The sequence below is a fragment of the Barbus barbus genome (genome assembly GCF_936440315.1).
Source record: "Barbus barbus genome assembly, chromosome: 31".
Lineage (NCBI taxonomy): Eukaryota > Metazoa > Chordata > Actinopteri > Cypriniformes > Cyprinidae > Barbus > Barbus barbus.
Genome location: NC_136759.1, coordinates 29159399 through 29303577, shown reverse-complemented (window position 1 = coordinate 29303577; position 144179 = coordinate 29159399). Strand labels below are relative to the sequence as shown.

Genomic DNA, 144179 nt, shown 5'->3' with positions numbered 1-144179 from the left:
AAATCACATTTTTATCAAATACTCCATCTGGATCATATTCAGTAATATTATCAAAGCAAAGATGCAGTTAATGGCTTCCATCAGTACTCCCGTGTTTGGTGGGGAAAGAGTTAATACTTCATTAATATAAATGAGAACCCCAAACTCTCTGAAACAGTACATTTTGAATCGTCATTAACTGTTGGTGCACTTTTCTCCAAAGATTTGATATTAAAAGAGTTCTGTCAGCGTATACTCACTAATCCTCTTAATATAAGTCTAAAGAGCTCGATGGCAGTCAGTGGTCCTGAAGAATTATCTTCAAACATAATAACCACGTAATAATTGTATGAATGGAACAACCTCTTGATAATGCACACTGAGTCAGTCCTCAGTAAAGCCATGGTCAGTCCCGCATACTGGCCTGAGTGAGTCACTACTGTAGGAATAGTCTGCCTCGACCCAACTTCCACTCCACAATATATTTGATCATGCTCATTTCCCAAAATGGCTTAATTATTATAGAGAATAGGAAAGTCAACAGTTGTTTGTAGACCATTTGGGATGATCACATCCTGAGCAAAAGGTGACCAATTGTAAAATGGGAGCAGGTGTGGGACACTGAGAACCACCTCAGACAAAGGGGTGTCAGAACTTAATTAACATACAGACTACAGCTGTTACAAAAGGAACAACTTCATTTACATGTAGGGTAGTAAACTGGAAATGTATAAAAGGTTAGAACTTATGATGTTCTGGGTTCATTCCGACTCCATTGAACCCAAGGTACTACATGTACTTTGTCACTGCTATGCTGCAATAAACTTCTTCATCAAGATCTTCAAAGTCCTCTTCACTTTTTCTTACACTCCACTCTCCACTCGAAATACCAGATCTCATCATAAAAAAAGTGATCGACCAGTCAGATCAGAGTTTTTTTTTTTGTCAGTTTAATTATCCCAAAAGAGTAATATCACAGTTTATTATTATTATTATATATATATTTTTAAATCCAATTGTCATCTGTGTAAACTACAAAAACTGTAAAATGGTAACGCACTACGCATGCATATTACATGATTAGTCTATAGGTAAGCACTTGACAACCAAAAAAATAATGGCGGACTGCAGGACTGTGTGCTCACACATTTTTGCGAATCTGTAAAAATATTTTCATTTTGCGAATCCATGTGAACATTGATCATTTTGACAACGTTGAAAATATTTTTAGTACATTGTTGTCATGTAAACAAACCCTTAAGCCCAAAGTATACTTAGTTTTTGTGTGCGAATGCTAGTGTGTGCGTACAGTTAAATGCATAGATTTTCAAAGAATACTCCATTTGATAGCATGCGCAAATGCATGCAGTATGTGCTCTAGGAATTATGGTCAAACCACTGATGTCACATGGACTATTTTAACGATGTCTGTACAATGTTTCTGTGCCTTGATTGTTGTAGTTCCCTTGCTCCCTATGGAGGGTCAGAAAGCTCTTGAATTTCATCAAAAATATCTTAATTTGTGTTCCGAAGATGAACGAAGGTTTGCATGGTACATCATCAAAGAAAGGCAGTGACAGGGTCACACAGATTATGATATAAATTGAAAATAAATGCCTTTCCAGTGTGATATGAGATGTGAAAAGGGACAAGAACGAGTTCAGCAAAAGGTGGATTCGAACTCAGGTCGATCACGTCAAAGAGTCTTCTTTACCACTTACACCACTGGAGCTGTTTGTTGTCTGCCATCTTTTATAATGTTGTCTAGCCCAATCACACATTGGTGGCTGGAGTTAGTGTAAATAGATGCTCCATAAAATATATTTATGTCAGTAAAGGCTTTCACACCAAGAATGGTAACTATAATGATAACTATATTAGCATCCATGCTAACGCACAATAACATTCTGAAGCTCTTTAATATCTGGTGGAGTCTGATTGGCTGTCAATGTCAATGAAAGTGATTCCAACAATATCTTTCCTCTGTTGCGTTATCGTTATAGTTGTGGTGTGGGCTTCACTCTGTTCTTAGAGTTAGAAAGATACATTCATATGTCCTTTGTGTGAATGAACTTTAAAACAACAGATGTGCATTTTTCCAACTTCAAAAACACCAGATCAGGAGCATGATATTTCATGGATTCCTTCTTTTCTTTATATCATCACAGAGGTGATACAGAGATATGTAAGATATGAAATGATGTGAAAGAATGATATGTGCATTTGTTCCCCAGTATGCTTTTAAATGTTGTCTCCAGTTAATCTGCTTTATCATCCTCTGCTTAACTTTTGGCTTAGTCATGTACTGCAGTGTAAACATGACCCTTCTGACTCAGCAGGACGACAGCTGAACTGACTCTCACTCACTATGACATGACATTGTATATACATTTAATAAACACTCACCTATGATCTCACTTACACAAACTCACCATCCCAGAGAAAGAATGTGAGCAAAAAGAATATAATAATAATTATTATAATATAATATGAATTTAATAATTCTGTAGATCTATTTTGTTAAGAACAAGAATTATGCAAAGTGGGCAAAAATCACAGAAAAGGGCACATGACAAGTTTTTAAAAACCTTGTTAAAATAAATGAATCTTGTCACAATAAAATCATTTTAAAGTCCTACAGTGATACTGAGAGTTCTAAGAGACATTATTATTATAAAATTATAAAGCAATATTATAATTATTATTATTATTGGAACATAATGTATATCATATTTGAAACATACAATAGCCACAACATACAAGTTAAAAGGGGCACAGCTGGATGAATCTCACAAAACCTGTCAAGGAGATTTCTGGGTCATATTTCATGCAAAAATAAAAATAAAAATATGAGAAATAGTATTTTGTGTAAAGGGAGATGTGATAAATTCTCAAGAACATAATATCACAATGCATAAAATCATAATGGTCCTAAAAATAGGCTTCATTTTCCAAAATAATCATTTGCATCTTCACATGATCTAATTCTAATGATTTTTGCCTTCTGCTGAAAAGAGATTAAAAAACAACTTTGAATGCAGCATCCAAAATCATTTGGACAATGAATGTGTATGACTTTTTTTAACTACTATGCTTGGGGAAAAAAAAGAACAATCCTGTAGACATATTCACTACAGGAATTTATGACTTTTTAAAGAGTTTACTCATTTCCATGCCTTTCTGGGCCTAAAAATAACAATTTTGAAATTCCATAACATTTACACGACTGTGGGAACCCTGCGAATAAGGTAAAAATATTCCATTAAAAAGCAAACCCTCCACAGTCAAAAGCATCAAAATCTGAGTCTCCCTCAAAGTCGAAGCTGTTAATATGTGGCGACTCTATGGCTTGGCTGCAGGCGTGGTAAGAGCTGCCTCCGCTCATCTCTGAGAACGCTGTGGAGTGGGTCACTTCAGGAGCGTGCACGGCCACGGTGGAGGAGGCGGGTGGACAGGAGCTGAGGTATCCCAGTGCCGAGGACGCGGCCGCTCCACCCATCAGCAGACAGACGGCTCTCACGGCCCGAGCGTCGCTGCTGTTTCCGTGCCGCAGACAGTCTGCAGAGCGAAGGGGTGCAGCCGCGGTGGGGCTGCAGGGAGGCCGCTGGTTTACGCTGCCTAAAGTTCACAACAGAAACAGCTGTAGATAAGTGAACATCATAAACATGCTGACCTTGTAGGCTCAATCATTCTGTGCTGAGTCAATGTTTACAGAGATTAGAGAGCAGTGGCGGCACTTGAGCCCACTTTATTACTGTTATTGACAACACTCTTCCTGCCACCTTTCTCCTACTCAGCTTCAAACAAAACAAAGTGACCACGCTCAGACAATGTTATTACAATATCTAAAACTCCTAATCGCAAAAGACAAGATTCAAGCACTAACATGTTTTACAATCAACTGCATTATGGTGCATTGTTACCATGGAGACACAAATTGCATAATCTCCTATTGCACTGCAGTGACCTACACTCATAAACAACTTATTTATTTGTGCTATTTTATTTTGGATAGTTTTGGATGAGTTTATTTTGTAACAAACATATTTATATATTGCTTTTACATGTAATAAATTGTTTATAATTAATAGTTAGATATTCTGGTGATGTGGCTGATAACATCATCATTGTGAATAACGTAAAGCACACAGTATTTCACCTTTGAGCTGTTTACTGAATAAGAGAAACACTTAACATTTATTTAAATGCAATAGTTAAAAAATTGGATTAATAATGGTTAATTTGTTAATGTTCATTTCTGCATTTAACGATACATAATTAACATGAATATATATGTATATATATATATATATTATATATATATTGTTTTTTTACATGAAATATTAGGGATTGCTGTGACTCATTTGTATTCTTTCTGTAATCGCTATTTTAAGAGAGACCTAAATACTGCATATAGCAGAAAGAATAAGCAGAAAAACATGCTTAAACAGATTATAATGGAGAGAGAGAGAGAGAGAGAGAGAGAGAGAGAGGCTTATCATGCAAGACTGACATCACAGGAGATTGTTGTACTGCAGATGCTGACCACTAGAGGCTTTAAGTGAAATAACACATTGACTTATTATTATTATTGTTGTTGTTGACTAAACAGTTTCTGAGGTTATGTTTTGGTCTAATGACATTAACATAAATGGGAATGTTAAAGGCTAGTTCTTCTGATTGAACAGCACTGCTCCAGAGGGAACTTTTGAGCACCATGAGAATATGACTGAAGCGGTTACTGTACCAAGCCTGAGCCCACCTCTGTGTCTGAAGGAGTTTTCTCTGGAGCGGACCAGCGGGGAGCTCAGGCCCTTGTCGCTGAGGTGCGGGGACGAGGGGTCTTTGTCACTGGAGATGTCTGGAAGCGGCTCTCTATCCGTGATGCAGGGTGTAATGCTCTGCTGTCTCTTCAGGGCGAGTGATGAAGTCACACCCTGAGCAAAAAGAGGACGCCACTGAAACGTGCTAATATACTGCACACCGAGTGCTCACGATTTCCTATTCCAAAGATTAAAGAGGGCCAAGTGTTTGGTTTGCCATCATGAGAGATTACAACACTTATCATTGAACTTGAACATGAACATGACATATTACATAACATTCATTGAGAATAATCCTGCTGTTTGGCCCTACATAAAAGCCTTCTGAACTGTATTCACAGGGAGAATGTGTTGTTTTCCCTGTAAAAAACTATACTTAATTAACCACGAGTGCAAATTTCAGACCCAAGAATCAACAGCAACAACAACAATAATAATTAAATTGGTTTGAACAATCATGTAAAGCCTAACTAAATGTCTGTTTCAAATCTGTGACAAGAATTGCCAGAAATGAAATACTAAACATAACATAAACCTTCTAAAAAAGTCACACAAAGTGTTATCAGGACCCAAAAACAATTAAACGTTTATTTTATTAAAACGAATAGTGATATTACGAAGTATTATTATTCATTTAAAATAGATATTGTAAATTATTTTTTTAATTATTAATTGTAGAATTTATTGTAGAATATTTTCAGCATCATTACTCCAGTCTTCAGTGTCACATGATCTTCAGAAATCATTCTAATATACTGATTTACTGCTCAACAAACATTTCTGATTATCATCAGTGTTGAAAACAGTTGTGCTGCTCAATATTTTTAATGTATTCTTGCTGAATAAAAGTATTAAATTATATTGCATTTATACTGTACATGAAAATGCTTCTATGTGCATTCTTTATCTTTTTTCCTCCCAGCATAACAATCTGAGTAAATGGTTCATTTTCTGTTTATTTCCAGTTTCTGTATATTTGGTGGTAATGCAATGTAATAACTCACCTCTTTCACCTTCCTGAGTAACTTCAGCCATTGACTGTTGGAGACAAAAACTTTAATATCACATTCACTAACATTTGCTGAAATTTCTCTTGACATAGAATGAAATGAACATCCACCTGTCAGAAAAGGTAAAGTGCATGTTTTGCCAGGATAATCATTCAAGAAACTAAAGTGCCTGATTGAGTTTGCTGAACTCACGTGCACTCGTCTGGACTGTCTGAGAGCAGGAGGAGGAACTTGTCTTGGGGCAGGATGAGGGCGAAGCAGCTGTCTCTGCGGCCTCCAGAGGGCAAACGGGGCAAATCCAAGATTTCTTTACCCTCCACTATAGACTCACAGTTACTCTGCAGTGCCACCACCTGGTCCGGTGGTGAGTCTGCATCTCGGCACACCATCAGATTCCCTTCCACCGTCAACACCAGGTACTTTTCCTTCCATTGTTTGAACATGAAGCCACCTTAGACAGAAAAAAAACAGAAGCACACTGTGCCCCGTTCTAAAAAAATAAAATAAATGAAAATAAAACTGTCTAAAAATGCTAAGAAAATTGCATTATTCCTTTAGAAAATGTTACTGCCAAACCTTCTAAAAATATATGTTTTCCACTTCAGGCTGAAAGTATCAGGTTCATAAAGATTCTTCAAATACCTTAGTGTTAATGATCTGTATGAGCTTTAGGAAATTGAATTATTTCATTATCTATTTCATTATTTCAACCCCCCTCAAATTGGCTTAAATTTTTTGTCAATATTTATGTACTTAGAGTACATGTGTACTTATTTTATTATTTATATTGTTTTATTATATATATAAATATTATATATAGTGGCATATTTATTCTAACTTTATTATTTTTAAATTTTAAATGCTTATTGTTATTGATAAAGTTTATTATTTAATATTTGTGTAAAGGAACGGGTCTGACACAGATGGTAAGTGGATTAACAAGGTGTTTATTTACAGCGTGCAATTGTGAATAGCAAACGTGAGGAGTCTTCGGATGTGGTGAGTGTCTCTTCGTGAGGTTTCAGGTGAGCGGAATGTCAATAGTAATCAGTCTTTCTGATCTTACAGATCCTGGGGGTTCGCCGCGGCTGAGCGGCTGAGAGATGCGGGGATCCGATCGAGCCAACGGAACAGACGAGGAAGAGGACTGGGATGGAGAAGACAGAAGGTAAGTAGGGACAGGTAAGTAATCGCAGGTAGTAATACTCAGCTTCGTAAGGTAGCAGAGATGGTCCATGTGGTAATCCGGAGATCGGACAACTGGTGACTTTGGTGACTGTGGTTATATGTGGTTGGTGATAATGAGGTGCAGGTGCCGGTGATTAAAATTCAGGTGAGGTGGATCGGGGTAACTGGCTCTGGGAGGAGCCTGGTCCTTCTGTTACAGTACCCCCCCCTCCACGGCCCACTCCTGGGGGCCGACCTCGGCGTCGTGGTGGTCTGCCTCGGCCTCGAGGTGCAGGACGATCCGGATGGGAGGCGTGGAAATCATCCAGAAGGCTGGGGTCGAGAACATCATCTCTGGGGATCCAGGAGCGCTCCTCAGGCCCGTACCCCTCCCAGTCCACGAGGTATTCTAGTCTCCCACCACGACGCCGGGAGTTTAGGATGTCTCGGACCTTGTAGATGGCTCCATCTTCAATGATGAGTGGGAGAGGGGGTTCCTCGGTTGGACCAGGCTCTGGGGAAACAGAAGGGTAATATGGTTTGAGTAATGATACGTGAAAAGTGGGGTGAATCTTGTATTGTGCAGGGAGCTGAAGCTTGAAAGTGACCGGGTTGACCTGTTCCAGAATGGTAAAGGGGCCAACGAACCTGGGACTCAGCTTACGGCTGGGCAGGCGTAGCCGAATGTCTCGTGTGGAGAGCCATACCTTCTGTCCAGGCAGATAGGTGGGTGTTGCTGAACAACGAGCATCGGCGGCGATCTTCTGCCTGCGTACTGCCCGTTGCAGGTGGTGATGTGCTGAGTCCCAGACTCCCTCGCTTTCTCGGAACCAGTGGTCGACCGCAGGCACATCGGAAGGTTCTCCGGACCAGGGAAATAATGGAGGCTGGAAACCGAGTACGCACTGGAAGGGAGAGAGTCCAGTAGAAGATTGACGGAGTGAGTTCTGGGCGTACTCGGCCCAGCCTAGGAACTGGTTCCAAGAATTCTGGCGGCGATGGCAGAAGGTTCTCAGGAAGCGCCCAATTTCCTGGATTTTGCGTTCAGTCTGCCCATTAGATTGAGGGTGATAACCGGAAGTCAAACTGATGGTCACACCTAGGAGAGCGAAGAAGGCCTTCCAAACACGGGAGATGAATTGTGGACCTCTGTCCGAGACTATATCTTCAGGGAGGCCGTAGTAACGGAATACATGATTAAATAATAGTTCTGCTGTTTGCATGGCAGTGGGGAGTCCAGGTAGAGGAACGAGACGGGTGAATTTAGAAAATCTCTGTAAAGGAACGGGTCTGACACAGATGGTAAGTGGAGTAACAAGGTGTTTATTTACAGCGTGCAATTGTGAATAGCAAACGTGAGGAGTCTTCGGATGTGGTGAGTGTCTCTTCGTGAGGTTTCAGGTGAGCGGAATGTCAATAGTAATCAGTCTTTCTGATCTTACAGATCCTGGGGGTTCGCCGCGGCTGAGCGGCTGAGAGATGCGGGGATCCGATCGAGCCAACGGAACAGACGAGGAAGAGGACTGGGATGGAGAAGACAGAAGGTAAGTAGGGACAGGTAAGTAATCGCAGGTAGTAATACTCAGCTTCGTAAGGTAGCAGAGATGGTCCATGTGGTAATCCGGAGATCGGACAACTGGTGACTTTGGTGACTGTGGTTATATGTGGTTGGTGATAATGAGGTGCAGGTGCCGGTGATTAAAATTCAGGTGAGGTGGATCGGGGTAACTGGCTCTGGGAGGAGCCTGGTCCTTCTGTTACAATTTGTAGATTTACATTTAAGATATCTTTGCATATCATCAAAACCTATAGGTTAAATGAGTGAAATGAGCTGCTATTATGACATATATTCAATTAAATATTGCCAATTAAATATGCAAATATTTAGATGAATCTCTTTTACTGTATTCTGTCAGTTATTCAGTTATTCAACTAAATAAGATCTCTGAATAGTTTTACATTTTGTGCTATGAGAACTAAATGAGAAACGTTTTCTGTTTGTTTACTCTAATAACACATTGGCTGATGCATAATCATTATAATAATAATCATCATCATCATCTTCATCCTGCACATGCTAAACTACTGCTTACTGTTCTTAAGGGGAACACCTTCCCTTATCTTACCCTATTTCATACTCCATTTAACCCTTAAAGTGAGAAATAAAAAAATAAAAAGGAAAAATACAAATGGAATTTCCATTACACATTAAACAGTTTAAATCTAACAAAAATCATTATTAATTATTTCAGCAGTAAGTCATAAGGGCACAAATTAAGCTCGGAAGAGCCTTTTTAGACAGTATGCTGGTAGGTTTTTCTCTTTTTTTCTTCTTTTCAATCAAAGAAACACTGTTATTCTGTCGTATTAAAACTAAGTCGTTATGATTTTTTTCATTTTCATCCCCATCATCATCATACGACCTAAATATGAGACATACAGAGAGGGTAGAAGCAATGTGGCCAGGTGGAGCTGACGCACTTTATGCTGTGAAGGCAACAGATAAACAGCACAAACAGATAGCTCACTCTCAGACCATAGGATACTGCTGTTAAAGTATAATGACGGGTATCCATTTGTCGATGGACATGTTGTGTAGATCACTGCAATGGAATAAATTTGATAAATGTCTGCTAACAGAGATGTTGTCCTATTATATGAAATAACATATAATAAGTGAAATAACATGTAGTCTTTTATAAAAGCTGTGAAATGTCATAGCTAGTGATTTTATGTTAAATATTAAATGTGTTATGACATTCTGGACTGAATGTTGGCAGTGCAAAACATAATGTCACGCTCGTTTAATCTCCATTCAACATGTCGAGTTTCTCTACAAGAACACGTCTCCACTTTTGCATCTCATAAGGTATACCTTTCAAAAGTAGTTATAAGTATACAAATCATATCAAGACTAAAACCAAAAGAGCACAATGAAAAGATAAAAAATATATAGTGTCTGTGCAACATAAAATTAGATTTAATGCATTAACTAACAATAAGCAATACTCTCTTGCAGCATTTATTAATCTTTGTTAACGTTAGTTAATACAAATACAACTGTTTATTGTTAGTCCATGCTAGCTCAGGTCCATTAAGTAACATTAAAAGATACAACTTTTGATTTTAATGACATATTAGTAAATGTTGGAATCAACATTAACTAAGATTATTAAATGCTATATAAATATTTTTCATTGTTAGTGTATGTTAACTACTATCGTTAACTAATGTTAAAAAATGGAACCTTAGTGTAAAGTGTTACCAACAATTTTAAACTGTATTGATAAGTAGCGTAACGGGTGGCACACAAATGTGACTAAAACAAAATAAGAAGCAAAAACAAAAAGAAGGCGGCAAAGGATAATAATGAGAAGTGTAAAGCTTACCGTATTTCCTTAGGAATCCTCTGTGCACCACCGCCACGCTCATTCCTGCGCTCAGCCAAGCAGCAGAGATGCAGAGAGATGCAGAGCTGCGGCTTTACTCTCAATCTGAGAGAGAGACACTCACGTAATCCGCGCTCATTTAGGACATTCCAGCAGCCAGCGTGCTGAGCAGGGCATTATGGGATTGTAGCCACCGCACCTGAAAGGGAAGACACAGCAGCGCTCATAAACATCACATGCACACATAAGCTGCCAATCATGATCAGAACCCAGAGAAAGTCCCATCGAGCTGGACGTTGACAAATGACATGTCAGACTCTCAATATAGAGTATGTACTCTATATAATACATAAGTTCATCAGAACATTGCACAAAAGTAGATAAACACAGTCTGCTTAAACAACACACAAACAATAATGTTTCCACACACTGTGTACACGTTCACAATGCAGGTGGAAATGCATTGGAGGGCTTGAGCTGGGGGCCCCTGGGCTTGACTTCATTTTTGGGCAATATCTATGACCACAACTAACATCATTATCATCATTTTTGGGGGTCCTAAGAAGATTTTCAAGAGGGTCACCCACTACCTGTGACTGTGAATGGCTTTCTTCTCTGTGACAAGCAGGTGTCAGAAACAGAAAGTTAACTGTATTAGTATCAGAAATTGATCTGAATATACAATAAATAATACAATAGCCTCTGTTAAATTATTACTCTATGAAAGCTTAACTCACGAGGCATCATCTTGGAAGCTTCATCTCTTTAAGTCCGTACTGTATGTAGTCAGTTATTTCTCTAAATAAATTATGATGTGTATATTTTTTAATGTCCTGATTGAGCAAAATCTATTTCAGACTCTCCAAGATCGTGCACATATGTTTACTAGCATTACCAAAATGTTATGCATGCTAAATTAATAATTAATTTAACCACCATTTAAATCATTACCTGTTTCAAAACGAATGCTGTTAATGAAATCATTGTTGAAACATTTGCAGTAAGCCTACTGTACGAATAAAAACACTATAACAAAATTAACTACAAAACAAATGAAGGTAGGCTGTTCTCTTATAGCCTTCAAAGCATATATCTTCAGATTTCAGAATGAGCACTTTGTCATATATATGTTGAGGTCGTGTCCGTCTGATGTTTATCATGTTCATCTGTTGTTCACAGTTCACTTTTATTTTGCTGTTTTCCCATTTATGTCTCTGCCTGCTGTTTTGGACTTGTCTGCTCAGATTTATCTTTCTTTCTCTGTGTTTGACAAACATGTTTTGACCCTGCTTTGTCTTACCCTATTATTACTCCTGCACATGGATCTTTGCAAATCTTCAGTGTTTTCGTTGTCACAGTCAGACTGAATTTTTATGCAGCAAACATGCAGTGTTGTAAAATAAATGGTATATATAAATATGTATATATATAAATATAAATATATATATATATATATGTAACGAGGAGTCAGTGGCGTTAGGATCCATGTGCAGCTTTATTAAAACAGAATGCAAGTCAAACAGGCAGAGTTCAATCACTGGCTTCAAACACAACATAGGCAGGGCTTCAGGTCAAAGTCAGAGTTCAGGCTGAGGATCAGGGTTGGCGGTAAACACACAGGATAATCGAATAACAAGGTCGGTTGAATCAGAATAGGCAGGCGGCAGAGAATCAGAGTCCAGTAAACAGTCCAGGTCATACACGGGAAAACCGCTCGGAAATGTTTGCATGGCAAGACAAAACTTCGCAATGTAACTGAGGGAACATCTTAAATAAATCAGAGTCAATGGGAAACACCTGTGAGTGTAATCAGTGCAATCAGCTGTGTGTCGTCAGTGCAATGGATGATGAGAATTGTAGTCTGAGGAGGCATGCAACAGTTGTGTAGTGTAGTGCAAGAGTCCATGCAGTGAGCGAGTGACCTCTGGTGGTGAGCGAATGGAAGTTCATGGTCAGGATTCGTGACAGAGCCGCCACCCCCCAAACTCAGAACAAGTGAAGAGACCCAGAACTGAGGCAAAGCCGGCAGAACAGGGCACCAAGGCAGAGCAGATGGGACTAGAGCCCACCAGGGTGGAGCAGACAGGACTTTAGCCCACCAGGGCGGAGCAGACCACCACGACAGAGCAGAAGACCTCCCTGGCAGAGCAGACGGGGCAGGGGCCCACCAGGGCGGAGCAGATGGAGCAGGCGCCCCCCCAGAACGAAGCAGAAGACCACCAGAGCCAAACTGAAGACCACCACGGCAGAGCAGAAAACTAATGCTTAAAAAGTTATAGACACTGATGTGCCTTGAAAAATATTTTTCCACACTGAATGTTTTATTATTTCATATACAAATACATGAAATAAGTCCTGGAGCAATCCAGAAAAGTAATGGATCGAAAGCCACATGTCTCATGAGTTCATATTTCAAATTTGAAGAAGATACCATGAAAAATGAGATTCCTGCAATATTTTTTCTGAAACTATTTATAGTCCCCCCACCCCCCTGTTTGAGGAAAAATAACCACCAAATGGATTGCAGAATTATACAAACTATTTTAGTAATTATACATATTCCTGCATAGTTTTTCAACTATAAAATAATAGACAGATAATAATCGTTTGAGTAATAAAAAAGGAAAAAAAATATAAAAAAATTGCTTTGTATATAGTATGTATACTGAAGTATTCTGATTGCCAGACATAAAGTGATATTGGCAGACATGGTCATACAGTCAGTAATCACACGCTGATGTGCTTCCATTCAGATGATAATCATACAGATGGGCCATATAATCAATAAGTGAAGTGAAGTGAAGTGACATTCAGCCAAGTATGGTGACCCATACTCGGAATTCGTGCTCTGCATTTAACCCATCCAACGTGCACACACACACACACAGCAGTGAACACACACACACACACACACACACACACACAGCAGTGAACACACACACAGCAGTGAACACACACACACCGTGAACACACACCCGGAGCAGTGGGCAGCCATTTTATGCTGCAGCGCCCGGGGAGCAGTTGGGGGTTCGGTGCCTTGCTCAAGGGCACCTCAGTCGTGGTATTGAGGGTGGAGAGAGCGCTGGACATTCACTCCCCCCCACCTACAATTCCTGCCGGCCGGGGACTCGAACCCGCAACCTTTGGATTACAAGTCCGACTCTCTATCCATTAGGCCACGACTTCCCCCTGATCATAATAATAGATCATAATTCATTGGTCATAATAATAGCTGATCAATGAATCACAATGATAGCCGTCATAGAGTCGGTAATAAACACGCTGATGTCCGTCCATACATATTATAATCATGCAGATACGGCCACATTCCCCAGACAATACACACACACACATATAAAAAATGTAGAAGGAAAAAAAAATAAAAAACATTTTAATGTAAAAAGCAGATCGCTAAGTTACGCCCCGCTCAGATGACAGCTGCGTCATGCTTTCAGGAGGGAGCGCCAAATTCAAATAATCTATATTCCGCTTTTCTGAGACTTTTTTTTTCCGTGGACGGTCTCATTCTGTTTGTAAAACTGTATGCTACAGCACAGTGTTGTTTTATTACCACCAAGACGCTGTTTTTGAGTGTAATTTATTCCATAACGGACGCGAACAATAACTCTCCCGAAGAAATTAAACGTAAACAAAGGAATATTCATCCTTATTACAACGTTATTGTTTCGTTGGACTAAAAGTGCTCGCTGGGATGTTGTTCTGTGGGCCCTTACCTCTCTAACTAAACTGGGATTTCAGCAGTGGACGCGTTTGTGGCTCATTATTACAATGATAAAGGTATGTACAGCTTTTATATTCTGCCTGTTTTCGCAAATCAAGCCAATTCACAGTTGATCTGCCAGAGTCTCACCACGTCTCCGCTGATCTGCCAGAGTCTCACCACATTCTGTCTGTCACACCCAGATATTTAAGGTCAGTCCTTCGAGTTCCCTGTCTGGTATCCAGCGTGAGGGATGCACCGCTGGTGTCTGCACGCGCAGCTGGAATCCCCAAATCCACTCATTCTATCCCTCCTGTTCCTGAACTAACTCTCTTGTCCGAAGTGCTTCCCATGATGGTGATCGCTCTTTGGTGTGTTTGTGTTTCTGTACACCACCACGGAACTCCCAGAGACAGCGGCGACCACTATGATGTCTCTAGAGGTGGCGGCTGTTGCTGCAGAACCTTCGGCGGTAGTGGCGCTCGTTGCTGTGTTCCCCGAAGCGATGGTGCCTGCTGCAGTTTCTCCAGAGGTGGCGGCGCATGCTGCAAAACCTTTTGAAGCAGTGGTGCTCGCTTTAGATCCTTGTGTGGTGGTGGCACCTAACAATACACTTCCAGCCCATCATGTTATGGTCAAAAGAACTGTCTATGAATCCTCGTCCTGCCCTGTCACGGCTATGGAGGCCGTCTGTGAACTCTTTGCCTGTCCTGTTGCAGCCAAAAGGACTGTCCCTGAATTCTCGTCCTGTCCTGTCGTGGCTACAGAGCCACCTCTGGAGGCATCATATATATACAGTTGGGAAAAAAAGTATTTAGTCAGCCACCAATTGTGCAAGTTCTCCCACTTAAAAAGATGAGAGAGGCCTGTAATTTTCATCATAGGTACACTTCAACTATGAGAGACAAAATGGGGGGAAAGAATCCAGGAAATCACATTGTAGGATTTTTAATAAATTAATTGGTAAATTCCTCGGTAAAATAAGTATTTGGTCACCTACAAACAAGCAAGATTTCTGGCTCTCACAGACCTGTAACTTCTTCTTTAAGAGGCTCCTCTGTCCTCCACTCATTACATGTATTAATGGCACCTGTTTGAACTCATTATCAGTATAAAAGACACCTGTCCACAACCTCAAACAGTCACACTCCAAACTCCACTATGGCCAAGACCAAAGATCTGTCGAAGGACATCAGAAACAAAATTGTAGCCCTGCACCAGGCTGGGAAGACTGAATCTGCAATAGGCAAGCAGCTTGGTGTGAAGAAATCCACTGTGGGAGCAATTATTAGAAAATGGAAGACATACAAGACCACTGATAATCTCCCTCGATCTGGGGCTCCACGCAAGATCTCACCCCGTGGGGTCAAAATGATCACAAGAACGGTGAGAAAAAATCCCAGAACCACACGGGGCGACCTAGTGAATGACCTGCAGAGAGCTGGGACCAAAGTAACAAAGGCTACCATCAGTAACACACTACGCCAACAGGGACTCAAATCCTGCAGTGCCAGACGTGTCCCCCTGCTTAAGCCAGTACATGTCCGGCCCGTCTGAAGTTTGCTAGAGAGCATTTGGATGATCCAGAAGAGGATTGGGAGAATGTCATATGGTCAGATGAAACCAAAATATAACTTTTTGGTAAAAACTCAACTCGTCGTGTTTGGAGGAAAAAGAATGCTGAGTTGCATCCAAAGAACACCATACCTACTGTGAAGCATGGGGGTGGAAACATCATGCTTTGGGGCTGTTTTTCTGCAAAAGGATCAGGACGACTGATCCGTGTAAAGGAAAGAATGAATGGGGCCATGTATCGTGAGATTTTGAGTGAAAACCTCTTTCCATCAGCAAGGGCATTGAAGGTGAAACGTGGCTGGGTCTTTCAACATGACAATGATCCCAAACACACCGCCCGGGCAACGAATGAGTGGCTTCGTAAGAAGCATTTCAAGGTCCTGGAGTGGCCTAGCCAGTCTCCAGATCTCAACCCCATAGAAAATCTTTGGAGGGAGTTGAAAGTCCGTGTTGCCCAGCGACAGCCCCAAAACATCACTGCTCTAGAGGAGATCTGCACGGAGGAATGGGCCAAAATACCAGCAACAGTGTGTGAAAACCTTGTGAAGACTTACAGAAAACGTTTGACCTCTGTCATTGCCATCAAAGGGTATAAACAAAGTATTGAGATGAACTTTTGTTATTGACCAAATACTTATTTTCCACCATAATCTGCAAATAAGTTCTTTAAAAATCAGACAATGTCATTTCCTGGATTCTTTCCCCCCATTCTGTCTCTCATAGTTGAAGTGTACCTATGATAAAAATTACAGGCGTCTCTCATCTTTTTAAGTGGGAGAACTTGCACAATTGATGACTGACTAAATACTTTTTTGCCCAACTGTATATATATACCAATCATTACAAAAAATAAAATATGCTTTGAGGTTCCTATAACAATTAATATGCATCATGCGTAGATCTCTCAGTTGAGAGAAGATCAGTTTATATGGTTACATGTTAGTTAATTTTTCCGTTCACTTGCTGTACGTTTATTCATTAATTCATTTAACCTTTGCATATACAGTATACTTCCTGTGTCTTTCAGTTCTTGGTCCAATCTCATCTGTGTCATGTGGTTGTGTTCCTCTATATTTTTGGTTAACAGAAGTTGTGACAGAAGATCGGACCAACAAATGTTATGTTATACCAAGCCTTTGTCTCCACCTCAACGTGTCAGCCCTTGGGCTCCGCTGTGGCTCTTCGTCCCCTCATCTCCACCGTGGCCCGTCTGTCCTGGGACTTCTCTGGTCTCCCTCTGGATCAACCTCGGTCAGTTAATGTTCAGCCTCCACCACAGACTTCCAGCTCTCTGGCTGCGCCTCAACCATTTACTCCTCCACGCTCCTCCCTTCCTCTGGTTTCCCCATCATCCTTGTTTGCATCATGTGGTTGTGTTCCTTTGTATTCTTGGTTGATTTAATGAATGCAGTTTGGATTTTCTTCTTCCTCGTTTTGTGCATTACTACAGCAACCCAGTTGTTACATCAATGTATTAAATCAGAATAAAACATCACTGAATGACTATTATCAATCAAATGCAATCAGTATAAAAAAATCATTTTGGATTTACACATACTGTTCAGATGTCTCCTCAGCTACACATGCAGCTCAGATGTGGCATGAATGGCTATACACAGCAATTATAAATGCACAAATTATGTCGAGAGATAAACTATTTAATGTTGAAATATAAAATTATTGATTTTTTTTTTTATACTTGGCTACTTTTAAATATGAAACTAAAACCACCAGTAGGTGCCATCAAATCATTGTTTTATTGAGTGAGTTGAGTCTATTATTCAACCGATTGATTCAAAATGCTAATGCTAATGCTAATTACCTTAATGAAGCAAATGACTGTATTTATGACTGGGTAGGCTAATTCAATCATTAACTCAACTGATTCATTCCAATATGCTGATTCTGAGGAACACTGTGTTACTTGGAGATGCAGAGGTTCTGCTGTTTTTTCTGATTCCGTGTGTGTGTCCTTCTATGTGAAATAATGATAAATACCTATTTAACCCTGTTTGATTATTGCCTTGAAGCTCGCAGTCAGAGGCTATTAGCCTGTTTAAAGCCCTCCCTCACACAGGCCCAACAGTGGAAATGCAGCTAATCATTTGTGGCTGGCATGTAACTGAACAAATCAAATGAACATAAACAGGTAAAGGACTGCATCCCAGTCAAGCCCAATGGTAAGTCTGGCCATGAGTGTATGAAATATCTGATCTCACAAAAAAAAAAGCAGGTCAGCTAATCTGGAGTGCAGTGAATGAGATGGGGTTTGAGGTTTTAATCAGAGACACCCTGCCTTATTAAAACACCATTTGCTTTTCACAAGTTACTGCCTGATGTGGACTGATGTAATGCTCTGTTCAGACTTTTTACAGCTATAAAATGAAGGATTTCTTGCCATTTTAATTAGCTGATGCCAATACTGATTACTTTTAAGTTTAAGTATAAGTATTATATATATATATATATATATATATATATATATATATATATATATATATTAATTACATTATATTAAGTTTATATACTGTATATAAAACCATGTACAGGTATACAGTCATGGATAGAGAGGGAATAGGACTGGGCTCAGCACACAGCCCTGTGGTACACCAGTTTTCAGAGTGAGGGTGGAAGAATTATGGTTGTTCAGCCTAACAGACTGTGGACGGACCAAGGTCTGAATGCAGAGGGAAGTGCTTGTACCAAGATCACTGAGCTGTGAAATCAGCTTGGATGGGATGACAGCGTTGAAGGCAGAATTCAGTTCAGTTTGGCTGTAAAGCAGCTTTAAAAAGACAGTAGTAACTGAACTCCATCGGTGACAGAAATGGTGTTGCTACTGTCCCAGTGAGTATAACAGCTGAGTGGAGAGGTAAGGCGATGGCGTCCTCAGTTGACCTGCTGGGTCTGTAGGCAAACTGGCATAGGTCCATTGTTGGGGGCGGGCATGTTTTCAGGTGAGAGAGCACCAGCCTGTCAGAATATAATGGGAATAAGAGCATCAGGGCATAAGTAGCCTTATAACCCTGTTTGTATAAACATGATCAAGTATGTTGTATCCTCTTGTGAGCAAATGTGGAGAAGGCTGTCCTCAAATTACTGTGATTGAAGTCACCAGCAAAGACAAAGACCCCATCTGGATACATTCTTTGCAGACTGCTTATAACTGTCGCGGTGCACACACAAGGACGATACAAGAACACGGAGACGAGTAGTAAACTGAAATGAACAGTCTTTAATGTAGACATCAGGGCAAGGCTGACAGACAGGAACACCGGGGAGAAACGAGTAGACCAGACGAAATCAAACTGATTGGACAGCACTATTAATACTCAGGATAATCACACATAATTAGACAAACACAGCTGGACAAGAATGAACTAATAATCACACTAGAAGAGGACAGGAAACAAACCAAATATGGAAACCTGAGGCGGGAACACATGACACACACGACAGAGGTCTGGCAATAACTGTTTAACTTGTATCTTTGTTCTATTTATTTATTTGTGCTGATGCTTGTGATTTGTTTATTAGTACTTATTTGATTGACTCTTCCTTTCTCTTTAATAATGATCAAACTTTATATTTTTTAGGTTTGTAATTTTGCTGTTTTAGTGAAAATAGAATCAAGAATTATGAAATTTAACTGGCATCTAAAGTGTTGGTGTAAGAGAACTGTTGTGTGTCTGTCATATGTTCCTGCTTCTTGTGCCCTTATTTGGTTTGTTTCCTGTTCTCGTTTCATGTAATTAGTAGTTTATTCGTGTCCAGCCGTGTTCGTTAAGTTACCTGTGTATTTATAGTCCTGTCTGTGTTGTGCCATTTTGTCTGGTCTACTCGTTACCCCCCCCCGGTGTCCCTGTCAGTGTCTGCCTTGCCTTGTCCTGCCCTGATGTCCTAGTAAAGTATGTTTTTGAGTTACAGCCTCGTTTCCGTGTTTCCTGTGTCCTCCCTGCTGTGTGCACCGTGACAGAAGACCAGACCAGTACAGTAAGCGTCGTCCCTTCACCGCGTTTTGTTTTGTCCAGTTTTCTAGTGTTTTTTTGTTCCTGTGTTTGGTGTTTTTGCCCGCCGTTCGCGGGTCTCACGCCGCGGTCCGTGGGGAAAGCACACCCACTGTCCGCGGCTCCCCCAAGTCATGCCGGCCGCTCACTCCAGCCTGCCGTTCGCGGGAGGTGAGGCCACCGTCCGCGGATCATCGAGCCCGCCGTTCGCGGGAGATGAGGCCGCCGTTCGCGGATCACCAAGCCCGCCGGTCGCTGGAGAGGAGGCTGCCGTTCACGTGAGTCAAGCCCGCCGGATCGCCGCTGAGTCAAGCCCGCCGGATCGCCGCTGAGTCAAGCCCGCCGGATCGCCGCTGACTCAATGCCCGCCGGATCGCCGCTGACTCAATGCCCGCCGGATCGCAGCTGACTCAATGCCCGCCGGATCGCAGCTGACTCAATGCCCGCCGGATCGCCGCTGACTCAATGCCCGCCGGATCGCCGCTGACTCAATGCCCGCCGGATCGCCGCTGACTCAATGCCCGCCGGATCGCCGCTGACTCCAGCCCCCCGTTTCGCGGGAGATCACGCCGCCGTCCGTGGTTCACCGACCCCGCTGTTCGCGGGAGATCACGCCGCTGTTCGCGGCTCACCTAGCCCGCTGTTTCGCGGGGAAGGCCAACCCGCCGTCCGAGGTCACTCGGCCCGACACCGGTTGGGGCTGCCTCCAGCCCACCGGTCCCTGCCGTTGGGATGGTCAGCCGGCCAGCTGCCACTGTTGTTGTAGTGGCAGCCGGCTGCCGCCGTATTGACCAGTGACCGAGGTCTTTTTAACTTGTGTCTAGCCCCGGAGGGCTCCTGATACCCCCAACATCCCCAGGGAAATTTTTGGGGGGGGTAGTAGGGTTCCGGCTGTAGGGGCCGGGCCGAGAGGGGTCCGAGGCCAAGGCTCCGTAGACCATCTGCCTTGGCCTTCAGTGCTCCCTGCACCGCCATGGTCACCTGAGCCCCTGGCTCCACCATGGCCTCCTGGGCTCTCCTGGGTCTCCGCTGGTCTCGTCCAGCTCTCCTGGGTCTCCGCTGGTCTCGTCCAGCTCTCATGTGTCTCTGCTGGTCTCGTCCAGCTCCGCTGTGTCTCCGCTGCTCTCGTCCAGCTCTCCTGTGTCTCCGCTGGTCCCGTCCAGCTCTCCGATGTCTCCGTCTGTCTGTATCGCTCTGGAGGTCCCTGTCCTGTGTTCCAGTCCGTGTCTGTCCTGAGAGGCCTCCAGAGCGCCCACCCCCCCCCTCCCCGATGGAACTGTTGAGGCTCGGGACGAGCCTTTCGGGAGGGGGGAGTAATGTAAGAGAACTGTTGTGTGTCTGTCATATGTTCCTGCTTCTTGTGCCCTTATTTGGTTTGTTTCCTGTTCTCGTTTCATGTAATTAGTAGTTTATTCGTGTCCAGCCGTGTTCGTTAAGTTACCTGTGTATTTATAGTCCTGTCTGTGTTGTGCCATTTTGTCTGGTCTACTCGTTACCCCCCGGTGTCCCTGTCAGTGTCTGCCTTGCCTTGTCCTGCCCTGATGTCCTAGTAAAGTATGTTTTTGAGTTACATCCTCGTTTCCGTGTTTCCTGTGTCCTCCCTGCTGTGTGCACCGTGACAGTTGGTGTCAAGCTTATTTATTGTAATACTACATAACATAACTGTTTTGTAAATATTGTAGTGACATTAATATTTTATATATATAAAAATATGTATATATAAGACTTGGGCTTTTTAAATGAAATCTAAGGTTACTAAATTAATACAACATCTGTGAGTTAAAAAATAAATAAATAAGGAGAATGTAAAAATAAAAATGCAATATATACCCACCCACTCACCTGGAATGTCACTTGGACAACCCTTCATCTCATATTTGGAGCCGGGCCTGTTTTTTTTTTTTTTTTTTTTTTAATAGTATATGTCATAGATTTATGTAAGAAATTAAAATCACGTAATTTCCCCCAAAACCTTTTAGACAACATTATTTAATATTATTTGGGTTAAAAGCTCCTATGCTGTTGCAGCTATAGGCACATTGATTGACATGATAATGCATTTTGATATTTTGCTTTGATATTTGATATTGATATATATTACACAAAACATATTATTTTAGCCTTTTTTTTAGCATTAAGTGATTGTATGAGCCATTTACCCAAAGTGTGGAGTAAAAGGCTGCCCTTGCCATCTCATACAGTTATAACATTTCTAAACAAAACTAGTTTATGTATTTATTTATTTTATTTTTTTCTGATAGAACACTGATGGTGGACTTTGATTTTCTGTAAACACATGAGTAGTGAAAAGCACATTTAGGTGTGCCTTTAACCGTGTTGTACCTGTATTCAAACAGCACAGCAGTTATACAGTGGGTCTGTGAGCTCATGGCTGTGGATTTATTAATTTTCTGTGATGTTGTTGGTAAGCCGTGAACCGGAGTGTAAATCCTCCACCCAAGCTGACTGGATTACCAGCGTGGGATTGTTATTCTCCCACAGCTGTCCTGAGCTCCAGCGCTTGCTGATAATCTCATGCTCCTCAGCTGCTGCCCTCAATAATATTGATTGTTTAATATAAAGAGAAAAAGGAAATTGAATCCTTGTACTTACGGCATCCTGATACATACTGTTATGCAACAATCATGACCTTCTGGCCAGTGCCTATAGAATATGGATGATTATTATAAACAGATCATTTTTGACTGACTCTACATCCGATCCTAAACCATCAAATGGTCCATTTGGAGACTCCTACCAATGTGTTTCTCCATCTTTTGTGTTCCTCTTTTTTCTTCATGCTGTGTAAAATTTGAATATTCTTTTCTTTGTAATATGTGGAATTTTAGTTGCACTTATGATTTCTCACGATCATCATCATCATTATGTGGTAATGTGACAATTAAGTGATTTCATCATAAAGGCTTTTACTGTAAGTTAAAGGCTTATATTTTAACAGCACCTTACTTTAAATGAGAAAAAATGAAGCAACAATTGTCATTATTTTACCTCTGAGACCTGACCTTATCCAGTAGATATGATGAAATGGATGGTGAAAAGTGGGTGCTCCACATGCAAACAGAAGCACAGCTGATTGTGGAGGTCGACGGATTTCCTTTTGAGGAGGCTTTTTGAATGGGATGCGAAGTTCACTCTTCACTTATCCCAAAGATAATATTTCTTTTTAAAATCTGTTGGCTTTTGCTATGATTGTGCCAACATCTATTTACACGTATTAGTGCAATAAGCTAACCTTGTTGGCAAAGGCTGTTTTCACTGAGTCTGCCCACCATTGCTCAGATATTTTACCTTTAGTACATTACCATTAGTATATTACAACTACACTGAACAAAATTATAAACGCAACACTTTTGGTTTTGCCCCCATTTTTCATGAGCTGAACTCAAAGATCTAAGACTTTTTCTATGTACACAAAAGGCCTATTTCTCTCAAATATTGTTCACAAATCTGTCTAAATCTGTGTTAGTGAGCAATTCTCCTTTGCCGAGATGATCCATCCACCTCACAGGTGTAGCATATCAAGATGCTGATTAGACAGCATGATTATTGCACAGGTGTGCCTTAGGCTGGCCACAATAAAAGGCCACTCTAAAATGTGCAGTTTTACTGTATTAGGAGGGTCCGAAAACCAGTCAGTATCTGGTGTGACCACCATTTGCCTCACGCAGTGCAACACATCTCCTTCTCATAGAGTTGATCAGATTGTGGCCTGTGGAATGTTGGTCCACTCCTCTTCAATGGCTGTGTGAAGTTGCTGGATATTGGCAGGAACTGGAACACGCTGTCATATACTCCGATCCAGAGCATCCCAAACATGCTCAATGGGTGACATGTCCGGTTAGTATGCTGGCCATGCAAGAACTGGGATGTTTTCAGCTTCCAGGAATTGTGTACAGATCCTTGCAACATGGGGCTGTGCATTATCATGCTGCAACATGAGAAGCATGCAGATAAGCTTCCCTGAGATGGTTTCTGACAGTTTGTGCTGAAATTCTTTGGTTATGCAAACCGATTGTTGCAGCAGCTGTCTGGGTGGCTGGTCTCAGACGATCTTGGAGGTGAAGATGCTAGATGTGGAGGTCCTGGGCTGGTGTGGTTACACGTGGTCTGTGGTTGTGAGGCCGGTTGGATGTACTGCCAAATTCTCTGAAACACCTTTGGAGACGGCTTATGGTAGAGAAATGAACATTCATTTCACAGGCAACAGCTCTGGTGGACATTCCTGCAGTCAGCATGCCAATTGCACAAACTTGCGACATCTGTGGCTTTGTGCTGTGTGATAAAACTGCACATTTTAGAGTGGCCTTTTATTGTAGCCAGAAATTGAAAATTGAGAAATTGGCCTTTTGTGTACATAGAAAAAATGGGGGCAAAAACAAAAGTGTTGCGTTTATAATTTTGTTCAGTGTATTTATTTATATTTCATTTTTTACATTTCGGTTAACTATTTGTAAGATATTAGAAAGGCAACTTTATCTATAACAATGGCTCCATCACTGACAAAAAGCTTGTTTTCACTATTCATTAATTTTTTTTCCTGACATCACCTGAAAGCAAAAGCAGGGCAAGTTATTACATTTTGTTATTACACATCCGTCTGGATTCTGACTGCTCAGTTGCAGCATTGAACGCTCAGATGTTTCCTATCAGTGTTGTCCATGTCACCGCTCATCCAGGTAAATGAAACCCCTTTCGTGTCTCATAACACACCTCAAATTTGCTCTCTCATATTACACACAATCACAGCTGACACCCTCCTGTTACTGATACTGACTGTATTCCTATAGCTCCTCTAACTGAGCTTTTCGCCGCTGAGAAAGCTCTGAAAATGACCTCTGAGAACTTTAATGTTACTGTAATAAAGGTTCAGTGTTATCTGTGTTGCAGTACTGATTGTTTTGTATGTTTTTCCCCCTTAACAGAAGCTTTAAAATAGGAAATGATTATAAAATAACTTTTGGTGAGGTGGGGTTTATTTTTTAAAAATGACCAGCTTATGCATTATTCTTACATTAAAGTACAACAAAAAATTTTTTAAATGGAACAATATTTTTTGGCGACTTCTGCATAAAGGACGTGTTTAATGACATTTGCTGCTAGACTTCAGAGCAGCAAACAAAAAGGCTTGAATTTCAGACTTAAAGTGTAGCAATGAGCAAATAGCAAGACTTCTGCTCTGCACAGAGGACTTTAACACTGAGCTTCTGCCCGCGGGTTTCTCTTTACAAAGGCCCTGTGCAATGATCAGAGCTGACACTGCCTTCAGCCCACGCTTGTAGTTTTGTTAGCAGCCAGAAGGTGGTGTACAGGTCATGTTTAGGAACACAAATCTCTTTCTCCAGCCCAGTCAGTAAATCACAAAGTCTGTTGTTGTGATTTAAGGCACTACTGATCACACATCAGGTGTGCATACAGGGCTCATATTACAGTTGTAGCACACGTTTCACTCCTGCAGCTCTGTTATGATGTGGAGGGCATTTTAGTGACATGGTTTAAGGGGAGACCCACTCCATATCATGTTCTGAGTGATCACCTTCATCCAGCAATGAAATATTTCTATCCTGATGGGTCGATGAATGGTTTGATTAGTCTGAAAATGATGAGAAACATATCCTACGATCTTCACAGTCAATAATTCAACACCCAACTGAACAGCTGTCATGTTACAGCACTCTCCACCTCCATCAAAACAGCACATGAGGGAAGAAGACTTGAAGAATCAGTATCAAGGCACATTAAAGCTGATGTGGTGGCATGTGGCAACACAACACCGTACTTTATGATGCCCCCCCCCCTTTATTTGGCATCTCTCTCTACACACACACACATGCACAGAAACATATAGTAACATATTTATATTAGCAGAATATAACAAACAACATTCAATATGTGACACAAATATTCAGTGAACATAAAATAACAGCACAGCAGGGAATCCCCAAACTGTTGAGCTCTGGTACATAACCCTGCCGACAAACTGTTTTTCACAAGAATTAATTCAAAAACTAATTAATACAAAACTGTTGAGTTGTCTCTTCAGTTCAGTAAGTGATTTTCTGATGAACCGATAGTCAGTGTATGTGATTTGAGGCAGACCGGGTCTAGCCTGTTTGACGAGTTTAGTGAGGCAGTTTAATCAGTTCCCTCTCACTTTAACCTGACCCACCCACACTACCCTCTCCGTCTGCCCACACAAAGTCTCCTCATTCTTAGCATTTAGCATTTTTTCCCTTCTCATTCTTTTAAGACAGCGTTTGATACTTTCTGCCTCCTTTATCTCCGCCGTCTCTGTCTGTGTATTTGTGTGTGTGTGTGTGTGTGTGTGAAAGAGAGAAAGCTTGATTCCTTGGTTTCTTTTGAAAAGCAAGGACACAATGGGGTCTTTCTCAGATGGGTTCTGTCTCCATTAAAGACCCTGGGAACACTGCATGGACCCCTCAACCTCCTCTTAAAGGGCCAGAGGACTCTCCGCTCTGAGCAACCTGAGAGCGCAGCAACAGTCCCTTGCGTTTCCATGGGATGAATCAATTATTCATGAAGGGAACGTGAATCCGGCCCATCCTACACTCTCTCTGAGTTCACCCAAACAAACTTCACTCATGTTTATCCTCTCTCCTGAGTCCTGTATGAACACGCAATACAAACTCACCCGCAGACATAACCAGGAGAGATACATAACAACCAAGAAAAGATCATCTCAGATGCTCATGTGGAGTTGGTTTTGAACCTGGGGTAAACGTTAGTTGTATTGCTTTTAACAAGTAGTGTTTTTTTTGTTTTTTTTTCAAACGTGTTTCCACAAATTAATATCATTTATGAAAATATCTCACCTTCAAAACCTTTATGTGATTCTAATTTAAATACCAAAGGCCTTTATTTACATCAATAGAAATAGAAAATGGGACAAAATCCTGATGAATTTACAATTAAATGAAATGCAATTAATTAGAATAAAACACACTTTGAAAAAGTTACTAATTATTTTTAGGAACATTCTCTCAGAATTTGCACAGAAATGCTCTGCCAGTTACAAGTTTAGATTTTAATAATAATTAAAGCTAAGAAATAGCACGTGTGGAAATATAGGACTTACACAGATGATTTGCCTAGACACCAGCTCTGCACATTTCACATTCAGTCAGGTGCATCCTGGGATACTGGAAGAAAAAAAATAGGGCTTTTCTTTCACCGACAAGTTCTCTCAGCAAACTTTTTTCAAGCCATTTTTTTCAAGCCAACTTTTAAGCCAAACGACTCATCCTTAGACAATTTGAGTGAAATGTAAAGAAAGCATGTTGTGGGTGTCGGTGCCACAGGTCAGTAGGGTTAGTTAAGTCTACTAGTACTAGGTGAAGGAGGTTGTTGTGTGTGCAGCTCCGAGAGGGAGGCGCGCAGGAGGGGAGGAGAAAGACAGAATGGACAAAAGTTGAGTGGAGGAATGCACAGTTTGTCTGAAGGGGGAATAAAGGCGTCCTGGTGGGAGAGCAGTTTTGGAGGCAAAAGGAAATTCAGACATAAAAATACGCGTCGTGATTCCAAAAATAACCCAACTCTGGCTGGGAAACTGCAGCGCTTTTAGGCGCTTCAGCAGCCTTCTTCACGTTCAGGATTATACTCAGAAGTTTTGAGCTGAAAGAAGGAGGAACGGTATTTTAAAAAGAAGAAAGGAAGAATTAACTGCTGACGCTGCTGTTGGAAACAGATTTCAGCAGATGATCATTGTGGCGACAACTTGACAGCTGCTATTTGAAACTTTTTTTGCGAAAGAGTCTGTTTTTGCTCAAGAAGAATCGCTCATCTGTGGAAAGTTGAAGCGCAGTCATAAGCGCTGGAGCGATGCGATGATGATGCGATCCATCTCTGATTCACACACGACACCGACACCGAAGCGGAGCTCGAACCGGAGCGCAACAATGAGCGGCTCGAGCTTGCTCGCTCTGGTTCTCGCGACACTGCTGCGCCACGGCTCCGCGGAGCTGCTCTCAGGTGAGAGATATACCTCATCATTTATAATCACAACCTGTGTAATTCAGAGCTTTCACCATGACTGATTATAGTCAAATAATATAATCTAATATATAATAATATAGTCATTGTATTAGATAATTATTACTTCGCAAGCAACGTATTTCACACAATAAAGTTTCAAAAATGTACAAAAATGTTATGCTTGAAATTATAAAACAATAAATATAGTGTTAAAATGAAGATCAGTTTTGCTAGATGAACATAGTTAAATATGATAGTGGATATTCTGCTGTGTGAACTTTTTATTCACTAAAATGACCCTGGCACCAAAATAAGTGTAAATAATTGCATTCAGATAAATGCATGTATTTCTGAGAAAAGCTAAAGTGTCCAAAAACCTTCGGTCCACTGTATAAGCTTCTTTTGGATATTATTTATCGTCAGTGCATCTAATTTTGGGGCAGACAGTAACAACTAGTAAAAGACACTTGACAATGTAGTTCACTCTGAACATATTTATCCCCATGTCTCTATCCATGCCACACTTTAGCTGGTTGAGGAGAGCTGTGTGTGCTATTACTTTTCAAAACAATGGGACTTACTGTTTTCACCTGACAGATGGGAAAAAAAAGAAAAAAAAACTACATTGAAGGAGGGGCCTGGGATATATCTGGAGACAAGAAAATCTTATTTTATCTTAGAATAACACCCTATCAATGCCCTAACAATAACACTGCAAGACCTTAGCAACCAACCAGAACACTCTAGTAACCACATTGCATCATAAAAGAGGAGTCGTTCATATTTTCCATCTACATTGTCTTGCACAAGATAATGGCTTTAAGTGTTTACCAGACACAAACTGACAGTCTTTACATTTGTCTGTGATGTGAAACTGAGCGAAGACTCGAGGCGTGATGTGATGTCTGGCAGACTGGACACTTATCAGACTCTCACATCGGAGATCTCAGACTCTGAAGACGGGCAGCCTAAACATGCAGCGTGGATGCCGGGATTCAGAAGGAATGTGGCTCGGGGGCCATTCTGAACCAGACAGGGGAAATGATGGATTGAGTTTGGGGCAAAGGGACAGATGAGGGGATCAGTTTAAAAGAAATGAATAAAAAGACACAGGAGGAGACTGAGATTGGTGGAGAAGTGAAATCATAAAGGAGAAAGGAAGAGTTCAAGTTCAAGTTTATTTGTATAGCGCTTTTTATGATACAAATCGTTGCAAAGTAGCTCTACAGGAACTTAAATTTCCACAATATATTTATATATTGCAGAACCTTAATATATTTAACTTATGGCAAAATGTGGTAATTCTGTATGTTGTCTGAGCGTTGGCATCCTCTGAGGTCCTCTGAGGGGTTGGCATCATCTTTTCTCAGGTGTTCGGTCATCTCAGATCATTTAAGGGTTGGATCCAGACTGAAGCTTCTGTCATTCCTAGTTACCACGGGATGTTAATCAACAGAGAAACAAATAGAGACATAATTAGCGTAGCTGCTGTTCCATCGAAGCAAAAATGATTTGTTCAACCCAAGCTAAAGAATAATAATAATGTACATTTGATCAGATATAACTGCAGTACAAGATTATAAGATGCATTATGTGAATGCTTGGCTAAAGAGATGTGTCTTTAATCTAGATTTAAACAGAGAGAGTGTGTCTGAACCCCGAACGTTATCAGGAAGGCTATTCCAGAGTTTGCGAGCCAAATGTGAAAAAGCTCTACCTCCTTTAGTGGACTTTGCTATCCTAGGTACTACCAAAAGTCCAGAGTTTTGCGACCTTAGGGAGCGGGTTGGATTGTAGCGTGGTAGAAGACGAGTTAGATACGCAGGAGCTAAACCATTTAGGGCCTTATAGGCAAGTAATAATAATTTGTAAATGATACTTAATAGGTAGCCAGTGCAGAGACTGTAAAATTGGGGTAATATGATCATATTTTCTTGACCTGGTAAGAACTCTAGCCGCTGCATTTTGGACTATCTGTAGCTTGTTTATTGAAGATGCAGGACAACCAGCTAGCAGTGCATTACAATAGTCCAGTCTAGAGGTCACGAATGCATGAACTAGCTTTTCTGCATCAGAAACAGGGAGCATGCTTCGAAGCTTGGCAATGTTTCTAAGATGGAAGAATGCTGTTTTTGTAACATGGGAAATATGATTTTCCCATGTTCCCATGAAGTTGCTGTCTAATATAACACCCAGATTTTTGACTTTAGAGGATGTAACAGTGCATCCATCTAGTTGTAAATTGTAATCCAAGAGAATCTGTGTACTGTTTTTTGGTCCAATAAGTAATATCTCTGTCTTATCTGAATTTAATAAGAGGATATTATTGGTCATCCAATCTTTTACATTTTTAACACAATCTATTATCTTAGTTTAGAAGTTTCATCTGGTCTTGTTGAGATATATAGTTGAGTATCATCTGCATAAAAATGAAAACTAATCCTATATTTTCTAATAATATTACCAAGAGGCAACATGTATATTGAAAATAGCAGAGGACCTAGGTCAGATCCTTGTGGTACTCCATACTTTACTGGTGATAATTGAGATGACTCCCCATTTAAATGAACAAAGTGGTAGCGATCGGACAGGTAGGATCTAAACCATCTTAAAGCCTGCCCTTGAATACCAGTATAGTTTTGTAATCGATCTATGAGTATATCATGGTCTATAGTGTCAAACGCAGCACTAAGATCAAGTAATACTAGCAATGAGATGCAGCCTTGATCTGAAGCAAGAAGCAAGTCATTTGTAATTTTAACAAGTGCAGTTTCTGTGCTATGGTGAGGCCTGAAACCTGACTGAAATTCTTCATAGAGATCATTTTTTTGCAAGAAGGAGCACAATTAAGCAGACACAACTTTTTCTAAAGTTTTTGACATAAACGGAAGATTTGAAATGGGTCTGTAATTTGCCAGTTCATTATAATCTAGTTGTGGTTTCTTAATAAGAGGCTTAATAACCGCCAGCTTGAATGGTTTTGGGACGTGACCTAAAGATAACGATGAGTTAATAATATTGAGAAGCGGTTCTTCTGCTACAGGTAACAACTCTTTCAGTAGTTTAGTGGGTACAGGATCTAATAAACATGTTGTTGGTTTAGATGCACTGATAAGTTTATTTAGCTCTTCCTGTCCTATAGTTGTAAAGCACTGCAGTTTTTCTTTGGGTGCGATGAATGAAGCTGAAATACTAGACGCAGTAGAATCTACATTTGATATTGTATTTCTGATGTTATCTATTTTATCAGTAAAGAAATTCATAAAGTCATTACTATTAAACTGTGAGGGAATATTTAGATCGGGTGGTGTCTGTTTATTTGTTAGTCTAGCCACTGTGCTAAATAAGAGCCTTGGATTGTTTTGGTTATTATCTATGAGTTTGTGGATATGCTCTACCCTGCAGCTTTTAGAGCCTGTCTATAGCTGGACATACTGTTTCTCCACGCAATTCTAAAAACTTCCAAGTTAGTTTTTCTCCATTAGCGCTCAAGATTACGAGTTTCTTTCTTGAGAGAATGGGTATAACTGTTGTACCATGGCGCAGTACGTTTTTCTCTAACCTTTTTCAATTTGAGGGGGGCAACAGCTTCTAATGTATTAGAGAAGATAGTGCCCATGTTGCTAGTTATTTCGTCTAGTTCATGTGTATTTATGGGTACACAGAGCAGTTGAGATAAATCAGACAGGTTATTTGTGAATCTGTCTTTGGAGGCTGGAACAATAGTTGTGATTTGAGTTAGTCTGGTGATAATGGTAATGATAATGGGGAGGGATGTTTGCGGGGCTGCTTTTCCTGCTGGTTAGTAGTCGATTTTTACTGATGATTATTGACACTATAACATTTTACAACATCTTACAAGATAACGTTAATGAGGACAGCCTGCTCTCATTCTTTATTCATAGGTATTACTATGTAACATACACTGCCGCTCAAAAGTTTGGGATCAGTAAGATTTGTAATGTTTTTAGGAGAGTCTCTTCTGCTCAAGGCTGTATTTATTCAATTAAAAATACAGAAAAAAACAGTAATATTGTGAAATCTTATTGCAATTCTAATATAGGTTTCCTATTTTACAAAATATAATGTATTTCTGTGATCTGCAGCTGTATTTTCAGCATCATTACTCCAGTCTTGAGTGTCACATGATCTTCAGAAATCATTCTAATATGCAGATTTATTATGAGTGTTGAAACTGTTCTGCTGCTTCATATTGTTTTTTGGAACATGTGATACTTTTTTCTTTGATTCTTTGATGAATACAAAGTTAAAAAGAGCAGCATTTGTTCAAAATATAAATATGTTCTAACAATATAAGTCTTTACTATGACTTTTTATTCATTTAACGCATACCTCCTGAAAAAGAAAGTAAGAAAAAATGTACTGACCTCAGACTTTTGAATAGCATTGCATATTGTAACACAATATACAACAATTTCACAAAATTTATTTTTTAAATAAATGCTGTTCTTTTTAACTTTTTATTAATCAGAGAATCCTAAAAAAAATATCACAGGTCCCCCCCAATATTGATTATTAATCAGCATATTAGAATGATTTCTGAAGGATCATGTGACACTGACTGAAGACTGGAGTAATGATGCTGAAAATACAGCACTGCATCACAGAAATACATTACATTAAAATAGAAAACTGTTATTTTAAATTGCAATAATATTTCACAAAATAACCGTTTTTTCTGTATTTTTGATCAAATAGATACATCCTTGATTAGCAGTATTAAAAAACATTAAAAATTTTCCTGATCCCAAATGGCAGTGTAAATCGGTACAAAATGTACATTTTTGTTCTTTGGATAGATGCAAAAATGTACAATATGGCCCTATTGACAGCATCTCAAATGTAAACATCATTACATGTTTACAGCTAAAGAAACTTAAAATATTCTTCTCAAACTTTTCCATTACAAAGATATTTGATAGTTGCACTTTCACAATTTTATAGATACATTTTAGATCCCTTAACCCTATACTCAAATCTAAAAATAAACACCTTGTGACGTTTTGTGACAAATTTAGCCATTTCTATGGATAAAATACTTATCCCACTCCTACCTCTAAACCTAACCAAAAACCTAACCTTTTTTTATTTTTATTTTTTTATGTACAGTATAAAGAAAAACATAACAAAAGTAATAACAATATTTAATTTATTGTGAAAATCTCAGAAGTGATAGTAAAATGAGTCCAAAGGTTGATGTGTTGCAGTCGCAGTCCTCTCTAGTGCAGTGGTTCCCAATCCTGGTCCTGGAGACCCCCTGCACTGCACGTGATTGACGTCTCTCTTATCTGACAAACATATTCGAGGTCTTGGAGACTTTTCTAATGAGCTGATGAGTTGAATCAGGTGTGTTTGATTAGGGAGACATCTAAAAAGTGCAGAATAGTATTCATAAATAAGGATTTGTACACATTTGATATATACAAATTTCAAACATAATAATAATTAATATTAATAATAAATAGTTTTAGAATCAGTCAGTACACCAGTATTACATGTTTCAGTGTATATGCGAACGTAAGCAAATATGTGTGGTGGAAAAACACCTTATGTAAAATTCATTCAAATCAAAATGGACCTTTATTTCTTAGTTATTTATTGCAAATAAAAAGTTATATAGAGGCCACTTTTCACAATAAAAGCAGTTTTTGCTGGATTGTTTCTTTTTGTTGAGTAGACAAGAATGCAGAAGTTTCTTCTTGTTGAATACAAAGTTTCAAATTAGGAGGGTAAAATGGGTTTGAAGCACCATTTTATGTTGACTTTACACACTCAGATTCAAAGGGAAGCTGCAGAGAAAGACCAGGTCAGAGCTGACCGCCCACTTTCAGGCCATCATAAAAAGAGAGATGTTTAAAAGAGCTAGTGTAGAGCTAGTGCTGTACCAATATAAAGAATAAACTATCCATGATAGGAGGATTTAGTGGGCCTCATTTTAAATATCAACTTGGGACCCATGTCTCTGCATATGTGTACGTGTGTGTTCTCCTAAACCTTCCCTGAAAGACTGACCGTGTCCACATGTTGTTCGTACCATTCATATCTGAACACACTTTGGATGGACTGAAAGGAATGTTAAACTCTTTTTAAAAAAATAGTTCTGTAACTTAAAACTAAGTGGATTTGTTAAGTGTGTAATCTAAGTATTTTTTTTTTTTTTTTTGGTGAGCCTTTTCCAAAAGTCAGTCTCACGTAGATGAGGAATAGTTGTGTTTGTAAGTGTTTCAGATGCCATGTCACACTGGATGAAATAATCTTTATTGGGTCAAAGGGTAAGGGTCAGGTCAGCCTGTGAAAGCCTTGAGAAAATCGTAAACTGGAGTTAAGCAGGAAGGAATTCGGAAGGAGTTGCGTCATCCGTAGCGAAGCTACATGGAACTGGCCTAATGCTGGATTACATGCCTCTGGTATCTCTCCAGCTTCAGCTGCAGAGCTTGTTATCGGCTCCATGTCCACACAGGAATTTAAAACATTTCAGTTCTCCAGGCAGATGAAGATGCATGTAGCCAATAGAAAGTGTTGAACAGAGAGCCAATCTACCGTCCTGCGCTCATAAAAAATCCATGCGAGGCAGGGTTGTTTGTGTTTTTGAATACCTCCCCTACAAAATCATTTCACAAAGCTACACCGCCCCAATGGCATTGAAAATGAGGTTTGACTGATAAGTTCATGTGATGTTTACTCGTACTGCGAGACAAGGGAGCAAAAACTCACTTAGACTTAAATGGAAGGGCTTGAGCCGCATCTTAAGATGAAAATAGCATTGATGGACTCCGAGAGACTACTAAGAACCAGGGTGGTCCTCAATCACACCTGATTCAGCCCATCAGCTCATCGGTGAAACCAGTAATGGATGTGTCAGAGAAGGACCAGGGTTGGGATACGCTGATGCAGAACTGATATAGTTTTATAAAGACATGATTTTTAATCTTCAGAAAAGATGAGGAAGCCCTCCAATATGATGCCAGCTCTTCAAACTACAGCAAATAACATGCCAAAAAAATAAAGCCAAAAAACACCAACATTTTGTGGCCATGTACCATGGTAGTAGTAGTAGTTTGGAGCACTTATTCAGCACCAAAGTACCACGCATTCTGAATAAATAATCTTTCCATTGATGTATGGTTTGTTATGATAGGACAATATTTGTCTGAGATACAACTATTAGAAAATCTGGAATCTGAGGGAGCAAAAAAATCTAAATATTGAGAAAATCTCCTTTAAAGTTGTTCAAATGAAGTTCTTAGCAATGCATATTACTAATCAAAAATGAAGTTTTGATATATTTATGGTAGGAAATTGACTAAATATCTTCACGGAACATGATCTTAATATCCTAATGATTTTTGTCATAAAAGAGAAATGTATAATTTTGATCCATACAATGTATTGTTGTCTATTGCTACAAATATACCTGTGCTACTCATGACTGCTTTTGTGCTGCAGGGTCATATGTTTAATTCAACTGCTCTTCAAAACAAACAGAGGTTATGGAAGCTAAAGTGCTCAACTTGACTTTACTCTTAACCTGATCGTTTTCCCATGATTTTCCTGCACTGTGTAGGGTTACATTTCGTGGAGAGCCCTAGCAACGTGACCTCCTCTCTTGGGAAGCCAGTGGCTGTCCAGTGCGTCCTGCGAGCGGACAGCGAGGGCCAGGGGCCCCTGGATGTGCTCTGGCTGAAGGAGGGACAGCCGCTGGACTTTGCCGACACCAACCAGATGCAGTTCCCCGAAGATGAGAACGGCTGGCTGGTTATTAGTAAACTCAAGTAGGAATACCTGTTTAATTAGACATTTACTCTGCCTCTCAGTGGACTGTTCTTTGTTTCCACCGTCCATGATCAGCGTTGCAGAAAGCTACCATGTTACGTTATTGCCTTAATGCCTAATTAAAGTACGGAATTATGATATCTCGTGAATTTGTATGCAAAGTAGTATGATAGGTATGCTTATGTCACTTTTTCTCATTGACAATTTGCTGAGACTCCAAAATACAAGCGCTATGATTGGTTTGCATGTATATTTTATATTTTTATTAGAAAAATCGGTAACACTTAGTAACAGTAGCTTTCCTGTAGCTCAAATAGTAGAGCACGGCACTAGCAACGCCAAGATCATGGGTTCGATTCCCAGGCAAAGCAAGTGCTGATAAAAATGTAAAAACTTGAATGCAGTCTAAGTCGCTTTGGCTAAAAGCACCTGCTAAATGTATAAAGCACATTCTACATGAGTACATACATCCCTAACCGTACCCAATACCTAAATTCAACAACTACCTTACTAACTATTAATAACCAGCTAATCAGTTTATTGAGGCTAAAGATATATTTAATGGTTTGTTGATAGCAAGAATTGAATCTTAAAATAAAGTGTGAATGAAAATCTATAAAATGGATTGCCTGTGACCCCCAGCGCTGATCAAACCCAGCCCACAGACACGTAAAGCTGACTGCTATGCCACTAGCAGTGCATATGTCAGGGGTTTGATTCCCAATGACCGCACACACTGATGAAACCGAAACATTAAAAGCACTGAATATCGCTCGGGAGAAAAGTGTCTTCCAAGCGAATCTATTGAAATGTGCCTGCAGTTTCATATTAATATATTCTCCTTCTGCTGACAGGATAGAGGAGGTACAGCTCTCAGATATGGGCGCCTATCAGTGTGCGGTTTCCTCTGGTGAAGAGGAGATTTTATCCATTGAGGGATACATTGAACTAGAAGGTATTTCACTTTTTGAATGTCTTACTTAAACTCCGTTTTTCCAAAATACAAATTCATATGGTGACTTGATCTCCTGACTGCTGACTGGGAGGCTGGGCTGGATCGAGACTGTACCAGTAGACTCCTGTATAGTGCATTAATGATATATTTAATTATATTTCTGTCTCCCCCAGGTCTCCCTCATTTCTCTGTGGAGCCGCAGCATCTGTCAGTCGTGGCTAACGAAGAGCTGAGTCTGTTCTGTGTGGCTCACGGTCCTCCTGATCCGGTGCGGGTCATCTGGCTTCAGGACGGCGCTCCTCTCAATAACCTGGATGACCCGATATCCCTGTCGCCCTCAACCCTCCACATCTCAGGTACTGACCGCACTCTACATGACTGTACGCTAGGGTTGTTTTTATCAACATTTCCTTCTAAACAACAAATACCTGTATATCCATATTTCATAAATCAATGTTATTGTTCACCCTTTACATTTGTGAGTTTTACAAATATTTAACCAATAAATAGTACTAAAAGGAGCCTGTGACTAAACCTCGTAACTCCATTGGATCCTCAAACCTCACCCTGAAACAAACTTAAATGAAGTGCAATGAAATTAAGTGTTTTAATATGTTCAGAATTTTCTTTACTTAAGAAACACTATGTCTTTAAGAATAATAGTTTATGCATCTGAAGACCATTTCACCATAAACTTTGAAGAGATACCATATACTGCGTAACCTGTGATGCGATGCACTTACTGCCATGACGAACAAAACACATGGACACAAGGCTTCAGGCCGACAGTGATGACTTGTAATTGCTCCACATAATAGCTCACTTCAGTACTAAATAAATGGGCAGTCAAGCCATAAAATATACATAATTATTTGCAGCTCCTATTAGTGGCATTTGCCAGTGTAATCAGTACCATTGCTATATTGCTCATTAAGAGGCGTTTGTTCACATTGCTTTAATGCTGAGCATGAAGCTTTGGTGCGTAACCTGTCCTGTATTCATATTTAGAAACCAGAGGCCTGTTCCATAAACTGCTTAGACTAGTACTACAAGTTAGTCATCTCAATCTTTTCTTTAAGACTGGTTCTTTAAGACATTTTTTCTTCTGGACATTTTTTCTGGACTGGCTCTTTAAGACATTTTTTTTCTTTAAGACTGGTCACACCCCCCCCCCCCTCCCCACACACACACACATATTTGATTTTGTGTAAAGTGGGGACATCCCATAGACGTAATGGATTTAATACTGTACAAACTGTATGTGCTATTGCCCTACACCTAAACGTAGCCCTCACTGGAGACTGTGCATTTCTACTTTCCCAAAAAAAACCTCACTCTGTATGATTTATCAGCGTTTTGAAAAGTGGGGACATGGGGCAATGTCCTGAAAAGTCACCTTCACCTTGTAATACCTGTGTCATTATACAAATTTATGTCCTCATTTGTCACAAAAATGTGCACACACTCACACACATGTTGGTTTTTGTGACATGTTGGTTTGTGTGGTTTATGGGGACTCTCCATAGGTGTAATGGTTTTTATACTGAACAAACTGTGTGTGCTATTGCCCTACACCAACCCTACACCTAAACTTAGCCCTCACAGGAGACTTTGTGCATTTTTAGATTTTCAAAAAAACACCATTTAGTATGTTTTTTAAGCCTTTTGAATTACGGGGACATAGGCAGTGTCCTCATAAACCACCTTCATATTGTAATACCTCTGTCATACCCATGTCATTATACACATTTGTGTCCTCATAAACCACATAAACATGCACACTCACACACACACACACACACACACACACTCTCTCTGCAGCTGACTCTCTGGATGTTTTCCAAACGGGAATGATCCTTTGAGACGCTGGCCTTTGCTTACTGGTGAAAGAGCAGCAGGAGATGAGAGGAAGGCCTGACAGGAAGAAAGAGTGGAAGAAAAAATGAGGAGAAAGAGGAGGAGGCCTTTGAAAACCTGCCACAGCAGAGTGCCACATACAGCCTGTGTTGTTGTTCCAGCTGTACTGAGCTGTAGAGAGAGAGAGAGAGAGAGATGGAGAGAAAGGGGAGGCGTTGACTCATCATGGATAACTGACCATTAGTGGTGTATTCACATCTTTGGAATGAGACACTTCTGCTTGCACACAGACACACACACACACACACACACTGACTCACACTCATTGAAGAATTTCATAAACTAAAATGGCAGTTCTTTCCGTCCACAGCATTCCTTCTGCCGCTGCAGCAGCCTAACACACACACACACACACAGACACACACACTGGCCGTCACAAGCTGAATGTTAAAAACTCCCTAAAGCATTCAGTGCTGTTTGCTATTATTGCTGCTTGCACTTATGGTCAGGGGTTTGATTTAAAAAAAATATTTGCTTTTTAGTTTCCCCTTCCAGATAACTAAGACAGACTGTGTTTTTAGGGAAGGAAATAAATGAGATGAAACTGAATGTGGCTTGTGTTGAACTCTCTCTCTCTCTCTCTCTCTCTCTCTCTCTCTCACACACACACACACACACACACACACACACACCAGACAGCACTCAGCCCTTGTCCATCAGAATTTGATCTGGTGACCCTTGATATTGAACTTTTGTGGCCTTTCAACAATGGACACACAGTGTTCCTCAATGACACACATGAGTTATTTTCACTGAAAGTGTGAAGAATGCTGTGTGTGAGAAAGAGAGCCTTCATTTGACATGTTTCTGTGAATGTCAGCATGTGCAGTGTGTGTGTGTGTGTGTGTGTGTGTGTCTTCAGTGTTTTCCTGAAAGCAGAAGTAGTTATTTTCAAATCAGCTCTTTTTAATTCTCCAAATGAATGCATGTTTAAATCCACAAACAGATTCTGAAACTCAAACACAACACAAGTTTTTTTTGGGACTGGTTTTCTCAACCCTGGTGTTTTTCTCCTCAACAGGTTTGAATAAAACCAGCTCTTTCTCCTGTGAAGCACACAATCGTAAAGGCGTGGCGTCGTCTGGCACAGGTGTTGTGACCGGTGAGTGTGATGTCCGAAGTGAGTGACCAAGACCCTGTTTGCACCGGTCATTAACAAGTGGTCTGTCAAGACATTGACTAACGTGGGTCTACAGCTCATGGTTTTTCAGTGCACTATAGCCTTTAATGGGGTAATAGGCATAAACATTTTTTTCTTTTTCAAGTTTTTTTCTTTTTTTGATATGCATAAACAATTTTTCCTAAATATATATGAAATATATGCAGGGTTCTCCATGAGGAATGTATGCAACACTGCTGTAGAATTTGGTCAAATCAGGCTGTGGACAGTATACTTTGGGATTTGTTGCTCAGTTGGGATTTACTGTTCATAGCCGATTTAAAAAAGAAACAAACAAAAAACTAGTACATTGTTGTTGTTTTTTTAAATATGGCCAGTATCAGATATCAGATACCAGTGTGAAAAGGTTATGGTCGTCATATGGACATAAACACAGAGGCCACTGAAGTCAGTTTACTTGTTCAGCCAGACGAAGATGAGTGGAGAGAGATCAAACATTTGAATTATTTAGGATACAAGCACTCAATCTCTGCTCGTATAGCTCATAACGGCTCACTGTTCCTCCACTGTCTCCAATACAAAAGATCAGATTTCATGCTGATTCTGCAATCTCATATGAGATAAGAACAAAAAAAACTATTCTGATCTTTTGCTGCAGTCTTAATGTAGCCAAAGTGTGGAAACACAAATAGAGCTGAGCTATTTTTATCAGTTAATGTTTATGTAAAAACTAAAAATACTTTTTGTCTTTTTGTCTAGTTCTTCCTTCCCAGCCCCGTGACATTAAAGCTGAAGAAATCACAAATTCAAGTATCCGTCTGTCTTGGCTCATGGGCTTCGGAGGAATTTATCCCATCAGCCACTGCATTGTTCAGGTACCTGCCAAAATCTTTCAATAGATCAACATCAGCATGAGTGACTGTGTCAATATGTGTGTGTTTATTATCATTTTTGTGAGTCAGAACCCTTTCCCTACACACACATGCTGCTTAATCATGCTGTGGAGTATCACATTTCACACATCGAGAGAGGCCCGTTCCACTCACTGCTGAGGCCCAGCTCCCCGTGTTCTGGGGCCCTGTTAGGACGTGTGTGTGTGTGTGTGTGCCATACACTCCCCTTCGCCTGAGCACCACCCCAAAGTGCCTGGTTCTAATAAAACAGGCTCTTGTGTCTGATCCCGCACCCCTCCTCTGTTCCTCAGCTCCACACAACCCAATGGCCCAAACTGAGACTAAACACACAAACCTCAGGAACTGACGGATAATAAAAATGGAAGAGAGAGAGAACAAAGGAAGAACCAGAATATGTTAACAGAACTCAACTGACATGAGAGAGAGAAAGAAAGAAAACATTGCAAATCTATTATAATTTAATCAGGGGTTTAGCAGCCATTGAAAGCTTTCATGTTTGTAAATATTAAGGTATATACAGGTTATATTTAACCCCAAAGTAAAAGAAAAAAAAAAAAACGTTTTGAAAGAAGACATATATATATATATATATATATATATATATATATATATATATATATATATATAATATATTTGGCATGTATACAGTATATTACAATACTTTTGCTTGGTGTAGGAAGAAAAATGTATCAATTTCTACAAATGGTACACTTTTAAAAATAAAGGTGCCTCAAAAGGTTCTTCAAGCGATGCCACAGAAGATTTTTTGTGGCATCGCTTGAACCAATTTGTGGTTCCACAGAGAACCATTCAGTCAAAAGTTCTTTAAAGAGCCATCTCTTTCTTACCTTTTTATAATCTGAACAACCTTCTTTCGCCACAAAGAAGCTTTTGTGAAACAGAAAGGTTCTTCAGATGTTAAAGGTTTTTTATGGAACCATTTATACAGAAAGGTTCTTCTATGGCATGCGTGTATGTGCTGTTGTTTTAAAATGAATTAGCATCATTAATGTCTCTTCCCCACATCCTTTGGCTAGCGTTACAGTAAATGATCACAGAGCTGCTGACTTTAGAAATGATAAATGAAAACAATTGAACAGCTTTCAGTTATACTGTAATTACTGAAATACTGCATGGCTACTCGTTTTATTTTTACTTTTTACAAAAATTAAGAAACATTCGTCTAATTTTCCTCTTTTTATCAGTTTGTTCTCTCTTGAATTGAAGTGAATGATCTTGAAGGAATAGGGCCATCCGTCAGCTCAAGTCCAGAATTGCTTGGGGTTATTGTGAATGCTGGTCTAGATAAGCGGACCGGTCATGGGGGAATTCAGCAGCGTGGTGAGTCAGTGACCAACGCTCTTCACCCTGTTTACTGACTCCAGTCTGAATCACAGAGTCCTGGCTCACGTGTGACTCTTCAGTCCAGAATGAAACTCTTTACCATGATCAGGAAGATCAGCTTTGAGCGTGATGACACATCTGCTCTTTCACACCGCAGCACTGAACCATTCACGATGAGTCAGTTCTTTCATTCACCCGCTCAGACTAGATTAGGATAAACACTCTGCATAAATAATTATGCTAAGTAATGAAAAAAAAAACTATTCTGATGTATACTTACTATTATACTTTTTATTTGAAAATATATGATATTGTTTGTTTTTCACTTTACATTAATGATAATTGAGAGGCAAGATATGCTTATGCCAGAATTATTTATTTAGCATTATTTATCAGAATCGTTTATTTATTTTTAATATCACCCTAGACATTTCTAGAGAGTTTCACACTTTGTTTTTGGCTGTTTTATTTTGTGGGGAAGTCGTGGCCTAATGGTTAGAGAGTCAGACTCGTAATCCAAAGGTTGTGGGTTCCAGTCCCCGGCCGGCAGGGATTGTAGGTGGGGGGAGTGAATGTCCAGCGCTCTCTCCACCCTCAATACCACGACTGAGGTGCCCTTGAGCAAGACACCGAACCCCCAACTGCTCCCCGGGCGCCGCAGCATGTGTGTGTGTGTGTGTGTGTGTTCACTGCTGTGTGTGTTCACTGCTGTGTGTGTGTGTTCACTGCTGTGTGTGTGTGTGTGTTCACTGCTGTGTGTGTGTGTTCACTGCTGTGTGTGTGTGTGTGTGTGTGTGTTCACTGCTGTGTGTGTGTGTGTGTTCACTGCTGTGTGTGTTTGTTCACTGCTGTGTGTGTGTGTTGTCACGATACTGGAATTTCTAACTTCGATACGATACCTTGAAAAATATCGATACTCGATACCATTTTCGATACCACGGAGAAAAAAACTGCCACAATATTAAGGGGGTAATTTTTTTTTATTTAAAGATAAATGTAACAAGTCGAGAACATGCGGTATATTTTACATGAACAAAAAAATGTCTTGAGGTACTGCATTTGTTGATTTATTTATTAATCTTTTATTAATCTTAGTTAAATGTTAATTGAAACTAACGTTTACTAATACAAGTACTAATTAAAATCCAAAGTTCTATTTGTTGATATTCTCATTTGCTTCATAACCAAAATATTTCCAGATATAGGGCCCTATGAAATCCCTTTTATTTTTCCCCAAATTCCGTTTTATTTTTTTCTACATTCAGTTTTTTCCATTTAAATTTTTCTGGACTCTTTTTTTTTTAATGGTCAAATTAAATGCTATTAACCTAAAAGCATGTCTAATTCATTAAAATCATGAAAATTATACAATTTAACATTTAATTTATTAAAAGTGTAACAAAAATGACACGTTTAGGGCCGTATGAAATGTTTGAACCTTATGTTTTATTGTTACCAGATTCTGTGTTTTAGCATGTCTATTATTTGAATGCATACAAACTATTTATTTATTCTTACAGTAGCCTTATGAAATGTGTTTTCCCCCTCAGAAATTCTGTGTTGTGTATTTAAATTTTACTGGATATCAGATGAAGGCATAAAACAATTTTAATTCATTTATATTTGAATTAATGAAAATTAAACATTTACATTTTTGGCAAATGAAGGGGATTTACTATTAAAATAAAAATATTTTGTGATTATTTCTTTAAAAAAATGAACAGTAGTAGTAAGTAGTAGTATTATGTACATTCTACTAAATAATAGTAATATAGCCTATTTCTGGCACACGGTCTTTAATAGGCTGCTAAACCGAACTTTTATTTTGACGGGTTGCCGTGAATACTTCTAAAGTTCTGTGTGTGTATGATATGATGCTAGTTTTACTCAAATTAAATGGTAAAATGCTGGTAAAGTGCTTTCAGATCAGTTCTGGAGATATTGTTGATGTATTTATGTCCTCATTGAGACGGCAGACGCTGAAATCACCGCGAGCGCCACATTAGTAAACACAACCGCAGGTGCAGCACATTCACACAGAGACGCGCAGAACATGCAGGATTCATATTTAAATCCACTTTTGCAGCTTAATATTTACAGATACTAGTCCATATCGCGATTTGATTTAAGTGTAATGACCTGCTTTTGATTAATTCATCCAAACTTTGACAAATTCCGTGACATTCCCTGTTAAACTGTAAATTCCGTGTTTATGACTGGATTCCGTGGCGTTCTCTGCATCGCGGAGATCATAGATCCCTACAGATAGCGCTCCTGCTGTGTTCTTTAACAACCAGAGCAGTCATCTTTCTATTCACTTCACTTGTGCTATTTAACCAGAGCGAAGGAGACGAGTGCGGTCACGTGTGGTGCTTGTCCAGCGCCTTTGGAGAGAAGTGAAAGTGACAGCTCGGCTAGTATCGGTGTATCCATACTTCGGGAAATTAATATTGGTACCGTTCAGATATTTCAGTATCGATATTTTTGACAACACTAGTGTGTGTGTGTGTGCATGTTGGATGGGTTAAATGCAGAGCACGAATTCCGAGTATGGGTCACTATACTTGGCCGTATGTCACTTCACTTCATGTCTGGCTTACACTTGTGTGCAACCTGAATTCAGTGGAATTCTGGTAATCATTTTCAGTCAAGCAATTAAGCTTTTGTTGGTTTTTAAAGCCAACTCTTTCTTTCCTTTCTGTAGTTTTTTACTGTAATTCCCGCAGCTGAGAATGATTTGAAGCAGTATAGCTGCGGGTAGGTGGTTTGTTTTCTGCCAGTGTTTGATGTTTGTTGCATCGGCAGCATGTTTCTGGGGCTGAGCGAGCTGTTTTCACATGTTCCGCTGCGTGTCTCCAGGTGTGTGTGTGTGTGTGTGTGTGTGTGCCAAAGATCAGCTCGGGAAGACTGCAGACTACATGCTTTTGTGTTTATGTATAAAAGGAATATTCTGGCTTCAGTATAACTCACAGGAGAACTGTGTCTTTTTTCTCTCATGTCACACATGTAAACCTGGTAACTTACCAACAAGAAATGTGACAAAAATTTGTTTACACATGAACTGGTAAGTCATATTTTATGAGGAATATTCCTGCATTTACTCTAACATCAGCACAGGATCCTGGGTAAAGGGGAAGTGATCGCTTCTTCTTTGTCCTGAACAGAAAGTGAATGTCACACATTTCACTCAAGCTATCAGCGGTAATTTCTTGTGTGTCAAAACACCAAGCATTCTTCTTGCCTCATTTCTTAAAATCATTTTCCAAAAGTAAATTCTTGAAAAAAGTCTGCACACTCTCATATGCAAGATAAAAGATATTTACTAAAGAAACAGGCAAAAAAATAAAATAAATAAAAAAATAAAATACATTTGCACAGAAACAGGATGGCCATTCGATATACTGTTTGTTTGTAGAGTGAGATTTGTTGAAGTGTGAATTAAAAAAAAGTTTCTCTGTTTTAATATTTTGAATGCACGGTATATTTGCAAACAGTGAAAGGGTTTGATCATTTGAAAATCTGTTCTGCGAGGCCCCTAGGAGATCTTCATCCCTGTTATAGATGCCACTAAAAACCATTTTGTTAAATATCTTTCAGGTTAAAGCATCTGGTGAGGACTCTGATGAGCTGATCTCCAGTCAGACGGTCAGCGCGCCGGTCACCAGCCGTCTGATCTCGGGTCTGGAGGCCTTCAGCCACTATGATCTCAGACTGGCCTGCCAGAGCAGCGAGGGCGTCTCCAACTGGACGGCCTGGATGAGCGTCAGCACCAGTGAAGGAGGTAAGCACATCTTCTCATAACATGCTGCACTGCTGGAGAAGTGTGTTTACAGTAGAGAGATGTGTGAGGTCTGTCTCTGCTGAACTCAAAACGAGACTGTCAGCTCAGAACGAGCAGGGAAGCAGAACGACAGAGGATTGTATGGTGAAGTGCATTAGAGATGGGAACTGACAGCAAGGAGGAATCAGGAATGAACAAGATGCCCTTTCCTAAAGCACACTTCATCCTGAGGCCTGGTGGTAATCGTGCGCTGTGAGGCATTCAGGCTGGTCTGAAGGTTTGGGTGTGTGTTTTCTGTAAAGGTTCTGGTCAGGCTGGGTTCACATCAGCACTGCGCGTGTGCTGAAGTTTTTCCATGCCAGATTACTGAAGGAGTGTTTGTAGGAGAGAGTGAGGTGGGTGTTGGGTACTTTCCATAAATTGGCATTATGAAATGTCTCTTGGAAACAAGCGGCCGTGAGCAAGCTTTAACACACACAGACATGAGAAACGGCGTGTTACCGAGAGCACAAGAAGAATCTGAAACTCTGTGTAAATATACAATTGTATTCCTTTAAATGTTATTTCCTAGTGGTTGCTCCTTTCATTTATTCATTTCATTTAGACTCTTTAATGTAAAGGGGATGCATTCCAGTTTTTAGTGTCACGATACTTTTTCATATCCCAGCTTAAAACACAGATCCCACAGTAATGAGCCAATCCTACGTTGATTCTTTGGTAAATTGTAAGCAGTTCATAATCAGAACACTGATCTGTTTGTCAGAGACAAAGAACACTTGACCTGAATTAAGGTGTTGCTATTGAGCTGCTTTACAGCTGAATCACTTCTTGCAGCATCAACAGTGTTATTGAACTGAACTGAAACAAGATGAATAACAACATTGCTGCCTATTGCCTACAGCTCATGGCCGTAGCCATCAAAAATGAGGGGAACAGAAATGTTTTTTATATATATATATATATATATATATATATATATATATAAATGTATTTAATATCTAATATTTAATATAATGTATTTATTCCTGTGATGCAGCGCTGTATTTTCAGCATCATTACTCCAGTCTTCAGTGTCACATGAAATCATTCTAATATACTGATTTGCTGCTCAAGAAACATTTATTATTATTATTATCATCATCAATATTTAAAACAGTTGAGTACATTTTTCAGGATTATATGATCAATAGAAAGATCCAAAGATCAGCGTTTTTCTAAAATAAAAAGCTTTTGTAACATTATAGCTTGGAGTCAGTATAATTTTTTATTTTTTGGGAAAGAAATTGATGGAATTGAAAGTGATGATAAAGAAATTTATAATATTACAAAAGACTTTAAATGCTGTTCTTCTAAACCTTCTATTCATCAAAGAAACCCGACAAATTCTACTCAGCTGTTTTCAACATAATAATAATAATAATAATATATGTTTCTTAAGCAGCAAGTCAGTATATCAGAATGATTTCTGAAGATCATGTGACTCTGAAGACTGGAGGAATGATGCTGGAAATACAGCTGCAGATCACAGAAATACATTACAGTTTAACACATCCTAGATAGAAAACAGTTATTTTAAATAGTAAAAACATTTACAGATTTTACTGTTTTTGCTGTACTTTGGACCAAATAAATGCAGGCTTGGTGCGCAGAAAAGACTTAAAAATCTTACTGTTCAAAAACGTTTGACTTGTAGTGTATATCCATAGGCAATTTTAATTTTCCTCTTATATCTAGCTTTTAATTGGCTAATTGGCTTGCTGGACATCATCCAATAATAATGATTTGTTTATATACTGCAAATACTTTTTTTTTTCCATTTTTATAACATAATAAGGCAGAATAGTTTATATATTGTAATAAATGCTATGTAAAATAGCACTGCATTGTTCATATACCTCATTTATTACCTGCACATAACTTGAAAAACACAAATAAACCATCTTTTGTCGCAATCGTGTATTTAATGTTTTTATGATTCCAAACGTTTCTGTTTTTCTGTGAAAACAACTGTTTAATGTGGTTATGGGAAGTCGTGGCCTAATGGTTAGAGAGTCGGACTTGTAATCCAAAGGTTGCGGGTTCGAGTCTCCGGCCGGCAGGGATTGTAGGTGGGGGGAGTGAATGTCCAGCGCTCTCTCCACCCTCAATACCACGACTGAGGTGCCCTTGAGCAAGACACCGAACCCCCAACTGCTCCCCGGGCGCCGCAGCATAAATGGCTGCCCACTGCTCCGGGTGTGTGTTCACGGTGTGTGTGTGTGTGTGTGTGTGTTCACTGCTGTGTGTGTGCACGTTGGATGGGTTAAATGCAGAGCACGAATTCCGAGTATGGGTCACCATACTTGGCTGAATGTCACTTCACTTCACTTCACTTCACTTAATACAGCAATAGCTGGACGCTTTTGTCCATATTAGGGATTTCCTGGTACAGCGTTCTGTCTGAGAGTGCCCTCCGGCTTCGAGTATGAATTAAACATTGCATGAGAGTCTTTAGCATATCGCGTCATTCTGCGTCAGAATAAAACATCAGGTCACTTTTATTTATTTATATAGTGCTTTTAACAATACAGATTGTGTCAAAGCACTTAACAGTATCAGATTGGAGGACAGAGTGTCAGTAATGTATAAAAATAAGATTAAACACTCAGAGATGTCACTGTCTAGCTCAGTTTAGTTTAAATAGTATCTGTGAAATCAAATTGACGATAATCGCTAGAAATGAAGTGGTCATTAAGTGGTAATCAGGTCATGCACAGACTATAGTGTCTCTTTGAATTTAAATCTATATTTATTCACATTGGCTGTTGAAAATCTTTATGCGAACACACTTGCCTTAAAAAGGTAATGCTACATGCTACAGCTGATCGATTAACCTCACACTGTCATTGATCTGAACTGACTATAGCTGAATAATATCTCTGCTGTCTTTCAGAGCTGCTTTACAGCAGAATTTGAACTGTGTCCATAGTTGAGTTTCATAGTTTCCATAGTTGAGGAAGCCAAAGCGTGGAGTATGTAAGTGAGTAGGGTGCATTGCTCTAAAAGCTCTCCAGCTTTTCATTTCCCTCAGTGCTCACATCTGCTCCAGAGCACGAGCAGTGTGTGTTGCTGCTGTATTCAAATGATGGAGGTGAAATTTGGAATCTCATGTTGTCTTTAAAAAGGTTCAATTGTGATTCTCTTTCCTTGTTTGTTCTGCTTGACTGGATTTAGTTTTCCTCCTCTTTTCGATATCCAGTGAATAACTGACTGTGTCAGTGTGTGGGACGGGTGAGACACGGGAAAGATGGAGGAGTGAAGGAGACACTTCAGATTTTCCAGGAGAGGGTTTTGCTGGACAGTGAGACAGTGTTTGGCTGTACTGGACTGTGTGTGTGTGTGTGTGTGTGTGTGTGTGTGTGTCGGTGTGCTGCTGTTTTTGGTTTGTGTGTTATTAGCGTGTTTATTATGTTAGTCCAGGCTGGCACCTCTTCACTTTCAAATGCCATTTTGTTTTGCTGTCCCTCTTTTCCATTGTCTTTCAGTCTCTCCATAAAAACAATCACAAATTAAAAGTGTCCCAATAGGGTTGGGTTACAGTATGTGACAATATTTACCATGCAGCGTTAGAAATGTGTCATAATGTTTACACTGCAGTATATATATTTGCACAGCATGGGACTGCATTTAGTTAATGCAAGGAGTAATTCAAAAATACAGATCAGTGTGAATCCCAAACAAGTCAAGGCGAGGAAGAACTTAATACATTAGCTGTTATTAATTCATTCAGCGGTTTATAATTTTTAATTTTTTTTCTCTCTCTCTCACACACACACACACACATTTGTATTTGATACTTAACTGAGAGCAACACCATGCCGCTTGAGCTATAAAAATAGCAAACTCTGAGCAATCAGATTCTCATGTCTCTTTGTCTTTGTACTAATCCTACAAACTCTCTTCAAGAAAGAATTTCCTGCTTTTTTCTGTCCTCCCCGTTTCATGTAGCAGCTCTGTCTCGTCTGCCCTGACCTTACGTGACCTTTGATTTATGCTTGCCAAAAAAAGAAAGGATGAAATACAGACATGAACACACTGTGGGAAAAGTGAATGAGGCAGAAAGGAGTCTGTGAAAAAGAGGAGGAGGGGTTTGTGAAAGAAGAAAAAACATGCTCTTTGCTAGTTTCCCAGAGTCCCACATTGCCCAAGGGATGAGAGAACCAGAGAGAGAAACAAAGCTGATCGCTGATATCCCAATGAAATTGGTTTGGCATGTTCTGTTTGAACGGATTAACTCAAACCTGAACTTACATAATCATAATCACACATCTACTCTTCTCCACCAGCATTGGGAAATCTACTTTAAAGTGTTTTCCAAGCTACAATCTACTCAGAAGTGAAAGCAGTTCAACTGTAGTCAGAATGAGCTATATTGAATGAGTTCACGTCTTTGTAAATATAGAAGTGTTAGATTATGTAATTTAAGCAGTATTTTCTTTTTCAATAATAATGATGGTTTTTGCATGAATTAAACATCTCAACTGAGGACTAGCATTAAACAGCTATATTTACACTGAATAAAACTTGCTAGAATGTAACAGAGAGGAAGGCAGTTCTGACAACACAAATTAATCAAGGCTCATATTCTTGCATTGCATATACATACGGAAAACAACTTCTCATTTCAATACGCCATTAACTAATTCTTCAGTTCGGTTTTGTACACACTGCATAGCCTATTGTAAATGCAGTTTTCACTACCATAGAGTTTTTTGGGAGATAATTTGGGTGTAGAATGCGGTTGTCACTCCACTAAATGTTTGAAATATATGTGAAGAGAACAGGATTAAGCACAAAAAGGTGAATTGCCAACCGAGTTTAGCTGGAGTGTGTATGTGCCTATTTTCCTATAAACACAGCCCCGGTCTGCATGAGAGAAACCTTTCTGAAAGCAGATTATATACCGCATGCCACCGCAAACAGTAAACAACACAATTTGTGACTAATTGCTTTAAGACTGAGGTTTATGCCTTGTAAAGCAGCACATGTGAAACACTCGACTCATTTCTTAGTTAAACACTTCAAAATGCTGGTGCATCTCAACATGTCCAGGTCACATCTCCAAATTCAGTAGCGTAGGATCAAAACTGCAATACATTGTCCACATAATCCTAATTTATATTACACTAATGAATATGGATGTGTTACATTTGCAGGGTTTTTTAACCTCTCCTGTAGATCCCCACCACTGCAAGTTTTGTACGTCTCCGTTATTGGACACACCAGATGATTTACACCTAATAATTTCAGCATCTTGCACATATTCATATGGGACTTTTGACAAGGCCCTTCCTGTTTCACCAGCATACAGGTTCAAATCCATCCATTTTTATTTTTCCTGGTTTCTAGCGTTCTGCTCGTGTGGGTTGTACTGTGCGCATGATCGGATCGGACTGGAAGTGTAGGAGAAGATTTCCACTAAGGAAAGTTATTGAGAGAGAGGGGTCAGGCCATAGAGGAGGGAGAGGAAGGCAGAGGCTTTTGGCGAAATGCTATTTTCACAGCCATGAGCCAGAAACACATGTGGAAACAATCAGACGTGAAACTCTTCCTGATAACATCATCGGAGTGCCGCGTCATGTTCCTCAACGTCTCCAGCGCAGGGGCGAGGAGACTGTGTATTTACAACATGGAATAACAAAGAGTACGCTCCCATAGATGCAATGGGGAAAATATACTAAGAAACAGTTGGATTCTGCCATTGAAGAGAATTCTGTTCTGGGAAGTTAGCAAACACACGCACACACACACACACACACACACACACACACACTCTTTCACACAGCTATTTCCAGACCATTACTGCAGCCGTTCTTGGTGTGTTGTTTTTTCTGCTGCTCTGGATTAGAAACAGAGACAGCGGCAGTGAAATGAGTTTAGCATGAGATACAAAGAGAAACACTTAGCTGCACTTTTGCAAAATATGTCAGAAGTACAAGTATGTTCAGGCTGTAATACAATGTTGCTACTCACTGAATGCTGCAGAGAACACTAGTAATAAAAACAGTGAAGCAGTGCTATAGCAGGCATCATGCAATGCTTCACATTGGCACAGCTATTTAACATTGGTGTCTCATAACTACACTGCAAGTGAGGGGCATGTAGTTATCATCTTGGAAATAAGTATTTTTTTTATCTGGGTAAATAAAAAAAAACTTGACATTTTGTCTGTTTTATGTATTCACTGGACATTTATTAGTAAGTATGTACTTTGTCATAGCTTAAGCTCTGTCTCTTCAGTAAAGACACTCTCTTCTCAGTGTTAGGACACTTGAACTCTTGCGCACATGAAATTATACTGGATTCTGAAGACTGTCAAAACATCTTTGTGCCTGTTCTTAATGTGGTTTCTGCTAAGAAAAAGTCATTTACTACCCTAGTGAAAAATAACACATTTATTTAATTCTAAGCATACTACAAATACATTTACATATGTATGTAATAAAAATACTCTGCAGTTGTACTTTTGGTATACTTCAAGTCTGCTAAACTGGAACAACTAATTATATTTGATTGTACTAAAGTTGAACTATTGCAAGTAAACTTCAGTTACACTTTAAATGTCTAGCATTTAACGCTTTTAACAATACAGATTGTGTCAAAGCACTTAACAAAGATCATACAGTGCTCATCAATAGCGACATTAAAACACATTTTAGACTTAATATTAGGAAATGTAGTATTCCAAAAAAAAGTTTAATTATATATTTTATATCAGTAAGACTTAAGCGAAATGTCAGGAAATTGTAACTGTATAGAATACAAATATTAAGAAAAAGAAAAGTAGAAAAAAAATAAAAATAATAAAATAAAAGATAAAAAAATATAAATATAAATGTGCAGGTCAGTATGTTGTTGACTTAGATAATAATAAGAGGAATGTGCAAAAAAGTTGTACAGGGTATTTAAATAGCAGCAATATGAGGTAGAAAACAAATTATGAATAGCTTATAGATATATTGATATTTACATGGAGTCAAGTGATGTTATGACACAGAGTTAGAGTTTAGGAGCCTGATGGCCTGGGGGAAGAAGCTCCTCCTAAGTCTCTCAGTTTTTGCCATCAGGCTACGGAAGCGCTTACCAGATGGAAGCAAAGTGAATAGATGGTTACCAGGGTGATTTGAGTCCTTGATGATTTTGACAGCTCTACTTTTGCAGCGTTAATAGATTTGAACTATATTTGTAGTATGAAATAAATGTATTTTAAATATATAACTTTTTTACTAGTGTACATGAGAAAAGCCATACAAAGTGCAGATGTGATGGAAAAAAGTCTTTATTAATCAATAACATACCCTTGTCATCATAGTTTTTGTGAAAAGAATCAATAGTTGTTGGTGTTTTACTGCCTCTAATGTTCATTTCGCCTGGAAACTGCAGTGAAATGTATGTATAGGTCAAATTGTTTGTGAAATGTAGGTACAGAACAGAGCCTGGGTTATTTCACAGTTTGATGGAGAATGTTCATATGTGACATTTTATTTGTGTTTTAGTTCCGGACTCGGCCCCAGACAATGTGACAGTTGTGGTGAACGGAACAGAAGTGCTCCTGAGATGGTCAGAACCTCCTGGAAAGATGAACGGACAGCTGCAGGGATACATGATGGAGTACAGCGCACCTAACATGGAACAGGTGACCACACACTGACAGCAACATTTGTGTTTGCTTTTGATTTCCTATATTTCCTTTCATTTATTTTCTCTTTACTAAACAGCTGTGTCACTCCGTCAGATTACAGGAGGTAGTGTTTGATGTTGACTGGATTGCTGTGTTGTTTATGATGGATTGGTCTGCAGGTTGTGGTGGACACAGGTTTGGACACAGAGCTGTTTGTCAATCTCTCAGCTCCTCTGTCAAACGTCTCCTTCAGAGTGTGTGCGTACACCAGAGCGGGACCGGGGCCCTGGACGGCCCTCCAGACCATCACGCTCATTCCTGCAGGTATGAAAGCAGGCAGACAGTAACCGCATCTAAAATTCCCACAGGTCAAACAGTTGCACTGAATGTTAATGGTCTCTTTCCTTGCAATGTTTTGCAGAAACGGGGGAATCCAGAGGTGAGTGACACACACTCAAGTGTTTTTACACCACTTCCTATTGACTTGTAAATGCTTTTATATTGATCTAATTATATTTGTTCTACCTTGACCCCAAACCAAAACCTCACAGAAACCTCTGTTCATGTGTATGTTTTAATTAAGATGTCGTTTGATGGTGGGAAGACACAAAATGTAACTCATCTTAGACATTTCGTCCCACAAAAATAGGACCCACAGAAGATACGGAAGTGGACTTTTCCTTTTACTTCCCTTATTTAGAGTCCTTCTTAAAATGTTGTTTTTATTTTTCTGTCTGCTGATGCTGTCTGTAAAGAGGAAGAAAAAGACAAATGAGGGCAAGAAAGGAACAGAAAGAAATGCAAGGAAATGAGTTGCAGGAGTTCTGTTGTGTGGGAGGCATGTGGAAAGATTTTAGGACGTTCTCTAGAAGCAACACGCCCTGCTGTAAATATGGACTGTCTTGCACTGAGGTCATTTTAATGAGCTAATTCAACCAATGACCAGCTGAGCAAAACACACATTCACTCTCTAGTCTCTGAACAGTTGACCATGATAAAATGTATTTACGCAACCTGAGTTGAATGTATCCTGGTGAAACTCCATAAGATGTTTGGGTGACGAGGGAGAAAAACCTGAGGAACTTCACTTAGCTGTGGGAGAGTAACCAGACAGATTAATATAATGCATATCCCCTATATATATACAGCATAAACTTTATTCAAGCTGTTCAACCACAAAAAAACACTTTTAAGATGCTCTTTGTGGTCTGGTAGATGCATCCGGTGTGACCCTCTTACACATTATTATTCCCTGAGCTCATTGTATTGCATTCTGGGATTGATTAGAATGCAATTCTGCCTCAGAATCTGGATAAAATGTATGTAATGCAGCACAGTGTTGCTGCCTAAATCTTGAAATGGACTCGCCGTGTCCAAGAGCACTAACTGTAAAATTATAATAACGAAAGTAAAAGAAACATGGAAAGGACAAGACCTGACAATGACAACTGGAAACACAAGGGCAAAGTCTATAAAAGTCTATAAAGCACAAGCAGTGGCAGGAAATGCATTAGACTCAAGAGTCTTGAAATGCTAAGCTCACTCGGTTTCCAAACAGAGCAACACACTTCAGTGCTTGCATGTTTCCCCCTTTCCTCTTTACAATCTCATTTACATTGAGATTCTTGACATCTCTTTCTCTGCTTGTGTGTGAAGGTATCTTGAGTGCTCCGGCGTTCTCCTGGCACTGGTGGTACGTGGTCATGGCCATCGTCACCGCCATCGCTCTAGCGGTGCTCTTGGCCGTGTATGTGACCAGGCTGAGGCGGAAGGAGACGCGTTTTGGGTGGGTAGAAATGAGGCTTTCTGCTGTTTTGCTAGATTCTGACACTGTGTGTGTGAGCAGAGATGTTATTTGCTACTCCTAAACCTAACTGGAAAATGAGGCATACGTGAACTAGAGACACTAAGTTGCCCATGATTGTAAGTGTGATGTTAACCTTGGACCGGTCATCTGTCCAGGATGTTGGAATAATTTCCAGCATCTGCTCATAACCCTACATGGTACAAGAGCTAATGGACAGGGACTAGAAGGCACAAAACTCTCATCCTGATGTGGTCAATTTTCATTCTTTTTAGTAGAATAAATTACTGAGAAGAGGTGGGAGGTGTTTTAAGTGTACATATTTGTTTTAGCAATGTTTACAACAAGTATAGTTTAGGTATAACATTACCAAAATCATAACTGAATAAAGAAATGAAAAATACTAAGAGGTAGTGTTCCGTGTGAAGAATATGTGGGCTTAAACATTTGCATTTGTGTGTGTTTTTGTAAAGTGAGGCGTTTGAACCCATGATGGAAAGCGGTGAACTTGTTGTTCGATACCGAGCTCGTCGAACCTACAGCCGACGCACAACAGAAGCCACACGTGAGTTTGCTTTCTCCTTTTGAGTTTTTACTTGCTCACACATGTAGCTGTAACTAGATCAGGAACACCTGCTCAAGAACTGATCAGTGGGAATTCCTTCACATCTTTGGTGGATGTTCTAGTTTTCCTTTTTACCTAAGTTATATGATTTTTTTTTTTTGTAATTCAAAGTTTGAAAATATGACTTTCATGTTATTGTGAGAAAGCTCAAAGTTCAACCATCAGCGAAGGTGTCATGTTAAGAGTAGCATACTAGATTTAGCATTTGGCAGATGCTTTATCCAAAGTGACTTGCATTGCTTTCAAGGTACACATTTACATTTTATCAGTTCTTTCCCTAGCTGTGTTCTTGACCCATGACTTTGGTATCGTTAATGCCATTGCTGAGTGTATTTCATGACAGAAGATCAGCCAGACTCCCTTTGGGGCAGTGGTGACCCAATGGATAGAGAGTTGGACTTGTAACCAACTTGTAAGTCTCAGGTCCGGCAGGGATTGTAGGTGGGGGAGTGAATAACCAACACACTCTCCACCCTCAATACCACGACTGAGGTGAGACCCTTGAGCAAGGCACCGAACCCCCAACTGCTCCCCGGGCGCCGCAGCATTGGCTGCCCACTGCTCCGGGTGTGTGTTCACTACTGAGTGTACACTTGGATGGGTTAAATGCAGAGCACACATTCCGAGCATGGGTCACCATACTTGGCCACACACCACTTCCCTTCCCTTTTGCGAACACTTGAGATGTTTTCACTGTTGTGAAGGAAATGAGCGTGCACTCATAACCTGCTATCACATTTCGCCCTCAAAACTGGTGGATTGGTCTCTGTCAGGGACAGTTTGATACCGATGTGCCTCAACATGCAGGAGCAACAAAACTGGATAGAGAGAGGGAAAGTTTACAGAGAAACAGAGACCAACAGATAACACATTCACATATTATGGGTTCATTGCATAGACCTAATGGTTTTTCTACTGTACAAATGGTATTTTCTATCCCCTTAACCCTACACCTAAACCTACCCCTCAAACAAAGCATTTTTACATTCTCAAAACATTTAATTCTATATGATTTATAAGCTTGTTTCCTCATGGGGACAAAAATTTACTGGCATTACTATCCTCGTGGGGACATTTAGTCCTTATAATGCAGGGAATATAAAGTACACAAATGTGTCCTGTGAAACGTGCTGGTGTAGAAAATCAAGTCACAGCTGGAAGTAATAAACTTCAGCAAACAGACGCACATACTGTTAATGCCACACACACTCATTACACAACACTTTGGTAATATGCCGGTATTACTATACATTACATGGTTGTAAACAGCTTGTATTATAATGTTCTTCTTATATACAGTGCTACTGCTTTAGCATCAGTCATCAGTATTACTTTTACTCAACAAACTCCTATCCATAAGCTTTAAAGTTATCCAGCTAACATTAAATAATAATGAACAACACTCTTACATCATTTATTAATCTAGCTTAATGTGAAATTTTACATATACGGAATAACTTTCAACAAATTCATTGATGAGAATACCACTTTTGAAAAAAAAAGATAAAAGTGACTACTTGAAAAATATTTTTTTTTTTTCTATAGCACTTCATACAATAGCTTCACAGTGATAAACAGGAAAATAACAGAACCAATTATGGAAACTCAACTATGGAGACAGTTCAGATTCTGCTGTAAAGCAGCTCTGAAAGACAGCAGTGACATTATTCAGCTCAAGTCAGCTCAGGTAAATAGTGTGAAGTTAATCGATCAGCAATTGGCAATAGGCAGCAATTAGGGGTGTGCGATATGACGATTTTTGATCGTGGACGATAAAAATGTCTCCACGATCTGCTTTTGAAGAAATATCGTAGTATCGTGCTACCGCGCACATTGTCAAATACAGTTCTGGCGCCGCCGTCTCTATATACTGTACAACACCACATACAGCAGTAGAGTTACTCTGACAGGACACTGCACTTATTCGCGTTCGCAAAAGTACATTATTTGCACACAAGCCTTGCTGGTTAAATGTTTCATTCGCGCGCTGGTCTGACGTGCGCTTGTTCTGAGCACATACACCTGAAGCACGCGCACTAAAACGCCTGTCTAACAGCGCCTGATTACTCAACTAAGTTATATTTTGCGCTAATACTGTCAAAACACACAAGGTTTACATACAGACTGAGTTGGTTATCTCTAAAATGAAAGTAAATAGTTAAGAGAGAAACGGATGCGTGCCTGTACTGTATATTAGATGCGTGCAGCTCTTAAAGGGACAGGACACTAAACATGCTGTCGACTGTCATTAAAGGGATAGTTCACCCTAAAATTTAATTTCTGTCATTATTTACTCAGTGGAAAACCAAACAGTTGCTGGTCCACATTGACTTTGATAGTAGGAAAGAAAAATCCTATGGAAGTCACTGAGGACCAGCAACTGTTTGGTTTTCCTCCTTCTTCAAAATAGCATTTATGTTCAGCAGAAGAAAGAAACTCATTCCGGTTTAAAACAACTTTTGAGTAAATGATGATATAAAAATACAACATTATGACAGAATTGACAGACAGATGACAGAATATTTATTTTGGGGGGAACTATTCATTTAACGTTAACAAAACAACAAAACGCAAAATAGAAAAATCACTCACTATTCTTGACTGAAAAACTTTAATACAGTTGCTTTAGGAATCAGTCTATCTAGTGTTTTATTTTTATATTTGTTCATTCAATTTCATTGAATGCTCTGCTAAATACACCTATTGTACCTGGAAATAAAGCACTGTTTGTTTTATTTGTATATTATGTGTATTTGTAATGTGTATCTTTGTTCTTATTTTTTAATAAGAAAAATAAAATAATGACAAAGATTTTTTATCTTCGCCCACTTTGGCCTAAATATCTGCCGTGCATCTTTGTCTTTCTAGTTTGGCTGTAATGCTCAGACAACTTGTAAAACCAAAATAGTAAAACTAACAAAGAATCGTGATAAAAATCGTGAATCGTGATATTTCTATAAAAAATCGTGATATGATATTTTTCCCATATCGCCCACCCCTAGCAGCAATGTTGTTATTAGTCTTTAGTCGGTTCGTAGTTGATTCAGTTCAGTTCAATAAGTGTTGATGCTGCAAGAAGTGATTCAGCTGTAAAGCACCTCTACAGAAGACAGCAATGCCTTACAGAAACAGAAAATCACACACTAAGATCATGTTAACAAAAACTGTATTTTAATGCATATGTTTTTGTTTGTTTTGTTTTTCTCATTTACATCCATTGGAAGTGCCTCAATTTTAAGGGAGGGACAATTAAAAATACATTTCTGTTATAATAAACTTTGTCATTAATGCAGTTGAGCTTAACTTGCTCTGAACCTGAAATATTCCTTTAACATCAGTAGACATCCATCGAAGTGCATTTGATTTGTTTTTCCAATCTTTGATTCATTTTCTCCACCGTGACCTGAGAACTGCTGAACTCCAGTGGATACAAATCTTGACTGTAACACTCATGCATGTCTCACTGCTGTCCTGAGCTGAATCACTGAAACAAAGCTGAACTTCTGCACCGCCTCAAGGTCTGCATTGCATTATCATGATAGCGTGAGCTTGGTTTGAGCAGTAGTAAAGGGTGGAGGGTTTATGTCATCTTACAATCCTTTTTTTTCAGTTTTTTCACTCACTCTCTCTATCCCTACTCTCTCAATTGCCATCTGGGTTCATTTGAAAGGGCAAAAAAAAATCTTGCAGCAATTTTAAAATCATTCTTCAGGAGCATCAGTGGCATTCTTCAGATAGAGGCTATTGGGAAAAGCTAGTTCATCTAATCTTGTCAATGAAAATATAAAGAGCTGCTTGTGTCACTATCGTCACAGTTCTTCAGTCATTATTTAATTACTCCATCCATAGTTCTGGAGTCAGTGTTTGGAGCCTGAGCCCTCTATCCTGGACTCTATCCTGGTAAGTCAAGGACAGTGCAATTATATAGAATACAAATATTTAGAAAAAGAAAAGTAAAAAAAAAAATAAAAGATAAAAAAATATAAACATAAATGTGCAGGTCAGTATGTTGTTGACTTAAATAGTAATATAACAGGAATGTGCAAAAGAATGTGCAAAAAAGTTGTACAGGGTATTTAAATAGCAGCAATATGAGGTAGAAAAAATTATGAATAGCTTATTGATATATTGATATTTACATGGAGTCATGTGATGTTATGACACAGAGTTAGAGTTTAGGAGCCTGGACACAGGACACAGCCCTGTGGGGCTCCTATGTTCAGAGTGATGGAGTTTGAGGTGAACTGGCCAACTTTCACCACTTGAGGTCTGCCGGTGAGGAAGTCTTGAATCCAGTCACAGAGTGAGGAGTTTAAGCCGAGGTCTGTGAGTTTAGATGCCAGCTTGATGGGGACTATAGTGTTGAAAGCTGAACTATAGTCAATGAATAGCAGCCTTACATAATTCCCATTGTTGCTGTCCAAGTGTGTGAGGGAAGAGTGGAGGACGTGAGAGATGGCATCGTCAGTGTTGTTTTTGGCAGCCTGTTTTAATTTTAGTTTTAGTCTAGTCTTTGTGTGAAGCTGTCATTTTAGTTTTTATTAGTTTTAGTCACGTTCATACTCTTTTTAGTCTAGTCAAGTTTCAGTCAACTAAAAGTCTGAGCATTTTAGTCTTATTTTAGTCAGAATTATCCATGACTATTTTCGTCTAGTTTTAGTCGATGAAAACTGATGACATTTTCGTCTAGTTTTAGTCAATGAAAATTGCATTTTAGTCTCTTTTTAGTAATTCTGTTTAACCCAGTCAATATAGTATAAGTACCTAGTAGCAGTGGCATACCGTAGGGCCTTCAGTAAGCAAGGTTAGTTGTGTATAGGTTTATAGTGTTTTTTTACTTCTTTGTTGTATGTCTGTATTTACAAACCCGATTCCAAAAAAGTTGGGACACTGTACAAATTACGAATAAAAAGGAATGCAATAATTTACAAATCTCATAAACTTATATTTTATTCACAATAGAATATAGATAACATATCAAATGTTGAAAGTGAGACATTTTGAAATGTCATGCCAAATATTGGCTCATTTTGGATTTCATGAGAGCTAGACATTCCAAAAAAGTTGGGACAGGTAGCAATAAGAGGCCGGAAAAGTTAAATGTGTATATATAAGGAACAGCTGGAGGACCAATTTGCAACTTATTAGGTCAATTGGCAACATGATTGCGTATAAAAAGAGCCTCTCAGAGTGGCAGTGTCTCTCAGAAGTCAAGATGGCAAGAGGATCACCAATTCCCCCAATGCTGCGGCGAAAAATAGTGGAGCAATATTAGAAAGGAGTTTCTCAGAGAAAAATTGCAAAGAGTTTGAAGTTATCATCATCTACACTGCATAATATCATCCAAAGATTCAGAGAATCTGGAACAATCTCTGTGCGTAAGGGTCAAGGCCGGAAAACCATACTGGATGCCCGTGATCTTCGGGCCCTTAGACGGCACTGCATCACATACAGGAATGCTACTGTAATGGAAATCACAACATGGGCTCAGGAATACTTCCAGAAAACATTGTCGGTGAACACTATCCACCGTGCCATTCGCCGTTGCCGGCTAAAACTCTATAGGTCAAAAAAGAAGCCATATCTAAACATGACCCATTTACATTTATTCATTTAGCTGACGCTTTTATCCAAAGCGACTTACAATTGCTATATATGTCAGAGGTCGCACGCCTCTGGAGCAACTAGGGGTTAAGTGTCTTGCTCAGGGACACATTGGTGTCTCACAGTGGATTCGAACCCGGGTCTCTCACACCAAAGGCATGTGTCTTATCCACTGCGCCATCACCACCCCTAGATCCAGAAGCGCAGGCGTTTTCTCTGGGCCAAGGCTTATTTAAAATGGACTGTGGCAAAGTGGAAAACTGTTCTGTGGTCAGACGAATCCAAATTTGAAGTTCTTTTTAGAAAATTGGGATGCCATGTAATCCGGACTAAAGAGGACAAGGACAACCCAAGTTGTTATCAGCGCTCAGTTCAGAAGCCTGCATCTCTGATGGTATGGGGTTGCATGAGTGCGTGTGGCATGGGCAGATTACACATCTGGAAAGGCACCATCAATGCTGAAAGGTATATCCAAGTTCTAGAACAACATATGCTCCCATCCAAACGTTGTCTCTTTCAGGGAAGACCTTGCATTTTCCAACATGACAATGCCAGACCACATACTGCATCAATTACAACATCATGGCTGCGTAGAAGGAGGATCCGGGTACTGAAATGGCCAGCCTGCAGTCCAGATCTTTCACCCATAGAAAACATTTGGCGCATCATAAAGAGGAAGTTTACATCATTGCATTCTGTTTTTATTCACAATTTGTACAGTGTCCCAACTTTTTTGTAATCGGGTTTGTATGTAGCACCGTGGTCCTGCGAGGCATGACATTTCATTCCACTGTATGTCCCCACATTTAGCGGAATGACAATAAAGCTCAACTTGAACTGTAAACATCTTACACATCTCTGTTACAGCTAACGCTGCTATATGCATATAATGCACATATTATGCTGCACACAGGCTCTAAACAAACAATGACGGCTGATCAACTATTTTAATAGTAGGCTAGATTGGGGTGGGTTAAATGCAGAGTAAATTTCCCTACATGATCAGTAAAAGTAATCCGCCAATACACGGGTCACTATGCACATTCATGTCAATTTTCGTTGATGAAAGCAACACTAATCGTCAGTAGATCTGTTTGGGCGATAGGCAAACTGAAAAGGGTCCAAAGTATCAGGGATGGAGGAAGGTGTCTCTTTACAAGTCTCTCAAAAACCTTCATGACTATAGATGTGAGGGCAACTGGGCGATAGTCATTCAGGCAAGAGAGTTTATTGTTCTTTGGCACAGGGATAATGACAGATTTTTTGAATGAGGTGGGAACCATGGAGGTAACAAGGGACTCATTAAAGATAGAAGTGAACAAACCAGCGAGCTGATCGGCGCAGGACCTCAGAACACGGCCGGTTATCCCATCAGGTCCGGCTGCTTTCCTGACGTTCACTTTCTTTAACGCCCTCCGAACCTCATCCTCCGACACGGTGATTACAGGATCATCGCTGCTCTGCCTGCTGCTTTCTGACGCGCTGGTCGGCAGAGTTGCGCCGCCGTTGCAATCGAAGCGGCCAGAGAAGATGTTTAACTCGTCGGCCAGCAACAGATCTGCTCTCACCTCAGCGGAGGATTTGTTTCCGAAGGCACAGATGGTCCTCAGTCCCTGCCACATCCGTCGAGAGTCGTTGAGCTGGAAATGAGACTCAATTCTCTCTCTGTATCGGTGTTTAGCGGCTCTTACTGCGCGTCGGAGAGCATAGCATGATGCTTTGTACTCGCTCATATTCCCGGTCAGAAGAGCCTCATTGTAAGCAGCAGTGCATGTGTTAACCGCAGCACGGATTGTTCTGTCCACCCACGGTTTCTGGTTGGAGAATGTCCTTATCGTTGTTGTTTCTGTAGCTTGCTCAGTTAGCGTGTTTACAAAGCTTAATGCTACATCCGTGAACTCGCTGACGTCAAAAGAACTCGCCCGGTACATGTCCCAATTGACGTCATCAAGGGCCGCCTGCAACATAGCCTCTGAGTGGGAGGACCAGCGTGTCACTACTCTCTGCACCGGGGGATCCTGAACGAGCCTTTGTTTATATTCCGGTGTGAGGAAAATGGCGGCATGGTCCGATTTGCCAAAAGCCGGTAGTGAGCGGGCTTTGTAGGCATTCGTGTAGCAATGATCCAGTGTATTTGGTCCTCTAGTTGGACAGGATACGTGTTGATGAAAGTTCGGCATGACCTGCCTGAGGCTAGCTTTGTTAAAGCCTCCCGTGATGATAAAGGCAGCGTCAGGATGTTTGTTAATGTAGCCGCTGAGCACTGGAGCTTAGACAAAACCAAGCCGGTGTCTGCCTGTGGTGGAATGTGAAAAACAGAGAAGTTATCACTCGGCATTGCAGTAGTGTCCGGGGCCGAGGACAAAAGCCACGTTTCGGACAAACAAAGGATGTTACAGTCCCTTATGTCCCGTTGGAAACTAATCCTGGCTCTAAAATCGTCCATCTTATTCTCCAAGGATTGGACATTTGCGAGCAGAATGCTCGGAAGAGGAGGACTGTGAGCCCTTTTCCTGAGTCTATCTCGAATCCCAGCGCGTTTCCCACGGTGTTTCTTGATCTGTCGCCTCGGGGGGTTATTGTTCATCTCCGCGTTCCGAAGAATCACCAGAGGCCACGAACACACACCTCATGAACAAATGTACCAGTGGCGGCTGCTGGTCTTTCAAAGAGGCGAAGCTCATTTTCGGCCTACATCATAAAAATTGTCCATTTATTTATACGTAAATTCTGCCATCGTGTGCAGTTTGCTAGCTGGCTAATTCACCGCCTGGCCTACTGTATGAATGAATGAATGAACAAACGATCTAAAAAAACATTAAACATTAAATAAAAAATGTGGGAATTAGGTTAAACTGAAACAAGGAATGTGGTGTATAATTGTATGAAATGTATAATGAAAATTGGCCAGCAATTTCGCCAAGCAAATATCAAGAAATAGTTGCAGCATTTTGTCTTTTGACTACACTTGCAAAGTCCACTATGGGACTGAGCTCGAATCAGTGTTGCCAACTTCTTTCGATGGAAAGTAGCTAAAGCCAGTTTGAAAAGTCGCTAAATGTCGCCAGATGACGTCATGCGCTAATTAGCATATCCGTGACGTCATCGCGTCATATTGCCTTTTACATTTGTTTGTCTCTCTGTGCTTATACTGTATTTTGATGCAGCCAAATTCTCAATAAAACTGTTTTCCTTTATATATTTTACTGTTTATGTTGTCAGTCAACGGGATAAATATGAAATAGTGACTGAAACGCATCCCTTTAAGAATACATAACCAGCTCTCCCTCCCAAGAAGTTAGTCTGCACAAAAATCCTAATTTATAATCGAGCCGTCGTCTGATGAAATCAAATATTACACACAAGATATGACAATTCCTGTGCTGTGGTTTCGGCTATAAATTAGATGCATGTAAAATTAGAGAAGCAACATAATATCTATTTGAACTGAACGCGCTGCTCCTCTCAGCCGCTCACTGAACAGAGAAAGAGGTGCGTGCGCGCTGACCTCGCGCCGTTGCGGCAGTACCAGCGATCACAGAGACTCGCTAAGGTTTGTCAAAGAAGTTGCTAGATTTGTCGCTTTTGGGGAAAAAGGTCGCTAGGGTGGTCTGAAAAGTCGCTAAGTTGGCAACACTGCCTCGAATAGCTTCAGCATCAGCGACTTCTTATAGGACACAATCGCTGTCAATCAAAAGGAGATGCACTCTTTCGACAGACCCTCCAATCATCACGCAGAAGCCCGGAGTCCAGCCCCGCCCACTCCTCCATTCACCCGCAGAGACGCTGAGCGTCCGGGGGCGGGACATAATCGCAGCATTTATCCAATGACCGTCTAGTTTCGAAGCATTGAAAAAAACTGTTCAAAGCAGCCTCATAGAAGTCAATGGACGCTAGGCTTCAACAGGGAAATACACTGATGCTACGGGAATATATGAGAAGGAAATCGAGTCACCTGCTATATGTAGCTGATTCTGAACGAACTCGTCTCTGAGATGAACGTGTTCTAACGCATTTTTAATCAATAAAATGTTGACACAATAGTACATATTTGACCATAATTTTTTTGATATTATAGGGGAAGCCAAGCTTCCCTTGCAGTCTTAAAGAAATCCCCACTGAAATGTACTACTTCTGTAACTTCATGTGTTTCAGAGTGAAACTGAATCTTGAATTAGGAAAACTCATGGCTTGATTTTAGCACACCTGCTCTTCTGCCTTTGGCTCATTTTATTGTTTATAGGGATCATTTTATGCACACGTGTGTCATGTTTTTGAGACTTCAGACTACCAGAATATGGTCTAATTATTATTATTAGTAGTAGTATTTTGTTTGTTATTATTATTAGAATAGTATTAAGCAAAAGTATTTTGTTCACATGGAAATTCTCTGTGAGTTAAATTCATATAAGAAATTTTACTTATTTATTTTCAAAGTACCTTTGATTTTGTCATCTGAATAGAAATAAAACACAATTGTCTCTTCAGAAATATTTCGATTTCATGTACGTAACACATGATAAGCAGGTTATTGTAAACTCACTTGAAATAAAGCAAGTGCAAACAAAAATCATTGTGTATTCAGCGTATACAGATATCACCTTTAACTCTCAGCTGACTTTGGTTAATTGTGTGACTTGATGGTCATATAACAGTACAGAGAGGAAACAGCATTATATCAATGCCAAAACCAGGTTTCTCTCTAAAAAATACATTGTTTTTTTTCACGTGCTGAAAACATTCAAAGAGGCTTTGAAATCTGATGCCAATCTCTCAGATGACTTGTTCTTTTCTCAGTAAACTCTCTGGGGATCAGCGATGAGCTCAAGCAAAAGCTGCAGGACGTGATGGTGGACAGACACAAGCTAACTCTGGGAAAAACACTCGGGGAAGGTGAGCGTTGCGTAACTGCCACAGGGATCAGTGTGCTGTACTGTCTGGATTGACGATCGGATTGTAACGGTGTGTGTGTGTGTGTGTGTGTGCAGGTGAGTTTGGCTCGGTCATGGAGGGTTTGCTCACTCAGGAGGACTCTGTGCTCAAAGTGGCAGTGAAGACCATGAAAAGTGAGTCAATAGCGACTGCAGCATCTCTGAAAACACCTGCAATCATTTTCATCAGGCTAACCTCATACTCTGCTGTGTTTTGGTCAGTCGCTATCTGCACTCGCACTGAAATGGAAGATTTCCTGAGAGAGGCGGCGTGCATGAAGGAGTTTGATCATCAGAACGTCATGCGGCTTCTAGGTAAGAGTGATCACGCTCTCAGTCTCCTGGAAAAAGAAAAAAAAAAAAACTACAAGAAAGTTTTACTTTAGTAAAGTAAAATGGACTTCTCCATCTTGCCAAATACAGTCACATGGTCCTATTGGCAGTCATCTATCTTCAGCATTTTATAGGTCAGATTAGTTCAGCTTAGTTGCTCTGAAAACACATGAAGACAGTATATTAATACTTACACATAGAATTATTAAACTACATCGTATTCAGTAGCTGAGACTGTTTTAATTACATATATAATGACACGAAAGAAGTTGTGGCTTCTTTAATGAGCTCAGAATAAAACAAACGTCAGCATGATAATATAGTAAAATAGAATATTCAGTAAGAAATATTTACTTTATTGAGTGATTAGACTTGCACTACTGACACTGTGTTCAGGTAATGTGAAAAATCTGAATGGTTGATATTATTTTCCCATGCCATTACAGAGGTCTGGAAAGTGATCTCTGTACATTTTGATAGATTTTTTTAAATAATGTACACTAGTGAATCATGCACAATTAGACTAGGAATGCTTCTTAAGAACGCAAACGGTGTCAGTTTGGTTTTTGGTGGGTTCAGGCTTGATGAGAGTGATGGGGTGTGTGCTGTGTGACAGGTGTGTGTCTACAGACTGTGGAGAGCGAAGGCTACCCGTCTCCTGTGGTCATTCTTCCCTACATGAAGCACGGAGACCTCCACAGCTACCTGCTGTACTCCAGACTCGGAGACGCACCCGTGGTGAGTGAAGCACTGGAGAGAGAAATAATAGAAAGAGAGATCTGGAGCAGATAGAAAGGCACTAAGAGGGCAAATAAAAAGCATATATGGCAAAGTGCATTACGACAGAGATCAGAGGATTGTTTCAGCATTGATTGACACTTAAAGAGGGGCAGTTCCCATTAAAAACAATATTTTACCCAGAAATGAAAGGGCTGTAATCATGTCGTTCCAAACCTGTGTGACTTTCAGAAAATATGTTCATGGTCATGCTGCTCTTTTTCATAAAATGAAAGCAGTATAAATATGTTCATACTGACCAACCAACTAAATAAATATGTTGGAACTACATGCATGTGAGTAAATTTTGGTTTTGGGTGAACAGTTATAATAATAATACTTTTATGCACAAATTTGAAACAATGGCTCTTACAAACACAGACCTGTCCTATCTGGCACCAGCATTACTCTCTAAAAGAAGTCTTCTTCACAAACATTACAACATCCCTAATGAATGTGAACACTGTGAAGGAAAGCAAGGCCGTGATACAACCACAGTGAATGATTCTGTCAGAATCTAATTGATGACCGGTTTGTTTTGTGGTTAGATGCACATCCTCATGGTCAGAGTTGTGAAAGTCCTTTGTAATCATAAATGAAGTTCCTCTAAAGCACAGACGTCAGGCACATTCTCAACAAACACAGTGCATTCTCTCAGGAACGTGTTGTACTGCAGTGTTTTTCTAAGATTATTTTATTGTCTGTGGTCAGAGAAAAATATGGGAACGTCTCTGGCACCACCTACCTGTCAAAGCAAGAAAAAAACCTCCTCTAACAAATGTTAAATTACATTGAAAGATGCATTAGCTCTGTACAGCTGTTTGATGACAAAATTCATCGATGTTTTAAATATCTAGAATCTCTCTGTCTCCTCTGTGTAGTACCTGCCCTCTCAGATGCTGGTGAAGTTCATGACTGATATAGCCAGAGGAATGGAGTACCTGAGCAGAAAAAACTTCATCCACAGAGACCTGGCAGCCCGAAACTGCATGTGAGTGCTGATGGGAAACAAACACTGCTCAATGCTTCGCACGCTGCTACTTACTACAGAGATCTACATATAATATACTGATTTGAGTGTTGTATTTGATGACCAGGTTAAATGAGAACATGAATGTGTGCGTGGCGGACTTTGGCTTGTCTAAGAAGATCTATAATGGAGACTACTACAGACAAGGGCGCATCTCTAAGATGCCTGTCAAGTGGATCGCCATCGAGAGTCTGGCGGACAGAGTGTACACCACTAAGAGTGACGTGGTAAGACGTCCTCGATTTGATAAACACAATGAAGAACTGATTCTGAGCATTCCAGAACTTGAACAAGCGGACGTGTTTCACACTAGAGCATTAAAAACTATTTACAGTGTACAGAGAGATTCACAATTGACATTAATACATGTGCCTGGTCTTATGGAGAATGATGCATCAGTGCACATTATTCCAAAGATACCAAGATATAACTTGCTTGCCTGTTGTTTTACAGCTACTGCTCTCTTTCTCAGCATTCATACTGTTCATGAAGGTGCATTTGTCTGTCCTGCAGTGGTCATTTGGAGTAACAATGTGGGAGATCGCGACTCGAGGTCAGACACCGTACCCTGGAGTGGAAAACAGTGAAATCTATGATTATCTGAGGCAGGGCAACCGTCTGAAACAGCCTCCAGACTGCCTGGACAGCATGTGAGTATGCCTTTCAAAAACCTGTTCCACTTTTCACACTGTGCTTAGACCTGGGTTAACATGTATTTAACCTCTGGTTAACACTACTTTCAACCTCAACATAAGCATTGCTTTAAAGGAAGTAGCACTGCTGGGCTATGAATGCTGTTGACTGAACTTAATTCCAAACTGGTTTTACAGACACTTTTACCAGTGGTCAGACTGCAAACTCAGCTAATCATTTAATCTTTTTTTTTTTCGTGGTACTGCTGAATATTAGTGCAAGTAACACCATCTGTATTTTAGTATGGTGTTCAGTCCAGTATTAAAAGCCTGAAAAGGGTACTGAATAAGAACTGGCTCTGGATTCCCAGCCCAACTTGTGTGCTGTATTACAGACAAAGCACAGCAATGTGTGAGGAAAAGACTGAAATACAAATAGTTTTTTGTGAAAATTGTCCTCTCACATTGACTCAAATATTTGTCATGTTTTGCAACATTCAGACACCACAAATAATCATGCGACAAGCAATGTTTGACATTCTGGCCATCTGTGCGCCTCTCTTTTCTCACAGCTATTCCCTGATGTTTTCCTGCTGGCTGTTGAGCCTGAAGGACAGGCCGAGCTTCGAGATCTTGTGCTGCGAACTCGAGAAGGTCCTGGAAGATCTCCCGAGCCAAGACCCGGATGAGATACTCTATGTCAATATGGAGGAGACCTCTGGAGAGCTAGGGGCCGTGGGGGGCCATGATCCCATAATGGGGGTCCCGTGTGCTCTCGGGGCCCTGAAGGGTTCGGGCACAGTGGCCACCGTAGAAGTGCACCACTCCAACCGCTACGTGATCTGCCCCCAGCATGAGAACCAGCGCCTCCTCAACGCCGACTCCATGGAGAGTCTGACCCTGACGGGGCCTGGACCCACCCCGCTGCTCCAGCCCTCGTCCTGCTCCACCCCAGTGCCGCCCTCTGAAGGGCCATCACCGGAGGACAGAGACGAGAAGAAGAGAGCGCCGTGGCAGTGACTGAAAGGGACCTAGACTGCCTCTCGTGGAGAGCTGAGCTATTGCTCCTGCCCCATCATTTTGCACAGACACGCCACACACTCTGCCAAACATTCAGTCAATTATGTCTTTGTTTATTCTTTTCAGACAAACATGTTTCCTTTTCATTCCAAATTGTCCTTTATGTTCAGTGTGGGTCATGAGAAATCAAATCAATCGTAGTTTTTGTCTTACACTCTGTCATGACCAGAAACAATGTACTAATTTTCCAGGAAAAATTCATTATGTGTCCCTGGAGCACAAAAGCAGTCATGAGTAGCACAGGTATATTTGTGGCAATAGCCAACAATACATTGTATGAGTCACAATTATTGATTTTTTTATGCCAAAAATAACTAGGATATTAAGTAAAGAAGTAAAGATCATGTTCCATGAAGATATTTAGTAAATGTCCTACTGTAAATATATCAAAACTTCATTTCTGATTAGTAATATGCATTGCTAAGAGCTTAATTTGAACAACTTTAAAGGAGATTTTCTCAATATTTAGATTTTTTTGCTCCCTCAGATTCCAGATTTTCAAATAGTTGTATCTCAGACAAATATTGTCCGATCCTAACAAACCATACATCAATGGAAAGCTTTCAGGTCATGTATGAATCTCAATTGAAAAAAAATCAACCCTTATGACTGGTTTTGTGGTCCATGGTCACATTTGTCTGTCCATTTTGATAAATGATGTGTGCAGCACCAAGCTATTTAGTATTTAGTGGTGTTTGCTTGCTGTTGATCGCACTTATGCAAGGTTCACACTGCACGATTTTAGCCTTGATTTTCACTCACCAAAAGTTTTGTGGAAATCGCTGACAAATGCCTGAAATTGCAGTGTCCTGTAGTGTGAAATGTGTTTTGACTGAAAATGACATCGACAATGACCTACAACCAATCAGAGAGCAAGATACAGGGCAAGGGAACGTTCAGGGGATGAGTCCTAGACCTGCAACACAACAGACATGACCTCTGCAAGCATCCATTCTCTCTTTTTACTTTGTTTTACTGCAAGCCAGCATAAAGACAATTGTAATGCAAGCTTCTTGTGAACTACAAGTTCTAGCAGGAAAGCCAGTCTCACACGTGGTTTTACGTTGTTTCCTGTATCACTTCTTGTGAGTGTTTGGTTCTGAAATGTAGTTGGTAGACCAGAGTTGTCACTTGAAAGGGTGTTTAATGTGTGACGCTCTGTCGTGTAGTGTGCACACAACAGCAACTAGACGGAACTAGATTGACTTTGAAAATCGTGCAGTGTGTTCCCGGCATTTGTACGACTTGTTTAGGAGGTATATTACTTTTTAAAGACATTTAGTTTATGAAAGGTAAGAGACATGGGAGTGGGATTTTTTTTAATTGGGCCAGAAAGCAAGCACCAAGAATACCCTAGTAACCGCATGGCATTGCCCTAACAAGTACTGCACACTCTTTTAAACTTGCAGAACAATTTGGGGTTTCTCAAAGAGCTTTCAGCGAACAGCTCTCTCGTCTTAGAGTGAAGAACATTGATCTGAAGAACCTTTTTCACTATAAAGACCCTTTTGTTCAATGGAAAATGTTCTTAATGGAACAATGAATGCCCATAAAGAACCTATTTTTTAAGAGTGTTTGTAGTGGCAGGGCTGTGGAAAATGAGAAACAAATCAAATATCTTGTTGCATGCTTTTACCACATTACACCGGGTTAAAACCCTTATTCCATAACAAGTCCAGAGAGTCAGCACACCTCCTGCAGTCTTATGAGACTGATATCAGGCGGCTGGAATCTGACCGGTTAAAGCCCCTTTTCTATAAGGTACTAAAGTTCAAAGTAAAGTTAGCTTTCTGCTGATATTAATCACACAATATATTCATCATCAACTCAGGAGATGCTTGGATTTACAATGACCAATGACACAAAGGTCAGATTAAGCGAATGCTGCAAACTAGCTTGACACTGCCCGTCTCTAGAATAGGACAGAACTGGTCAAAGTACTCAATCTGTTTCTGTCCGCTGAGACAGTTTTCTCTCTGAAGTCTCCTGACCAGCGTCTTTATCCAAAGAAACACATGGAGGATGACGATAGTATTCTGTGTTAGGTCTAACATGTCAAACCAAATCATCAGTGAACATGTCATTTGTTTTGACAAACACTAGCTAACCTCCAGGTGTATGCGTACAGTTTTTATAACTCTGTTTCTGAGGTTTTCTGAATCAGCAGGGTTTTTTAACATTGATTTGAGACCAATTTTGTGGTTTCTCTTAAGGTTTAGAGGAGTAGAAAGGGCAGTAGACTAGACTTCCCATACAACAGGTCTTTGCTCATCAGAGGCCCTGCCCCAGACTCAAGCACAGTGTTTTGTCTTGTTTCTTCATTTTTTTTGTACATTTTATATTTTGCACTAATAATTTTTGTCATTGTATTGTTTGTATTTCATTGTTTATGCATTTTCTTTTTGACCTGACATGGATTTTGATGTACATTACCATAATATTATCATGTTATGATTATATTAAAAGGATTTTTTTTAAATAAGTTTGAATACAGATCACATTTTAGCAGATTATTTTGCAATGCTTTTAAAATATTTTTAGCGTGATAAATATGGTAATTTGTTAAAATAATTTCTTCCAATACAGCCTTTAATCTAATCTGAAATTTAAATAACTGAAAGAGATGAAATTATATTACATCATAGAACCAATATTTGGAAAATCTTTGATATTGTCTTTTTTTCTCTCCTCACTGTAATGTGGTACTAAGATTGGCTGAGGTACATTAATATACGACAGATGTAACTGTATATTATAATTGTAATGAGCCACAATGCTTTAGATACATGTAACATTGGATGACAAATGATTTCCTATATAAATGATGTACCAGTGTTCAGTTGGAATCATCTGTGATGGACATTTCTGCTCTCTGCATACATGACAAATTGAAGACCAAAATGAACATGACAGCCCCTCTACAAAATGTTGTGTCAGTCACCTCGTGTGGATATTTGCATGCTCACATTTCCAGCATCGTCTTTCAATCACTGTCTTTCATGATGAGAAACACTGTGTGTTTAAATATGTGGATTTGAAGGGTCTCAGCTGACCTCAACTGTACCACTTTTGCATGTGATATTTCAGTGCAAAAACCTGCATCTTCTATATACATTATTACATATTCTTTTGTCTGACAGTAAATCAGCCAGTGATGATCAAATGATGGAGAAGAGCGTTATCCAGGTGTGCAGTGTAGTAAAGCTATTCATTCAAAGCAAAGTTTTGTATTCTCTATTGACAGAAGTACAAATATTATTTTTTATCAACATATGAATTCATAGACAGAAGCACACTTCAAAGTGCCTTTGAAAGCCAGTATGTTGCCTTAAAATGGCTGTTTACGGTGTTTAGGTTTATATGTCTAATGTTGTCTAGATAACATCAGTGTCATTATTGTGATTTTGATATGCTTTGTATTAAAATAAATACTACCTGCACAATTTATGATTTTTTTAATGTGATTTGTTGATATTGCAGTTAAATGTTACATTAAAAAAGAGACTAAATTTGGTTTGATCTTGAGTGAAACGACTCACTGACATTAATCACAACTCTAATGTAAATACATTGCTTTGGTTAAATAATTTGTAAACAGTTTGGAAAGTAAATATCTGGCCTAATGAATACAGAAAAACAGAAAATATTCGAATTTTAAAGAAATGTATATTTTATACTGTATATATTTAGAATAAGAAACCACTAATGTCTTAATATATTTGAAATGTATCACTTGAAGAACTACTTCTTTACAACATCACACACAGAACCATACCTTCTTTAAGTCCATAACATGTCGGCAGTAAATAAGACATGCAAATGCACTTTTGTCTGTTATATGCCTGGTGAGCAATACTGTTTGATGATTCCTATGCTCACATTGAATTGTTTTTTTGAGAAATTAATTTTTGAGATTTTGAGAATTTTAGATGAAATTTCACGAGTTCGCCTGCCCATTCAGCCCTGCCAAATAATGGTAAATAAACTTGGCTTGCTGTCCGCGAAGGAGGCTCGAACCCGAGGCTTGGCTCGAGCTCGGAGTAAGAACCCCCCCCAAAAAAGGCTTATAAAAGACAGCAAGCTGGCAACCGATTGCAAACAATTTGGTGGTAGAGAAATTTAAAAGAATTTGATAATTTCCCCCCCAAAAAAACGTATCTGACATGTTGAGGAGAAAAAGGCTCCTGCGGGAGCGGAGAGAAGATCACTGCAGCAGTGAAGTCATTTTTGAAGCAATGGGGGCTATGGCAGGAGCGATGGGGAAGAATTCGGCAGCAGAAAAATAAATAAAAATTATTAATGTGGAGCGAAATTTCTGCTGCTGGGGTGAGCTAATAAGGATTTTTCACTACTGCGGTAGTGACAAACGAAGATTATATTTTGCTGCGAAGGATTCACTGCTGCGGCAGTGATGTGCTCCTAATCGCCCTGATCCCTTTTGCCACATTTCCTTAAGTACCTCAGACCAAGACCAATACCCCCCGAGGTGGAGACAGGAACTAACAATTTGAATTTGCAATTTAATCAAGTCGAGTTAGCACCTTTTGGGAGAGAAGGTAATTTGCATGAAAACCACTAGGAGCTGATCCACCCTCAACAGTATGCAAAATATCTCTGAACTCTTAGGATCTGTATTCCCTTTTAGTTTACTTCTTATAAGAATGAGACCATTGTACCAGTCGCCCTGAGACAATTCAGATGATACCAAACATGACTGTAAATATCACTTGCATTAATGTAGAACATTATATTCTACTATTGACCATTCTGAGTGAGCTGAGTGAAGGATGGGAGAGGGGAAGAGGGGATGAAAAGAACTGATGCAGATTTGAGAGAGGCATTTCCCCGCGTTTTCTCTCAGTGGGATGCGGAGACAGATGTCTGTTAATGCACTGTGTGTGTGTTGTCCATCTCAGGAGTTCAAAGTGTCTGAGGTTCTGTAATTCTTACATAAAAGTTACAGGTATTGGATTTTTTTCATGTAATTATTAGTGTTTGTTATTGTTTTATACATGTTATTAGTAGTTCATGTATGTTGATTTCTTCTCATCGCTGATTGTTTGATTTATATCATTAGCATTTCATATGTGTTGATTTGTACCTGGTTATTATTGTTTGTTTCTGATTTATATCGTTAGTATTTCATATATGTATTGATTCGATTTTACCTGCTGTTGACAAAACATGATTTTGGTTTTATATTGTTTTGACATATCTGCTTATGTTACGTTGTGAACCGCTGTGGTGTTTTCAAGGGGGGCACGTTTGTCTTTAAGGTTGAACTGTTTTTTGTATTTCCTGATTTAAAAATAAATGTTCAAAATGAGCAGTAAAAGATGTCACTACCATATACATAACCACGGATCAGAAGATGATCAGAGAACATCGAGACCCAGACATGATTTTCAAAATCAGTTACATGATCTGATTAATAATCAGTTACAGATGTTACAACCAGATTCAATTAACATGATCGAAAGATTACACAAACTCATAGATGTACAGCATGAATGGTTGGGAATGTCTATAAATGACTGAAGAAATTGGTGCGGGGCTATTTAATGACGACGCCTCAGGTTATGACCCGTTGGGTCCAGAAATGGGTCTCAGACAAAATTTTATAGATAGACTAATAAATGTATGAGGTCGTGTGGGTGATTTTACAATTATCCCTAGACCGGGATTTAACGGTTTAGAAATTCGTAGAACTTTACATTTCCGTGAAATTGACACGGATGATTATGCTGCATATAATATCTTTTTGAAAGATGCTTTGAATGAAATCGTTGATTTTTCTCGGTTGATGGCTGACGAAGCCGGATTTATGAATGTCTCTCTGCAAGGTGAGAGTCTCTCCACAGACATTAATGCGGTTCTAACACCGGATAATAATCATGACGTTGCTACATTTGTCGATCAAATCGAACAAGCCGCTCAAAGCAATGCGGATGTGGGTACCAATTCTGCTTTACAGTTATGTGTGTCGGTGGCGAGACACAACCAAGGCGGGGGTCGTAGAAAGTTAAGTGATCTGGCACATAACATGGTCATCCAAAAAAATAAGATGAATCTTTTCACCCAAAAAAAATATATCAGACAATATGTGTTTCAGTATGTCTAGCACATTTTTTAAACCCACATAGTCCCGACCAGGAATTGTACAGAATAGCCGACGACATACACACAACGTTGGGTTATGAGGCGCAAGATAAAATTGCGTTTCATGATGTATATAATTCGAAATGAAGTTAGACTTGAAAATAGTCATCTTTCACAGAACGTGTTCAGGTAAATTGGATGTGTATAAAAATACAAATGAAACACATCAGAACACTGTACATTTATATCTGCATGTGGAGCATTACTATATGATAAAAAATGTGAAAGCATTCTTAGGATACAGCTATGTCTGCGAGTACTGCTATCAAGGCTTTAACAGTCGTAAATTACATTATTGCAAATTTACATGTAACACTTGTAATACGTCTCAGTGCTACACACACCCTAAGAAATGCTTGCAGTGTGACGACTGTGCAAGATATTGCAGATCTGACTTCTGTTATCAAATGCATAAACAACCACAAACCAACGGTGTGAGATCTAGGTGTGACCTCGTAAAATACTGTGATAAGTGTTGCAGACAATACAGAACAAAATGGTCAGGCGATTAACGATTACCACATCATATGTATGCGCCGTCCAAATGTGCACATGGTCATCACGCCTGTTATATACAACCCCTAAAACCTGACGAACATAGTGAAAAGTATATCTATTTTGACTTTGAGACGATGCACGAAAATGGAAAGCATGTAGCAAATTATGTGTGCGCTATTTCGCAAGACAGTGAGGAGTTTAAAGCCGGAGGTGTTGATTGCGAAGACAAATTGGTTAAACATTTCAGACGGCCGAAATTTGCAGACTTTACATTTAAATAGCACACAATGCATCAGGTTTCGATTCTTATATACTGCTCGAGTATTTTACAAATCAGGGATTGACACCAAAAATCATCCTGCAAGGATGTAGGCTTGTATATATGTATGATCATGCTTTTAAACAGAAATACATTGACAGTTACAGCTTCTTGCCTATGAAATTGTCAAAAATTACCTCCGCTCTAAACCTAAACACAGACAAAAAAGCTTTCTTTCCCCATGTTTTTAATTGTTTGCAAAATGCAAATTACGTAGGTCCGTATCCGCCTAAAGAAGATTACGGTTACAGTACGATGTCTAAGGTAAGGTATTTAATATTTGACAGGTGGTACCACAGCGTAGCAGGACAGGTGTTTGACTTCAAAAAACAACTCGAAATGCAATGCAAGAACGCTGTTGTTTTGTTACGAGAGGGCTGTATGAAATACAGAAACGAACTTATCGAATGTTTTGGGTGTGTAATGCTTGCCGGTTGTGCTATGAAGGTGTTTAAAACGCTTTTTTTACCCAAAGACACCATAGCCTTAACTCACGTATTAAAACACGTATCTTAATCAGTACAAAGCTTATTCTACCCCGTCCATCCAGTGGTTGGAATACGTTAAACCAACCAAAAATGTTATGCTGATGATATTCAACTATATCTCAACAAGACCAGATGAAACTTCTAAACTATCTAAGGTAATAGATTGTGTTAAAAATGTAAAAGATTGGATGACCAATAATTTCCTCCCATTAAATTCAGATAAGACAGAGATATTACTTATTGGACCAAAAAACAGTACACAGATTCTCTTGGATTATAATTTGCAACTAGATGGATGCACTGTTACGTCCTCTAAAGTCAAAAATCTGGGTGTTATATTAGACAGCAACTTCATGGGAACATGGGAAAATCATATTTCGCATGTTACAAAAATGTTGCATTCTTCCATCTTAGAAACATTGCCAAGCTTCGAAGCATGCTCCCTGTTTCTGATGCAGAAAAGCTAGTTCATGCATTCATGACCTCTAGACTGGACTATTGTAATGCACTGCTAGCTGGTTGTCCTGCATCTTCAATAAACAAGCTACAGATAGTCCAAAATGCAGCGGCTAGAGTTCTTACCAGGTCAAGAAAATATGATCATATTACCCCAATTTTACAGTCTCTGCACTGGCTACCTATTCAGTTCCGTATCATTTACTAAATATTATTACTTGCCTATAAGGCCCTAAATGGTTTAGCTCCTGCGTACCTAACTTGTCTTCTACCACGCTACAATCCAACCCGCTCCCTAAGGTCACAAAACTCTGGACTTTTGGTAGTACCTAGGATAGCAAAGTCCACTAAAGGAGGTAGAGCTTTTTCACATTTGGCTCCCAAACTCTGGAATAGCCTTCCTGATAACGTTCGGGGTTCAGACACACTCTCTCTGTTTAAATCTAGATTAAAGACACATCTCTTTAGCCAAGCATTCACATAATGCATCTTATAATCTTGTACTGCAGTTATATCTGATCAAATGTACATTATTATTATTCTTTAGCTTGGGTTGAACAAATCATTTTTGCTTAGATGGAACAGCAGCTACGCTAATTATGTCTCTATTTGTTTCTCTGTTGATTAACATCCCGTGGTAACTAGGAATTACAGAAGCTTCAGTCTGGATCCAACCCTTAAATGATCTGAGATGACCAAACACCTGAGAAAAGATAATGCCAACCCCTCAGAGGACCTCAGAGGATGCCAACGCTCAGACAACATACACAATTACCAAACTTTGCCATAAGTTAAATATATTAAGGTTCTGCAATATATAAATATATTTCCTGTAGAGCTGCTTTGCAATGATTTGTATCATGAAAGCGCTACACAAATAAACTTGAACTCGAACTCTAGTCTCAGAATCCATTTGCTGAAAACTCAGGAATGATTACCTCTGTCCACAAGGGGGAAGCAAAGGGCAGCTTTCCACGCTGAATCACATACTCACCAAGAAATAAGACCACACATTATGGTGTATTATACTTTATTAAATATAAGAGCTGCCAATTTGGATTTTCATTAATACATTAAGTTTGTTAGCAGTAGGAACCTGTCTTGCAGATCTTTCAGTGTAGACAAGTTTTGTTCTGGCTTAATCTGAAGGTTTGGTTAAGATGATGTACGAGAGTATGTGCTTTTCCTAATGTGAGTTATTCTATGCACAAGGAAAGGCAGCAATTGTTTTAGGTGCATTTCCTGTTTGGTTACATTTCTCACTCTCTCTCTCTGTGTGTGTGTGTGTGTGTGCAATCATATTTGTAATGTGAAGTCAGCATTACAGTTACATATGTGTCCAGAGAAATGATTCAAACATTTTTACATTTTACATTCACTTTACAGAACTTCACTTGAACAGTCCCAGGACAGTTATCCACACTTAAAAGTCTGTAAGATAAAGCATCGTTGACATTTCACATGTACTCAAAAGGGTCAGAGGGTACCAAATCCTCCAAGGTGGGACAGCCCATTGGTGTGTGTGTGTGTGTGTGTGTGCATTTGCACAATTGTAACATATATAGTTCTAATCACTGTAGTCTAATCAATATCATCAATTCTTTGAGACTCTCAAGGACGGCCGGTTTTACGAGCACAGAAATCATTCTGCGTTTAGATATGGCTCACTTTAGGAGGGATATGTCATCAGAGAAATCTCCAGCGCCCAGCGGATGAAGGCAGCGTGTGAAACGCCACTGACAGACCATGAGGCACAGAGGCAGCATAAATAGGGCACAGATGCCCGCCATAATGTAGGCGATGGTCATTAATGTGGACTCGTCGGTCTGAGGGACATTGTAGCCACAGTCCTCCAGGTCCACACCATGGAACGGCCCCTCCACTGCGGCGGTGCGGAACTCATCATGGACTAGAGCGCAGGAGAATTAACAAACAACATCAACACAAATAAGGTAGGTGACATCTCATTCATGAATCTCAAAGATACTCTCATTACTGTAATAAAACATCCTGAATGTCTGGATGCTGTCTATGTTTGTTAAGCTGCATGACTGTTGTTGTTAGGGTTAGAGTAATGTTTTTGCATTGTAGTAATGAGAATGATTGAGTGTCCCAGTTATCTTGCTAAGCCTCTGAACAAACAACCTAAGTCCAGAATGTAATATTACTCTGTCTTTATTACTGGTCTTGTTGTTGAAATGAAAGTCAACATTAATTTCATTGATTATTAAATCACTTTAAATACAGTGACCCCAAAACGACTTAATCCTTGGGTGTCTAGTGCTGCTCCAGGTAAACACATCTGAAGCAGCCAATCCAGTCTTCAGGATCACGAGGCTCTTCCAATCGGTTTAAGCCATGCCTAGACATGTCTGAACATCTGTCATTACACAGATAGAAGCTACAATAACGAATATCCCCTGCAAACAAACGACGCTTGAGCATTTCTTAAACTAACTTCACTTTTCTGAGCCATATTCACTTTAAAAGAGTGTCTGCTTTTCTTTAAGATACATGACAGACACAATATTTATTATTGAGAGCAATAACATTCACACATTTTGTGTGTGGGGTATATGGGGTTAGTTTTGTTCCAATAAACAGATTATGATCCACAAATAAATGTAAAGAGAGTCACAAATAATAAACATATCAAGAAATAAACAGAATGATATCTTGGAGTTTCACAAAAATAAATTAAATTTGCAAATAAATAAAATTAAATTTGCGGTAAAAAAAAAAAAAAAACATTCACAAGCATACATTTATGTCAAAAATACTACTCTGACATTAATTTGTGGACTGCTGCATGCATTTGTGAATTTCAAAACATTTCTAATGTCAAGACATGTAGACAAATCCACAAATAGGTGGACTCCACCCACCATCTACTCCGATCAGATAATGTTATCTATGTTGCGCTGACCAGTCGTAGGATGTTCTCGCTACAACCAATCATATTTTTCTTTACAATCAGGGGGGTTGGGAACAGAGTAATTTCGCTCCTCTGAAAAGAACTACACTATATGGCCCTTTGGGCTGAATAAATTGAGCTCGAGTGCTGTTTGCGTGGTTAAAAAACCATGTGTCTAAAAGGTTATTGGAGTTTAAAGGGGTTATAAACTGAGAAATAAACATTTCCTTTATTTTCAACCTATACGAGGTAATTGCATTATAAAACGTTCTGTAAGTTTCAGAACTTTCTCGTTAGTCTAAAAACAGCTTATATAGAAGCCAGTCTGCCAAAATGACAATGTTTGGAATGTTGTACCAAAGACTATAGAAATACAAAGATGGTTCACTCCTATACTTATGAATGGGAGAAACTGCAATGCGCAATATGGAGGAATAGTGCCGCCTTCTACATGAAAGAGCCAATTGTTGATTGGTAAAGTCATTGTGTCACTGTAGCAGCCGCTAGAAGCTCCACTTCGTATAGAAACCAGAGGCTGAAGCATCAGCTGCACATGCGCAGTCATAAGCGCGTTGGAGCTACGCATGCGCATTGCCTGGTCTAGCCTGAAAAATAAGCTTTTTAAACGCTATTTGAGCATAAGAAACAACATTCATGGGGCAGTTCATTTCAGATTTTGTTTCTGATTTGAAATATGTAATTTAATCGTTTAGGCGATTTAATCCATTTTTAATCAATTTGCGTTGCAAATATGGCGGCCGAGTGAACGGACTTTACTTGAAAAGGAGTAATACTCTATGATATAATAGTGTGGATAACCACTGTCTCCGCAGAAGATCAACACCTGCTTCTACATCACTGCCCGTTTAGCCCCGCCCACCGATTCATGCATGTAGTGTAAGAGAGCAGCAAACGCAGGTCTATGCAGACACCAAACGATAAAGACAACAAGACGCTGTTCAGTGCCAAGCTGGGCAAAAACTTTGCATTACCTTCCTTCTGATCCCAACGTTAGGAAATGAATGAATGAATTAGTGAATGAACTGTAATTTTAATGAAGATCCAGACCACATCAGTAACAATGGTCCTTTGTTCACTACATTTTACTGCGGATTTGTTTACAAATCATGACCCCTTTAAGGCTTCCTTATATTTCCATCAGGATCAGTGAATCAGGATAACCTCAGGAATATACACAAATTATAATCATTCACATTCCTGACTATAACACCCTCTCTACACCTGACATGAGCGGCGCGACGCAAACAGAACACGTTATAATCAGTGATACTGTCTATGCTGGACGACGAGTCACTGGCAGTAAACAGACGACCTGTTCTACTTCTGGAGCACTCCACGCTTGCACTACTTACACCGATATAGGACAAAATATCACGTATAGCACCAAATATGAGCCCTGCCATAATGCATCTGAATCCAACATAGCGTTGATCCCATAACAGAGAGCGCTGTTTCTCTAAGGATTTGGACATTTCAAATATAATACTGTGGCTTGGCTTGATACACAGTCTAATGGTCTAACGAAATCCAAAATTTAAACAGGTTAAACTTAGTTATTTCAGGGCAAGAACACCCTGATTGTAAAACAAAACATTATTGGTTATAGTAAGAACATGCTACGATTGGACAGTGCATCTAGTTGATTAGCGGAGTAGTATTTTTGTGGATTTGTCAGCACGTTTTGATGCTAGAAATGTTTTGAAATCCACGAATGCGTGCAGCGTTTCACAAATGAATGCCAGGCAGAGTTGTGTTTGTGACAAAAAGATATGTGTGAATATGTTTTTTATTTTTGCAGATATCATTGTATTTATTTTTTAATTTAATTTATTTTAGTGAAACTCTAACACTGTGTCATAACTACATGCAATGTGATGTCGCAACATGTGATAAAAGGGATCTTTTCCACATTAATCAGAGGTTTTGTCCCAAGTAGACACGATGACAACACACAACATGTCTAATTTAGAAACGGTTTCTATTTCCGCGTCGTCGCGGCTGGAACAATATACAAACTAACAGTGATAATCTCAGGTGATTATGTGCCTTACTCAAAGTTAATTGTGTCTAATGTGAGTTTGAATATCATTTTGTGTGACCTTATAGCCATACTGAAAGCAATAATAAATAGTTTACCTCAGATGTTGAAAATAAATTAAAGCAAAGATGTCCGTTAAAACTCACTGTGAACTCGCTGCGAACCAACGAGTGTATTCCATAACAAAGATGGTATCAGTCACTCATTATGTACATTTAATTATGTTAAAAAGCGTTACTATTTATGAATTAGATCATAAACTTGCAAAAAACGCTCTCTCACCGTGACACGTGCTGACCGCAAAGCCAATGCGCTTGTGCTCTCGGTCGAACACCACATAGAAGCCCTCCATGATGACGGCACCCATTACCGTACCAGTACTGGACTGAGACACAGCAAATTTATAACAGTCCTCCTGAGCCGAGGCCACGTCCTCCACCGGCCTCAGATACTGCTGCAGAGAGACGAGACACAGACACACATCAGCCTCACACACATGCATTCACAGACCATTACAGACCAGGAAGCTCATGATCATTAACGGCCTCATTTATAAAGCATGCGTACACTCAGATTTGATCGTAGAGTGTGTGTACACTTAAATCCACGCCAGCGCTCAATGGCGCTTAAGTTCAAGATCATTTGCAATTCTTAGATTTAAAATTTTCATTTTATGTATCACATGTACGATTGTTGAGATGATTGTAAGATCAAATTTAAGGATGATTTCTGCGTAACATTTTATAAATGAGGCCCTAAAAGCAGAAAAAGCTGATAAACTCCAAATGGACAAACCTCAATGGAGCACTGCTGTTATCATAACATTTATATATATATAGTTCACCCAAAAATGAAAATGTGGGCAACTGATGGTAGCCATTGACTTCCATAGTATTGAAAAAAAAATAGTCAATGGCTATAATTAACTGTATGGTTACCAACATTCTTCAAAATCTTCTTTTGTATTCAGCAGAAGACAAACATTCATACAGGTTTTGAACAACTTGATGGTGAGTATATTATGACTGAATTTTCATTTTTGTGTGAACTAAAATGCATGCTAACATTGACATTTGTAACTTTAAGTGCGAGCTGAAGTTTGCTCTCTGGTTTTGTTTCAGGGAGTAACTGACAATACTCATTATTGAAGGGAATAAATACAGCCTCATGTCTGCTGGTACAGAAACATGATCCAGCTCCTCCACAAGGGGGAGTGATTGTAACTGGTAAAAGTGAGAGAACTGCGTTGAACTGTGGGATACAGTGTTACAGACAGTACACTTCATTTGCATATTTTAGCAGATGTATTTGTTTGTCAGTATGAAACTGGTCTGATGGCAGAATGAAGTACCTGTGGCAGGATGGAGATGCGGAAAGACTGGTTTCTGTTTTCACTCATCAGGTAGAGAGAGATGACAGGGAAGATGTGCCAGGGTGTGGTGCCCGCCTGCCAACACACCAGCTGCTCGCCCAGCCAGAAACCTGAGGGAAACTGTTCAGTCTGAGGAAAAGAAGAGCCAGGTGAGCCAGAAAACCCACAACGCTCAGCATGTTCAAAGATGAGACCAACGCAGACAGTATACACCGACCGATGAAGCCGCTTCAATGGCCTTCACAGCCGCCTGGAACACTTTACGAGGGAGACGCAGGTTTGTGGTGCCGCTGTCCACGATACTTTTATCATAGTTATACTGAGAGACAGAGACAAACAATCAGCATATTTGCTTTTACTTTACCTCTGTTTAATAAATAAAAACTGTTCAATTGTATTCTTAACCATGACCAACTGGAAAAATACAGAAATGTTTCTTCAACCGTTTATGGACATTTGGAAATAGATTGTTTAAAATGCATTTTTCACACACCTAGTTTATCCAATTCAATTCAAGACTTCTAACAACCCAGTGGGCAATTGATGTTGAAAAGACATTAAATTGACATCAATATTGTTGTCAAAAATCAGGTTGAATATGCAAATCAGTCTGACCTCAAAAACTTGACATGAGGTTGATTTGATATAAACTGAAAAGTCAAACATATTGGCCTACATATACAGTGGGTACGGAAAGTATTCAGACCCCCTTAAATTTTTCACTCTTTGTTATATTGCAGCCATTTGCTAAAATCATTTAAGTTAATTTTCCTCATTAATGTGGTTATTAAGGTGGTTGGGGAGAGACCCCCCCCCCCACATGATTGTAAAGCGCTTTGGGTGTACAGCAATACACAATAAAGCGCTATATAAATGCATCATTCATTCATTCATTTTTGGAGATTTATTAAAAAAGAAAAAGTGAAATATCACATGGTCCTAAGTATTCAGACCCTTTGCTCAGTATTTAGTAGAAGCACCCTTTTGATCTAATACAGCCATGAGTCTTTTTGGGAAAGATGCAACAAGTTTTTCACACCTGGATTTGGGATCCTCTGCCATTCCTCCTTGCAGATCTTCTCCAGTTCTGTCAGGTTGGATGGTAAACGTTGGTGGACAGCCATTTTTAGGTCTCTCCAGAGATGCTCAATTGGGTTTAAGTCAGGGCTCTGGCTGGGCCATTCAAGAACAGTCACGGAGTTGTTGTGAAGCCACTCCTTCGTTATTTTAGCTGTGTGCTTAGGGTCATTGTTTTGTTGGAAGGTAAACCTTCGGCCCAGTCTGAGGTCCTGAGCACTCTGGAGAAGGTTTTCGTCCAGGATATCCCTGTACTTGGCCGCATTCATCTTTCCTTCGATTGCAACCAGTCGTCCTGTCCCTGCAGCTGAAAAACACCCCCACAGCATGATGCTGCCACCACCATGCTTCACTGTTGGGACTGTATTGGACAGGTGATGAGCAGTGCCTGGTTCTCTCCACACATACCGCTTAGAATTAAGGCCAATAAGTTCTATCTTGGTCTCATCAGACCAGAGAATCTTATTTCTCACCATCTTGTGGTCCTTCAGGTGTTTTTTTGTGTCTTGCACTGAGGAGAGGCTTCCGTCGGGCCACTCTGCCATAAAGCCCCGACTGGTGGAGGGCTGCAGTGATCCCATCTCCCGACTGCATCTCTGGAGCTCAGCCACAGTGATCTTTGGGTTCTTCTTTACCTCTCTCACCAAGGCTCTTATCCCGATAGCTCAGTTTGGCCGGACGGCCAGCTCTAGGAAGGGTTCTGGTCGTCCCAAACGTCTTCCATTTAAGGATTATGGAGGCCACTGTGCTCTTAGGAACCTTAAGTGCAGCAGAAATTTTTTTGTAACCTTGGCCAGATCTGTCCCTTGCCACAATTCTGTCTCTGAGATCTTCAGGCAGTTCCTTTGACCTCATGATTCTCATTTGCTCTGACATGCACTGTGAGCTGTAAGGTCTTATATAGACAGGTGTGTGTGGCTTTCCTAATCAAGTCCAGTCAGTATAAATCAAACACAGCTGGACTCAAATGAAGGTATAGAACCATCTCAAGGATGATCCGAAGAAATGGACAGCACCTGAGTTAAATATATGAGTGTCACAGCAAAGGGTCTGAATACTTAGGACCATGTGATATTTCAGTTTTTCTTTTTTAATAAATCTCCAAAAATGTCAACAATTCTGTGTTTTTCTGTCAATATGGGGTGCTATGTGTACATTAATGAGGAAAAAAAATGAACTTAAATGATTTTAGCAAATGGCTTCAATATAACAAAGAGTGAAAGATTTAAGGGGGTCTGAATACTTTCCGTACCCACTGTACATTAAACCAATTTGAGTGTGGGATTAACTTCCTATTTTCTCCCAATTACCCCTGGAAGAAATGGCCATCCAAACTGAATTGAAAATGATGTTACAGCATCTTGATCAATCTTGACTATTATTTGACGTCAAATTGGTATCAAGGTGTCCGCTGGGAATGTCCAACACTGGGCATAAGAGGTGACGCTTGTTTTAGAAGTTTAACACTTCCAACAAAGTTTCATTTCCATTACATTTTAAATTATGTTTTGTGTTTGATGTTGTTCTGTTGGTTAACTATTTCTGAAATTAAATGACAAACTCCTTTGTCTTGCTAATGCTAATTATATGAATCCAAAATGCAATTAAATCATATTTTTACAGTTTTTGCATAAGCTGACAAAGTCTCAAGAATTCTGTTCACTTACAATGTATACTGTACTTTTATATACAAAGTATACTACCTTTTTTCTCTTACTAAAGGCAAAATTGTTGGTCTGGTTATAAATAATAAAGGGCCAGGTGTAACTCAAACTGGAAAAAATTACAATAATTATGAAATGATTTATCTTTCTTGTAGTCTTTGTTTAGATCATAATGTTACAAATGTAATTTAGGTAAAAATATACAAATGTAAATGTAGTTAATGGATTTTTATATTAAGATTGTCTGGACTTGAGACAAGAGTAAATGAATCAAATCTATACATAAAAGGCATGTGAAAAACAGCAACCGCTTGTTATGTTCAGGAAAGCACTCATGACACATAAACGTGCATGTGCTTGAAGATCCTGAAACTGTCTCTGTCAAGTCTGTTTTCTCAAGATGAATAAATGCTTCCTGGCAAAACCAGGAGAGTTGTTCTCACTTCTTTGCAGTCCATATTGAGATCCTGTCCGTTGACCTCGATGCGCACGATGATGACCTCATAATACCACTCTCGTCTGATTGGTGTGTACCACAGCTCGCCAACATACAAGGATGCATCTATTCCCCCAATAATCTGTGCAGAACAAACACAGTCTTTTATAACACGTCACTGAAGTTGTTTTGTTTCACATTACATAAAGTTATTTAACTCCACACAGTACACTGTAAAAAAAATTAAATACTGGACTATGTTTTACAAGAAAATACTATATTAAATCTAGTATCTACTTATAGAAAAAAATCATTTCACCAGCAAATGTTTTCAGTGTAAGTGGGTGATTTTACTAATGGTAAGGGTTTATTTAAATTAATTTGTGTACATGAAAAACACAAAGGAGATGCTAAGCACAATGTTCATGCCGACAAGCTCCAAAAAGGACAAAATCTAAAAAAAGAAAAGAAAAAGAAGTTTAAAATATTTCATGCTGCAGCTTTGGTCTGTTCCTTATACAGAACTATCCTAAGATTTCATAAGACTTAGAATAATCATATGGACTATTTTTATAATGTTTTTACCAATGTATGAAGTCTGATTCTCATTCACAGCATGTGGGGAAACATGCAAAGCATCTCCTTTTGTGTTCCACAGCAGAGTTAATGGCAGAATGTTGGGGTCAGTTAACAGTTTCCGGCCTGGAAATGGTCTGTTTTCCCCTGTTCTCACCATACTGCCCCCTACAGTGGAGCTGCCGGCGCTGTAGTTCTGTGTGAACCCCGCTCCGCAGAGCTGCAGGGAGAAGACATCTGGGACGCTGGTCTGCCTCAACAGAGAGTCGAAGAACGGCTCCAGAGTCTCGTCCGGCTGAAAGACACAACACCCGGTCAGAAGTGGCTCTTCATCAAGCTCTGTGAGGTTATGACAGCTACAGAAAGATCACCCTGGCGATCTCGGCGTAGGCCAGCCCGAGGATGCCCTCCCAGTTGGACCCATTGATGAAGAAGCGGTCAGACTGGGTGATCGCGGCGATGTTGGCCCTCAGAGACACGTTGGGCCCGTGAGGAATGGACAGCAGGTCCGTGCCCAGCTCGCCCTCCCAGCGGCCCTGTGTGTACGGCACATACACGCTGCGGCCCAGGTCTCTGTATGACGACGAGCTGTCGAAACAAACACCAATCTGACTCTGGCAACAGCTTCTTCATATATAACATACATTACATCCCATTTATGTGTGAATTAGGGGTGTAACGGTGCATGTATTCGTAATGAACATTTCCGGTATGGGTCTTTCGTTTCGGTACGCACTGCACGAGTGAAACATCACTGGAAACTTCCAGTTTTATATATTGTTACTTTTAACAAGAAACAAAGTCTCGTCTTTTAAATTGTCAATTCTTTTCAGGAACTTCAAACATTAAATGCTGTTGTGGCGTGACCGGTCGCTGTATACCAACACCTCCGATCAAACGATCGTCCCTTCCTCTTTACTACTAGTTAAATAAACATGAATGAACATCTCATGCATCATGTAATCACTCAGTGTTCCACTCGCAGAAAGACGTCCATAAAACTGCTTGTAAACAATGTCACGCAGCATGTCCTTTACCTCTGGCTGGTCATCAGTGTCCACAGCTCCATAGAGCACTAAAGAAATCAAGTCTAGAGAACAGCATTTCACAAAATAGTACACTATATACTCATATTTTACCTCTTAGTGATGTCTTAATTATTAATGTATGTTTCAATAAGTTGTTTTTTGTTATGAAACAATGACAGGCACTGTATAAATGATTAGATTTCAACAACAAATATACATTTTGTAATTTAGAAGTTAATTTAAAAACTGCATTGTGTTTGCATACATTTTTAAAGTTGTTTGTTGATTATAATATTTGAAAATAAATAGTAATTGAATTTAAGTTTGGGCTCAGTTGTGAATTGTAATCTTATAAAACGGATATTTCCGATCCTTGATTCTGATTGGTTGAGCCAAGTTCGAAGCTGTTGTAAATTACACTATAAACAAACACCTTTGTTTACATCTGTTTGTTGCTCGGCAACCACAAACGTTTCTGAGGAACTACATTCTTTGGCGGAAGAATAATGTTTTTATCAATATCATTGCACTTTATTTGCTCTGTTTTATTTTGTGAAACCTTACTACATATATGGATTAACCGTTTTATAATAGCAATAAGCCCCGTGAAGCTGTGGTTTACAGTGAATTTATAACAGCTAAGGGGTTTTACTCCACTTCATGTCTTAGCAAACAACGCCCGTTAGCTGTTATAAATTCACTGTAAACCACGGCTTCACGGGGCTTGTTGCTTTACAGTGAGCCCTTTCACATAACTATAATAGTTTAGATTTCAGGACAGAAGCTGAGGTTGATTTTTATCCCTAAGAAAATTTTTATTATAATTTAATTTATTTAAAGAGCGAGCAATTTGCTAGTAAACCACTGTTTAATTAAAAAAAAGAAGCAATTTTGTTTATTTTTACCCCTGTACCGAAACCATACTGAACTGTGATGTTAAAACCGAGGTACGCACCGAACCCTCATGTTTGTGTAGCGTTAGACTCCTATTGTGAAGAGTCAGCAGTACTCACAGAGAGCGATGGTAATATCTGTGGAGGAACGGGTGAGCGGCGGCGCCGACTGCGAAATTACTGCTGCCCGTATCCACCAGGATGTTCAGCTGGAACACAGAGGGAAACACACTGTACCTTCAAGTGCACATGCAATGAATGACTGCAGAAATGTGAGTGGTGCCAGTGTTTGGCAGGGCGTGTTTATAGGGCACTGTAATGAGATACGGTCACTAGCCCACCCTCCAGTCTCTAGATGTGGCTCAGGTCTTCAGCTGACGATCGCTCTGTGACCTTGTGCGTGTTTGTGAAGGGGTATGAGATGTATTATTGATCAGCCTCTCAGCGCTAGACTGCCTGACCGAGCAGAACGTGATACAGGCTCAGAGACGAGGGCCGGAACCTGAGAACGAGACGGAGCTGTCAGACATCTCTGGGACTCCTGAGATCTCCAGCACGTTTTAGCTGAACTGTGCCATGTAATCATTCATTCTGAAATGATTAAGATCAGACAATTACCGTGTCCACAATGACCATTTCAGAGTCTAACCGGCAGCTTTGATAACGACTAATGAATAATTTGAGTCTTGCTGAGCAAGTTATTGCAGACATTCGAAGGTAACTCTGTCACTTGGCTTCATTAGACTCTATAATAATACGTCATCAGTCGCTCTGCGCTCAACATCCGCTAATGAAAGCTTTTTTAATAGCTGATGCTCAGAGCAGGGTGACTGGAGACATATTATATCAACTGACCGCTTCTCCACTGATTTCTGGAAAGTCATCACACCTGTGCATTCACAGAGTTAGACCAAGACTTTATGAAAGCTATCAGACAAACGTTTTAGATTCAAGGCACCTGTCTGTCTGTCTGTCTCTGGCAGCTCTTTGCCGTTTCTCTGCTGTAGTAAGAACTGAGCTGACTCCTCATGTCACTGATTTGTCCTGTGGGCTTCCTGTTGTTTCTGCTCAGAGTCTGTATCCTGCATCCTAACCTCGTCCCTGTGCACACGCTCCCTCCAGCGACCCCTACGCCACAGGCCTTCCTCTTCCTCATGCATTATGTGACCTTACCGACCCGCAGTAATGATGACCTGACAGTAGTGCTGAAGATGTTTGCTGTGCTAAAACACTCATTCATTTCCTTCCACATCATTTTCAAGCATCTGTATGAAGCACTAGACAAGAGACAATTGTAACAATTTTTAAAAAGAGTTATGGTGATGATACTAGCTCAGCAGAGATCTGCCGCCGCCTGAACGAAAGTCTGATATTCTCACTGATGGGGTTTCCTGGGGCTTAAACAGTACAGCACAACACTAGCAATGCCAAGGTTATGGGTTCCATTTCCAGAAATGCATGAATGGAGCAAACATATTGGTACATGCATGTTTCTTGTACTGAAATGGTGGCAGGTAGATCTGTAGTAGTGTACATGTAGACAACAGTACACTTATTCTAAGACAGTGCAGCACTGGGAAACTGAACCGTGTCTCTACAGTCATCAGCCTGTGCCCTACACTACAAAACCATAACAAATTCTTTATTAAACCCAACAATCAGCGTTTAGTAAGTTATAATCAATGGTGCAATATTACCATAAAGCACAAAGATCTAAACAAAGTGTAAAACAATGGGGAAAAGGGAATAAAAATAAAATATGAAAATATTTTCTTTCTTTCTTTCTTTCTTGTCCAATCATATTTTTGAAATCAGGTTCTAAATTAAATAACTCCAAAATATTTTAAAAGCATTTCTGTCCACATCGTTTATTTTGGATAGGTTTCTGTATTTTACTGTACGTTTTGGAGATATTCATGCTGCAAGACGATTTCTGCAAATAAGGATAGATAATGTTAAGACAAAATATGAAAGAAACTGTGAGAACAGCAAACGACATATGAACTATATGCACATTTCTATCTAATAGGCGGCCTCTCTGTGGTGTTTCTCACCTTCTGAGGCGGTGTGCCCACAGACATCTGGATGTAATAACCTTGTCCTGACTTCCCGCGAAGGTTGTCGATCATGTTGACCATATTCCCCGCACTGGCTCCTCTGCGCGTGCGGGCGGAGCGGGAGGGGCCCCGGGGGCCCGCGGTCTGTGAGAGGGGCCCCTGCCGCAGGGGGACGCGGAGCAGCACTGCGCCAGAGCAGGGGACCGGCAGAAGGGCCACTAATGCCCATGAGTACAGAAACAGACGCGGAAGCCTCATCTTTCAAGAGATCAAATCCGTTCGTTTACTTCGGAACGCGATCAATCCCCGCGAGCACTAAAGCGCTTCAGACTCATGTTTATTATCCCTCGATCGCTCTCCATCCTCCGCATCGACAATCAGCGACAACCATCCCCGTTTCCCACATTCCTCGTTCTTGTTTATGAGAATGATAATATGGAAATCCCGTACTTGATGTCCAATTGCGAAACCTTCCCGCACGAACTGTTAAAATGAGAAGACCTTTCTATTTATAGAGATGCAGACGGGAGTCCTGTCGTTGAACTGTGCTCGTCCCCTCGTCCATTTAGCGTCGTCTTTGGCCCTTTGCTCATTTGACGGCGCAAGCCTCCATAATCCGCATCGGTGTGCTCAGACAGCTCCTGCCTCCTCCTCCATCTTCCCCGCATCCGCACGCGCTGTGGCGATGTCTGACTCTCAGGGGAATCGACTCTTTTGAATGGTTCGGACAGAGCGAATGAATCTCTCGACTGAAAGAACACGGTAGTGGTTTGAAGGAACATGGTTAGGTGGACCAACAAACGACACACATCACACGCAACAGGTCTCCTATAAAAATACATCGATATTTATGTAACGTGGTGAATCATTTTATCGAAACGGTTCGATGAAGCTAAGCGCTCAAACGAACCGGTTCTCTAAATGAATCAGACTGCTCTGACACTAGCGCACTGAGCGGACTCCACACACACACACACACACACACACACACACACTCACACAGGAGTAAGGCATCATGGGGTTTAGAGTTTATTCATCATCAGATCATTTTCCTCTTGTACTGCATATCAGTGTAACATATGTACCATTTTTATTATTGAATTGTGTCTTTGTGTTTGCATTGCTTCTATCATGGCACAGTGACACTATCAGCTGGAATGCTTTGATATACTGTACACCATGGAGCTCAATCAATTCCATTGTCATTGGAGAAAAAAACATATACAATGTTCAGTTTTATTGTTTTTATTTAATTGTGATCACATGATTTTAAAATTTATTTATATTTAAACAAAAATCATGGCAATGCTATGTGATAATTCTCCATGCCAAAATCAATCTTTATGCGTATTTCAGTACATCTTTTAAATATCTTCTATTATCAATATGAGAAAATGTGTATAGGTAGGTAGTTGACAAGCATGAACATGAACACAGAGTTATACAGGTCACAGAGCCTTGTGTAATGCAGGAAATCTACTCTGTAAAAATATTGTTATCACGAGGAGCTATTTCTAGTTGACCTGACCATTTCAAACTAATTTATTTGATTTGAACTGATTTTATTTTTATTATGATTGTTGTTGTTGTTGATGTGCATAATTGAAGCACACTTTCAGATGACCTGACACAATATGTTCAGAGCGTAAGGCCAATAGCAGAGGGCTGTTATCTGAGGGCTGTGCTCGGGTCCCACTGGCAGGGCACTGTGAGGAGCGCAGGAGCGCTGTAGTAATGAGATCCTCCATCGTACGAGAGCGCCGCCTCGGTCAGCGCCGTCTGGGCCGCACCGTGAGCGCTCGAGCGGCCTGAAGAACAGGAGCATGCATCAGTATTCAGAGAGGACTCTCCGCAACACACACTGCTTACAGCTAAAGTCAGCTTCTACAAAAGTGCAACTTGCACTGAAATACACGCACAGAAATGCAATGTTTACATTGTGCATTATTTACAACAGCTTGTAACGTCAAATTATACAAAAAGGTGCGAAGAGATATATTTTTAATTGCTGTGTGTTTTGGGAAATGTAAAATGCAGCAGTGATGAGACTCACGCTGAGTCTGATCTTCACACGCAGACGGCGATTCCTCAAACACACTCCACGGCAAACACAGGCCAGCAGATTCTGTCTGACACAGAGCTGTGTGCCTACGATCAGACAGCAGAATTACGCTCTGTACAATCAGAGAACAACTGTAGATAGCAGAACAGAAGGTCATAATAACCATAAAGTACAGATTTCATGTGATGGGAAGCCTCCTGTAACACAGCTGTGTTATAAACAGCCAGGGTCAGGTTTGATCTCAGACTCTGGTATAATGTTGTTCACCTGTTCTCAGAATCTGCTGATCGAAAGCCTTTGGCGAAGGGGTTGCAAGCGATCTTCAGCTGGGTGATCTGTGACGGGACAGACATGATTCACTGCAGCTACAGATAAAGAGCTCTTTATTCACCGATCACACAGCTCTCTACACTTCTAGCAGTTGTGTGATGCCTCATGTTTAAAAATGTCAGCTCAACCAAATAAATAAATAAATACAATTTGTCAGTCCTCTTACAAAACTATTTAATACCTCTGGATAATATTAAAGAAATAGTTTTTTTAATGCAGTTTTATTGTAGCTAAATTTCCAGCATCCCTCTGAACTTAATTTTTATTTTTTTTGTCATACTACTTAAAGAAAGATAACTAAGGCTGCTTATTTCCACTATTCTGACTGAATCGCTAGAGATGCTGGAACATTCTGAGTCATCAGGCATACAGTGATTGATGTATTTAACATGCCTCATGGAAATATAGAAATACAGCATGTTTACTAGCACAGCAAGATTAGATTATCATTAATAGTTATTATAAGAATGATGGTAACCACTAATAATGACTCAAATCTCACTTTTTTACTGCCTCATTTTTCAGTTCCATGCTTGCTTTCATTACTCATCTGGTACATTACATGATCTCTTTCTGCTTTATTTGTTTGATCATGTGACTGTATATTTGGATTTGTGTTCATGGTATCTATTAACCTCATGTAAAACGTCCTTGGGTTTTTTGAAAGGCACTATATAAATAAGACATTGTTATTATTATTATTTTGTAATATGTTATAGTAAAATGACTCAAGCGTTACCAAATCTATCAGAAGGAAGGAATGACTATCCAAAGCCTCAAATGCTTACGGTGACTACAGTCACTATAGAGAGCCATCATGCGTTTTACTTCAGAATACTGTTCTGAATTATTAGTAATTAGGCCTACATCTTAAGGATTTGTACTTGAGTGCGTTAGGGTTAGGGAGCAACAGCTCCTTATAACAAGATGCCATAAACTATTTAAACACAAATCTCAACATTGTCCGTTTCAGGACCATCCTGAGAACTCAGCCAACCCTGAATAATTAATAAGACATTTAAGCTCAATAACAGCTCATAACTGGCTGGTGTCGGGTCTAGTACCCGGTGGTTCTGGTAGGCGGTGACTGCGATGAAGCGGGTCTCTGGAAAGCTGAAGGTGCAGAAGTTACGGTGAGCGAAGCGCTGACTGTCACTGCTCCGGTCCACCAGAACCACATGCAGCCGCGGCTGATACCGGTGCATGGAGCTCAGGATCATCTACAGACACACACACACACACAAGACTGTGAATCTCTGCCACCTCCAGATTCTCATCAGTGTGCAGTGTTGGGGAAAGTTAATTTTAAAAGTAATGCATTACAACATTGTGTTACTCCCTAAAAAAAGTAACTAATTGTGTTACTTAGTTACTTTTTATAGAAAGTAATGTGTTACGTTACTGTTGAGTTATTTTTAAATCTGAGCAGGGCTTGCTTGTTTGTTTTTAATATAAAAAGTTCTTCTTGTACAAACGTAAAAGCCCTTTCACACCAAAAGTGAAGTGAATCCGGCTCAGACTGAAGGAAATGTAGATTCAGGTCTGTACAGTAGAGGGCGCTGCTCAAACTAATCACATGAAGAATATGACGCAGGAGAAGTATCATGTTGATATTTAGTCTAGAACTACAGTAAGATCATGTTGATATTTAGTCTAGAACTACAGTAAGATCATGTTGATATTTAGTCTAGAACTACAGTAAGATCATGTAGATATTTAGTCTAGAACTACAGTAAGATCATGTAGATATTTAGTCTAGATCTACAGTAAGATCATGTAGATATTTAGTTTAGAACTACAGTAAGATCATGTAGATATTTAGTCTAGAACTACAGTAAGATCATGTAGATATTTAGTCTAGAACTACAGTAAGATCATGTAGATATTTAGTCTAGATCTACAGTAAGATCATGTAGATATTTAGTCTAGAACTACAGTAAGATCATGTAGATATTTAGTTTAGAACTACAGTAAGATCATGTAGATATTTAGTTTAGAACTACAGTAAGATCATGTAGATATTTAGTCTAGAACTACAGTAAGATCATGTAGATATTTAGTTTAGAACTACAGTAAGATCATGTAGATATTTAGTTTAGAACTACAGTAAGATCATGTAGATATTTAGTTTAGAACTACAGTAAGATCATGTAGATATTTAGTTTAGAACTACAGTAAGATCATGTAGATATTTAGTCTAGAACTACAGTAAGATCATGTTGATATTTAGTTTAGAACTACAGTAAGATCATGTAGATATTTAGTCTAGAACTACAGTAAGATCATGTTGATATTTAGTCTAGAACTACAGTAAGATCATGTAGATATTTAGTTTAGAACTACAGTAAGATCATGTAGATATTTAGTCTAGATCTACAGTAAGATCATGTAGATATTTAGTTTAGAACTACAGTAAGATCATGTAGATATTTAGTCTAGAACTACAGTAAGATCATGTAGATATTTAGTCTAGAACTACAGTAAGATCATGTAGATATTTAGTCTAGATCTACAGTAAGATCATGTAGATATTTAGTCTAGAACTACAGTAAGATCATGTAGATATTTAGTTTAGAACTACAGTAAGATCATGTAGATATTTAGTTTAGAACTACAGTAAGATCATGTAGATATTTAGTCTAGAACTACAGTAAGATCATGTAGATATTTAGTTTAGAACTACAGTAAGATCATGTAGATATTTAGTTTAGAACTACAGTAAGATCATGTAGATATTTAGTTTAGAACTACAGTAAGATCATGTAGATATTTAGTTTAGAACTACAGTAAGATCATGTAGATATTTAGTCTAGAACTACAATAAGATCATGTTGATATTTAGTTTAGAACTACAGTAAGATCATGTAGATATTTAGTCTAGAACTACAGTAAGATCATGTTGATATTTAGTCTAGAACTACAGTAAGATCATGTAGATATTTAGTCTAGAACTACAGTAAGATCATGTAGATATTTAGTCTAGAACTACAGTAAGATCATGTAGATATTTAGTCTAGAACTACAGTAAGATCATGTTGATATTTAGTCTAGAACTACAGTAAGATCATGTTGATATTTAGTCTAGAACTACAGTAAGATCATGTTGATATTTAGTCTAGAACTACAGTAAGATCATGTAGATATTTAGTCTAGAACTACAGTAAGATCTTATGTGAAAAATTAACTCAGATATTTCCTTCTGAATAAAAAATGAATGTGTTACTGTACTAGTTACTTAAAAAAGTAATCTGATTTTGTAACTAGTGTTACTTGTAATGCATTACCCCCAGCACTGTCTTGTGTGTGTGTGTGTGTGTGTGTGTGTGTCTTACATGGCCGTTGTCGTCCAGCAGGTTGTTGGTGAGTTTGAGGCGGTCGAAGGAGACGGTCTGTTTGACCCACTGCGCTCCTCGAGCGGGAGAGTCCGGGTGGAAGTGCACTCGCCCCGGGGCGGCTATATCTCCTCGTCCAGCTACCAGCCACGAGGAGCTGTGGAAGGCATACCTGCACACACAACATCCAGAGTCGGTGCACTACTATTACACATATTACACATATTACACATACTCTTGACAAGATGGCGGCGCGAACACATCGCGAGGCTCAGCGTCTTACCAGATTTTGGAAAATAGTGTTAATTTACCTGGTTATTTCACTCGTGTTCGCGCGATCCAGTTATGCGAACTACAGCTATAGTAAACAATCACTTTTGGACATCAACAAACAGTGTTCCAACATAGTTTTAGATCATCCTTTCGACTTCAGCGAACTCCCGCCGGAGCTACTGAGATCACCGCGGACAAGCGGATCACTCGTACCGACCGGAAGTGCTCGGCGTCGGCGTCGAGACCGTAAACAAAGACGGGGAAAGCGTGGAGGGCTGCGTGCTAAGCTAAGGCTAAACCCACATCGACCAGCTCTGCCCAGCATCTTCCTTGCCAATGTACGGTCTCTGATGAACAAGATGGACGAACTAAAGATCTGGACCCTCACACAGAAATGGCTTATGGACTGTAATGTTATGTTCTTCACTGAAACATGGCTCTGCAACGATGTCCCAAACAGCGTGGTGCATATGGATGGACGTGCTCTCTTCAGGGCTGACAGAGTAGCAGCAACCTCTGGTAAAAACAAGGGTGGTGGAGTATGCATTTATGTAAATAAATCATGGTGCAAAGACTCTGTCATTGTTGATACCTACTGCTCTGCTGAGCTGGAGTTCCTGATTATCAAGTGCAGGCCATTCTATCTACCACGTGAGTTTACTTGCATTGTTGCTGCTGCAGTTTATGTACCTCCGGACGCTAATGCTAACGTGGCTATGAAAGAACTCTGTGCTGCTATTAGCAAACTACAAACCCTGCACCCGGATGGAGCCTTTATTGTTGCTGGGGACTTCAATCACTGCACTCTTAGATCAGTTCTCCCTAAATTTAATCAAAATGTCTCCTGCACTACAAGAGGACATAAAACATTGGACCACGTTTATACTAATGTGAGTGATGCCTACAAAGTCACACCCCTCCCCCACCTGGGTCAGTCTGATCACCTCTCTTTGTTCCTGCTCCCCAAGTATACCCCGGTCATCAAACGTGTGAAACCTACAACAAGGACTGTTAAAATCTGGCTGGAAGGTGCTGACTCCACTCTTCAACATCAATTCCAGCTCACAGAATGGAGTGAGTTTGCTGCCCAGGCCACCACAAACTCTCAGATTAACATTGACACTTACACCAACTCTGTCATGGAGCACATCAACAGCTGTGTGAGCAGAGTGACTACACACAAAAAAATAAAAATCTTCCCCAATCAGAAGCCCTGGATGAACAGAGAGGTTCGCCTCCTGCTCAAAGCAAGAGATGCAGCCTTCAGGTCTGGAGACCAGGAGGCTTACAGCTCAGCCAGAGCCAACCTGAGGAAGGGTATCTGCCAGGCCAAACTCACACACAAACAGAAGATTGAAGAACACTTCAATTCTTCAGACCCCCGGCGTATGTGGCAAGGCATACAATCTATCACGGATTACAAACCACCTAACTCTGTGCCCCCCTCCAGCTCTGCCTCCCTCCCAAACGAGCTCAACCACTTTTATGCTCGTTTTGATCAAAATAATAAGGAGATCTCACTCAAAGCTGAGCATCAACCCAGTGAACTGCCTCTCACTCTCTCCACATCAGACGTTTACTCCACTTTGCGTAAGGTGAATGCACGGAAGGCAGCTGGCCCTGACGGAATACCTGGTCGTGTGCTTAAAGCCTGTGCGGAGCAGCTAGCTGAGGTCTTCACGGACATTTTCAATCTGTCCCTGGCCCAAACAACTGTCCCCACTATCTTCAAAACCTCCACCATCGTACCAGTACCGAAACATTCCACTGCCTCGGTCCCTAACGACTTCCGTCCTGTTGCACTCACCCCCATCATTGCCAAGTGTTTTGAGAAACTGGTTGCATCCCACCTAAAATCCTGTCTCCCTGCTACACTGGACCCATTCCAATTTGCCTATCGCCACAATAGGTCAACAGAGGACGCCATCTCAACAGCGCTTCACTCTGCCCTCACCCACCTGGACAGTCAAAACACACATGTGAGAATGCTGTTCATGGACTTCAGTTCTGCATTTAATACAGTAATCCCCTCCAAGCTGATCTCCAAGCTCAGCCAGCTTGGAATCAGCACACCCATCTGTAATTGGATTCTAGATTTTCTGACTAACAGACCTCAGTCCGTCAAGTTAGATAACCTCTCCTCCTCCATCATCACCCTGAACACCGGCGTGCCACAGGGCTGCGTACTGAGCCCTCTCCTGTACTCCCTCTTCACCCATGACTGTGTTCCTGTTTATGGCTCCAACACCATAATCAAATTTGCAGATGACACCACGGTGGTAGGTCTGATCAAGGATGACGATGAATCAGCCTACAGGGATGAGGTGCAGCACCTGGCTGTATGGTGTGCCACCAATAATCTACAGCTAAACACCCAGAAGACAAAGGAGATCATTGTGGACTTCAGGCGGACTAGGAGTCATGCACACACACCCATCTACATCAACGGAGCTGAAGTGGAGCGTGTGTCGAGTTTCAAGTTCCTTGGCATCCACATCTCTGATGACCTCACCTGGTCCCATAACACCTCTACTCTGGTCAAAAAGGCACAGCAGCGCCTTTACTTCTTAAGGAGCCTTAAGAAAGTTCACCTGAATCCCAGGATCCTTGTGGAATTCTACCGCTGTACCATTGAGAGCATACTCACGAACTGCATCTCAGTATGGTACAGCAATTGCTCCGCATCTGACCGCAAAGCACTCCAGCGGGTGGTGAAAACTGCTCAACGGATCACCGGCACCCAGTTAACTTCCATTGAGAACATTTATTATAAGCGCTGTCTGGGCAGGGCAAGAAACATCATCAAGGATGCCTCTCACCCTAACCATGGACTTTTCACCCTCCTTCCATCCGGCAGGCGTTACAGGTGCCTACGCTCTCGCACCAGTAGGCTCAGGAAGAGCTTCTTCCCCGAGGCTGTGACACTTCTGAACGCCACACCACCAATCTAACCTGCACCTGCTTATTACTGCACTGGTCACAGTACTTTAAACACATGCATTTGCACTACTCATATTTTGCACAGACTGCACATCGTTCAAGTCATTACACTATAAACTGTTTAAAGTTGTTACTGTACAAGCACAGTAAACTATTTCTATAAAATATTGCACTACTGCTAATTTGCATAGAATACATTGTTCTATCAATACTTTGCACACTCATCCAGCTGTATTTATTTATTACCACTGTTCTCACGTTCCTGCTGTTCATAATGTGTATATATAATCTGTAATCTATATAATCTACATTGCTCTGTTCATAATGTACATACAATCCCTACATTGCATTCCTATTTTATATTCTGTATATACTCTGCTCAATACTGTATATAGCAATTCCACTGTATATTCTGTAAATCATATCTTCACTTACTCTGCACTTATATGTATATAAAACACTATATTCTTGCACTTCTGGTTAGATGCTAACTGCATTTCATTAGCTCTGTACTTGTACTCTGCATAAATGACAATAAAGTTGAATCTAATCTAATCTAATTCAATATATTACATTTCATTTTTAATTAGATTAAACTCTTAATTTTGTGGCTTTTATAGAGTGTACAATGTCATGTTAAACGTTCATCACTATAATGACTAGACAAAACAAGACATTTGAATTCAGGACACAGCAAAGGAAGATGAGTAGTGAACTGTGCAATCATGTTTGTTATTGATATCATATGATGTTGATCAAATATTAGGGGCTCCCTGAGTTCTCCAGTCAGGATGGTCCTGAAATGGAAAAGGTGAACAACCCCTACTTAAAACATGAAGAAGAAGGTTTCTTGATTCTGTCGTAAGATCTGAGTTTAAATAGTTTCTACAGGGAACTGCTGCTGGTGCGCCGGCGTCAGATCAGTGTGTTTCTGTTTTGAGGGAAAAATATTGATAACACTTTAGTTTAGGGACTAATTCTCATTAGTAACTACTTGCTTATTATTATGCATATTACTAGCATACTGGCTGTTTATTAGTGTTTATAAAGCACACTAAAGCACACCTTGGGTAGGATTAGGGATGTACAATAAGGCATTAATATGTACTTAATTACTACTAATAAATGGCTAACATTCTAGTTATATGCATGCTAATAAGCAACTAGTTTAGAAATCCTAAAATAAAGTGTTACCTTTACATTTAAACAAAGCATCTTTTGGTGGGTCTTCACCCAAATTAAAAGCATTGAGAATGTTAAGAAGATTTTTCTGATCCGATACCTGTATCGTTTGTCATCAACAGGAATAAAGTCCATTAGGAGAACATATTCTGCAGCAGGATCCATGCCTGAAATGTGTACTTGAAATGTAGGAAACATCCTTCTGTATGAACACAAACAACAGCAGTCAATATATGCTGATCACAGACTTATTATAATGCAAATCATCATCATCATCATCATCATCGCTCAGATCCATAACCCCATCTAACTGTAGTTTAGCGTGTAACTCAACAAACAAACCTCAAAAAACCCACAACAGCTTCACTACTCACATGTTCTTCAGACAACGTAAACATGGAATTGCTAACATAATGCTACAAAGATATGTATTAGAAAAGGAGTGATGTCTGGTGAAACCTTCCAGCTTTTGTCACAATCATCTCAGTGCCGAGCTGGTCGAACTGCCGCCACAGGCTCTGCATCTCCAGCTGAACTCTGACGCTGGCCACCTCTGGAGCTTTGCTGCAGGTCCGGCCGGCGTCTGGAGAACCGGCCGGAGACGACTCTGAGACTGCAGAGACACATGACATATAAAAAACACACAACAGGTCAGAGACACATGAGACCTAGACCAACACACTTTTAACTGTTTATCCTAACAATGCATTTATCCATAACCATAAGCTCTACTCTTCTGCACAGTGGTAACGATAGAAACTTCAACATAACAGAAACTCTCTCAAATGTAAAACATAACTGAACACTAATCATGAATAGTTGTTTCCCTTTACTCAAAAACACATAAAGTAGCACTTAATTTCAATATTTACTCCCCATATCCAGCCATTTACAAAGCATGCTGGGAACTAACAATCCCCGCCAATATGAAAAGTTAATTATCTTAACATAAATAGGTAGCCTTCTTTCCTTCTTTATTTATTTAGATTAATCAGTTCCCTCATTCAAGCCTCATAACTGCATAAGTTTCCTTAAAAATGAGGAAAACATATCTCTTGGTGTTATTAGTGAAAAGTTCTCTTTATTTCCTATACAACACTGAACCACAATTTCTTTAATAAAATATAGCCTACACACTAATTATCAGCTTAATTTTCAAAATGTAATTTTTTTTTACAATGCATGTTATTACAAGGATGTTTAGATATTTAACTTTAGAGCAAGAGATTAAAAAATCAATCATTAATTGTAAAAGTTGCTAATTGATTGACGATTGTTTCAAAAAGTACAAATAAAGCACGATCTGAATATTACCATTCATCATTGCTGTTGGTCCAGTGTCCGGTCTCGTACGCATGCAGCTGGTCTTCCTCACAGTGGTTCTGGATGCTTCAGTCCGGCCTTTATATAATCTGAGAGATCTAATATGCAGGATTTCTGCACCTCATCCATATCACTCTCTGACAACCCATGACCCACAAACTTACTCTGTGCTACACTCAAGTATTTGTTAATTACACACAGATCAGCCAGTGTTATTGACCGCGGACAGAAGAATCAGCCGGTCTGTGGCAGCGATCGATCACACCTCCAGCACTCAACAATCAGCTAATTGGACTTTTACCACCATTGTTCTGATGGAAAATGCTTTGCTACCGGGTCACAGTTCTGACCCTTGACCCAGGATCACTCGCTCACAGTGAGCACTGAGGTCCTGACAGGCCGTGAAGACAGATCTGTTAATAATCGCCTGTGCACATTTATGAAGCATCTACAATGCTGAATCATGCTCTTCTGATGAAGTTCTTGTGTTGTCCCATAGGAAGGAAAAATATGAGGTCTCTTTAATATCGCAGATGTTCCTCACGATCATCTGTTTACCAAGAACAAATTCTGACCATATTCTTGGATTTTAATGCAAATGAAGACACATTTAACACATTTATCACATTTAACTTGTCAATATGCCATAGCCTGAACAGCACAGGATTGTGTTTCTCGTTAATATGTTCAGCAAAATATTATGGTTTGGTGTTGACACGGTCTGTCCTGGGGGTATTAATCTGGCCACCACATCCATCTTGCCCTGTTACTAATAAGTAAAAGATCACTAGAGCAGGATGAATTGATTATTGCTGACACATTTTTGTAATCAACTCATTAATCAGATCTAAAACTCTGTGTAGTTTAAGGCCATTGTTGTGCATTTGAATTAAATGAATAAGAAATTTTAATTGCTCATTGAAATAATAATACCAGAAGAGCTAAAGGGGTACAAAACATAAACAAAGGTGCCTGAAATCAGTTCAGAATCTCACTCACCACAGAGGGAATCTTGATATTTCAAAAATGTCTGACACGTTGCAAATGGCACTGGCTTTGTCAGCCTTTGGTCTTTTGCTTGTTGAAGAGGAAAAATACGGAGAAAGCGCACTAAATGGGTGAAACCACGGATACTCCAGAGATAGGCTCAAGGGGCTTTCCCGAACCTGTGTCGAGAGCTCGAGTTAGGTGAAACCTCTCATTTAAAAATTTCGCTTGGCTTTTTCCTGTTCAGTTTAACAGGTTAAAAGAACAGTCCAATCGTACAGAGGAGAAACACGAACTACCGGGATCGTATCTCCGTAGGGGAACGTCTGATGATTACACTACGGTTCTTGGCAACAGGTAAGCAAGCTAAAGGTTACTCGTTATTTGAATATTACATTACAACGCTTTTTCAGTTGTGTTTATGTCGGTGTATCATTCAGCATTATAAAAAAGAAAATAATTTGATTATTTCGGATGGCAGTTGGAGCTTACTTAAAAAGAGACAACAAAACATAATTGTGGTTGTTTATAGCACAATGCCTTTAATAATTGATAACAATAATCTGATTTAATGTAATGAAATGAAAATGCATTAAAAGTGTTTGATTTGACTCTGTAAAAGGTGTGGAACATCGATAATAGAGTTATGTGATTGTAATCTTTGCAGGAGTTACCAGTTCCGAGTGGGAATGACTACAATTCATTCCTGAAACCTGTGCAGCAATCTACCAGGTCTTAAAAGAGAAATACCTGAAGGTATACATGCATCGGTTTTATTTTTTCTTCTTCAACATTTATAGTGCAGTTTGTACACAATCAGACAGTGAAATATGCCAAAGTTATCAAGGGTCGACAATTAAAACTACTTTGTTTTAATTCTGTTGTTCTTCAGTGCCCAGACACAGTGGAAGAGTGGCAGCAAATAGCCATTGGATTCCAGGCTCAGTGGAACTTCCCAAACTGCCTGGGTGCTCTGGATGGGAAGCACATCAACATTCGTCCCCCACCAGGAACTGGATCAACATTTTACAATTACAAGCATTCATTTTCCATAGTTCTAATGGCACTGGTTGACAGCAATTACAGATTCCTGTATGTTGATGTGAGCTGCAATGGGCGTATTTCAGATGGTGGAGTATTTGGTGGATGCTCATTGCAGGATGCCTTGGAGAAAAGAACATCAAACATACCTGCCCCTGCACCACTTCCTGAATCTGACCAGCTGGCCCCTTACTGCATTGTGGCAGATGAGGCATTTCCCTTGAAGGACTAGCTAATGAAGCCATATCCGAACCGCAGGCTATCTGTAGAGCAACGCATATTCAATTACAGGCTTTCGCGAGCTCGGAGGGTGGTTGAAAATTAATTTGGCATCCTGGCAAATCGATTTCGAGTCCTTCTAACCACCATAAATATCCAAAACACCACCAAAGTGGAGGACATTGTTTTGGCTTGCTGTGCCTTGCACAACGTTCTGCGTACAGAGTGCTGTGAAGTATACATGGCAGGAATCGACCAGCAAGGACTAGATCATGACACTCTACCAGGAAAATGGAGACAAGACCCTGGCCTACAGCAGGCCTCTCTGCCACACACAACCAACAGTACAACACACGCCAAACAGCTCAGGGATAAACTGTGCCAGTATTTTAATTCAGACATTGGTGCAGTGCCCTTTCAGTGGGGCAAAATATAAGCATGTGACAAACTTGTTTGTTTCCAGTCTTTGACCTTGGTTTCTGTTTTATGAAGATGGTGTGACATTGCTAAATAAAGGGTAGGTTTTTACATCATTGTGTTTTGTGATCCTTTTTTACATAAAGAATTGTGAATGCAAGTACCTTTTACCCAAAGTCAAAAGTGTTTTATTTTCCAATGTGCAGTACAATGGGCAAAACATTTGCTAAAAGGCAATGATATAAAATGAACACAAACAGTAGATACTTTAAAGTCTACACAGATTTCTGCAAGAACTATAATATAAATTACAACTGTGCATAACATATTTACAATACAGCTTACAATATGCTAAAAAAATCTGTTTACACTTTTGCTATATAATGTATTACAGGTGTGTATACTGATTGGCAGATGCATCCAGTGCTTGGTTGTGGCCCACTGAGTATCTGAAAATGCAATTGCAAACCTCATGCTGGAAATGTGGCAGTACATGTGGTGGCAAATTCCGCATTCTGTGTTCTAAATTTCTGCAGTAAGCTGAGATGGCATCATTGGTGTTTTCCTGTGATGCCAACTTTTCCAGAGTTTTGCCGATGGTGCGTATCAAGTGTGTGGACTCCTCGCTGAAGGATTCGTCCTGCGCTTCCCATTAGGCCTCGGACAACAGTGTCACTGTTGGTACCATCAGATGGTGAACAGGAGTCACTATCAGTCGAAGGGTCCTCAAAAAACATAAAAAGATAAAATCATAATGTGAACGATGTAATACCATAGATTCTTACAACTGTTCACCTATCACCCATAACAATAACAGGACATAGCTAAAACAATACCCTGCAAATTGGCAAAATGGCTCTATTCAGATGCAGTTTATGACACATTGCAGAAGATAATGTGACATTAATTTATCGGCTTGTGTTAATATGTTGATTTACTTGAGTTACCTTTAAATACACCCATCTGAACAATCAATGCCCACTTTACAAAAAGCAAAATGTTTCTTTTTATTCTGAAATAAAAAAAAAGAGAGAGATTAGTTTATTTACCCTGATCGTTAGATTTGAAGTGCTCTCCTTCCTTTTTGTGTGAGGCTCTAGAAACTGCAGGCGGTTCAGTATCCATTGCTGCCTGCCAGTCTTCTGAGCTCCAGAACTTCCTGAGGGTCCATGTTTCTTGTAACGCATGTACTGGGTTCGCAATGAATCCCACCGCTTCTTGAGCTCTTTCTCTGGGGGGCAAAGTCAATGTTTGTAAGCATTATGTCTAGTTATTAGGTCAATTTCATGACTATTTGTAATACCAACAAATGTTACTTTTTGCTCTACAAAATTCATGGACTATTGAAAAATAAACAAGTTTCTAAAGACCTCAATTGACAAAAAGGAGATCTTACCTGATATAACAAGTTTATTTTCGATCTCAGGCCACAGCTTAGCTTTTGCCACACGGTTGACATAACATTTTTCCATAATGTCATACAAAGCTGGCCTTTCCTGGATCATGCTAATCAATTCATCTTCACTTGCCTCGCTCCAGACAGCCATATCTTTTTTAAATATTCACGCATCGGAATGAGAAATGCAAACAAATAATGAGCGTTCTGTGTATTCCCTCTTGACTTCGTCGTTTACTTCGTCACTTCCGGGGGGGGGGGGGGGGGGGGGGGTTTCTCGCGCACTGGTTCGCCAGCTAAACAGACAATCAGAACGATCAGATGGCCCAACTGACCGACGAGCCCCGACGCCGATTCAGCATGTCGAATCGGCCGAAAACAAGCCGACGACGACCAACTTCAGCCGACGCCGCGGAACACACTGAGAAGACTTCGTCGGCCGACCAATAAAAACTGCCCGACGGCCGACCGTCGGCTTGGTGTGTACCGGGCTTTAGGGTGTGAGTGTGCTCATTATACCAAGGTGTTGGACACTTTTCTTAATCTTCCTTAAGCGTAAAGGAGCAACTGTATCTAAAGTGCTAGAAAAGTGAGAGTCAATAGTTTCTGTTATATCATCAAGTTGTTCTGAGCTATTGGATATGCTAGGAATTGAGATAAATCAGGAAGATTACTTACAAAGCAGTCTTTTGTGGTAGAGGTGATAGTTCTACCAGATTTGTGACAGGGAGTTGAATTTGCAGTTTTAGCTACATGGAGTATACACTAGATAATGATCTGAGATATCGTTGCTCTGCTTCAGAATTTCAACACCATTAACATCAGTTCCATGTAGCAGTATTAAATCTAGAGTATGATTTCGACAATGAGCAGGTCCTGCCGTGTTAGCTGACATAACAGTAATCTTGGGGGGTAGACTTGTTTAAAATAATGTTGAAAGTACACAATTGGGAGTACCCAATAAATTATGATTTTATATATATTAAGCTTACTAATATTTTAGATAGTATTGTGGTTTTCAATAGATAATAGAATGATCTTAGTAAACATCTAAGATTTGAATACTTAAATTCGTTTTAAATGTGCTTGTTGGTTGTGGGACAGCAGTTTGTACCAGTTCTGTAGAATGGCCCATATGTATATACTGTATGCTATATACTATAAATAGTATATATACTATATATTACTATTTTTATTATTATTATTATGAAAAATCAGATTGTTATATTGTGCATATTCATTAGTTCCAAGTCCTAAAAATATATATGTATGTTTCCATAGAATGTCAAAAAAATATCCCTTAAAAATAAGACACATTTAGACATTGAAGAAATAGTATGAACGTTTTTTTTTATTATTATTATTTTATTTCATTGAACATTGAAAATCAGTTTTTAACAAAAAGCAGCTTAACAAAGGATTTTTGCTAGGCATTTTTGAATGAACAGGTTTCAGTGTTCTTTAATTCTAAGCTGTGTTGCCCATTAGAGCCATTGTGAGTCCTGTAGTTGTGGGAATTTGTCAAAAGTGCACGTGAGTGTAATGTCAGCATGTGTGAGTATGTGTGATTCAGCGAAGGTCAGATGCACTCGGAGAAAAGCCTTCCGGATGATGACGGCTCGAGGTGTTGGTACTCGGCGCTGGTGGCGAGGTGAAGGGAAGGTGTAAAAAAGGTTGCTTTACTCCTTGCTCATAGCCTTTTGGACGGCTGCAAAAATAGCTTGGAAGTGAGGCATCACCTCCTCACCCAACTCGTTCATCTTTTTCCTCAGTTCTCCAGAACTCACACTCTTGCGGAACTCCAGTGCTCCCTTCTCCATCTGATCCTTATATTCCTGGATGTAGGGCTCCAGCTTGATCTTTAAGTCCTGGAGATGCTCCTTCAACTTCTCGCGCACAAGCTCCACGATGGGTATCAGCTTGGACTTGGTCTCCTCCCAGTTGGGTCCGATCTTCTCCTTCAAGCTCTTGACCACAGGCTCCAGCTTGGTCCTCACCTCCTCCATGTGCTCGCGCTGCTTGGTCAAATACTCCTCCAGGAAAGGCTTCAGCTCATCTCTGTACTCCTGGAAGTGCTTGTCCAGCACCTGCTTGAGCTCCTCGCGTTTGGGCTCGATCTGCTTGCGCAGGTCCTCTATATCCTTGTCCAGCTTCTCGCGCATGGGAGCAGTGGCCTCCATAAAGTGGGCGGCAAATGGGCTGATGCCTTCGAAGCCCTTCTGAAAGTAGCCATGGATGTTGTCAATAGACTGGCCCAGGAACTCCCTAAACAGGATGAGGATTTAGGTTAGCTGTCATTGGAATAGTTTATATGAAAATGTAAGATGAGAATTAAATAAACTCAAAGCATGAGGTCAAAATTGACTCTTCGTAGTGAAGCGGTTCGGCTTCTGAGGAGCCTCTACATCCGGTACTATATGTGCGTTCTTACTTGTAGTCTTTGAATTCGGTGTCGTCGAGGTGAGTGAGGGTCTTGTGCGCCCCCTGCTTCAGCTGATCTGTGTAGACCTGGAGCGCAGACTTCACGTGCTCCAGCTGCGACGGCGGTTCGTCCTGCAGGAATCGGGCCTGGCAGCCTGTGCAAAGCAAACGCAGATTCAGACGCTGGAACTAGTGCCAAGCTTTATGTATTCAGTCTGACTAGATTTGAACTACAGTTTCATCTCAATACAGTTAACTTAATACAATAACGTTTCTGAAATATCTTTACTGAAGAAAAAAAATTCATTTTCTCCGGTTTTTCAGTAAAAATATCTAGACATCCTTCTGACCATTTTAAACGAAAAGCTAAGCTGTGCGAGATATTAAGACTTTTTACAGAAAATATTTATTTTCTGTTTATTTCTTACCCCCCTGGCAAAAACTAGCCAGAACCTCTTAAAACCAGAATAAAACTAAAAGGTTTATAAACAAGATATATACATGTATTCTTTGAAAAAGTCTTGATATCTCATGAAAAGTTTTACAAAATTTATCTTGGCATACATTTTAAACTGGAAAACAAGACAACAAAACGATGTTTTGACAGTGTTGAGAGAAGTAGTGGGTTTATATACCTGCCAGCAAAACAGCGAGGGCGAGGACTACGAACCTCATCATGGATCTGGGTCAAAGCGAACAAACAAACACATCAGATGTTGTTAATCACAATGAATACACAGGCTTTAGATTTCAAAGGGAGCGTGGACACTGGGGCTGCAGCACGATTCCCTACAGCATATGTCAGAGTATCAGACTAGAATCTAATTCATCCCAGATTAGACAGAGTTACAAAGACTTCACAAGCAGATTAGCTCTCAACTACTTCATAATCTCAAATCCCTGGATTAACTTGGTCACATTGTTGTGGACCTGGAGAACTTTGAAGACTTGAGTCTGACCTGATGCTCCTTGGCCAGATGCCATCGAGGGGTTACACGTCTACAATAAGTGATCATATTTCATCAATGTCTTCAAAACAAAATGATTACTTTTGCTACTTTTAACAATAAAAATGAACTACCAAAACACAAAAAACTGATTACAATTCAGTACAAGCTCCAAAACGCTCTAAAATGCCCCAGGTCCGCGGCTGGGCTGCTTACCTGTTGATGTAGCTGGTCTGAGAAGAGACTGAAGAGCAGGACAAGACACGGCTCTTTTATAGGGCCGAGCGGGAGGGGGGGGGGGCTGAACCTCAACCCCTCGCCTCCTCACCGTAGGGTCCAAAGGTTCCCTATCGAGGGGGCGGGGGAGGTCAGCACATGTACGCATGCTAGTCAACATCTGTACAGATATACTGGTTCAGGCAAAATATCATTCTCATTTAACATGTGCTACTTCTTTCTATCAGCTACTTCTGAAGCAGTTTTGTTACACACCAATGTAGAGTTAATAGCTTAAGGAGTTATTTCCTTCATACCTCACCCTTAAATATGACTTTTGTTGACATTATATACACTGGTTAATTTAGTCATATTAAATAATATTTTTGACTTGGATAAATCCAGGCATATTGAGGCATATTTTTGTGTGACCTGACAACACTTTAAACTTTTACATATATTACTACTTACGCTATATATATATTTATATGTATTTGGTTCCTATAGTGCTGTTATAGCACATTTAACGAATAAAACTTGAAGACTTTGATTATTCTGAGCACAGACATTCTTTTACAACATTATTGTCAGTCATTCTGAATGTTTGATTTATCGATTACACTTTCTCAACATGTTACTTGGACTTTTTCTGGAAGCAACAGCATCTGTGTGCTACTCATGATGTGCTGATAATGAACTTTGTTACATGATTTAATCGTATTGTTCTTGGAACAGCACACAAGAATGTAAATAATGACATTTAGTGTCGCCTAATCATCTGTTTTTGTCCTGACCTTTGACCCCATAGCATTCAATCACAGAACATGCTGAATGTAACAGGATTGGCACAAACATTTTAATTTTTTTTTATATATATATATTTTTATTTTACACTGTTAGTTCTTCAGATTATATTTATGGTGGTGGTGGTGATGGCGCAGTGGATAAGACACATGCCTTTGGTGTGAGAGACCCGGGTTTGAATCCACTGTGAGACACCAATGTGTCCCTGAGCAAGACACTTAACCCCTAGTTGCTCCAGAGGCGACCTCTGACATATATAGCAATTGTAAGTCGCTTTGGATAAAAGCCTCAGCTAAATGAATAAATGTAAATGTAAATTTATGGGTTCGGAATAAAAATAAAAAAAATATTTTTTTTGTCTGCTAATCTAAATGCTAGGGCACATGTAGTTACAGCTTTGGTACATTTAGTTTGGGGTATAGGAAAATATAATTTCTTAAATATTTATCAGTAAAGTTGTGCAATGAATGAAACTGGTCACTGTTTCAAGGGAATCACAATTCTGTAAAAAATAAATTACTAAATGATTTATTTTAAAATGTTGCAGCTTAGATTTAGGGTACATTTTGGATTCATATGTGTTTACTAATATAAAGCAATGTATGGTCAGAGCTCCAGAGTGTAACACACACTCACACACACGCACACACACTCACACACACACACACACACTCACACACACACACACACACACACACACACACACACACACACACACACACACACACTCACACTCACACACACTCACACACACACACACACACACACACACTCACACACACACACACTCACACACACACACACACACACTCACACACACACACACACACTCACACACACTCACCCACACACACACACACACACACTCACACACACTCACACACACACACACACACATGTTGGGTTTCCATGTTTTATGGGGACTCTCCATAGGCGTAATGGTTTTTATACTGTACAATCTGTATGTGCTATTGCCCTACACCAACCCTACACCTAAACTTAGCCCTCACAGGAAACATGCTGCATTTTTAGATTTTCAAAAAACTTTATGCTGTATGATTTATAAGCTTGTTTCCTCATGGGGACCAAAAAATGTCCCCACAAGATTAAGATTTACTGGTATTACTATCCTTGTGGGGACATTTGGTCCCCAGGACGTGATGAATACCAGGTGCACACACACACACTCACACACACTCACACACAGAGCGATGAGCGATCTCACCTCATGTGGAGATTCTCCAGAGGCCAATCTCGGCCGGAGCCAAAGGGCAACTCGCTCAGACGGGGGAGAGAGTCAGATCATTAACATGGGCTTCAAAAGATTGTTTCTTCAGTCACATGCCACCTGCTTGCCTTTGTTTTGTTTTCAGAGAGACAAGATTTTTTCACGAACCCTATACAACGTAAAATCAGGAAAATAAAAAACCCCAAAAACAAATCCAAACGGGTTCATGATTTGTGCATATCAGTTCATCTGAGTAGGAGTTTAAGCAAACGAATTCAGCAAACACAGAGTGTAATTTGTTCAGGAGAAAATCGATGTCAGTAGGGTTTTAGGCTTTTCCTTGTAAGGGCCAGGACTTATCTGAACGTCCTCTCTGATAAGGGCCGCCGGGGCATTCGGTCTGTGAGGAGAGTGTCGTAATCGTTCCTAGTACACATTGTCTGTATGACCACAGCAGGAGCCTGCCAGCGCTCCACGGGTCAAGAATCAGCACAAAACACACACTGTTCAAGCAGAAAGAGTCTCTCTGGAAAATCAAGTGATTCGGGAGCATTCAGTTTCAAATTCAAATGCCTGAAAATAATGGCTGTAAAACGGATGATGGACATTCATGCATATGAAAACATACCCATGCATTTACATGCATTCATTCAGCAAAAGCTTTTACTCAAATTGACAAAAAATTATGTGTAATTAATTCAGTGAAAAAACAAAACAATAACAACAAAAAACAGCCCGTCGTGCTAAAATGCACAGTTTGAAGCAGTCATGTTCTTCATCATCTGTTCCTGTAGATTATCAGCATAAGGTTACTTACAGGACATGCAGCCTTTGCTTTAAGAAACTCACAATACTAGAGATACATCAACAGATGAAATCAGTTAAACTCACTGATCACAAACAGTGCATTTACAGCCGGGTTTGTTATTTAAAGTGTGTTTACTGTCATCATTATTACTGGAGAATCTCTAGGAGCCTCCAGACGCTTTGAACATTTACAAACAATCAAATGTTTTAAATATTTGCCTTCATAACTCTAGAAACAAGATATTTCATTACTTAACCCATTTAATCCTATTAGTCACAATAGTGACCGCAAAGAAGGTTTTCATTTATAAAGTTCTAAAAATGTTACTGAAATATGGAAAAAATAAAGGGTCTCAATTAAATATGTTTAAGTTTCACATGCTTTGTGCAAATTGTCACATGACCAGAGCAGGTTACTTCCTGTTTGCCCCAAATTTGCACCAATAGTGCACTAAATTCAAAATTCAAATGTTACAAATGAAGTTACAATATTGTTGTTTATATATGATATATGTTACAATAAAGTAACAATTCTGAAATACGTTGATGGTTGTGGTGATGTGACAATAAAAGTGATTTGATTTGATTTTGATTTTGATTTGGTTGTATCCTTCTGTCTTTTATCTCAGTATTCCTATCAGTGTTGACTAAGGGGTTTTATGCATAATAGTAATGCTAGAATGTGATGAAAAAGAGTTTAAAATAGCTGTGCCGAGATATATAACCAGTTTGACTGTAGAAATGTGTTAATTCAGTACACACATTATCCCACCGGACCATACAACACAATTTTAAACACACTTTTGCAAAAGAATTTCTAAAAATAATTATCGATTATTACAAAGGGTTACTACTGACACCATTTGGATATTTTCATGTCTAGGAACAAAAAATGTGATTAGTCGGGTTAATGTACTGTCTATTATCTCTGTACTTCAATTTATCCAGTTGTCTTTTTGACTTGTTTTGAGAGCAAGTGTGAAAGGATGTAGACTGGTAACTGAAGAGCTTCTGTGATCTTTCCTTCCTGCCAGACTCGTTCACGTCTTTCATCTTTACTAGCTCTCTGAAGCTCTTCTCTTTGTCATGTATCTCTCTTCTGTTCTCACCTCTCAGTCTCCGTCCTCAAGCTGGAGCTTCTTCACACTTAGAAGCAGATTCTTTTGTTTCAGTAACTTACAGACTTTCTTCAGAAGCTTCACTTCAGATGCTGTCTGTCCATCTGTTTCACAAGCACAGGACAAGCACTTTGGACAATGGATGGATAAACAGACACAAATATTTCATTCAGATAAATCATTTATTACCTGAAAGAAGATATTTAAGATCTAAAGTTCATCTTGCATCAGCCTCCCTACATCACACATTTTAAAGTTTCATGAAGCTGTGTTGAATTTAATTGATTTATGTAAGATTTTGCTCTGATATTTCAGTCCGAGTTGCCATTATGTCCTTTTATCTCATACATTTGTTCTACTATGTTCTCATATCAAAGTGTGAAAAAGTAACTCATTCTTTATTATGACTGTTTTCCACAGTTTAAAGTGTTATCCGCACTAGCCTGGAACACAAAAGCAGGTGCAGGAATGATGCTATCAAACGAGTCCGAAATTCTCGACTGAAATTTTCGCACATTAAAAAATAAATACGAGCTCACATTGTGTCAATCACGTTTACACACTGCCTCCAAAACTTTCCGCCGTCATAAAAAAATTCGGACCAAGTTCGATTTTCTGCATTGTTGCATGCATAGCAAGCATTTTGTTAGGAAAGGAAAAAAAAATAAAACTAAAACACGTATATGAAATTTGGGACTGTAACCCTGCTGGATTCAGCTTTCCTGGAGCAGAAGTGTGCGCTCATGAGCTACACTGTATATTAACAAAACGTTGAGCAAACTTAAAAGTTGAAGGCAACCAGCTTCAGCAGATTTTTGAGTTCTCTCAACTCTTAAGTTTCATAAACTTAAATGAACAAGTTGAGAAAACTAAAAAATCTGCTATAGCTGGTTGCCTTAAACATTTATGTTCTCTCAACTTTTGATTTTATAGTCCATTTGATTTTATTATCCATTTCACGTTCAATAAAATAAACCAATAAACAACTGCCATTTTTATTCATTTGTCTATGAATACTTATTTCAGGCATTTAAGATCACGAGAAGCATGAATTGTGTAATAATTTTCATTCATCTGAAACCTTCATTATTGTAGGCTACTGTTCTTTAGGCACATTTGATTGCTCACTAAACGCAGCAGAAATGGTGGAAAAGTGCTCTTTTCTAGCTAATAAAGGGTCAAATTACAAGCATTATAAAACGCTGCTCTTTCACCTCATAACCCCAGCGACAGCAGCCTGAAGTCATTGTGAAACCGCAGCGCTGAGGTAAAAGGCCAGTATAAAGAGTGAAGCGAGAACACATTGATCGTCACAGTAAACTTGCTGCAGGAACACAAGCCATCATTAGCACCTCTGCTTGCATATAAATGCATCTGCATGTTTGGAATCATTTAAATGGAATAAAAGCAGAAGTGTTCTTCTGAACTGATTGTGTGTCTGTTGTGTTCAAGGCTCACTGGGGTTACGTTTGCTCTCACAAACAGACGCCCACCTGCGCTGATAAAGAAGGGCTGCTGTTTGCTGTTTGTCAATGTCTGCAGAGAGATTTGGCCTCACGTCCAGCAAACCTCTAAGTTAAGAGATAATATCAATAAAATACAAATCATGCATAGATTCAGTTTAGGATGCTAGCTTGTCACATATTCTTTTCATTTCTTAACTGTGTGTGTGTGTGTGTGTGTTTTCCATCAGCTGCTGTGGCTGTTGCATCACTGATTCAGTGACTTTATTCATACAGCGTCAGAGTAACAGTGCTGAGCTCTTTACTGCCGACCCGCGGCACACAACCTCAATCTATTCATGCCAGAGCCGTACATGGACAAACAGCTTTTATTACTTCAAACAGCTCCAGATATTCCCTCTTTATCAATCTTTGAAAAACAAAAATGTAATTGTTTTAAAGCTCTAATACAGTTTAACAATTTAAATGTCTACAAATATTGTCCTGATGAATCCTCCAATAAATCTAACAGTTTTATGAAATATCATTTTAAAAATGACTAAAATAACTACAATAACAACAAAACAATAGTCCAAAGTAAATGGGTTTATTCATTCACCGCTGACCCCACAGTTTGCAGAACTCAATGCCGTTTGCTAATAGTGTTCACCAACATTACCCAAGAAAATATACATATATGATGAGGGAGAAACATCCTTTATTTCTGTGGACTGTACGTGTGTAGAACACAGATAGTGACTGTCCCAGCACCCAAACAGCAGAAGCTGACGGGTGGATTCCCGTTCAGTCGGGCCGGCTGGGACAAACACATCAGTGATGTCTGAGGACACGAGCGAACGGCTGAGAATCACACGCTTCTCTTCATACATGCTCTCCAGGAATGAAAACAGCTCATCCAGACCAATAACTCATGGGTTAGCCATGTTAACAAAAATATCTCTCTACAGAACTTTATTTCTCCAATAAGAAAATAATAGATTTTTTCCATTCAAAAACATTCTAAAAGAAGCTTTTGCAGTTTTATATAGACATACAACAAAACCAAAGACATACATTACAACCAATGCAATTACATTATACAAAATAAAGTTGCATTGTAAAAAAAGAAAAAACAATCCATTGTATGTATCCTATGATATCGATCCTGGGTTAGAAACACATACTGGACGACGAGCAGAGCCCCGGGGTGTCTGCATCACACATCGACTCCAGAGATATTTCATTAATACTCCGTCAGTCAGACGGCGCTCAAACTACAGACACCATTTAGAGCTGAACAGGTTCTAGTACTGCCACTGAATAATCATGTTGGGTTCCTCAGAGAACCTTTCAGTGATCAGCTCCTTAAAAACCCTCTTTTTGCAAATCTGAAGAACATTTTAATAACCTAAAGAACCTTTTTCCACTATAAAGAATGCTTTGTGCTATGATTTATATTCCACTGATTTACATCAACATGTCTGGGTTAAATTTCAACTAAACATTATGTATCCTAATTTTATTTAAACACTAATATATATTGATAAACACAATATATGTATTTGAAAAAAGAATAAACTTTTTATATCAGAATAACCCCATGTTACAATAAGAAAATCATTACCAATAAAAATAAATAAATAAAAAAAAATTATAAATAATAATACAGTAAAATCATTTAAAGGTAACATGTCTGTATGCATTGCTGTGATTTTCTTTTTTTTTTTCAACATTGCCTTAATTATAATTTGGGGTTTAAATGTGATTCATTATCAACAAAATAATGATCCAATGCAAAAAAAAAATTATATATATATATATATATATTTTGTTGTCGTTGTTATTTTCTAGTTGTAATTTGTATTGTTATTTTGTGGTGAAATGCGACCCAGACATGTTTGAGTGGGATGTGAAGCCTCGGGTCATCTGCTCTGGCAGGGACGGCTCACTCACTCCAGGAGTTTCTCTGCTGTTACAGTGATCAGATCAGCGGAAGCATGTTAATACGCCTCTTTCTGCATGTGCATCTGCTCCTGGATCTTCTGCAGCATCTCCTGCATCCGCCTCAACTGCAACAAGAACAGAACCACAGTCAAACACACTACACCAAACCTGATCAATCAATCAATACTGACCCATCAATGAGTCTGAGAGTCACGTGACAGAAGCAAACTAGAGCCGCGTCCATCAGGACTCTCCAGCCTGATCACAGTGACTCTGACACGTCTGCATGATCAGTGAAGGCTGGAAATCGATGGCGCTGTTGCGTAACGAAGCACATATAGGCTGAGATCCATGCTACAGCACATCAACACGAGCGCAGCCGTGCATGCCTTCATGTCTGTCCTCTGATAAATATGTGTTTCCTTTGTTTTAGATTGAAGGTGGATGTCAATACTTCCAACACTTGTCATTTTAAAAATGATAAAGCAGTAATGCACACTCTAATATAAATATAATTTATGTCTGTGATGCGCAGCTGTATTTTCAGCATCATTACTGCAGTCTTCAGTGTCACATGATCTTCAGAAATCATAATAATATCCCTCCTCATTCACTGTCAGTCAGTATCTCCACTTTATCATGTGTGCATGTCTTCATCTCAAGACCTTCACCAGGGTTTCATCTCTATAATGATCTGTTTTGTGTAGAACTGCTTCTGTGTGCTGATATTCCATTTATGGTTCAGAAAGAATGCCTGGGAAGCATAAAGAGCTCAACAAACCTGCAGTGATTCAAAGCTGAAGGAAATCGTAATCAAGAACTCAACTATGCTGTGGATTTAGTTACCAGAATAGACCTTTGAACAGTGCGTCAACATGTGCTCAGTGTTTGCATATCAATACAGATGTGCCATATCATATCATATCATATCATATCATATCACCAGTGTTTAGAAGACTTTAATCACAGACTGAATCCAGTGCAACACATTCATAACAGACAACGACTTCAACACAACCCTCGTCAAAAATAAATATATAAAATACATTTATTTCATGCTAAGTATGCTACCAATACATTTTACTTTAAATGAAAATGCCCTGAAACTGTACTTTTAGTGTACTAAACTGGTATAGTTCAGGTCTGCTAAACTGGAACAACTCATTTTGTGCTTAATGCACTTTAATTGAGCAGAAGTCCAACGAAAGATATTCTGAAGTATATGTGATTGTGCTAAAGTGGAAATATTGCAGGAATACTTCAGGTACACTTTAAATATCTAGCATTTAAAGGCCGATATTACTCAAAGATCATACAATCCTCATCAATAGTGACATTAAAACACATTGTAGGCTTGATATTAGGAAATGTGCATTGTGCACAAGTAGTAAAAAAAGTTTAATTCTATATTTTATATCAGTAAGACTCAAAGCAAATATGTTTACAGATCTGAACTACACTGAGTATGAAATAAATGTATTTTTAATATATTACTAGGGAATGTCTTCATATATGTCCTTTATTCTGTAGTAAGAGGATCAGAATTTTAAAACCCATTTATGTTTAAAATAATAACAAATAGCATCTACTATATTCCAAAATATTTACAAAATATCACTAAGTAAATGCTCCATTTTTGAAATAAGTATAAAACCTTTATTGTTGTCAGATGTACAGGCATTTTTTCAGTTTTTTTTATAATGTTTTATTAATTAATGTTTTATTATATTAAATAATTAATTAATTTCCGTATTTGTTCATCTTTGTTGATTGTACATCACTTTGGTCCAAGATCTGTTGATTTAAAATGAGCTTAAACACGAACGTGAACTTAATGAGAACACTTTTGTTTTTTAATTGCTTGTCATTAAAATAATGAACATTATTCCAAAAGAATCATTTGTAGCTATTCATAATTTGCTTAATGCATTATATATATATATATATTCATCATTTTAAATAATAATTTATCACATTTATTTTGTCAAATCATCTTTAATGTTGTTCAGATAACAGAATAAGTAAATGTATCATGTGACACCACATTTATTTGCGTTAAAGCTCTTTTTTGACAGTGTTTCTAAACTAGCTTGTTGTGACACCTGAAGTATCAGTGTAGAGTTTATGCGCTAATGTTAAACTGAGAAATGTTCTGTTGACATTTTCAAAATGCAATGGATAATCAGTATTTCCATGGTAAGCAGTCGGTCTGGGATGCAGGGTTAAAGTGCATCATGCCAGAGACGTGCAGGCTTTGGAGACTCTCCTAAACACAGATTACACACTCACTCACACACACACTCACACACACACACACACACACACACACACACACACACACACTCACACACTCACACACTCACACACACACACTCACTCACACACACACACACACACACACACACACACACTCACACACACACTCACACACACACACACACACACACACACTCACACTCACACTCACACACACACACACACACACACACAGCATGTGCTCTACTCTACTGCCTGATGAACACCTACAGGGGGCGCCAGGGACCCATATAACCAGTGATCTGAGGTTGACGTGCTTAACCACAGGGACGGACTCTATGAACCCGACAGAGGGCGCTAGGGGCCTGTGGAGTGAGGCTGGGGCTCAGAGGGAGGTTCCCCACGCGGCTCTGGCTCCGAGTGCTGCTCGTGATGATGCGTTTGCTCGTGTGGATCTCGGCAGGGAGAATGGCGTACCTCCTCGTCTTTCTCGCGGATCAGCTTCTCCGTCTCGGTGTCGGTGACGCCGGGCACCATGGGAATGGGGAAGTCGGTGCCGCTCTCCCTGGTCAGTTTGCTGCTCGGAGCAAAACAGCACATGCATGCATGAGAGCATGAGAACGGCTGTCGCACACGGCAGAGCCACAAGCATTGCACACAAATCAAGTGCTTCAGAAGCAATAGAGCAAAAAATCCCACTTCATTAGAGCTAGAACTGATATATCTACTACTATCTGACATAACATTCACTGAGTACGAAAAGTAATCTGCTGATATTTGATTTATTGTGTGTGAATATATATATTAGGGGTGTAATGGTACACATATCTGTACTGAAAATGTTCAGTATGGGTCTTTGTACCGAACAAATCATTACATTTTTTTTTCAGGAATTTCAAACAATAAATGCCATTTTGGAGGTCTTTGATAAACGGCTCAGTTCTGACAGCAGCACAATCATCGCTAGCTCTTTACTACTAGTTTTAAAGGGGTCATGACGTTGCTAAAAAGAACATTATTTTGTGTATTTGTGTAATGCAATGCGTTTATGCGGTTTAAGGTTAAAAATAAAAATCACATTATTTTCCACATGCTGTACATTATTGTTGCTCCTCTATGCTCCATCTTTCTGAAACATGCTGATTTTTACAAAGCTCATCGTTCTGAGAAGGCGTGCTCTGATTGGCCAGCTATCTGGTGCGTTGTTATTGGCCGAATACCTCAAGCGTGAGACGGAAACGTTACGCCCCTCACCGTATTGTGATGCTGTGTCCCGGCGCGACGACACAAAAACTATAAAACCCATTATAAACGAGGCATTTGTTGCATCCAGTGGGGACATAATTACTGATTATAATGACTTCTACTGTGTTTTTACTCTTTACCATGTCTGCATTTGTGATCGGAGAAACAACAAACAACAAGCACTACTCTACGCTGCTCAAATACTGCTGTTTGAATAGTCAGTGGCAGAAACATACTTACAGGCTGAGAGTCAGAAGCACCAGACTGTCCTCACAAAGCTGGAATTGCCCCACTTTATAGAAACAGTCTTTGAGCACAGCTGGCATTGTAGCTACTCTCTCAGGATCAGGACATAGTCCTCTGTAAAATGTGCTGCACACACTCCAGTATTTGGGTTGAACTGTTCTGGAACAGTGTTGTAAACACAACTTAACCACTGATTTCTAGTTGTGTCCTCTTTTGGAAGCCTGAACAAAGTACTTTCACAACGAAACACAGCGTCTCCAGGACATGGTGCCGGAGGCAGCAACAGCACTACAGCCAGAATAAAAATCACAGCCGCTTTCTTTGCGTATACATTTGGGCGCTGTTATGAAAATCTCCCCACACCGTGACGTAGATGTGGGGTGTGTTTGAATGAGGTGTTTTAGGAGGGCATGGATGAGTCTTAACTTTTATAAAGAATATCTCTTTGGTTTTGAGACTTTAATCTTTGCAACTTCAGGGATCTTATCTATGCATGAACAGCTTGTAACTCTCCAAAGAGAAAGAAAACTTGAAATCGCATCACATGACCCTTTAAACTACAGAAAAATGAATGAACATCTCATGCATCATGTAATCACTCAATCAGTGTTTCATCTGCGGGAAGATGTCAATAAAATGGCTTGTAAGCAAAATGTCATGCATCCTTTACCTCAGGCATATTCCTCTGTTTTACACTCACTACACTGGCGGCCTGTCCGTTTTAGAGTGGAGTGCTCCTTGTTTATAAATCTCTAAACGGTTTGGCCCTTACTTATCTCTGTGAGTTATTGACGGAGTATCAACCCACTAGATCTCTTCGGTCTTCCAAGCAGGATAGATTTATCCCTAAGTGTAGGGCAGATCATGCTCTCTGTATTTCTGCCCTTGCCACTATCATTAAACAAGCTTCTTCCTTCATATTTTTAAGTCCAGGCTAAAGACATTTTTATATTCTAAAGCGTATGGCTGATGGGATATTTATACGATTTTATAACTTTTCTGTTTGTTTGTTGTGCTGTTTGATGTTTTTCTGTTTTTGATGACTTGTGGAAAGCACATAATTAATTGTGCTATATAAATAAATGGTCACTGTCAAGTCATCAGTGTCCACAGCTTGATAGTTCGCTAAAGAAATCAAGTCTAGAAAAGAGAATTTCACGAAATATTAGACTATATACTCATATTTTACTTTACCTCTTAGTGATGTCTTAATTATTTAATGTATGTTTCCATAAGTCTGTTATGAAGTTAATTCAAAAACTGCATTATGTGCAATTAACATGTTTGCATACAAATTTGTAATTTGAGTGTTGATTATTATAGTTAAAATAAATATTAATTGAATTGAATGGGCTCTGTTGTTAATTGTAACCTTATAGTAAAGTAAAGGGACTCCCTATGGTTTAAAGCAGAAGCTGAGGTAGAGTTTTATCCCTAAGAAAAGTTTAATTGTAATTGTAAATTTGTTCAGTAAACCATTGATTAATTAAAAAATATATATAAATTTTTCCTCCTGCTGTACCGAAACCATACCGAACGTGACGTCAAACCGAGGTATGAATGTTTGTGTACTGTTACACCCCCAATATATATATTTAGCGGTGTTCTACGATGCGCAGGTAAATCTGTGAGGTGGTCAGGAAGTGACGTGTTGGCTCATCGATCCTGACATCAGTGTGCTGTGTGACGAAGCGTGACGAAGCGTGACGAAGCGTGATGAAGTGAGCGAGTGCATACTTGCGGTTGCGCTCCTTCACCACCATGCGGGTCATGCTCTGGATGCACTGCGCTCTGTAGTTCTCGTAGTGGGTTTCCCGGGTCACGTCCTTCAGATCCTGCATGTGTGACCGGACCAACATGTTCCTCAGCTTCACAAAGTCACAGTGCGCTGGGTTCTCCACTGTCCAACAGACACACACATACAGTCTGATAATCATCATCACATAGGATGGATATCTTCATTTAGTCTTGTAAATGTAAAGAATTCGGTAAGCCCTGTACGTTTGACTGGTCAGGATCAGGATCATACCTTCTACGATTCCCCAGGGGTACAGACGTCCTCGAACCCTCTTGCCTTTGGCCTCCACCACTGTGTTACTGCCGATCACAGCGAAGGGAATGCTGTCCTGCGGGAGGAGAACCGTATCAACACAAACCACAAACAGCACGGACCAAAACACAAATATTTGGAAATATTCTGGAAAATATAATGAGGTAGGTTAAAAATAGATTTCCATATATGGGAAACCAGTGCTTAAATTTATAATATACTTATATATTCATCTACGTATGGCTATATACTGATACATATAAAAAAGAAATACATTGCAATGAAGTTAAAACTGCACTACATTTTTACATGTAATAGCTTTATTGAAGCAGTCATCAGTAACACAGGTATATCTGTATCAATAGCCAACAATACATTGTATGGATCAAAATTATACATTTCTCTTTTATGACAAAAATCATTAGGATATTAAGATCATGTTCCGTGAAGATATTTAGTAAATTTCCTACCATAAATATATCATAACTTAATTTTTGATTAGTAATATGCATTGCTAAGAACTTCATTTGAACAACTTTAAAGGAGATTTTCTCAATATTTAGATTTTTTTGCTCCCTCAGATTCCAGATTTTCTAATAGTTGTATCTCAGACAAATATTGTCCTATCATAACAAACCATACATCAATGGAAAGAGTATTTATTCAGCTTTCAGATGATGTATAAATCTATAAATTTTAAAAAACATTGACCCTTATGACTGGTTTTGTGGTCCTGGGTCACATATCATCTCATTTTATTGTCTGCATAGTTACACATTTGAAAATATGTGCGATGGTATATAAGAAAAATACTTGAAACATTTACTGAAAACAAGATGTTTGGACAGCTGGATGTCTTTTCTGACCTTGAGCTCTTGGTCTTGCTGTTTGAAGTCCTCGTCCTCGTCTGAATCACAGTCTGGGAACTGGTAGATCTTTATTCCATACTGTTCGATCTCCTCTCGAATCTGAAGGGGTTGACACTGAAATAAGTCCACAGGACATCTGTACACACACGTGACAGGTTTGGACAGCTTGAGCACTTGCCTTGATTTTCTTTTTCTTGACCTCCGTTGGGGTGAGTGTGTCGGCTTTAGCTAGTACAGGAACAATGTTGACCTTCTCATGAAGAGCCTTCATAAACTCCACATCCAGAGGCCGTAACCTGACACACAAACACACACTAAACACTCTCACAACAGAGCAAACTACTGCGTGCCAAGACTTATCTTAAAGAATTATAGCTTAAATAAAGCCCAGTCCTAAAGTTTAAACCTGCTAAAAACATTTTAAGGTGATATTTACAGTCATTTGCATTTTGAATCCATTCTGAACAGATTCCTCAGTCATCAGACAGCAGTAACAGCATCTGACCAGCAGAGGACACAGACAGATCACTTACTGCGTCGACTGACTGAAACAAGAGATGGACTGTTTCCGTTTCTCTGTCCAGTAAAAACTCTTAGATGTGACTCTAAAATATGAGCTGCTGGGTCAAGCGTCTGGAACAATTATTTCATGATCTTGTTGCTCTTCAAGTACAAACAACATGTAAAAGCCATTGTGGTAACAAACACTTGGAGCAAAAATAAGTGATATGTAAAGTATATCTGGACTAAATGGAAATGTGCATATGCAACATTAAAAAGAGTGATTATGCATAATCAGATTATTGCATTAGTGCATGAAGTGTCTGACATTCCACACCTTGAAGTGCATCAACCAGACATTTTAAGGGCACTTTTTCTTTTTGTAATTTTTTTATTTTTAACACACTAATCAACTATTTAGAAAAACAGCGTAGAATAGCACACAAGTATCTGAACTGGGATGCACATGCGTCTTCTGGAGTGAGCGAGCGTTAGCGTTTTCATCAAGAACACAGAGGCAGTGTCTGACGGATCAGCCTTCACAGGGTTCGAATCTAACCACTGCACCACAGCACCGCGGTGAAGCCACGGGCCTCTGATCCGATCTAGAGTAGTGCTGATGGCGCTCGTACCCGTGACCGAAGGGCGAGATGAAGTAGAGGCAGCAGTGCACGCGGTTGTCCTGGATGTTCTTGCGGTTCAGGCCGCTCTCGTCTCTGAAGTACTGCTCAAACTGCTGGTCGATGTAGTCTGCCACTGACTTCCAGCTGAACACAGATCAAAAACAGCATTTATACATCATGGTAGTATTAGGTGTACTGCATTTAATTTTGAAAACGAATCACTGTCTTACAGTATCAAGGATCTCCTGAGCTCACCAATCAGAAACCCTAAAGCTCTTTATGTACCATTCAGTGTTATTGACAGCGTCCCCGAATCCTGGTGTGTCCACGATAGTGAGCTTCAGCTTGACGCCCTTCTCCTCGATGTCCACCGTGTGTTTGGTGATCTCCACCGTCTGAGTGATCCTCTCTGCCAACACAGCCATTATTATTAGATTGTTATACAGTAAAGAGAAGTGACAACAGCCAGAGATGATCCTCACCTTCAGCATTGAGCAGCTTTCTGTCCTTGTAGAGATCTGTCAGGAACAGACTGTTGACCAGGGTGGACTTACCCAAACCTGACTCTCCTGTGAGGAAGAAAAACTCCACCATCACCATCATCATCATCATCATCAACAAAAACACCACTGACATTAAAGCAACAGTTCACCCAAAAATAAATGTTCTCTCATCACTTCTCACGCCAGGTTTCTAGTCACTGACCGTCGTATCTGAAAGAATGTGAAGGTTCGAGAGATGCAGCGGAGCGGATGATTTCAGTGAACAACAGCTTCAGCTTCAGTGGAACAGAGCAGCGTGAACAAATAACGGTTCACTAGATTATTTTTGGGTGAGCTATACCTTTAATATGCAGACCAGGAGAACACACACTTTATCATTGTTTGTTTTGAAGTTCAGTGGATGTTGAAATTACCTGCTACCATTAAAGTGAAGTCAAAGCCCTTCTTCACAGATTTGCGGTGAACCTGGTTTGGCAAAGTCGCAAATCCCACATACTCCTTGTCCTGGTCCTACCAAGAAAAAACAAAAAGAGGGAGAGCAAGAGAGAGAATACCAAATGTTAACGAGTATTAAAAAGGTCACTGAGCAGATATATGGAAGTACATTTTTAATATTTTAAAATGAGAAGAATACAAAAATATTAATAAACAGTAATCCCTGTAATGATGCATAAATGTATAACGGACAAACTACTCTTATAAAAAATAACATAAAAAAAAAAAAAAAGTTGATAGAGAGATGACCCAAGAAACAAAAAGGAAACGTATTTCCTCAGAACTGATTTGGTATAGTGAAATGTCATGATTTTGCGGGCCGTGTCTCTTATCACCAGGCTTTATAACACCAGCAGCAGCAGGAGCTGACACACACTGAGCGTTTCTCTCTGGAAGACGAACCACAGGTGCCAGGCTTGGGCTTGAAATGAAGGAGGAAAGCTGTGGGTGGAGCACCATAACCCCAAAAAGAGCTTTACGCCTTTCATTATCATCTTTTACAAACATGCTATAGACCACCAACTGGATCCACTTAAAAACATGTCATTAAAATGCAAGGAAGTGACACGTGAAACGCAAGCTCAAGAACAAAAATACGGTTCTAATTCAGAAACATAAAAACAACAAAAGGTAACTGTATAGGTGCTACTGAGACCCCTCCTGTGCCAGTAGTGTGATATAGTGATGGTGCTGGATGGTATGCACCATGGTACTGAAGGATTATCATTAACGGTGCTCATTACCAATGCTATTCCAAGAATCTTCAAAGAATACCATGGTACATTCCAATATAGTACTACAGTGCTTTTGGGTTAGTCGTTCGGAGTGATATTTTGAGGTGTTTTGCGCAAAGACTCTCATGAGGGACTCAAACCCTGGCTATCCCAGCATGCTTTACCTCAGTCGTGTCATAGGGGTCATAGCGGCCCCAGGGGCTCTTAGGCCTGGATGGGCTGATGGGAGACGGCAGGCTAAAGTCCACTCGGCCCCTCTGAGCCCCGTATCTGGACTCGTGCTCTATGTCTCCGGGGCCCCTGGGGCTCAGGAAGGTGGGCGTCCCCGGGGTGTGGGGTCTGCTATGACCCTCGCCCTCACTATCGGCCCTATGGGGCCCGTGGTGGGCCAGCGGGTGATGTCCCATGATGTGCTCCAGCTCCGAGTCCTCCGAGTCTTCCTTAGGGAAGTGCTGAGGTCAGGAGGGGTCGGGACAGGACACACGGGCAAGTGCGGGAGTGGTTTAATATGGAAAATTAAGGTCATGGAGAAGAGAAGCAAAAAGAGAATAGACCATTTAGTGGTTAGATACAAAACACTGTGCATGTCCTTACAAAAGATTACCATGGTAAATACCTACTATCTTCTAGCAGCCCAGTAAATCACCTTTAGTGAAACATTTAGCCAAAAATGAAGTTTACCATGATAAAGGTTTGACAAGGCTTTATGAATCCAAGAAAAGTATATTAGTAGTAAAAGGAGTGTTCCTGAGGAAGATGACACTGGACAGCACATCTCTACATGACCGCTGCTAGTGTCCACACGGGACGAGAGACACCAGACACACAGAGGAGACTGATCAGTGCTAATAATGAGGGGACGAGAGACTATCCACAGCACACATATGAACTCTGGAGAAGTTCTGTTCAACACATCCACCACGTTCATGCTGTGGCTTTATGGCCCTGCCACCACCAGCATTTTTGATGATTTTCACTAAAATTTCATGGCGCCCAGAATATTTTGTTGTATGAATATCTGAACGTGCAATACATCAAAATAAAGACGAGAGTCGCTGCTTTTAAACAAAAAGCTCTGTTTTATTCTAACTTCAAGCATTCTTTTTCATCAACACTTGAATGTAGGTAAGTTTCATAAAAAAGCCACATTTTGAGCAAAATGCTGAGAAAATCACATTTTTATCAAATACTCCATCTGGATCATATTCAGTAATATTATCAAAGCAAAGATGCAGTAGATGTCTTCCATCAGTATCTCAAAGCTTGCACAGGCCTTTACCACTCTCTGGATCCACATTTCAATCTGAAACATTAGACAGTTTTCATTTATATGTGGTTATGGGAAGTCGTGGCCTAATGGTTAGAGAGTTGGACTCGTAATCCAAAGGTTGTGGGTTCGAGTCTCGGGCCGGCAGGGATTGTAGGTGGGGGGAGTGAATGTCCAGCGCTCTCTCCACCCTCAATACCACGACTGAGGTGCCCTTGAGCAAGACACCGAACCCCCAACTGCTCCCCGGGCGCCACAGCATTAGCTGCCCACTGCTCCGGGTGTATGTTCACGGTGTGTGTGTGTGTGTGTGTGTGTGTGTTCACTGCTGTGTGTGTGTGTGTGTGTGTGTGTGTTCACTGCTGTGTGTGTGTGTTCACTGCTGTGTGTGTGTGTGTGTTCACGGTGTGTGTGTGTTCACTGCTGTGTGTGTGTGTTCACTGCTGTGTGTGTGTGTGTATGTGTGTTCACTGCTGTGTGTGTGTGTGTGTGTTCACGGTGTGTGTGTGTTCACTGCTGTGTGTGTGTGTGTGTGTGTTCACTGCTGTGTGTGTGCACGTTGGATGGGTTAAATGCAGAGCACGAATTCCGAGTATGGGTCACCATACTTGGCTGAATGTCACTTCACTCACTTCACTTAGTGTTGATGATCGCATTATTTTTCATATACATATGCTTACATATGAGATCGCTCGTCTTCCTGGTCTGTGTTTTTGATCGAGTGATTCTAGACTCATTCAGGAGACGCGTAATAGCGCCCTCCACATGTTTAACAGTGAAAACACAGAAATAGAAAATTCTGTGTTTGGCGGGGAAAGAGTTCATGAGCTTCTGACGAGCTAACTTCATGTGTACAGACCTCTATTAAACACTCAAAGATGAGTAACATCCATATTTAACTGCACTGCTATCATTGCACTCTCTATGGCCAGGTTGTCTTGGGAAACCTGTTCAGAGAAGGCCATGAAAGGACACATGTATTAAACCGCATAAGCAGCCCGTGTCCTGAAGAACAGAACCAGTAGTTGGGCAATGTGACGCTCTCTTGTACAGCACTCGGGTTTCCACTGCTCTAAACCTGTGCGGATAAATAATGAATTGTGGTGCAGTGAATTTGTGTTTGAGGTGCAGACATGGACCTGTACCCTGGAAAAGTGATTTGATAATGGTCATACGGTCAATCTGCTGCCACAACCTGGAAGAGGCAAACACTGAGTCCTGCTGCTGAGTTTCCATCCACGCTTTCTCCAAACCGCTCGTTCTGTAGGGTCGCAGCGATGCTGGAGCTCCCAAAGGCTGGCTAGTCCAGTTCTCATCTGTGTTTCTCTTCTGTCAAACTGATTTGTGTCACTGAACACTTCAAGGCCACATCTGATATGAAATTAGCTGATAAAGAACATTTTATAGCCAACATGAAATGGCTTTTGCAACCCATTTGACAAGTAATGAAACACATTTCTGAACGCAACAAGATATTTAACAAGAAAACAATGTGAGCCAGAGCTTGAAGAGTGGGTGGGATGGTGTGTTTCCGAGTGTGCAGTGGATTGTGGGGATTATTCTTCTCCTGAAACACCGCTCTCACACACTTTGAGGAGGCTGGAGGTTCAGAGTTTCTCCAAGTGTCCCACTGGCTGCCTTGGGATAAATATAATGTTAACTGGCACTACAGAACTGCATTAGCACGGACCTAAACAGCGATCTGACTTATGACTGATTCAATTATTACATTTTGATGAAAGATTATGAAGATAACCCCTTTTCCGTAAGAATAATGTTCACTGAGAAATTGCTCACAAAATGAAAGTCCACAAGGTCGATTGTGATTTAACTTAAGAAAATATGTCGGCTTGCAGAAGAAGGGTCCACACCATAAGGGCAGTCAGTCGGGCAGTGTCCTGAGAGGTCAGAGGTCAAAAGGGAGGGGGTTTGCATCAGTACCTTGTCCACCTCATGTGGCCTGGGCTCAGGTGATGCTGGCATAGAGTCCTGCTCATCCGACGCCTCACGGTCACTGTCCTCCATGGCCACCGGGGCTACTGTACACTCTGCCATCTCCAACCATAGAGCGGCCGGGTGGAGCACAGGTGCGTTTCAGGGGCGGGGGGAACATTTGGTGGAAAGGATGGTGAGAGGATGACAGAAAAAGAAAAAGATGAAATGACTGAATAAATGCAAAGAATTACAGCAAGAGGTCTTGATGCAGCCAATGGACATAAAAGCAGAAGATGCCGGCGCTCACTGGAATTACTCTCAGGACCATTAGCTACAGAGGAACACTGGAGATATTTCAGTAGATATACACAGTCTAGGATGATACCAGAGCTTTACCACAGTCAGTTTTGTTGGTGTTGGGATCTGACTAAATGTTTTACGTCAGTATAAAGTAATAAAGCAACAGCCTGTCAAATGCCTAATTCTAACACTACATGCTACCACGACAGCTTGGATTAAGAGGGTCATAAATGACCATTAACAGATCTAGTTATTCATAATTACAATGCTAAAACAATATCAATAGTGCCACATGACTTGACCAGCAGCACTAATTAAGAGTTTGAGTGATTAGCTGGCGGTGACCTGCTTTAGACCCCGTGTGTTCTGCAGATATCGATGTTCGATCTCCATCGCCATGGGCTTTACTATTTCTGCTCTCTGCTCAATACCACTCAAACACAGCTTCCAGAACAGACAGCTACAAAGAAAAGCTACAACTCATTTGATAGTTTTTTTTTATTATTAAATGTAAATTGATGAGCGGAAACCAGTTGGTTTACTTGAAATAGAAAATACACACATATATACTGGGAGCACATCAGATAAATTCTGTATTAATAAAGGAAGCTGCGATGTTGCTCAACCGTAAACAACTCAACTCTTCTACCTGTTGTGCCAATAAGCCTCATAAAAAAAGCTTCTTTAAGACGACATTGCTCTTTATTTTCTGAATAACAAAGTAGTCATCAGCAACATCCCAATGAATCTGTTCTCTGTTTGGTCTCGTGGAAGCTAGGCTGAATAAAATGCATTTCCAGTATAAATAAAATAATACAAATGAAGAACAATAATCTCAGCTGCATATATTGAACACTCATCCCAGCACGCAAGCAGACTCTCACCTGAAACGCCTCTGTGAGGATGAAACAATCTAAACTGCTTGCCTTGTTGAAGCCAGCTCCTCATTCCCTTTCCCCGCTCAGGATCAGCACGGGCTTTTATAGCACGGTATCCAGGGACGCTTCGCCCTTCACTGCATTGAGCTGCCCGCGGCCCCAGGGCCCCAATCAGCAGCCGGCTCCACTGCAGCGGATCGACACGAGTCCAGCCCAAAGCACTGGACCAGACCCCGGATACAACTCACATCCTCACCGGATCTAGAGCAGGAGCCCTCATCTCCATCAGTTTGATGGTGCGTTGTGGGGAATCAATGACTGTTCAGATCAATGCAGTTCTATTAGCATTATCCCATTATTTCGTCACAAGCAGCTGATTTCTGAGAATGTCAATAATAGGCTGCGAATTCTTCAAGCCAGGTACAAAAAAAACCCACTCTGTAATTGGTTTGCCACTAAGTGTCTTATTTTCAAAGAATTCATCGAAACAATTTTTGTTTTGTTTTAAAATGACATTTACATACGCATGTTCAAGTTCGTTCAGTTGGCCTTTGGTTTCATTGACATCGAACTGTACACAGCAGGTCTGAAAATGTGAACGAGTAAATTTCTATAATGTTTGTGAGCTGTATTCCAGTAATTATTTCTCTGCTCAGCTTGCAGCTCGGTCGCGGGGTGAGAGGGTAAATCTGGCGTGAGCTAAAGTCAAGTGTGTGATTAGACTCGGTATTAAAGTCTTAACAGATCTCAATCAGAGCTGAGAAAGATTAAAGAATTTCAGAGCATGCCCCAGATCTCACTCCCCCCTTAAGAACTCTATTTCTAGGTCTAAGAAACAAAAGATTCAGTCAAGACAGATCTGGGTTTGTAGAAGTCAACTCGCTTTGTATTTATGCTGTGAAACTGAAAGTGCACTTTAATTAATATCTCAGATGCAGTTAAAACATTTATTTAAAGGGGTCATGACGTTGCTAAAAAGAACATTATTTTGTGTATTTGTGTAATGCAATGCGTTTATGCGGTTTAAGGTTAAAAATAAAAATCACATTATTTTCCACATGCTGTACATTATTGTTGCTCCTCTATGCTCCATCTTTCTGAAACATGCTGATTTTTACAAAGCTCATCGTTCTGAGAAGCGAGGCGTGCTCTGATTGGCCAGCTATCCGGTGCGTTGTGATTGGCCGAATACCTCAAGCGTGAGACGGAAACGTTACGCCCCTCACCGTATTGTGATGCTGTGTCCCGGCGCGACGAGACAAAAACAATAAAACCCATTATAAACGAGGCATTTGTTGCATCCAGTGGGGACATAATTACTGATTATAATGACTTCTACTGTGTTTTTACTCTTTACCATGTCTGCATTTGTGATCGGAGAAACAACAAACAACAAGCACTACTCTACGCTGCTCAAAACTCCTGTTTGAATAGTCAGTGGCAGAAACATACTTACAGGCTGAGAGTCAGAAGCACCAGACTGTCCTCACAAAGCTGGAATTGCCCCACTTTATAGAAACAGTCTTTGAGCACAGCTGGCATTGTAGCTACTCTCTCAGGATCAGGACATAGTCCTCTGTAAAATGTGCTGCACACACTCCAGTATTTGGGTTGAACTGTTCTGGAACAGTGTTGTAAACACAACTTAACCACTGATTTCTAGTTGTGTCCTCTTTTGGAAGCCTGAACAAAGTACTTTCACAACGAAACACAGCGTCTCCAGGACATGGTGCCGGAGGCAGCAACAGCACTACAGCCAGAATAAAAATCACAGCCGCTTTCTTTGCGTATACATTTGGGCGCTGTTATGAAAATCTCCCCACACCGTGACGTAGATGTGGGGTGTGTTTGAATGAGGTGTTTTAGGAGGGCATGGATGAGTCTTAACTTTTATAAAGAATATCTCTTTGATTTTGAGACTTTAATCTTTGCAACTTCAGGGATCTTATCTATGCATGAACAGCTTGTAACTCTCCAAAGAGAAAGAAAACTTGAAATCGCATCACATGACCCTTTAAAAGCATGTCAGGTAAGAAATCTCAAATTTTACAGTTTAATTGTTTGAAGCATTTTTTTTAAAGTTGACAAATAACATTTTAGTCTTTTTCTTTCACTGAATCAAATAACGATAACATGTTCTCAATAACATCTATAGTGAGAGCTTGTCAAGACAGATGCACACAGAATATGGTCAGCCAGGAAATGAGCAGCAGATCAGACAAACTATTCCATAGCTGTGCTCCAACAACCACAAAAACACACAAACATGCCACCGCTGAGCTTTGGGACAGAGGACAGCGTGTCTGAAAGATAAGAGGGTGCCAAACCACTCACTTTAAACACAAAAGGTCATATTTTAAAGTTTACAATAATTTACAACTCCAGCTGGAGTAACATATACATGGGTCAAAAGTCCAGCAGACCATTTGGAGCTGTGCAAGGAAATACTCATTTATTCATACGTATAAAGAGTTGCAGAAATCAATTTAAACTGAAAATTTAAATGCAAGAAAAAATGCAAGGCTGACTCTCTCAAAATCTTTAAAACACATATTTATTTGTCAAACTTAGGGGAAGAATCAAATATGACCCATGTCTGGATTAATACAGTGCACCAAATTAGCAAGTTTAAGATTAATAACGCCTTTAGACACTGAGACCCAAGAACTTCAGTCTTCATCAGTTCTTCAGTTCTCATTCAAATTTAAAGAGACCCCAGATCTAATATCCTGCAGACAGGCAAGCACGCATCCAAAACCTTTCTTGTCCCGCTTCTCAAAGGCAAATAATTCGAAGTGTCTAGTGCTATACTGCAGAACGCTGTTTACAAAGAGATCAAGCCCAGAATATCCTGGAAATGTTAAGGAACTTTGGTTTGATATTAGAGGTGCCGAAAATATATATAAACAGCCACCTTTGAGTCGGTGAAGAGAAAGCAGGTCAGCCAGGTTACTGTGGTCAAACCTGCTCAGCCATGCATGTAGACTGACGAGAGCGGATCTCAGACCAGAAATGACTCTGAATCACAAAAACACTATTCAAGCAGCCCAAAGACAAACCACAGCTGGAGAGGGTAAAGTCTGACATCAGTCACTAGGGCAACCGGGATTACTTATTTGATGAATAGAATTGCATTTATATTAATCAGTCTGAGTTAAATCATTTTTAATGAATAAATCCCATCCCATCTGAAGGACTGAAGCTGTGAGTTCACAGGGTTTGATGGGATTGTTTGACAGACACATCTGCACCGTGCCGTCCATCACAACACTCTCATCTCTCTTCCAGTTGCTCAAGCTGCTGTCTGCAGGGTTTTGAATAAGAAATTACTATCTTGTACTTATATGCATTTGACCTGCTAAAGAATGTTTCCTAAATGTCAAGTGATGGCTCAGTCAACAGTGTGAGATCCACCTGAGCCATCCTTCGGTCCCCGCTGAGTCAAACCTCAGGAAACATGGGTCTCACTGAAGACCCTGCAGATGTGCTTCACACCAGCTGGTGACGACTGTGTGTGTGTGTGTGTGTGTGTGTGTGAGAGAGAGAGAGAGCAGCTGAGTGTGTCAATGGAGCTGTTGTGTGAATCAGCACAGCAGAGCTCTTTGTGTGTGTGTGTGTGTGTGTGTGTGTGTGTGTGTGCCAAAGAGGTCAGGGCTGGTGGTCCAGACTCCAGATAAAGTCCAGCACAGGTGCACCAATATCAAAATGATACACAACATAAACATGAGCAAATATCAAAGTGACAAAATAAATTGATGTGATCGTGAAAATGTTCAAGGTACACTGAAAATATATTTGCAAGCTGATAATAATAATAATAATAATAATAATAATAATTAATATTAATAAAATAAAAAAAATATTTAATTTCTGTAACTTTTTCTTTGAATTTTCCCCCTAATTTATCTTTTGTTTATTATTATTATTATGAAAACATATTGAGATTCTGGAGTATTACATCAGTTGACTTTCTGCTCCACCAATTAACAGAAGTATCAACTTCTTAACAATGTATTTCTTATATATACATAAAACATTCTATGTATTCTTATCAGCTGATTATAAAAAAAAACAAATAATTATGAATTTTACACAAAAGCTGATCAGTTGCTTGATCAGACTAGAATTTTCTTGATCACATGCACATCTGATGAAATCAAACCAAAACATCCTCAGAGCTCGACTAAAACATCTGCAGACGTCTGTCGCTGCAGTCAGTCCTGCTATTCAGTCTAGACTCGTCTCTGTCTCTGTAACTGCATTGTGCAAACGCCAAGCCAACATCCACAGTTTGAAATAGAGTGCAGACATACCTCAGAATCGCTGTTTACTTCAGAGTTTGCTGCCATTGTTACTGATAGAGAGCAAACGGTCAGTGTGTGGAGAGAGAGAGAGAGACACATGACCCACTGACTGACTTCCACCGCTCACTGCAGCTCATTTGCATAGTCACACCCACATCATGTGCATATCTTCTGACACCGCTGCAGCTCATTTCCATAGACACGCCCCCATCACACACTGTCAGTCATATATATGAGGGCTGTCACAGACTCATCCAGGACATCACAGAATATCTGAAAAAGCAGCAGCTAGAAACAGAGAAATGTTGATTCCTCTCTGCTCCCTCAGTAGTGCTGCTGTTTGTGTCTTGAGTCATGCTGTCCTGCTAGAGGCTTTAAACAACATCTGTCCAGTGACTTTAAAAAGCCACTGCGTCCCTGATCTGCAAAGCCAACACACACTCACACATGTTGTGTTTCCATTTTTTGTAGGGACTCTCCATAGGTGTAATGGTGTTTATACTGTACAAACTGTATTTTCTATCGCCCTACACCTGAACCGACCCCTTACAGGAAACTTTCTGCATTTTTACTTCCTCAAAAACTCATTCTGTATGATTTATAAGCTAGTTTCCTCATGGGGACCTAAAAATGCCCCCACAAGGTCAAAATTTACTGGTATTACTATCCGTGTGGAGACATTTGGTCCCCATAACGTTACGTAATGAATACCAGGTACACACACACACACACACACAAACACACACACTCTCACACACTCACTCACTCACACACACACACACACACACACACACTCACACACACACACACACACACATGTTGGGTTTCCATGTTTTATGGGGACTCTCCATAGGCGTAATGGTTTTTATACTGTACAATCTGTATGTGCTATTGCCCTACACCAACCCTACACCTAAACTTAGCCCTCACAGGAAACATGCTGCATTTTTAGATTTTCAAAAAACTTTATGCTGTATGATTTATAAGCTTGTTTCCTCATGGGGACCAAAAAATGTCCCCACAAGATTAAGATTTACTGGTATTACTATCCTTGTGGGGACATTTGGTCCCCAGGACGTGATGAATACCAGGTGCACACACACACACACACACACACTCACACTCACACTCACACACACACACACACACACACACACACACACACACACTCAGTGAGGTAAAGATGTGAGAGATGGGATATACTGTATGTATACGTACATACATAAAGCTTTTATATTTATGCAGTTTATTTATGTATATTTTAGTACCATGGCATATCAAAGCCCTGTGATATTACTAACAGCACCACTACACTGAACCAGCACAGCACTGATCTGGAGAAAGAAAAAGACTTTCACCATTATTTGAACATTTTCCAACAGATGTAATGGTCAAAAACTATAGAGAAGAGACAGACTGACACGCTATCTGAAGGAAAGCTCCTCAAACAGTCGTCCTGATCATATTCAAACGCAGCTCTGATCAGTGTTTATACTGTGAGGTGAGCTGAGAGCTACACTCCTGTCTCAGATAACACACACAGACAGAGGAAACTCTGTCTAGACGACCAGCATCAGAATCAGATTCTCTGATCAATCGTAGCTGTATGTGACAGTGTTTCCATGAGCTGCTCTGTTCAGCTTTATGTGTGTGTGTGTGCACTGTGGATGTGTTTAGGATGATGACGTCACACACGGGTGCTGATGAAGGGACAGAGCATCGCCCTCTGCTGGCTGACTGCTGCAGACCAACACAAACACACAATGCTGGCTATATAAATGAGGTCATATCATAGACATTTTTATTTATATATTTGGTTTGGACTTTAGAGGCTCAAGATTTTGGAAATGTACTTTTCTGTAATAAGGTATTATATTTCCCATCCACTAACTCTAGGCCTAAATCTAATCCTCACGGAAACCTCTGTGCACTTCCAGATGTTTTGTACTATAGTCAATTGCTGTTTCCATGCACCTATTTTTATGAGCATTTTGGAGTATAGCATAAAAAAACGCTAGATGGAAATGCCAAGATGAGCATAAATTCTAAAAATGTGCATAAAAAAGCTTATGCGCAAAATTAAGTAGAATAAACTTTATATCCAATTAGAAGAAATGTGCATAAGCTACAACGGAAACACATTTACTGAATAAATTCCATCATGCACATCGAGAAACAGTGCTTTATTCTCAAGTGTTTTATGTGATATTCCAGTTTTGCGGATACGTTTAATTCAAATCTTTGGATGGAAACATAGCTAATGGCATAAGTGAGTATACTCAAGGACTGACTGGCGCTGCCAAAGTACCTTTCCCAGACTTCCTGTCGCATTCAATTAGAGTCTTTATCTACAAGTCTTCTAGGTTCCTGTTCAAACGCGATGCAGCTCGGGCAGTCATGATCTGCTGATGCAGCACTTCCCCAGCAGAGGTGCGGAGAGATGCCGTTATCATGGGCAGCGCTCCAGAGTCTCCGGCACCTGCGGCTGTGACCCGACCTTTCCTATTCATGTGCAGGCTGGTCCTCTGCTAGCGGCTAACAGAAATGAAAATTATACGTGCTTGTGCATGCTGATTTATGGACCAGAAAGGCAGCGCTGACTTTTGCTGCTTGGTTTTGTGACTTCGTTTCTGCGAGGGAAATGAGCAAACACGTTACGCTTCAGGTCGTTGTTCAATTATGCCTGCTTAAAGGGTTACTCATCCCAAAATGAAAATGGTGTCATTAATCACTTACCCCCATGTCGCTCCAAACCTGTAAAAGCTTTGTTTGTCTTCGGAACATAATTTAAGATATTTTATGAAAACCGGGAGGCTTGTGACTGTCCCATTGACTGCCAAACAATTAACACCGTCAAGGCCCAGAAAAGTATGAAAGACATCGCCAGAATACTCCATCCACCATCAGTGGTTCAATCGTAACGTTATGAAGCTACGAGAATATGAGACACTTTTTGTGTGCAAAGAAAATGAAAATTTAATAAAAAACTTTATTCAACAATTTGTCTCCTCTGGATCAGCGTAGTGCCATTTTGGAGAATATCCGCTGGACGCAAACTGCGTACGCTGTTCCGTGTCAGCCGTGCCACATGGATACGCTGCTTTCATTCAAATCAAAGTGTAATCAAACATAGAGAACATATCCGTGTGGCGCAGCTGACACAGAACAGCGTACGCAGAGGATACTCTCCAAAATGGACACTGACGCAGAGGAGACAAATTGTTGAATAAAGTCGTAATTTTTATTTTCTTTGCATACAAAAAGTCTATATTTTTTTGTGGTGTTTTATTGTCACTTTTGGAGCATGGCAACTCCCCTGGTCTCTGCATGGTTTAATCATATGGAAAAGAGCAGCGTGAACATTACTTATACATATTAGGAATGACATGACAACATTTAAATTTTTGGATGAACTACCCCTTTAACAATACACAAGCAGCCAAAAAATCAGCTACAGAAGAACAGTCAGCAGGGGAGGTCCGTCACATTAAACCAGCAGCGCACCTTCAGAAGTACTGACCAAAATCATTTGTACGTGAACAATCAAGCATTTTTGCACATGCTAATGACCCATATTCAGACCCATACACAGCGCATACAGCAGCATTCTCACTGTCAACAGCCGTGACCCTCCAGAGGAAAAGCAGGATTACACTGTCTATTGATTTTCAGTGGACCTCGAGTGAAAGAAATCATGAATGGCACAATTACTTCTCCCTTAAGGAATAATGAGTCATGGTCTTCAATGATTCTTATGTAAAGTTCTCCATGCCAAAACAGCAAGGGGTGGAGACCGACTTCACCTGAGATACAAACAATAGTTGTAGACATAACAACAGAGGAATGTGGAAGGTCGTGCCCCGGTCTTGGATTCGCTTGCTGCATTGTGAAGGAGCTTAAGTCGCTATGGCCTAATTCCAGTGCATGAGGTTCATTACCAACAGAATGGTCTGACAAAACACCTAAAAGTGTGTGATGGATCAAAATAACAGTCTCATTTATTACCTCCTCGTGAGTGGCACGGGTGTACGAGGGGTTCAAAAACATTTTGTGATAAGGTTATGCAAAGCATTCAAAAACACATGACCACATAGCATTTGTAGTGTGTGTTTATTTTCTTCTTAACGCCATTCCAGCATCTATGGGTATATTCACAGCGAGAACCACTTAATCCATACACACGTCTGTCTTGCTAGTTGGAGGAGGAACAAATCAGAATCTTCAATTCACCTAAGCTGCATGTCTTTGGGCTGTGGGAGGAAAGCGGAGTACCCGGAGTAGACACAGGGAGAACATGTGGACCCGACTCGAACCGGGGACCTTCTTGCTGCGAGACACCAGTGCTAACCACCAGGCCACTGACGCCCCGGCATTTGTAGAGTAAACACTGAGCCATCTCTGACCATGAGTCCTGACCCGCCGGCAGGGGTTGCACTCAAACCAGGGTCCCATTGGACTGGCAGTCTGTCTCAACTGACCGCTTGTGATCCAATCACCCTGAAGAAGTGAATCCAGGGCCACAGTTACTCTCTGAATCTCACTGTTGAGGTCTACATACTTGAAGAAAACATTTGAAATGTGCATTTCACTTCAGCAGGTAAATTATCTCGTAAATAAAGTATGTTGCACTCTGGAATGTCCGGAGGAAGTCTGGGCCTTTTGTTTTTTTGGGGGGTAGTTGACATTGTGTCCTCTAGTGCAACACCCCTCCCTACAGTGTATCCTCTGAACGATTATCCCATTATGCCATTAGAGCGCTGACTGCCGGCACCCCTCTGCCAAACGACACGCAGACTGTACTTCAGCCAGCAGGTCACTGAGTTTGCAAGCCAGATAGAGAAGGGTCTGGCTGCAGACATGCACTTGCACTCTCAGACACCTGCGACGTCACTCATTCAACACGAATCAAATCGTGTATTGCCAATGGAGACGAGACACTGTGGTGGTTAAACAATTAAAACTAATTTAGTACCATAACATACAGGGTCCTGCAAGTCATCTGTAGGAGAAAAAGACAAGACCCACAAATCCGTGGCCACAGAACAGCTGAATATGACACAAAGTCTCTCGTTAAGTGCTTTTAAACCTCCCGTAGAAAACCATAAACACTTATATGGCTTAATGTGTTAAGATAGTGCTATTAAAAGATCAAATTCGATATATAGTTTATTAATATTATGGAGCCAATATGCAGCATATGTTTGACGAGTTCACACTTACATATGATGTTTTATTATCAAAGTTCGGGAGGAGCGCGTCAGATACTAAGCCTAATTAGCACAGGAGGTTCACACTCAAGTTAATCAATGCTCGGCTATTACTGATTACTGATTGTGCTCCTCTCGTGTTAATAAGGTTAATTATCTGAACGTGCTCCTCCTGGACTTTGTTAATAAAACATCATATACAGGTCCTTTTCAAAACATTAGCATATTGTGATAAAGTTCATTATTTTCTGTAATGTACTGATAAACATTAGACTTTCATATATTTTAGATTCATTACAACACAACTGAAGTAATTCAAGCCTTTTATTGTTTTAATATTGATGATTTTGGCATACAGCTCATGAAAACCCCAAAAAATTTTGCATATTTCATCCGACCAATAAAAGAAAAGTGTTTTTAATACAAAAAAAAAAGTCAACCTTCAAATAATTATGTTGAGTTATGCACTCAATACTTGGTCGGGAATCCTTTTGCAGAAATGACTGCTTTAATGCGGCGTGGCATGGAGGCAATCAGCCTGTGGCACTGCTGAGGTGTTATGGAGGCCCAGGATGCTTCGATAGCGGCCTTAAGCTCATCCAGAGTGTTGGGTCTTGCATCTCTCAACTTTCTCTTCACAATATCCCACAGATTCTCTATGGGGTTCAGGTCAGGAGAGTTGGCAGGCCAATTGAGCACAGTAATACCATGGTCAGTAAACCATTTACCAGTGGTTTTGGCACTGTGAGCAGGTGCCAGGTCGTGCTGAAAAATGAAATCTTCATCTCCATAAAGCTTTTCAGCAGATGGAAGCATGAAGTGCTCCAAAATCTCCTGATAGCTAGCTGCATTGACCCTGCCCTTGATAAAACACAGTGGACCAACACCAGCATCACTGACTGTGGGTACTTGACACTGGACTTCAGGCATTTTGGCATTTCCCTCTCCCCAGTCTTCCTCCAGACTCTGGCACCTTGATTTCCGAATGACATGCAAAATTTGCTTTCATCAGAAAAAAGTACTTTGGACCACTGAGCAACAGTCCAGTGCTGCTTCTCTGTAGCCCAGGTCAGGCGCTTCTGCCGCTGTTTCTGGTTCAAAAGTGGCTTGACCTGGGGAATGCGGCACCTGTAGCCCATTTCCTGCACACGCCTGTACACGGTGGCTCTGGATGTTTCTACTCCAGACTCAGTCCACTGCTTCCGCAGGTCCCCCAAGGTCTGGAATCGGTCCTTCTCCACAATCTTCCTCAGGGTCCGGTCACCTCTTCTCGTTGTGCTGCGTTTTCTGCCACACTTTTTCCTTCCCACAGACTTCCCACTGAGGTGCCTTGATACAGCACTCTGGGAACAGCCTATTCGTTCAGAAATGTCTTTCTGTGTCTTACCCTCTTGCTTGAGGGTGTCAATGATGGCCTTCTGGACAGCAGTCAGGTCGGCAGTCTTACCCATGATTGCGGTTTTGAGTAATGAACCAGGCTGGGAGTTTTTAAAAGCCTCAGGAATCTTTTGCAGGTGTTTAGAGTTAATTAGTTGATTCAGATGATTAGGTTAATAGCTCGTTTAGAGAACCTTTTCATGATATGCTAATTTTTTGAGATAGGAATTTTGGGTTTTCATGAGCTGTATGCCAAAATCATCAATATTAAAACAATAAAAGGCTTGAACTACTTCAGTTGTGTTGTAATGAATCTAAAATATATGAAAGTCTAATGTTTATCAGTACATTACAGAAAATAATGAACTTTATCACAATATGCTAATTTTTTGAAAAGGACTTGTATAGTGTTTTCCTCCCATATCTCAAAATGTGGCATAATGTGGGATAATAACGGACTAAGATCATAAAGATCAAATTCAGGATGAGTCTTATTGTTGATGCAAACGATATGCAGACCAGCATTGTCTTCACCACCTCTCTTAACATGTTGTAAAATGTTACAAGATTCAATTAAAAAATGTTTTAAAAATAATAAAATAAAATAGAAAAGACTGCAAGTGACGTCACTAGCTGAAGCGTAGGTGTCTGAGAGTGCAAGTGCATGACTGCCGCCGTTGCCCAGTTTGACAAAAGGGTGAATAAATGATAAACCCAGAATCAGGGGTGTCCAGTCCTGCTCCTGGAGGGCCATCTTCAAGCAGAGTTTAGCTTCTGCCCTAATTAAACACACCTGAATCAGTTAGTCAAGGTCTTCAGGATCACTGGACACTTCCAGGCAGCTGTGCTGAAGCAGGATTGAACACCCTGTTGCTGCTCGCGAGCCCTTCTGGCGACGCACATCTTCAGAAAGCCGACACTGTACTCATCAATACTGAGACTTATTAATATGAAGATAAGGTGCAAGTATGTTAATAGCTGC

General features: G+C 40.0%; 4 protein-coding genes and 1 pseudogene across 5 annotated transcripts; 1 reads left to right on the top strand and 4 right to left on the bottom strand.

Moving 5' to 3' along the window:
- The first annotated feature begins 27083 nt into the window (after positions 1-27083).
- On the top strand, positions 27084-73427 carry axl (AXL receptor tyrosine kinase). The gene is made up of 20 exons (XM_079388316.1): positions 27084-27678; positions 35267-35474; positions 36330-36430; positions 36604-36786; positions 39369-39449; positions 40227-40342; positions 45323-45506; positions 53042-53181; positions 53346-53490; positions 53588-53605; positions 54823-54952; positions 55444-55535; positions 65997-66092; positions 66188-66265; positions 66353-66445; positions 67080-67201; positions 68122-68231; positions 68338-68497; positions 68784-68920; positions 69475-73427. Exons 1-20 carry the CDS (start codon positions 27534-27536, stop codon positions 69920-69922), a joined length of 2787 nt encoding a protein of 928 aa, XP_079244442.1. The 5' UTR covers positions 27084-27533; the 3' UTR covers positions 69923-73427.
- Positions 73428-78917: 5490 nt separating this feature from the next.
- bace1 (beta-secretase 1) lies at positions 78918-92659 on the bottom strand. The gene is made up of 9 exons (XM_079386875.1): positions 91976-92659; positions 90042-90130; positions 88372-88588; positions 88158-88295; positions 87432-87566; positions 84465-84566; positions 84227-84376; positions 83158-83329; positions 78918-79811 (listed from the first exon to the last, which is right to left on the bottom strand). Exons 1-9 carry the CDS (start codon positions 92234-92236, stop codon positions 79567-79569), a joined length of 1509 nt encoding a protein of 502 aa, XP_079243001.1. The 5' UTR covers positions 92237-92659; the 3' UTR covers positions 78918-79566.
- A 987-nt stretch (positions 92660-93646) lies between these two features.
- On the bottom strand, positions 93647-103418 carry LOC306851776 (T-box transcription factor TBX1-A; the record flags this gene model as incomplete). Its single annotated transcript, XM_079388211.1, has 8 exons — positions 93647-93786; positions 94032-94171; positions 94308-94375; positions 95435-95590; positions 97703-97874; positions 102198-102299; positions 102557-102710; positions 103412-103418. The coding sequence occupies 8 exons, from the start codon at positions 103416-103418 to the stop codon at positions 93647-93649; spliced, it is 939 nt and encodes a 312-aa protein (XP_079244337.1).
- A 5393-nt stretch (positions 103419-108811) lies between these two features.
- Positions 108812-111163, bottom strand: apoa1b (apolipoprotein A-Ib). Its single transcript, XM_079387157.1, has 4 exons — positions 111065-111163; positions 110537-110583; positions 109912-110056; positions 108812-109745 (listed from the first exon to the last, which is right to left on the bottom strand). Exons 2-4 carry the CDS (start codon positions 110577-110579, stop codon positions 109160-109162), a joined length of 774 nt encoding a protein of 257 aa, XP_079243283.1. The 5' UTR covers positions 110580-110583; positions 111065-111163; the 3' UTR covers positions 108812-109159.
- A 7126-nt stretch (positions 111164-118289) lies between these two features.
- On the bottom strand, positions 118290-132531 carry LOC306851781 (septin-5-like; annotated as a pseudogene). The gene is made up of 13 exons (XR_013786043.1): positions 132316-132531; positions 131138-131251; positions 128094-128381; positions 127114-127210; positions 126680-126766; positions 126483-126606; positions 126207-126341; positions 125252-125369; positions 125071-125172; positions 124184-124280; positions 123892-124054; positions 121141-121240; positions 118290-118532 (listed from the first exon to the last, which is right to left on the bottom strand). The product of XR_013786043.1 is annotated as a septin-5-like (transcript).
- Positions 132532-144179: the final 11648 nt, after the last annotated feature.

Bases quoted from the DNA above. Each gene is read 5' to 3' on its own strand.
- axl (XM_079388316.1), top strand. From the start codon at position 27,534: ATGATGATGCGATCCATCTCTGATTCACACACGACACCGACACCGAAG. The intron at 35,475-36,329 runs GTAGGAATACCT...TTCTGCTGACAG, and splicing joins CTGGTTATTAGTAAACTCAA to GATAGAGGAGGTACAGCTCT. The intron at 36,787-39,368 runs GTACTGACCGCA...TCTCCTCAACAG, and splicing joins CTCAACCCTCCACATCTCAG to GTTTGAATAAAACCAGCTCT.
- bace1 (XM_079386875.1), bottom strand. From the start codon at position 92,236: ATGAGGCTTCCGCGTCTGTTTCTGTACTCATGGGCATTAGTGGCCCTT. The intron at 90,131-91,975 runs GTGAGAAACACC...TCTGTGTTCCAG, and splicing joins TGGGCACACCGCCTCAGAAG to CTGAACATCCTGGTGGATAC. The intron at 84,567-87,431 runs GTGAGAACAACT...TCTGTCTCTCAG, and splicing joins TCAATATGGACTGCAAAGAA to TATAACTATGATAAAAGTAT.
- apoa1b (XM_079387157.1), bottom strand. From the start codon at position 110,579: ATGATGAGGTTCGTAGTCCTCGCCCTCGCTGTTTTGCTGGCAG. The intron at 110,057-110,536 runs GTATATAAACCC...TGCTTTGCACAG, and splicing joins CCTCGCTGTTTTGCTGGCAG to GCTGCCAGGCCCGATTCCTG. The intron at 109,746-109,911 runs GTAAGAACGCAC...CATCCTGTTTAG, and splicing joins ACCGAATTCAAAGACTACAA to GGAGTTCCTGGGCCAGTCTA.